This window comes from Schistocerca gregaria, chromosome 4, assembly GCF_023897955.1.
Source record: "Schistocerca gregaria isolate iqSchGreg1 chromosome 4, iqSchGreg1.2, whole genome shotgun sequence".
In the NCBI taxonomy this organism is placed as follows: Eukaryota; Metazoa; Arthropoda; class Insecta; order Orthoptera; family Acrididae; genus Schistocerca; species Schistocerca gregaria.
This window is the reverse complement of record NC_064923.1, coordinates 734527611-734652314: the sequence shown is the minus strand read 5'-3', so window position 1 is coordinate 734652314 and position 124704 is coordinate 734527611. Positions and strand designations below refer to the sequence as shown.

Genomic DNA, 124704 nt, shown 5'->3' with positions numbered 1-124704 from the left:
AAATCTTCAACTTTCGGGTTAGATAATTTCAGATTTTTAGAGGGGGGGCGGGGACGGACTTTCCTACTTCCATTCACTGTTTTACAGCAGTATTGTTCTTGGTTAACTCATCATTGTTCTTGGTTAACTCATCATCAAGGAAGAAAGTGTGTGTTGGACAGAAGTATGTAATAAGGATTATATGTGATGTCAACTGTAGAATCTCCTGTAGACATGTCTTTGATCATACTGACAACCACCTCACATTACATTACATTCTCCAAATGAAGTTTGTCACAATCAGTCAGTAACTAAGAGAAATTATTATATATGTATCACTCAACCTTAGTGTGGCACTGAAAGGAGTGAGGTATTAGGTCATTATTTTCTTACCACCTATAGAGAGGAGGAGAAAAAAAAAGAAAAAAAACTTCAAACCAAAAATTAAAATATCTGACAGAGTGCACACCACCTGGAGACATTGGTATGGCCCCTACAGTTGTCCTCAAATACCATGCATGTCCCTGTGAATTTTACTGTTTATGCTCTTTGGCCCACAAATACTGAATAATGTTCACTGCTTTTGGGCCGGCCAGGGTTGCCAAGCGGTTCTAGGCGCTACAGTCTGGAACTGCGGCCGCTACGGTCGCAGGTTCGAATCCTGCCTCGGGAATGGATGTGTGTGATGTCCTTAGGTTAGTTAGGTTTAAGTAGTTCTAAGTAACTGATGACCTCAGCATTTGAGTCCCATAGTGCTCAGAGCCATCACTGCTTTTGACAACAGTAATATGTGCGCCTTTTTTGTTTCATTATTCAGGCTTCTCTTGCTAGAGCTGCACATTAAAGCAAAATACCCTCTGTAGCACTAACTTGAAACTATACAATCGTGAAATTTTAACATTCCAGCTGCTGTGCCAGGGGAGAAAAAAAAATTATTTTATGTTACTCTCAGATCGTCCCTCTTATGTATGTGATTGAATAAGTTATTCCCATCATAGCAAGAGGTCACAATTATGATTCATGGAACATGTAATTAACCAACACTCACAAATGATCTTTCACTATTACAAAACTGTCATTAGAGATGGAGAGAAAAAAAATGCCCATTTAAGATTTGTATAGTTCAGCAATAAGGTCTATAACTTATCACACTGTTCGACTTAGGATAAATGGTTACAGTGGCCTCCACAAAGTGCCAAAGTGAAATAAAATATTAATACAAATCTAAAATATGTGAACTTTAGTAGCACTAAGAGCAACTACATTTTATGATCAAAATCTGCACCTACAAATCTCAAGGCTGACTCAAACTCATTAACTGCCACACCCAATATTTGCTACCAATTAAATACAGTGAAGGCCTTAATGGAAAGCTTTATTTATTTGTGACCGTCTCTATTGTGCCTATCTGTGACTCAGCGTCTGCACTATATGGCGAGTAGCAACATTCCTTTTCATAATATAGAAACGATTTACACTTAACATTACTAAAGAATAGCTTCTTCTTCTTCTTCTTCTTCTTCTTCTTCTTCTTCTTCTTCGTCGTCGTCGTTTCTATCATCAAGATAAGCCTCCTGAGCCTAATTATTATGTTTGCAATTCCTTTAACACAACATGGGGGTTAAAACAGTGTAGCAGCTCAGTGATTGGGCTTTCTGAAAGCAGGTGCTCTCATGAAAACAAAATATTGATAATTTTATTACACTGAATATACCTAAAGGCTGTATAAGCACAAATGCTCATTTTATAATCACAGCAAGAAATTAAGTTTTGTTAGTATACGCTATATTGTAATGAATGTATTTTTGTTACAAACTAGCGATTAAGTTCACAAGGAGTTCAGAAGGACATGTGCAAAACAAAAACTAATATCTCGGTATGTGACAAATTAAACACTGTTCCTTCACCACATTACCCGTGGTTCAAAACACCAATGTGTACATTTATTAAATACAATGCACTATCAATTCTGTACATATGAGCATATTTTGAATGTACCAGGTGTAACTTCTGTTCCTCTCCATATTGTTAGTGGCAAGGTAATCCAGTTTAAGTAAGAAGTATTAGCATGAAGATTTGTAAAGGTCAGTAGGACTACACTTTTTGAATGCTATTACAACAGGCGGACAGTGTGATCATTAAATAATACTGTCTTGACACTGATATTTTCTAACCTTTTTCCCCGTCTTTTTTTTTTTTTTTTTTTTTTTTTTTTTTTTTTTTTTTTTTTATTAAGATGTGGTCTAACATCACAACATTCATTCTCCAGAATGTTTCCTACAAATTATTATGCATACAAAACTATAAGCATATTTGCTTTTTTGTGATAGAATAAGAAAGGGAAAATAGGAAAAAATATGGCACAAATGTTCTATTTGGACCAGCTGTCAGTTCAAAACTAGAAAAATTATTCTCAATAAACATTTTAAATACTGAAAAATAATATTTTTAACTCAAAATTTTATGACCAATACACAAAATCAGTGCTACATATAATCCAAATATTTTCCTCTCCTTTTTTTATATATTACATAGAGTGTAACATGTTTATATTGGTATTACAAATTTTTGCAATTATCTTAAATGTACCACTAGAGATAAACAGAAATAAAAAAATTCAGTCTTCACATACTTTTAAAACTTTAGTATAAGTAAGACTGTTTTTGTTAGAAGTATTAAATGCAGTTTAACAAAATTATCATGGACATGGCTGCTGCAGCAAAAACAAAATGTATAAAAAAACATTATTACAAATGTGAGCTGTATCAGGAAGTTTCTGCAACACTATGGAATAAGATTGCTAAAAGGAAAGTAAATCACAATGATCACCTTTCATGGGCTTGATCTTTTCTTAAAATATTTGTGCCCATTTCATATTTTGTACAATATAAAAATGAAGATATAAATATATTATTTTGACATTAGCCTGAGATATTGAGAGGCAGAGCTGACTAGATACATTTTTTCTAATCACATTTTCTCTGAAAAATGACAATACTGGAAGCACAGGTATACAAACTTCACATAAAAATAGAGAAAACAGCAAATACTAACTGCTTATAAAAATACTGGTGAAACATTTACATTTTTACACAGGTAAATATCTTTCTTTTTACAGAGGCAAATCACTTTTATTGTGTGAAACACACACACACACACACACACACACACACACACACACTTACCCTTACACTTTTAGACTCTACTGTTTGTAACAGTGCTGACCACCATGTTGTTTTTCAAGGGTTAGAAGGTATGTGATAAGTGTTCCAAAAAATAACACCATAATTACCAACAGAATATTTAATTTTTTCAGGAACTTAACCTCGGCATACAGCTTTAACTGGCTCTCACTCAGATGAGATACCTGAACAGAAATACAAACATATGAAAATAATTGTTTTCATTTTTCTGAAAATATTATGTACACACAAATCAAATATCTGGCAGAAAAGAGCCCAACTGGAACCTTAAACTTTAATTTAAAATGAAAAGGAGGATGACAGAAGAAGACTGTCCCACAGGCAAGCAGCGTATAAAAGTCTAGTTATCAAACAAAAGCGCTGGCAGGTCGATAGACGCACAAACATACACACAAAATTCAAGCTTTCGCAACGTACGGTTGCTTCATCAGGAAAGAGGGAAGGAGAGGGAAAGATGAAAGGAGGTGGGTTTTAAGGGAGAGGGTAAGGAGTCATTCCAATCCCAGGAGCAGAAAGACTTACCTTAGGGGGGAAAAAAGGATAGGTATATACTCGCTCGCACGTACGCACACATATCCACCCATACATATACAGACACAAGCAGACATATTTAAAGCCAAAGAGTTTGGGCAGAGATGTCAGTCGAGGCGGAAGTGCAGAAGCAAAGATGATGTTGAATGACAGGTGAGGTATGAGTGGCGGCAACTTGAAATTAGCGGAGATTGAGGCCTGGTGGATAACGAGAAGAGAGGATATATTGAAGGGCAAGTTCCCATCTCCGGAGTTCGGATAGGTTGGTGTTAGTGGGAAGTATCCAGATAACCCGGACGGTGTAACACTGTGCCAAGATGTGCTGGCTGTGCACCAAGGCATGTTTAGCCACAGGGTGATCCTCATTACCAACAAATACTGTCTGCCTGTGTCCCTTCACGCGAATAGACAGTTTGTTGCTTGTCATTCCCACATAGAAAGCGTCACAGTGTAGGCAGGTCAGTTGGTAAATCACGTGAGTGCTTTCACACGTGGCTCTGCCTTTGATCGTGTACACCTTCCGGGTTACAGGACTGGAGTAGGTGGTGGTGGGAGGGTGCATGGGACAGGTTTTACACCGGGGGCGGTTACAAGGGTAGGAGCCAGAGGGTAGGGAAGGTGGTTTGGGGATTTCATAGGGATGGACCAAGAGGTTACGAAGGTTAGGTGGACGGCGGAAAGACACTCTTGGTGGAGTGGGGAGGATTTCATGAAGGATGGATCTCATTTCGGGGCAGGATTTTAGGAAGTCGTATCCCTGCTGGAGAGCCACATTCAGAGTCTGATCCAGTCCCGGGAAGTATCCTGTCACAAGTGGGGCACTTTTGGGGTTCTTCTGTGAGAGGGTTTGAGGGGATGAGGAAGTGGCTCTGGTTATTTGCTTCTGTACCAGGTCGGAAGGGTAGTTGCGGGATGTGAAAGCTGTTTTCAGGTTGTTGGTGTAATGGTTCAGGGATTCAGGACTGGAGCAGATTCGTTTGCCATGAAGGCCTAGGCTGTAGGGAAGGGACCGTTTGATATGGAATGGGTGGCAGCTGTCATAATGGAGGTACTGTTGCTTGTTGGTGGGTTTGATGTGGACGGATGTGTGAAGCTGGCCATTGGACAGATGGAGGTCAACGTCAAGGAAAGTGACATGGGATTTGGAGTAGGACCAGGTGAATCTGATGGAACCAAAGGAGTTGAGGTTGGAGAGAAAATTCTGGAGTTGTTCTTCACTGTGAGTCCAGATCATGAAGATGTCATCAATAAATCTGTACCAAACTTTGGGTTGGCAGGCTTGGGTAACCAAGAAGGCTTCCTCTAAGCGACCCATCAATAGGTTGGCATACGAGGGGGCCATCCTGGTACCTATGGCTGTTCCCTTTAATTGTTGGTATGTCTGGCCTTCAAAAGTGAAGAAGTTGTGGGTCAGGATGAAGCTGGCTAAGGTGATGAGGAAAGAGGTTTTAGGTAGGGTGGCAGGTGATCGGCGTGAAAGGAAGTGCTCCATTGCAGTGAGGCCCTGGACGTGCGGGATATTTGTGTATAGGGAAGTGGCATCAATGGTTACAAGGATGGTTTCCGGGGGTAACAGACTGGGTAAGGATTCCAGGCGTTCATCAAAGACACCAACCACTTTCTTGAAGGATGGGAGACTGCATGTAATGGGTTGAAGGTGTTGATCTACGTAGGCAGAGATACTTTCTGTGGGGGCTTGGTAACCAACTACAATGGGGCGGCCGGGATGTTTGGGTTTGTGAATTATAGGAAGTAGGTAGAAGGTAGGAGTGCAAGGTGTCTGTGGGGTCAGGAGTTTGTTGGAGTCAGGTGAAAGGTTTTGTAGGGGGCCTAAGGTTCTGAGGATTCCTTGAAGTTCCGCCTGGACATCAGGAATGGGATTACCTTGGCAAACTTTGTATGTAGAGTCGTCTGAAAGCTGACACAGTCCCTCAGCCACATACTCCCGACGATCAAGTACCACGATCGTGGAACCCTTGTCAGCCGGAAAAATGATGATGGATCGGTCAGCTTTCAGATCACGGATAGCCTGGGCTTCGGCTGTGGTGATGTTGGTAGTAGGATTAAGGTTTTTCAAGAAAAATTGAGAGGCAAGGCTGGAAGTGAGAAATTCCTGGAAGGTTTGGAGAGGGCGATTTTGAGGAAGAGGAGGTGGGTCTCGCTGTGACGGAGGACGGAAGTGTTCCAGGCAGGGTTCAATTTGGATAGTGTTTTGGGGAGTTGGATCATTAGGAGTGGGATCAGGATTATTTTTCTTTGTGGCAAAGTGGTATTTCCAGCAGACCCTACGAGTGTAGGACAGTAAATCTTTGACAAGGGCAGTTTGGTTGAATCTGACCAAGAGTGTCTTTCCGCTGTCCACCTAACCTTCATAACCTCTTGGTTCATCCCTACGAAATCCCCAAACCACCTTTCCTACCCTCTGGCTCTTACCCTTGTAACCGCCCCCGGTGTAAAACCTGTCCCATGCACCCTCCCACCACTACCTACTCCAGTCCTGTAACCCGGAAGGTGTATACGATCAAAGGCAGAGCCACGTGTGAAAGCACCCACGTGATTTACCAACTGACCAGCCTACACTGTGACGCTTTCTATGTGGGAACGACCAGCAACAAACTGTTCATTCGCATGAATGGACACAGGCAGACAGCGTTTGTTGGTAATGTGGATCTTCCTGTGGCTAAACATGCCTTGGTGCACGGCCAGCACATCTTGGCACAGTGTTACACCGTCCGGGTTATCTGGATACTTCCCACTAACACCAACCTATCCAAACTCCGGAGATGAGAACTCACCCTTCAGTATATCCTCTCTTCTCGATATCCGCCAGGCCTCAACCTCCGCTAATTTCAAGTTGCCGCCACTCATACCTCACCTGTCATTCAACAACTTCTTTGCCTCCGTACTTCCGCCTCGACTGACATCTCTGCCCAAACTCTTTGCCTTTAAATATGTCTGCTTGTGTGTGTGTGTGTGTGTGTGTGTGTGTGTGTGTGTGTACCTATCCTTTTTTCCCCCTAAGGCAAGTCTTTCCGCTCCCAGGATTGGAATGACTCCTTACCCTCTCCCTTAAAACCCACATCCTTTCATCTTTCCTTCTCCTTCCCTCTTTATATTTATATCATGATGCAATAAAGTATGACACTAAAAATCAATTAATAAAAATTCAAAACTGGTGGGGCAGGCTATCGATCCAGGACACATTGACCCTCCCATCTCCATCACTTTAGGGATGAGACTCAGCAATTTACAAAATTTCAAGACTGATGTTGCACTGGTGTCAGTGTAAGCGAGGATGGTGGGCTGAGCTCCAACAAAACTGAGGGTGCCATTACACCAATATATAGAACATATGTAGCCAAAATATGCAGAACCAAAAGTGGCACACCAGAGTGATGACTGTTCATGACTAAGATGAACCAAATGTTAGTGGTTAGTAACCCACGTGCAATCTGGCGAGCAACACTTCCTTCCATCAGTGTGGTTGGCATGAAGTCAACCATGCCTGCGGCGTCAATTTCAGTGACTGCAGTTTGGTGTTTGTTGCGACTATTTGGTTTCCCAATGATGCACAATTCTTCAGTCATACAATGAGATGACGGCTGGCAACAGAACGGCACACTGACACACACCACTTCTTAGACTTCTTTGTCGGCATGACATTTCCCTATACCCTGATGCATCCAGGCACCAAGCAAAAGGCTATCTCTCTGCCTCATACTTGTAACTGAAGAAAACAGATTTGTAAAAACACTGGAGTAGAAGTTTTCTTCAAATGTTTCAAGCTTAAAATCTCTTTGATGGAAACTTGTTCCATCCTTTTCCACGTATTTAGAGGTCTGATGTATCCAGATCCATGAATGAGCATGTATCCAAATGGCTTGGTTGCATAGGGCCAATTCCTGAACAGCCGCTCGAAATTGGGGTGGACCGTGCACTGAACACTGCTGACTGAGGCAATGCTAGTATTTTCAGGGCCTGCTGAGCCAGAAGGCAGCACTGCCAAATCTGGTGTGGTGGTTTACTAGAATCTGCACAAAAACTCTGAACTGGGCTGGTGTGACAGGCTCCAGTTGCAGGAGCGCCTACTTACAAAAAATATTGTAGGGGGCCCATATTGGGAGTCTTGCCCCAGGAAATTTTCTTAATTTTAGATGAAAAATAGTGCGTTTTAAAGCATTTTAGAGTCATATGATAAACATTAGAACCCAAAAAACTGGACCCTCGATAACTCTACACTCCAGGGAACTCGGCAAGGCTGACACTTTGGCTTTGAAAGAAGAAACAAAACGAACACCCACTGTACTTTCATAAAAAGCTAACTGAATTTACAGGAATAATCCTGCATATAGACTATTACAGAACACTAAATATATAGCTCTGAAAAGACTGAAATTGTATTTAAATAAATCCTAAACTATCATTAAAAGAATAAAGCATAAAATATTGCTGTCACACAGTAATAGCACTTTGATTAAGGAGTGAAGTAGTTCATTTAAGCTTACTTTGAATAAGGCTCAAGGTTCATTAAATAAAAACAGTATCCTAAAGTTAAGGCTTTAATGCAGTTAATAAAGTTAATACAGTATGCCTAATACTTTCAGTCGAAAAGTAAGTAAATAGCGGGTTTTAATTGGGTCTTACACCGTAAAAATATTTAGGTATTTGAAAAAAACTAATACAGCACTATAGTAATACAGTACTAAACTAGTACTTATATTTTGAAACTGAAAATTTAACATTATGTATGTATTGAATTCTATATTTTATAAAGATTTTTATTATTGCTCTAAATGCCATTATTTGAGCTCGAGTGTCTAGAAAGGTGCAAATGTCGAACGTCTGACTGTATTACTGAATATGAAGTCGTCAGTGACTGGTTGGATATCCAATTCATCCAAAACATCTTGGTGGGCATGAAAAATAGCCAAGTTGTTGAATCACTTCTGTTCCAGTGTTGATCGGAGATATGACTTCAGACGTCTAAGGGTGCTAAATGACCTTTCTGCTGTTCACATAACATTTCTCCAACTTCAGGCTCTTGTGTAATTTACTTTCTTATGTCACACTTTTTTTAGACCAGCTTTTTTTTATTAGTGATATCAGCTAACATATTCAAGTGTAAGTGTGCAGTCTTTTAATGTCTAGGTCATTTTTTAAAAACTCAGTTGATTTTTCCAAATTTGTTTAACCTCTGTTTACTAAAAGCAAGCCACTCAGTAATGCAAGATTGCACCATTTCACAAACTTCAATGTAAATAGCTTTGTAGTATTCCTTTGGGGTTTTGAAAGTGTGTGGCGAGCTGGCTTCGTTGTTTTCATACTTCTTTGGTATACTTCGATTCCGAAGTGAAGGATCATCAACTTGTGAAGGTTTTTCTTTTAAACACAATTCCCAAAAGTGTTCAAAACTATCACGTCTTCCATTCAATATATAAATCAAGCCTTCATATATTTTTCCAGATCATCAACACTTAGATGAGGGCACTGAATTTTTTCAGTGACATCCTCCACTAGGTTCATTGCAAGGCAATAAAGATGCAAAAAGAAATAAGTCTTTAAAGGCAACATTGACTCAAGGTACCCTGCACATTTGCAACCTGCCTCTGTTTTGTCCTCTGAAGAACAACTAGAGTTTTTTGAAACATTTTCTGCAAAGTTTTTCAATATTCTCAAGATACTAGAAGCTCACATAGTCCATCGAGTCAGGCAAAGGGGTCATAGACCAGCGTGGTCGCTGGCGCTCTCACAGTGCATGCTTCTGGAAAGTCCCATCCTTTTGTTGGATTCCCTTACAGTGTTTATTAAGGCCTTGGCTAAAGCCATAATATCCCTCAGATTTAAGATGGCACAGACTGCCTACAACTGCCAAGTCTAAACTGAGAGCAGTGCAGTGCACATGATGTACTTCTGGTTGTATATCTATACTAACTTTTTTAGTCCTTTGAACTTACCATCATAACACTGTCCTCTTAAGTTATCCATTGACAAATCAAGACGAGCCAAAAAAGTCTTAAAATACTAGACAAAGTTTGTGATTCAGTGTTGGGGGTCTTGTATAACCCAATACAGTCTTCATTGATGATTAAGGTATCATCTACAGCACGAATACAAAATAACACTTATTTGTGAATCGAAGAAGCTTTTGTTTCGTCAACCATAATAGGAAAATGTTCATTCTTCTTGACTGAAGCCAATACCTTTCTCAACACAGACTTTCCTAGTAGATCAATGATCTCGTTTTGAATATCGTGGGATGTCTACTTATACCCCGAATGTCCTCCTTTTGGAGTTCCTACAACTGAAAAATAATTTGAGTTTACATTTTTGTGCCCTGTAATTGCTAGTCCTTGTCGGCATAGAAATTTTATGGTAGTAAAAATTGTCTCTAGAGCTAAACGGCCTTTCTTCATATCACTATCTACAGGGTGTTTCAAAAATGACCGGTATATTTGAAATGGCAATAAAAACTAAACGAGCAGCGATAGAAATACACCGTTTGTACTGTTGTCCCAAGCATATTGCAACATTTTCAGGCGGACAAACTTTCGAAATTACAGTAGTTACAATTTTCAACAACAGATGGCGCTGCAAGTGATGTGAAAGATATAGAAGACAACGCAGTCTGTGGGTGCGCCATTCTGTACGTCGTCTTTCTGCTGTAAGCGTGTGCTGTTCACAACGTGCAAGTGTGCTGTGGACAACATGGTTTATTCCTCAGAACAGAGGATTTTTCTGGTGTTGGAATTCCACCGCCTAGAACACAGTGTTGTTGCAACAAGACGAAGTTTTCAATGGAGGTTTAATGTAACCAAAGGACCAAAAAGCGATACAATAAAGGATCTGTTTGAAAAATTTCAACGGACTTGGAACGTGATGGATGAACGTGCTGGAAAGGTAGGGCAACCGCGTACGGCAACCACAGAGGGCAACGCGCAGCTAGTGCAGCAGGTGATCCAACAGCGGCCTCGGGCTTCCATTCGCTGTGTTGCAGCTGCGGTCCAAATGACGCCAACATCCACGTATCTTCTCATGCGCCAGAGTTTACACCTCTATCCATACAAAATTCAAATGCGGCAACCCCTCAGCGCCACTACCATTGCTGCATGAGAGACATTCGCTAACGATATAGTGCACAGGATTGATGACGGCGATATGCATGTAGGCAGCATTTGGTTTACTGACGAAGCTTATTTTTACCTGGACGGCTTCATCAATAAACAGAACTGGCGCATATTGGGAACCGAAAAGCACCATGTTGCAGTCCTATTGTCCCTGCATCCTCAAAAAGTACTGGTCTGGGCCGCCATTTCTTCCAAAGGAATCATTGGCCCATTTTTCAGATCCGAAACGATTACTGCATCACGCTATCTGGACATTCTTCGTGAATTTGTGGCGGTACAAACTGCCTTAGACGACACTGCGAACACCTCGTGGTTTATGCAAGATGGTGCCCGGTCACATAGCACGGCCGACGTCTTTAATTTCCTGAATGAATATTTCGATGATCCTGTGATTGCTTTGGGCTATCCGAAACATACAGGAGGCGGCGTGGATTTGTCTCCCTATTCACCAGACATGAACCCTGTGAGTCTTTCTGTGGGGACACTTTAAGGACCAGGTGTACTGCCAGAATCCAGAAACAATTGAATAGTTGAAGCAGTACATCTCATCTGCATGTGAAGCCATTCCGCCAGACACGTTGTCAAAGGTTTCGGGTAATTTCATTCAGAGACTACGCCATATTATTGCTATGCATGGTGGATATGTGGAAAATATCGTACTATAGAGTTTCCCAGACCGCAGCACCATCTATTGTTGAAAATTGTAACTACCCTAATTTCGAAAGTTTGTCTGCCTGAAAATGTACTGTTGTCCCAAGCATATTGCAACAAACGGTGTATTTCTATCGTAGCTCGTTTAGTTTGTATTGCCGTTTCAAATATACAGGTCATTTTTAAAACACCCTGTAACTGTTCATTCAATTGGGAGGCCACACTTCGGTTAGTGATAGAATTTAGTTTCAGAACACCTTCATGCATAAACGTATTTTCATGAAGATTGAATATTCCCAAAGCCTTTCTCCAGTTAGAAAACCCTCTGGAGGTAAATAAACCTTTTTTGAAGGAAATTTTAATAGATTTTTAGCACCTTACTTTGAAGGTTTTGCAAAAAACCTTTCAGTAGATGCTTCATATTCTATCCATGTGTGTTTGGTCAACCAAGACTATCTGAAATGATCTTCTCTTGCTGGACTGTCCAGGTTTTGGTTGTGAACAGTCCTTGCCTGAAGACGATGAAGCAATTAACACAATAATTGGAGGTTGACTTGCAGCATCATCAGCTTCCAAGTACACCTTTTTGGTAACAGATTTATCCATTGCAAACTTAATTCACAATACACTAAGAGACTAAAGTAAACGAATAAAATATAATCATATAAAATAGTCCACTAGACACTGAAGTCAGAACACTAAACAAGCCTGCAGCATGCACTGAACAAAATTATCCACACTGAATGACTGACAGCAGGGTGGGCTTAATATAGCCGTGACATCATAATGCCTCGAAGCATAAAGGCGACGTGAGGCAGACGGTTCCAAGGTGCTTCTGCTCCAGTTCTTTTGATGTCGCCACTGCCGCAGCACTGATCCCCCCCCCCCCCTCCCCCCTCTCATACCAGCAGCAGCATCAGACTACTGTGAGCCATCATAGCTACTCATAAGAAGAGACTTATTTTAAATTTAATCATCTCTCTTTAGCTTCAACTCCTCTATTTTGTGCATGTTCATGTGGAAAGACTTTCCATGGGATCAACAGGAAGGCCACCTCAGTTCACCTGATGAACAGGTTTCAGGCACTATCTGTGGCTGACAAGGTCCATAAGCCAGACGCACTAGCTCACCCTGTTCCAGAGAAAGCCTCTCAGCTTGCAAGGTCTGGGCATTCACAGACAGTGGGATTACCAGCAATTCAGAGCTCTAACATTAGCTGCATAATGGGGCCTTTTAGAGATATGGCTGCAAAGGTTGGGAAGGAACCTACTGCGCACACTCTGAATACTGGGAGCAGTCATTCCAGATGTGGAATGGATGCTTCCAGTTGCCACTGAAGAGCACAAGGTACAGTCAACTGCAGTTGGTGGCTTTGTGTTGGTACTAATGATGATGTTGTTGTTGTTGTTGTTGTTGTTGTTGTTGTGGTCTTCAGTCCTGAGACTGGTTTGATGCAGCTCTCCATGCTACTCTAGCCTGTGCAAGCTTCATCATCTCCCAGTACCTACTGCAACCTACATCCTTCTGAATCTGCTTGATGTATTCATCTCTTTGTCTCCCTCTACGATTTTTACCCTCCACACTGGCCTCCAATACTAAATTGGTGATCCCTTGATGTCCTACCAACCAATCCCTTCTTCTAGTCAAGTTGTGCCACAAACTTCTCTTCTCCCCAATCCTATTCAATACCTCCTCACTAGTTATGTGATCTACCCATCTAATCTTCAGCATTCTTCTGTAGCACCACATTTCGAAAGCTTCTATTCTCTTCTTGTCAAAACTATTTATCGTCCATGTTTCACTTCTATACATGGCTACGCTCCATACAAATACTTTCAGAAAAGACTTCCTGACACTTCAGTCTATACTCGATGTTAACATATTTCTCTTCTTCAGAAACGCTTTCCTTGCCATTGCCAGTCTACATTTCATATCCTCTCTACTTCGACCATCATCAGTTATTTTTCTCCCCAAATAGCAAAACTATTACTACTGTAAGTGTCTCATTTCCTAATCTAATTCCCTCAGCATCACCTGACTTAATTTGACTACATTCCATTATCCTTGTTTTGCTTTTCTTGATGTTCATCTTATATCCTCCTTTCAAGACACTGTCCATTCCGTTCAACACCTCTTCCAAGTCCTTTGCTGTCGCTGACAGAATTACAATGTCATCGGCGAACCTCAAAGTTTTTATTTCTTCTCCATGTATTTTAATACCTACTCCAAATTTTTCTTTTGTTTCCTTTACTGCTTGTTCAATATACAGATTGAATAACATCGGGGAGAGGCTACTACCCTGTCTCACTCCCTTCCCAACCACTGCTTCCCTTTCATGCCCCTCGACTCTAATAACTGCCATCTGCTTTCTGTACAAATTGTAAATAGCCTTTCGCTTCCTGTATTTTACCCCTGCCACCTTTAGAATTTGAAAGAGAATATTCCAGTCAGAAGCTTTCTCTAACTCCACAAATGCTAGAAACGTAGGTTTGCCTTTTCTTAATCTTTCTTTTAAGGTAAGTCGTAATCTCAGTATTGCCTCACGTGTTCCAGTATTTCTACGGAATCCAAACTGATCTTCCCCGAGGTCGGCTTCTACTAGTTTTTCCATTCGTCCGTAAATAATTCGTGTTAGTATTTTGCAGCTTTGATTTATTAAACTGATAGTTTGGTAATTTTCACATCTGCCAACACCTGCTTTCTTTGGCATTGGAAATAATATATTCTTCTTGAAATCTTACAGTATTTCGTCTGTTTCATACATCTTGCTCACCAGATGGTAGAGTTTTGTCAGGACTGGCTCTCCCAAGGCTGTCAGTAGTTCCAATGGAATGTTGTCTACTCCGGGGCCTTGTTTCGACTCAGGTCTTTCAGTGCTCTGTCAAACTCTTCACGCAGAATCATATCTCCCATTTCATCTTCATCTACATCCTCTTCCATTTCCATAATATTGTCCTGAAGTACATCGCCCTTGTATAGACCCTCTATATACTCCTTCCACCTTTCTGCTTTCCCTTCTTTGCTTAGAACTGGGTTTCCATCTGAGCTCTTGATATTCGTACAAGTGGCTCTCTTTTCTCCAAATGTCTCTTTAATTTTCCTGTAGGCAGTATCTATCTTACCCCTAGTGAGATAAGCCTCTGCATCCTTACATTTGTCATCTAGCCATCCCTGCTTAGCCATTTTGCACTTCCTGTCGATCTCATTTTTGAGACGTTTGTACTCCTTTTTGCCTGCTTCATTTACTGCATTTTTATATTTTCTCCTTTCATCAATTAAATTCAGTATTTCTTCTGTTACCCAAGGATTTCTACTAGCCCTCGTCTCTTTACCTACTTGATCCTCTGCTGCCTTCACTACTTCATCCCTCAAAGCTACCCATTCTTCTTCTACTGTATTTCTTTCCCCCATTCCTGTCAATTGTTCCCTTATGCTCTCCCTGAAACTCTGTACAACCTCTGGTTCTTTCAGTTTATCCAGATCCCATGTCCTTAAATTCCCACCTTTTTGCAGTTTCTTCAGTTTTAATCTACAGGTCATAACCAATAGATTGTGGTCAGAGTCCACATCTGCCCCTGGAAATGTCTTACAATTTAAAACCTGGTCCCTAAATCTCTGTCTTACCATTATATAATCTATCTAATACCTTTTAGTATCTCCTGGGTTCTTCCATGTATACAACCTTTCACGATTCTTAAACCAAGTGTTAGTTATGATTAAGTTGTGCTCTGTGCAAAATTCTACCAATCGGCTTCCTCTTTCATTTCTTAGCCCCAATCCATATCCACCTACTACGTTTCCTTCTCTCCCTTTTCCTACACTAATTCCAGTCACCCATGACTATTAAATTTTCATCTCCCTTCACTATCTGAATAATTTCATCATACATTTCTTCAATTTCTTCATCATCTGTAGAGCTAGTTGGCATATAAACTTGTACTACTGTAGTAGGTGTGGGCTTTGTATCTATCTTGGCTACAATAATGAGTTCACTATGCTGTTTGTAGTAGCTTACCCGCATTCCTATTTTCCTATTCATTATTAAACCTACTCCTGCATTACCCCTATTTGATTTGGTGTTTATAACCCTGTGCTCACCTGACCAGAAGTCTTGTTCCTCCTGCCACCGAACTTCACTAATTCCCACTATATCTAACTTTAACCTATCCATTTCCTTTTTTAAATTTTCTAACCTATCTGCACAATTAAGGGATCTGACATTCCACGCTCCAATCCGTAGAATGCCAGTTTTCTTTCTCTTGATAACGACATTCTCTTGAGTAATCCCCGCCCGGAGATCCGAATGGGGGACTATTTTACCTCTGGAATATTTTACCAAAGAGGACGCCATCATCATTTAATCATACAGTAAAGCTGCATGCCCTCGGGAAAAATTACGGCCGTAGTTTCCCCTTGCTTTCAGCTGTTCGCAGTACCAGCACAGCAAGGCCGTTTTGGTTATTGTTACAAGTGGTTATTGTTACAAGGCCAGATCAGTCAATCATCCAGACTGTTGCCCTTGCAACTACTAAAAAGGCTGCTGCCCCTCTTCAGGAACCACACGTTTGTCTGGCCTCTCAACACATATCCCTCCATTGTGGTTGTACCTAGGGTACGGCTGTCTGTATCGCTGAGGCACGCAAGCCTCCCCACCAACGCCAAGGTCCATGGTTCATGATATTTGTTGCTTTAGATCGGAAGAGATTCTCTCTTGTGCTTGATGGCTAGCTGAAGTGAAAGCCTGCCACAATCTTGATTCTGAGATTAAGAGAGAGCTTAACACCTGTAGCATCATTAACAGAACCAACTGTAGTCCTACTGGTACAGAGCCGAGTAGAGAGTCTGAATCAGAGGCTCAGGTGATTCTGTGGCCATGTGGGTTGCAGATTCCTGGACTTTGGCCACAGGGTGGTGGGTTTCTGGGTTCCACTGAATAGGTCAGGGGTCCACTATACACTGGAAGTGGCTGCTCTAGTAGTGGAAGCTGTGTGGAGGGAACTGGACAGTTTTTTTTAGGTTAGAGGGTCTCAGGAAAGTACAGAAAGGGCTTCAGTTTCAAATGGTGCAGGAGAAAGACAGGAAGAGGGTAGACAGAGTAATAATCAATACTTTGCAACTAAAGTGTTGTAGCTGTGTTGGGAAAGAACCAGAGTCTCAAATTCTTATAGGCTAAAGCCAGAAATAAGTACAACCAAAATTTTTACAAGGATCTAATCATTTTCTGAAAGGAGAGATTAAATACTGGTGGTGGTGTATTCACTGCTGTCACAAGTAATTTAACTTGTAGTGACACTGAAGTAGATAGCTCCTATCAGTTAGTATGGGTAGCAGTCATATCTGACAACTGGAATAAATTAATAAATGGTTCCTTTTACAAACCCTCTCTTTCCCCCCCCCCCCAAACTCAGATGATACAGTTGCTGAACAGTTAAAAAAAACTTTAGTCTCACTTCAAATAGGAACCCCACTCATATAATTATAGTTTGTGGTGGCTTTAATCTACCCTCACTGTTGTTGTTGTTATTCTTGTTGTTGTTGTTGTTGTTGTGGTCTTCAGTCCAGAGACTGGTTTGATGCAGCTCTCCATGCTACTCTATCCTGCGCAAGCTTCTTCATCTCCCAGTACCTACCGCAACCTACATCCTTCTGAATCTGCTTAGTGTATTCATCTCTTGGTCTCCCTCTACGATTTTTACCCTCCACTACTAAATTAGTGATTCCTTGATGCCTCAGAACAAGTCCAGGCAACCAATCCCTTCTTCTAGTCACGGTGTGCCACAAATTTCTCTTCTCCCCAATTCTATTCAATTCTTCCTCATTATTTATGTGATCTACCCATCTAATCTTCAGCATTCTTCTGTAGCACCACATTTCGAAAGCTTCTATTCTCTTCTTGTCCAAATTATTTATCGTCCATGTTTCACTTCCATACATGGCCATACTCCATAAATATACTTTCAGAAACGACTTTCTGACACTTAAATCTATAGTTTAGGTTAACAAATTTATCTTCTTCAGAAACATTTTCCTTGCCATTGCCAGCCAGTCTACATGTTATATCCTCTGTACTTCCACCATCATCAGTTATTTTGCTCTCCAAATAGCAAAACTCATTTACTACTTTAAGCGTCTCATTTCCTAATCTAATTCCCTCAGCATCACCCAATTTAATTTGACTACTTTCCATTATCCTCATTTTGCTTTTACTGATGTTCAACGTAGATCTTCCTTCCAAGACACTGTACATTCAATTCAGCTGCTCTTTCAGGTCCTTTGCTGTCTCTGACAGAATTACAATGTCATCAGCGAACCTCAAAGTTTTTATTTCTTCTCCATGGATTTTAATTCCTACTCAAAATTTTTCTTTTGTTTCCTTTATTGCTTGCTCAATATACAGATTGAATAACATCGGGGAGAGGTTACAACCCTGTCTCATTCCCTTCCCAACCACTGCTTCCCTTTCATGCCCCTGGTTTCTGTACAAATTGGAAACAGCCTTTTGCTTCCTGTATTTTACCCCTGTCACCTTCAGAATTTGAAAGAGTATTCCAGTCAATGTTGTCAAAAGCTTTCTGTAAGTCTACAAATGCTACAAACATAGGTTTTCCTTTTCTTAATCTATTTTCTAAGGTAAGTCGTAAGGTCAGTATTGCCTCACATGTCCCAACATTTCTACAGAATCCAAACATATCTTCCCCAATGTCGGTGTCTACCAGTTTTTCCATTCATCTGTAAGTTGGTGAAAATACATGTTTAAAGTCATTGGTAAGCATGAAACGTCATCTGAAATTTTATTACTGAATGATTTTGCAGAAAATTATTGTGAGTAATTAGTTCAAGAGCCCACCTGAAGTTTAAATGGTTGCAAAAATATACTTGACCGCTTTGCAACACCGAATCCTGTCTATATAGGGAGCGTCAGGGATTAGTGACAAGGTGGTTTTAACTAGACTGAATACTAACATCTCAACCCACTAAAAATTCGACGTAAAATAAACCTAAAAAATAAATAAAAAAATAGAAAGAAACTTCCACATGGGAAAAATATATTAACCATCGGTTGCGAAAGCTAGAAATTCTGTGTGTGGTTGTGTGTGTGTGTGTGTGTGTGTGTGTGTGTGTGTGTGTTTTATTTATTGTGCCTGTCTACCGGCGCTTTCCCGCTTGATAAGTCTTGGAATCTTTGTTTTTAATAAATAAATAAAAATTTGCACAACACCTTCTGAAGCGAGTGTCTCCATTCCTTCCAAACTGACTGACTACGCATAGACCAAATGTGGTTTGAATTAAATAAATTATATTGATGTCAATTTATACCAAATAAATTAATAATAAATGGCACTGATCACCCATGGTACACAAAATAGATCAGAACTCTGTTGCACAAGGAGAGGGGGGGGGGGGGGGGGAGGCCAAATGAAAACTAATGGAAAATCCCAAGATTGGCAAAGTTTTAAAGACATTACAAATTATTTTGCAGGAACTTTAATGCGAGATGCTGTTAATAGTTTGCACAACAATACTCACTCTCAAAATCTGACAGAAAATCCAAAGAGATTCTGGCTCTATGTGAGGTACACCACTGGCAAGGTGCATTCAATACCTTCAATACGCGATAACAATGGTGATGTTACTGATAATTTCACTAAAGCAGATTTACTAATCCAGTTTTCTGAAATTCCTTCACAAAAGGAGACTAAGTAAATATTACAAAATTCAAATCAAGAACAACTGCCAACATGAATAACTTACAAGCAGATCTTATGTGTAGTTCACCAGCTTTAAACAATTAATAAAGGTAAGGCCTCTGGTCCAGATTGTATACTTGTCAGGTTCCTTTCAGAATATGTTGATATAAAAGCTCCATACCTGGCAATCATATACTACTACTCACTCAAAGAAAGGTCTGTACCTAAAGACTGAAAAGTTGCACAAGTCACACCAATACCCCAGAAAGAAAACAGGAGCAACTCACTGAATTACAGACTCATATTACTAACAAGGTTTTGCAATAAGACTTTCGAACATATACTGTGTTGGGACATTATGAATTACCTTGAAGAAAATGATTTGACAAACATGAAACATGAATTCAAAAAATATCATTTTTATGAAACACAACTAGCTCTATTCTCACAAAGTGATGAGTGCTATCGATGAGGGATGTCAAATTGATTCCATACCTTTAGATTTCCAGAAGCATTTTGACACTTTCCTCACAAGCATCTCCTGATCAAATCTGCATGCTTATGGAGTATCATCTCAGATGTGTGACTGAATTCATGATTTCCTGTCAGAAATGCCACAGTTCATAATAACTGATGAAAAGTCATTGAGTGAAATAGAAGTAATCTGTGCCATTTCCCACAGAAGTGTTTTAGGCCCTCTGCTGTTCCTGCTCTGCATAAAGTATCTGTGAGACAATCTGAGAAGCCCTCTTAAAATGTTTGCATATGATGCCGTCATTTACCATCTTATCGAGTCATTGGATTATCAAAACCAACTACAAAATGATTTAGACAAAATATCTATATGATTCAAAAAGTGGGAATTGACTGTAAATAATGAGACATATGAAGTCATCCAAATGATTACTGAAAGAAATCCATTAAATTTATGTTACACACTAAATCATACAAGTCTAAATGCTGTCAACTGAACTGAATACTTAAGGATTACAATCATGAATAACAAATTGGAATGATCACAAAGATAATGTGCAAATCAAAGACTGATTTTTTGGCAGAACACTTAGAAAATGTAACAATGTCTACTAAGATTGCTTGTCCCTCATCTACTGGAGTACTGCTGTGCAGTGTGGGATTTACATTAGATAGGATCGACAGAGGACATCCAAAAATATCAAAGAGAAGCAACTTGTTTCATATTATCATGAAATAGGAGAGAGAGTGCGCTGGATATGATAGACGAATTGGGGTGGCAGTCACTGAAAGTGTTTTTTTTTTCCTGTGGCAGGACATAGTCATGAAATTCCAATCACCTATTTTCTGCTCATAGTGTGAAAACATTTGTAGGTGCCCATCCGTGAGGGAGAAATGATGATCATCACAGAAAGAAAACAGAGTTCACACAGAAAAATTTAAGTGTTTGTTTTTTCCGTATGCTGTTTGAGAATGGGAAGGTAGAGAGGCAGCTTTAAGGTGTTCCATCAACTCTCTGGACTGTTAACAAAGAATCTACACAAATGAGCCAATTAGCTCTGGCCAACAACCAATGAAAAAATTACTTTTTATAATCTGGTTACAGATATCCTGTTTAATAATCATTGCACCATGACTAAAATGTGGAGACAACAGGGATAACTGGTACATAGAATATTGGTTGCTCTGCTTGCTTTATGTATTGGTTTTCCATTGTAGATTAGCTGCCTACACTACACTAGTTTCTCATGAGGTGTATGTGTGCGACAGTACTGACACACCGATACTTCCCATGAGAAAAGCGTGTACTGTAGGCAGCTAATCTGCCTCCTCAATATCTCTATGCAGCGGGGAGCCGAGGGTGATAGAGGCAAAGCATCCCAGTCAACACTGTTGAGAGCTCATCTGGGCAGGTGTCTATGGAAGTGATGCTGAGGGAGGGACAGGAAGATTGGGAAATGGTCACTACCATACATGTCATTGTGAACTCTGCAGTGGATGGACTCTTCAATGGATGGATGGGAAAAGACAAGTGCTGCAGATGGAAAGGTAAATGGACAAGAAAGTTCCATGCACCAACTGAATTGTGTGGGGACACCAGAATTCAAGAGGAAAAGGTAAGGTTGTGCCAGTAAGTTTTCGAGGTCCTTACCACAGCCAGTCATCTTCATTACACCCACAATGGATTATGAGCACTGAAATCACCCAAGATTAGGAAAGGAGGGGGGGAGCTGAGAAACCAATGGAAACAATGTCTTCTAAGGTACTTTACCACTGGGAAGGAGGTAAACATTGCACATAGTAATATCCTGAAACGCCCTTATCTGAACAGTCACAGCCTCCAATGGTGTATCAAGAGGTACAAGTTCACTGTATAGAGTGCCCAGAACGTATGTGCAAACTCTGCCAAACACCGTCATCGGTAGCACGATTCTTATTATATCCCCAGCAGCCACGAAGGGCATGGTCTGCATTGCTGGAAACCAAATCTCTTGAAGGTCAATGCAAATGACAGAGAAAGTGCTTAAAAGATGTCTTAGTTCAGCCATGTAGTGGAAAAAACCACTACAATTCCATTGGAGAATAATATTTTCAATGTACTGTGAGGCTATGAAGGGACCAAGGAGGCAGGTTATGCCTTAGGGTCACCTGCTGCCACTGGCAAGGGGTTCTGGCATCAATACACACAGGTTCTGGTGTCCAAAGTGTGATGCAATGGGGCCTCAGAGGGGCGAAATGGGGGGGGGGGGGGGGAGGTGAGAGGGAGGGTAAGGAGAGTGACTGAATGAGTGGGAGGGAGGGAGGCAATGTGTTTAAAGTATTTGAAGAGTCAAGATCTGTGTCACTCTTACCAACAGTTTACCTGCTTGAACTTAGATTTTTTTTTCCTTGTTAATGCTGAGAGAATTTTAACCCTGGCAGCACAGTGCGTATCTGGCACTTGTTTGGGCTTTTGTTTTTATGCATGTACAGCTCGTCTTTTACTTCGAATTATTTCGCATTTCATTTCATGTCAATGGTGGACTGCATCAGCTACGAACGATTTCGGATTGAGTCAAACTTTATTTTCTGAGCTTTAGGGTCTGTAAAATCATTCATTGATCAGCAAATTTTAAGAGCTGATACAAACACTATTTATTTAAATTTTAAATTACTTAGGTTGAAATTATAGCAGCAACTAGGTTGGTCTTCACCAGTCCAGTGTTGACAATTTATTAATAAATGGTGGAAATATTAATTACTAATCGTGTTGTTGGGTGGCTTTTATATGTCTACCTATATACTCAATCTAACATTTATTTTCTTGATTATGCATACCAGTAAGTTTTTAAAAAAATCATTAACAGGTACAGACAGTGTCAGTGTGACAATGACCCCTAGAATTCAGACAATCCAAATGTATTATTCAGTGGTTACATAACTTTATGGCAGGAGGAAGTGAGTCCAGAATACAAATGACATATTTGTGCAGCAGCTCACAACCAATTAATCTCAACATATTGTTAATTCTGTCAAATTAAGAATGTCCTCAATCAAAAGGTTAGTCCTGGCACTGGACTGATTTATTACGTATGTTTCAACTGACGGTGTTTCACAATCATTTTCCCCAAACTTGTAAACTGGCTTAGCAATTCACATACAAGCAGATTCGTATTTTAACAGACTCTGGACGCACATTAAATGAGCCATCTATCACATATGCTAAGGAAAGGTGAAAAGATCAATCAACAGCATATAATACCCTTTAACTGAGCAGGTGTTGAACCCCAAGCTTCTGTACTTAAGAAATTTGGCCAATGAGCTGTCAAGTCAATTTTTTTCCACATTAATAGTTTTGTTAAGTGGTACTGCTTCACTTAGTACTTCACTCTCTCTTGTGGAGAGAGGTCTCTGAGCTGTGGAAAGAAATCTAGGACATACATTTTATTTACTAGAAACAAAGATGACTGAAGACGTAGTTACTTACACTTGATGAGAATTGTTTTACTTGCTGATCAATATCCATTGTATTTGATGTAAGTGCAGAGCCATTCCGAGCAGAGGAGTCGCTTGAAGATGGAATGTGGCATTTTAATCTGTGCTGACACACTGGTTTTCCTGCAGCTTGCTGTTTAAAATAAAGAGAGAAATATCAGTAAATGGTATCAATGTTCAATCACCCCACAGAACAGCAACCTTTAATTATTTTCCAAGCACCCCTAACTGGAAAGTAATTTATTTAGACATTGCAATGTTATTGTTACATTAATGTATCTAAACTCAAGTCATATTTAACCTTTTTGCAGCTGCAGGCATACATGTATGCCCAGCAGATAGAAACACCTGACAACTAAGGGTATACATTTATGTCAGTGCTTGGAAGCAGGTCAACATACACTATGGAACAGCAACTCGCTGTCGTCCACGTTTCAACATTCCTGCTCCTCTTCTTGTGGGAAAGTTTTAAAGCTTTAGCCACACCTGGTTTCTTTATGCTTTCAAGTCTACCTATTAGATGCAATTTGATTTCTTAACCTACCCAAGACAAAAGACAAATCTGGCAGGAATTATCCTAATGAACTGAGGTATTAGATGTAGCAAAAGAAAAAAGTGCAGCAAAGTATGTGCAGTTTCTCAGCAACACACACTGCCACACAGAACAGCATATGTCCAAGTTTTGGGTATGTTCACTAGGAACAAGTCACTTTAACTCCATATATCTTTAAACATATTTGTCTGGTGCTAATGAAATTTTAGTTGGTTATAAGCACATACATTGGTGGTGTAAATTTCTAGTTACATAATTTCTACTCACAAATGAAATTCTTATTATTCTAAAATAACTTAACTCAAAATAAAACAGAAAGCTTTGATTAGTTTTGAAGCTCTCTTTTTGTGGTTATCATCAACTGCAACCACTGTGACTGTACAGTGTGATACTGACTTTAAAACGAGTAATAATGAAGAGTAGTTCTATGTGAGCTGGAGTGTGTGATCCTACAGTGGATATAGCCTACAACGGTCATTGGCTAAGTCAGCTGCTAGCCAGCCAGGTGCACAATATCTTTGCCCCTGTTGGCTGGCCAGACAAGTGCGAAAGGGTTAATGACATCAAAATGCAGAAATGATTACATTAATCTGTGAATACACGGTTTTCTGGCGATATATACTACAATATTCTCTGAAGCTTCCAGCTGCATCAAATGGTTTAAAATCCACAAGCCTCAGGCTCAGTACTCCTCCGCCTTTGTCAAGTGGTGACTGTCTTTTGGTTACTGCCACCACCCTTACTATAGCCACACTGCCTTCTGCAGTTCCACTGGTGCATGCTGCAGTGCCATTATAATGTAACGTTTACGTTGCGTGCCCACTGCAACCGGCTTCACACTTCCAGTTGCCAGATCCCAAGCTGTGCTTAGTTGCAAGCTGCCATTTTTATAGAAGGTGTAGGCACAAATTTTTATCTCTATCGCTTCTTTTATTACACTATCCTAGAAACTATTAGTCCATGTAATAACACATCTCTTTGAATGCAACACTATATCTGTTTTTCTAGAGCATGCTCTGCTTCAAATGTACTGAAGGTGAAAGCATCTCTTGTTCTACACAGTACAGTTCAATAGTGCACACATTCTGTCCAAAAAAAAGTGGGCATCACTGGAAGAAAAAGTTATTAAAAAATCTCCTCCCTCAGCCATCTTTACCACTTGCATTGTATCGCATTTCAAAGATTCACAAGAAGAACACACTTCTACACCCCATCATGAGCACCACTGGATCACCGACTTACAGACTTGTGAAACATCTGGCCAGCATCCTTATTCCACACGTTGGTTACTGTAAGCATCACATCAAGAATGTGATGGGCTTCATCAGTCGCGTTACATGAATGAGTCTTGAAGGATGAGAGATTATGGCCAACTTCGATGTGGTGTCGCTATTCACACATGTTGCCATCTAGGATTCTATACATCTGCTCTCCCAGTTATTTGGGGAACTGTTGTGAATTTATTGAAGCAAAGTGTGAAGTCATCGTATTTTTTGTATAATGGAGAATATTTTAATCAGATGGACAGCATCGCAATGGGGAGCCCATCAGCTCCAGTTATAGCCAACCTGTTTATCGAGTACTTTGAGAATGTCACCCTGGACACAGCTCCTGCAAAGCCTAGTTGCTTTTATCATTATGTCGACAACATGTTCATTGCCTGGTCTCCTGAACATGAAGAGCTGGGAAAATTATTGGACCACAACAGTATGCACGAGAACATCAAGTTAATGATAGAGGTAGAGACAAATGGTGTCTTGCTGTTCCTGGATGGTCACACCCACCGTAAAGCAAATGGGTATGTCAGTCGCAGTATTTACTAGAACCCCACCTCATGCAACGATTTCTGCAAGTTAACAGCTATTGCCATGTGCTGCAGAAATGTTCTGTTCTGAAGACCTTAGTGCATTGAGCAGAAGCCATCTCAGATGTTGAAAACCTACACAAGGAATTGAGCCATTTACACCAAGTCTACAAGGAAAATGGCTATAACAACTGCCAGATTTCACAAGTTATGTTTCCGAAAACAAAAAAGCAAAAGGACCCTGGAGGAGGACTAAGAAGCTTGTATTTTTGCCGTTCTGTATCTTAGTAACGGCAAAGATTAGCCAGCTTCCAAAGACAGAAAATATCTTCAGTCTTCAGGGCTCCAACAAAAAATTCGACAGCTCACGAGGGCCTTGCAAGATTATGTAGACCTCCAGATGCCAGGTGCGCGTGAGAGAGAGAGAGAGAGAGAGAGAGAGAGAGAGAGAGAGAGAGAGAGAGAGAGAGTGAGTGATCCTACCGAAATTGCTCTACAAACCGAGATTTGAAATTCCCTTGTACAGTAGTTACTTGCTGTAGTTTTCCCAAGGAAATGACAGGGTGTTCCCCTGTCAAAAAAATGGCATTTGATGACAGTGTCACCTGGCTGCATTCTTGTAAGTTATACGAGAATGTATAGACTGGGAGAATCTCAGGCCTGAAGAACACTATCATTGCTATATTAATATTTACATGCATGTTTATTTAATGATTTGTACAAAATTGCATGTGGATAACTTAAATGTAACTTTTTTCATAACCTTTTATAAATTAACTGGATAGCTCCATTGCTTGTACATAGCAAAACATACCCTCCACAGATCAGCCAATTCTGTTGGACTCATGTTACCAGACTCAACCGGCAGACTCATAATAAGAAATTTCTCTCTTGACAATCCTTGTGCTTGGTAACCAGGTTGTAATGTGATACTGATGGACACAGAAGCAGAAGGCATCAAAGTACCAGTACTTGGTCGTACTCTGAACTTTTCAGGTGATGTAGTTTTTACCTGAAATTTAAAAAAATTAGAAAATTATCTTCACAGCCAAAATCTCTATTAACATGAACTACTTATGAAAAGGATAGCTGCTACTCACCATATAGTCTAGATGCTGACTCGCAGATAGGCACAACAAAAAGACTGACTGTGATTCAGGATCTCTGCTATATGGTGAACAGCAATTATCCTTTTCATAATATTGTTACATTCCATCCTGGATTTTCCATTGTTTAATATACACTACCTCATTGTTCCAGAAAACGCACATGTGCAAAAATTGGTTTATAATCTTTAAATTATCGTCTCTTCTCACCACAAAAGCTTTCAACATCAGCCCTGTTATTATCAAACATAACTTAATATACAGCAAGGAAAGTTGAAATACCTGTTTGTGCTTCGACCAAACTGTTAATACAAAATAACACACTTTTAGTCACTGGCACATGCCATTCTCCATCAGAAGCTACTCTATCAAAGCAACAGTCCTTCATTAACTCTCAGAGAAGTAACCTATGTGGCGAGCGCATATCCCTATGGCCGATAGGGAAAGTACTTTAACATGACATGTAGGTAAGACATAGCAATAAACACACACATATCTGAAGACCAAATATTGGACAGAAACTAGGTCGTAAGTACAACAAAGCTGTCAAGAACTGTCTACATTGACTTGTCATCAGACACTCAAAGACACCAGTCATTTTATGACTGGTACTCATTTTCAAGAAACCTCAGTGAAGCTGAGTCAAGAGGGTGGTAAGGTATTTAATTTTCTGATAGAGCGCCATATGACGATCTCAATGCATCACATTGGAGATCATATAAAAACCAAAGAGCCATTTGTTGAACAAAAGAATTTGCCAGGTGCAAGTAGGACTCCCAAAAATCTTTGGATCCCTGGAACCGACATCTCGTCAGTACCAATGTTGATGGAAGGCAAAAGTGGTTAAGATTGTCGATTCCCAGAGTGGATGATCATCTGTCTATGTACATAATTACATTTGATACGAAACCTAACCCTCCCCCCATGAACCATGTACCTTGTCATTGGTGGGGAGGCTTGTGTGCCTCAATGATACAGATAGCCGTACCGTAGGTGCAACCACAACAGAGGGGTATCCGTTGAGAGGCCAGACAAACGTGTGGTTCCTGAAGAGGGGCAGCAGCCTTTTCAGTAGTTGTAGGGGCAACAGCCTGGATGATTGATCTGGCCTTGTAACAATAACCAAAACGGGCTTGCTGCTGTGGTACTGCAAACGGCTGAAAGCAAGGGGAAAATAGAGCCGTAATTTTTCCCGAGGGCATGCAGCTTTACTGTATGGTTAAATGATGATGGCGTCCTCTCGGGTAAAATATTCTGGAGGTAAAATAGTCCCCCATCCGGATCTCTGGGTGGGGACTACTCAAGAGGACATCGTTATCAGGAGAAAGAAAACTAACATTCTACAGATCGGAGTGTGGAATGTCAGATCCCTTAATCGGCCAGGTAGGTTAGAAAATTTAAAAAGGGAAATGGATAGGTTAAAGTTAGATATAGTGGAAATTAGTGAAGTTCGGTGGCAGAAGGAACAAGACTTCTGGTCAGGTGAATACAGGGTTATAAATACAAAATCAAATAGGGGTAAAGCAGGAGAAGGTTTAATAATGAATAAAAAAATAGGGGCTAAGAGATGAAAGAGGACGCCGTCTGTTAGAATTTTGCACAGAGCATAACTTAATCATAGCTAACACTTGGCTCAAGAATCATAAAAGAAGGTTGTATACATGGAAGAATCCTGGTTATACTAAAAGGTATCAGATAGATTATATAATAGTAAGTCAGGGATTTAGGAACCAGGTTTTAAATTGTAAGACATTTCCAGGGGCAGATGTGGACTCTGACCACAATCTATTGGTTATGACCTGTAAATTAAAACTGAAGAAACTGCAAAAATGTGGGAAATTATGGAGATGGGACCTGGATAAACTGAAAGAACCAGAGGTTGTACAGAGTTTCAGGGAGAGCATAAGGGAACAATTGACAGGAATGGGGGAAAGAAATACAGTAGAAGGAGAATGGGTAGCTTTGAGGAATGAAATAGTGAAGGCAGCAGAGGATCAAGTAGGTAAAAAAGACGAAGGCTAGTAGAAATCGTTGGGTAACAAAAGAGATACTGAATTTAATTGATGAAAGGAGAAAATACAAAAATGCAGTAAATAAAGCAGGCAAAAAGGAATACAAACGTCTCAAAAATGAGATCGACAGGAAGTGCAAAATGGCTAAGCAGGGATGGCTAGATGACAAATGTAAGGATGTAGAGGTGCACATCACGAGGGGTAAGATAGATACAGCCTACAGGAAAATTAAAGAGACATTTGGAGAAAAGAGAGCCACTTGTACGAATATCAAGAGCTCATATGGAAACCCAGTTCTAAGCAAAGGGGGGAAAGCAGGAAGGTCGAAGGAGTATAAAGGTGAGTTCTAAGCAAAGAGGGGAAAGCAGGAAGGTCGAAGGAGTATAAAGGTGTCTATACAAGAGTGATATACTTGAGGACAATATTTTGGAAATGGAAGAGGATGTAGATGAAGATGAAATGGGAGATACAATACTGCGCGAAGAGTTTGACAGAGCACTGAAAGACCTGAGTCGAAACAAGGCCCCCGGAGTAGACAACATTCCATTAGAACTACTGACGGCCTTCGGAGAGCCAGTCCTGACAAAACTCTACCATCTGGTGAGCAATATGTATGCGAAATACCCTCAGATTTCAAGAAAAATATAATAATTCCAATCCCAAAAAAAGCAGGTGTTGACAGATGCGAAAATTAATGAACTATCAGTATAATAAGCCACAGCTGCAAAATACTAACACGAATTATTTACAGACAAATGGATAAACTGGTAGAAGCCGAACTCAAGGAAGATCAGTTTGGATTCCGTAGAAATGTTGGAACACATGAGGCAATCAATACTGACCTTACGACTTACCTTAAAAGAAAGATTAAGGAAAGGCAAACCTACGTTTCTAGCATTTGTAGACTTAGAGAAAGTTTTTGAAAATGTTGACTGGAATGCTCTTTCAAATCCTAAAGGTGGCAGGGGTAAAATACAGGAAGCGAAAGGCTATTTACAATTTGTACAGAAACCAGATGGCAGTTATAAGAGTCGAGGGACATGAAAGGGAAGCAGTGGTTGGGAAGGGAGTGAGACAGGGTTGCAGCCTCTCCCCGATGTTATTCAATCTATATATTGAGCAAGCAGTAAAGGAAACAAAAGAAAAATTTGGAGTAGGTATTAAAATACATGGAGAAGAAATAAAAACTTTGAGGTTCGCCGATGACATTGTAATTCTGTCAGAGACAGCAAAGGACTTGGAAAAGCAGTTGAACGGAATGAGTAGTGTCTTGAAGGGAGGATATAAGATGAACATCAAGAAAAGCAAAACAAGGATAATGGAATGTAGTCTAAGTCAGGTGATGCTGAGGGAATTAGATTAGGAAATGAGACACTTAAAGTAGTAAAGGAGTTTTGCTATTTGGGGAGCAAAATAACTGATGATGGTCGAAGTAGGGAGGATATAAAATGTAGACTGGCAATGGCAAGGAAAGCGTTTCTGAAGAAGAGAAGTATGTTAACATCGAGTATAGACTGAAGTGTCAGGAAGTCGTTTCAGAAAGTATTTGTATGGAGTGTAGCCATGTATGGAAGTGAAACATGAACGATAGTTTGCACAAGAAGAGAATAGAAGCTTTTGAAATGTGGTGCTACAGAAGAATGTTGAAGATTAGGTGGGTAGATCACATAACTAATGAGGAGGTATTGAATAGGATTGGGGAGAAGAGAAGTTTGTGGCACAACTTGACTAGAAGACGGGATCGGTTGGTAGGACAAGTCCTGAGGCATCAAGGCATCACAAATATAGCATTGAAGGGCAGCGTGGACGGTAAAAATCGTAGAGGGAGACCAAGAGATGAATACATTAAGCAGATTCACAAGGATGAAGGTTGCAGTAAGTACTGGGAGATGAAGGAGCTTGCACAGGATAGATTAGCGTGGAGAGCTGCATCAAACCAGTCTCAGGACTGAAAACCACAACAACAACAAGAATCCTAAGGGCATGAGTCCTACTCACACCTGGCCAATTGTTTGACAAATTCATGCAGGAGGCAGGCAACTATTATTATTATTATTATTATTATTATTATTTCTTTCTTTACTCTGACGTTTTGTCTGGTCAAAAGTGGAAAGTGACGCGGACCTTGTGTGACTTCCTTTTAACTGTACGGTATATGTTATATTGCATTTAGGAACTTTCGGGTAATTTAACATGTATCAATAATTACGGATTTCTGTAGTTGTATATATAAGTTTGGATGTAGCTGTATTGCATTGATGTACTGGTGGATATTGTGTGGTATGACTCCTGTAGTTGATAGTATAATTGGTATAATGTCAACTTGATTCTGATGCCACATATCCTTTACTTCCTCAGCCAGTTGGATGTATTTTTCTATTTTTTCTCCTGTTTTCTTTTGTATATTTGTTGTATTGGGTAAGGATATTTCAATTAGTTGTGTTAATTTCTTCTTTTTATTCGTGAGTATGATGTCAGGTTTCTTATGTGGTGTTGTTTTATCTGTTATAATGGTTCAGTTCCAGTATAATTTGTATTCGTCATTCTCCAGTACATTTTGTGGCGCATACTTGCATGTGGGAACGGGTTTTTTTAATAAGTAATGCAAGCTGTTGATGTATTATTTTTGCTACATTGTCATGTCTTCTGGGGTATTCTGTATTTGCTACTATTGTACATCCGCTTGTGATGTGATCTACTGTTTCTATTCGTTGTTTGCAAAGTCTGCATTTATCTGTTGTGGTATTGGGATCTTTAATAATATGCCTGCTGTAATATCTGGTGTTTATTGTTTGATCCTGTATTGCAATCATTAATCCTTTCGTCTCACTGTATATATTGCCTTTTCTTAGCCATGTGTTGGATGCGTCTTGATCGATGTGTGGCTGTGTTAGATGATACGGGTGCTTGCCATGTAGTGTTTTCTTTTTCCAATTTACTTTCTTCGTATCTGTTGATGTTATGTGATCTAAAGGGTTGTAGAAGTGGTTATAAAATTGCAGTGGTGTAACCGATGTATTTATATGAGTGATTGCTTTGTGTATTTTGCTAGTTTCTGCTCATTCTAGAAAGACTTTTCTTAAATTGTCTACCTGTCCATAATGTAGGTTTTTTATGTTGATAAATCTCCTTCCTCCTTCCTTTTTGCTTAATGTGAATCTTTCTGTTGCTAAATGTATGTGAAGTATTCTATATTTGTGGCATTGTGATCGTGTAAGTGTATTGAGTGCTTCTAGGTCTGTGTTACTCCATTTCACTACTCCAAATGAGTAGGTAAATATTGGTATAGCTTAAGTATTTATAACTTTTGTCTTGTTTCTTGCTGTCAATTCTGTTTTCAGTATTTTTGTTAGTCTTTGTCTATGTTTTTCTTTTAGTTCTTCTTTAATATTTGTATTATCTATTCCTATTTTTTTGTCTGTATCCTAGATATTTATAGGAATCTGTTTTTTCCATCGGTTCTATGCAGTCACTGTGGTTATCCAATATGTAATCTTCTTGTTTAGTGTATTTTCCCTGGACTATGCTATTTTTCTTGCATTTGTCTGTTCCAGAAGCCATATAAATATCATTATGATTATTACAATCACTATTTCTCCAGTCAGGTTGACTGGGTCTCAGTGGTAGAAGTCAAACATCAAGCAAGGAACAAATTTATTGCTCATTTGACATGTTTATGGCATTTCACATACAACTTTAAACATCATATGTAGGTGCACTAATTGCTCCTAGATATCCATGGCAGATAAATTATGAAATGCGTCATATCAGCAATAAAGACATTCCTTGCCTGATGTTTGACTTTCACCACTGCAACCTAGTAAACTTAAATGCCGAAGTACTGATTGTTTGGATTTCGAGTTTGACATCTGACAACAAATGATAAAGGAATTTTTTTTCATGTGATGTAATTACGTATTAACTCCTTTCAGATTTTTCCCATTACTTGTACCATGAAACCTTGCTTCTTGGCAAATTTCATGATTTTAGTTCAATTGAAGTGCCCTTTAGGTTTTGATGAACGAGTTTGAGAATATCAAAATATACAACAAATGGCCATCATGGCTTAACAAGCTTCAATTTGTTAAACTACCAAAAAACCATAGACCTCAGTATGGGACACAAATTTCAACTTGACATAGCTACCCATTGCTAAGGAAAATGATTTTTAACAGTTGGACAGACAGACAACAAAGTGATCCTGTAAGGTGAAATTGAGGCTTTTTTGTCTCAAGGAAATTTTAATTCTCTCAGATCAATAGATCTGTTTCACTGATTGAGGCACAGAACCGTAATAACAAAAATTAGGAATCTTTAAGATCCCACTGACAATGAGATCATTACAAAGAGGTTGGAAAAGTTAAAGGAAATTAGCTGTGTCTTTTTCCACCCCAAACCCCAAGTATTCACCCTCAGAAATTTACAGAAACAACAAAAGCTAAATCTGTATGGTAAACAATAATTTGAAGCCCCCCCCCCCCCTCAAATTTAAGTCCAGGGCCTTAACTACTACATTTTGTATCATTTGTTGTGGGGTTCCAAACACTGCATGTGTATCAGCAGCTGTCACTTATTGGAAAGTGATGATGCCCTACAAGGTTGGTGCTTAAATACAGACAAATGAAACTCTTTTCTAAAAAAGCAAATTTATTCAGGGTGTATACGTGGACAAGGAAACAAAACTCCCGTATTATTCCCGGATTTTTCCTGGATATCCCGTTTAAAAAATATACTTTTTCCCGGGTGAAAATCCACTTTTTCCGTGCTACGTTAATTAGGTTTTCTGTAGATTTTTCCTTTGGAACTGTAAAACTTATCACTACTTTAAATGGTTAACGTTTTATGCAATTCCCAGAAAAAAAGAAACGGAGGAGAGAAGATTTGGAGAGACTTTTGATGGGGGGGGGGGGGGGGGGGGGGGAAGAGGGGACAGAAGTTTTGGAAAGACCTTTGATGTGCAGCTACATATACGCTGCATATTTTCGTATTAGGAAAGTATAAATTCGGAATGCATCAAACACAAGACGTTAGTTTCCCGAACGTAGAAATCGAGATTGCCATGTCCTATTGTAAGTCAATCACATCTCATGCAATGTGATCTCACCAGCCAAAGGCAGCAGATATTCAGAGCATAGGACATGTGATGCAATCAGCCAATAGCAAGATCACTGTTACGTAGCGTGAACACATACAGAGGAAAAGTTAATGGTTTACATTAATATACATAGTACAGCAACAAGAAAAGCTAAGCTTTCACATGTAATGTTGATCTATATTGTGTATGTTATACTTTAAGATGTGCCAGTAAATTTAAAATAATGACATAAATGTCTGGTCTTCTGGGCTTGAAATTCTTGTGACTGCTCCTCAAAGTGTTCAGTTTTAAACGCTCTGCAATTCAAGAAATTCATCCCACTTTCTCACACATAACTCATCTTGCCTAAAAAGAAATTTAGTTTGAAAATAACACTTTTCGAACCACCGTTCGCAATACCATCTCGAGACTGTTAGAAATAGATTCGATTTAGCAGTTTCCAGAGAGCTCCAGAAAACAGGCATTATTGCCCGTGCGCAGCTGCAGAGGTGTAGGAAGTCCGCATGTTCGTACGTGTAAAGCACTAAGAGAGCTTACATTACGCCATAAAAGAAACAGGACATCAGAGGATACTCCAAAAGCACTGGAATTTCGTAAACCACATTAAAATCCATAATTCGGCTTGAAGTGCACATTGGTTTTTTCCGGATTCACAATGAAGTAGGTCCCATCTGATATGAAGCTTTTCAGTGAGGTTTTTGGGAAGTAAATTTTCTTGGATTACCAGTACTGTACTATCTCATATTTGGTTCTTTAATGTGGCAAGAAGATGAAAACGTGCACTTGAAATTAAGCGAACAATTGGAACTAGCCAATACTGTGGAACAAAACACCATTGTTTCCAATAAATTAACTGCTTCAACAGAAAGATTAATAAAGCCAAATTTCTTTGTCAGACTGACATAACTTCATTGTTCTGCAAGGCGATTAATGCTTGACTGCTAATAATTTGGGAATAAAATAAAATCAGAAAACTGAAACTAATAATATATTTTTGCCCTCCGTAATTATGTGATTGTGTTATAATTCACTTGATACCACCAGGCCGCAGAAATTCGTTTTGTTTTCATTTGACATGGGAGACGTAAACAAAAAGGAAATAGCGAAATAATGAAACTCAAACAGGGGTCAGGTGGGGACTAACCGCCTCCCACTACAACACAGAAAACTCTGTGCATGAGCGAATCTGGCAGCTAGGGCACGCGAGAAAAAATTTTCTCGTTTTCATCTGGCTGCTTTCTGCTACTGCCGATACAGCTAACAGCCACACTTTAAGTAGCGGGAAGCTGGAGAACGCTCATAGAAAACAGTTTATATTTTTGCTGCTTGCAGACACTTGTGCGTGCACGGTGTTTTGTTGTAAATGGTGCATTTTCTTTGACAATAAAGTTTTATTTTTGTCCCTTTCATTTATATTTTATTGCTGCAGTATCATTTTCCGGTAGCAGGATACAGTAACATTCTTTGCTAGAGAATCAATTCTTACGAGTCAAAATTACAAAAATTTAACTGAAAGCTAAAACAATGAAAAATCCCGGAATTCCGAAAAATTCCCAGGTTTTTCCCGGTTTTCTCCCAGATGAAAAAATTCCCGGGTTTTTCCCGGATTTCCCAGTTGTCCCAGGTCGTATACACCCTGTTATTAAAACAAAATATAAATGAAAATTCTTTTACATATAAGTGGTGGTATCTTTCAAGATTAACATTAATCAATGTAACACCTTCTGCTGCAATGACTGCCTCCAATCTTTTCCTGAAGCGATCGCACACACTCTTTAAAACAGCACTGTCCGTATTCGCAAATGTTGCTTTGATAGTGGTGTGTGGAATATGACTTGAGGGTGCCTCGTTTTATCGGTAACTCTTTCGAGTAGGCCCCAAACATGGTAGTCGAGGGGGTTCAAGTACAAGATATTCGGGGCAAGAATTCCTTTGACTAGAACATTTCAATATTATCCGAGAGCCAGTTTCCGACTAAACAGCTCGTGTGAGGTCCTCCTCTGCCATCCGATGCATTGTTTGCTCGCTGACATTCAATAATGATGCCAATTTCCTCAGCAATTACCACAGGCCCTCCAAGATCAGCACCTGAGACTTTTCAACAACTGCCACAGTTCGTGACACGCATTTCCTCAAATGAGGTTTCCTCGCTAGATTATCAGAATCTTCCCCAGTAGATCTCAGGTACCCAAAGAATCTAACAATTTCATTGCACAAATGCTCAGTGCAAAGTCTTTTGATAATCGCTGCTCTTTGGTTGTACCCCGCACTTGTCCATAACATCAAAGTCATTTTGATTCTCTGTTTACTAGATGCCTATGGGTTTCAAGAACGCCAATTGCAACCTTTGGTGGAACTACGATATGACAGGAAATTCAAACTGAAATTTGTCCAGATTTAAGTGCCGCACCATGTAGAAGAAAACAAAGAAGAATTTAAAAAGGCAACTGGCATGTTTTTAGCTCAAATGTGCTACAACATAATAAAGATAACATTTTAAATTATGAAAATATTTTTAATTTTGCAGTGAACTTCAACAAAACCAGAAGAAGCAGAATTGCTTGTGAACAAGAATGTTGTCTGAAGTTTGGAATTAGGAGAAAATTACAGAATGGTTCCTAACTTTAAAGATGCCATTACTATTAAAATGAAAGTTATTTAAGTCTATACTTTCACTTCATGCCATATCAGATAAGGTCACTGGGTGTTCGTGAGAGTATTGCTGTTTACTACATCAAAACTTCTTTGTGAGTCATCTGTTGTTTATTCTATATACGTGTCCACAGAATGTAAATCAATATTTTCTGATCATGTCTGTGAGTCTGTCTGTGTATTCGTGTGTTTCTTTTATTGGAGTAAGGCCATGTGAGTTTGTACACTTTCTGAAGTTTTTTTGTTCTTTCTGCACTATCCAACCACATTAATGTAATCACCTGTTAAAAGCCTGAATGCCACATTTTTTGCAGCATGCATTGGTGCGAGATGTGCTAGAACAGACTAAGTGAGTCTATAATTTTCAACATGTTCCTAAAATAGTGCGAACACCTCAAACTAATTTATAAGCATAAAATGATGTCATAGGAGCAAAAACATATATGACGATCTGTTACCAAAAAACCATCCATAAAAATCTTCAAAATAGCCTAAAGCCGAATTGTACAACTGAACAGGAAATAAAGAAAATAGCAGCTGAAGGGCTTCAAGAAATCATTAAAAAAAGAAGTTGAGGATCCATGGCACATACAGTCCAGTCCAACCCAACCCAGCTTGGATTATGAATTTTTATGCAAAGCCAGTGTTTTATTCTCCCAGTTCTGTTTCATATGTCGCCCACTATATTATAAAAAACTGTGTGGCAGATGTCCAAGATTGTTCTCCACTTTTAAGGCAAATAATTAAGTTTTTTGTAAATGGGAAGAAAGAGCAGCATTTATCTTTGAACTGTGAGTGCTGGGTATGATAGAAAAGATTGATAATTTGACAAATCAATTTCTTGTGTATGTGAACACTGATAATAAATTTCATTAAATGACAGACTTACTTGTCATCCTGGTTCCTGAATCATTTTCATTATTCTTAGAGAGTTAGAACTTTTTATTTCAGTTTGGGTGAGCTGTGAAGTGGAGCAGTGGGAATGAAGACTGTTGACAGTTTGTTCTCTGTCACTTTCTGGCTGTCTGCAGCAACAGTTTTCAGGCCCTTGTAAAAGGCTGTGACATCTAAAAACTGCACAAGCCTACCAAACATTTCAACTTCTTTTTGCTGAACCGCCAAAGAAACTGATATAGGCATGTGTATTCAAATACAGAGATCTGTAAGCAGGCAGAATATGGCACTGTGGTTGGCAACACCTATATAAGACAACAAGTGACTGGCAAAGTTGTTAGATCAGTTACTGCTGCTACAATGGCAGGTTATCAAGATTTAAGTGAGTTTGAATGTGGTGTTATAGTCAGCCCACGAGCGATGGGACACAGCATCTCTGAGGTAGTGATGAAGTGGTGATTTTCCCATATGACCATTTCATGAGTGTACCATGAATATCAGGAATCCAGTAAAACATAAAATCTTCAACATCGCTGCAGCTGGAAAAAGGTCCTGTAAGAATGGGACCAATGACGAATGAAGAGAATCGTTCAATGTGATAGAAGTGCAACCCTTCCACAAATAGCTGCAGATTTCAATGCTGGGCTATCAACAAGTGTAAGCATGCGAACCATTCAACGAAATATCATCAATATGGGCTTTCAGAGTCCAAGGCCCCCTTGTGTAACCTTGATGACTCCACAACACAAAGCTTTAAGCCTCGCCTGGGGCTTGTCAACACTGAGATTGAACTGTTGATGACTGGAAACATGTTGCCTGATCAGATGAGTCTTGTCTCAAATTGTATTGAGTGGACGGATGTGTACGGGTATGGAGACAACCTCATGAATCCATGGATCCTGCATGTCAGAAGGGGACTGTTCAAGCTGGTGGAGGCTCTGTAATGGGGTAGGGCATGTGCAGTTGGGAGTGACATGGGACTCCTGATACGTCTAGATACGATTGACAGGTGACGCATACGTAAGCATCTTGTCTGATCACTTTCATGCCCATTGTGCATTCCAACGGACATGGGCAATTCTAGCAAGACAATGCAACACCCCACACTTGCAGAATTGCTACAGAGTGGCTCCAGAAACACTTTTCTGAGCTTAAACGCTTCCGCTGGCCACCAAACTTCCCAGACATTAATATAATTGAGTGTATCTGGGATGCCTTGCCATGTGCTGTTCACAAGAGACCTCCACCCCCTCGTACTCTAATGGATTTATGGACAGCCCTGCAAAACTCATGGGGTCAGTTCCCTCCAGCACTACTTCAGGCATTAGTCAAATCCATACCATGTCCTGTTACAGCCCTTCTACGTGATCACGGGGGCCTTACACGATATTGGGCAGGTGCACCAGTTTCTTTGGCTCTTCAGTGTATATATATTATTAACTGGCTAATGTGCTGGCTAAAGAGAGAGATAAGACCAACTCCATGATCCCCGAGATATATAGTTTCCCTGTTAACATTAAAAATCTGTTAATAGTTCTTGGTTCTCTTGTAAAGTGTTGGAAAAAGTTAAGTTATCTCCACAGAGCTATCTGTAACTTTTACAAAAAATATTCATGTTAATATATGGAAAGAAGACTGTTCTTCACATATTAGCGATAAAAATAGATCAAAACTGATGTTAAAATTATATACTAAACTACAAATTATCTCAAAACCGATTGAATCTGCTCACGAGAATTAGTCCACGAGGAAGAAACATTCTATTACATTTGGTCACCGAACAGAAGAGTAAAAGGGAAAGGAAGCTGATATAGAAGAAACAAGAAATCAAGAAAAGTAATGTTTCACTTATAACATCCTCCAGCTCATAATAGCCATAAGAAGAATACTATGATCCAACGTAATTTGGAGAAGACTGTAATCATAGCAGGTGCTGAGAAAAATCTCTGACCCACTCGCACATTATTTTGTTGGAAGTTTCAAGATCAAGAAATCCATGCCTATCACCAACTGGCACTGGTGCAGATATTACAGTAGCCGTATCTTCTCACTATGGATGCAAACAATGACGAAGCTAAGATTGGTTTCGCTAGAGTGAACACTGTTTTCCAATTGCAGTAGCCGATTGAGACAACCAACATCACTGCTACACAAGCAGATCAGTCACTGACACCGATGACCAGTACACACAAGGTGATTGTAAGGGTAAACATGAGGTGGAACTACTGGTGAGTGTGTCTGTGAAACTATTATTGAAAGAATATCAAGATATTTCTTCGCTAAAAAGTTTGACCACTTAAGAAAGATTAAATAAAGCCAGTAATGAATTTTATGAAAAACCTGATAGGAAACTAAAAGAAATTTCAACAAAGTATTACACCTGCTAATATCAAATCAAAATGAAGTGTTTAATCTTAGAATGGACAATTTAAATCAAGAACTAAATAGTCAAACTAAAAAAATTAGAGAAACTTTTAACCAAAACCATACAGACAGATTTGCTGAATTAAATGACAGTGTGACAAAACTTTAAAAACAACTGGAAGATTATTTTGCAGTCTATAGCAGAAAAAACACTGTTAAAATCAGATTAATTAATGATCAATTACGCAATTTAAAGCTTTGTTAGGAGAAGAATTGGTTAAAAATAGCGTGTTTGAAAGGTGAATTTAACAATATTTAAGAGTACTCCAAACTGAAGACATGGCAAATGTGCAGGAAGTATCAAGTGATGTGAATGCCCAAAGAAGATTACAGGAAGGGGGTTTTTTCAACATAGTAACTCAGTTAAGGAAAACAAATAGAAATTTGAGACTTTAAAGAAGCAGATGAACTGTGACAGTCATTTGATTACTGAATTAGAAAGAACGAATCCAACAAAATCAGACTACAGACAGTCACTACCAGTAGATTTTGCACACACAATAGAACATACTTAGAGTAGGTTACAGGAAATTATTAGGTGGATGGCAGAGATTGCTAACCACACCCACATTAAATGTGCTGAAAGGTTAATCACAACCATATTATAAGTACTGAAAGGACTGCTAGTAAAGACAATGGAGATAGTGATTGTAGAACCCACAAAACTGGTTTGAGAGAGAAACAAGGGAGAATTAGAAGGAAGTGTTGGGAATGGTAGGAAATGCAACTGAGTGGTGGGAGGAATATAGTCTAGAAAATGAAAGACAGCTATCTAGTAAGTTTCTATGTTTGAAGCCTGAAGAGGAAATATATCCTACAGTCTTTTTTTATGAATATTATAAGATGTTTTCCCAACAATGTATAATGATAAAAAGAAAATCAAATTTGCAACAGAGAATCTGAGGGCTGAAGTTGGAGAATGGGGAGTCCTCAAGGGCAGGAATTCCAGAATTGAGAAGACTGAGAGGCAAGTTAAAGAGAAATATTGGTCTGAGGAAAAAACAGCAAAAACTGTCTCTAGAATTACTGGACCCAAAACCGTACAATGCTAATTGGGTTGGATTTCAAAAGTATTTTGAATGTCACCTAAACAATGGTAAAATTCTTAAATGAACCAATAAGTGAGAGTCATGAAAGCATTAATCAATGAAAATAATTAATTATTGACAATATAATTTAACTGGATAGATAAAGAAAGTCTACCACCAAGTGGCGGCAAAAGAATTCGCACACAAAAAAGTTTAACTTATCGAAGTTTTCAGAGACAGAGGCTACTCCTTCCGGCAGAAATATTGAAACGGAATGACAAGGGCTGAAGGAAAGAGACTGGAAAGGTTTAGGAAAGAGACTGGAAAGGTTTAGGAAAGAGACTGGAAAGGTTTAGGAAAGAGACTGGAAAGGTTTAGGAAAGAGACTGGAAAGGTTTAGGAAAGAGACTGGAAAGGTTTAGGAAAGAGACTGGAAAGGTTTAGGAAAGAGACTGGAAAGGTTTAGGAAAGAGACTGGAAAGGTTTAGGAAAGAGACTGGAAAGGTTTAGGAAAGAGACTGGAAAGGTTTAGGAAAAAGACTGGAAAGGTTTAGGAAAAAGACTGGAAAGGTTTAGGAAAAAGACTGGAAAGGTTTAGGAAAAAGACTGGAAAGGTTTAGGAAAAAGACTGGAAAGGTTTAGGAAAAAGACTGGAAAGGTTTAGGAAAAAGACTGGAAAGGTTTAGGAAAAAGACTGGAAAGGTTTAGGAAAAAGACTGGAAAGGTTTAGGAAAAAGACTGGAAAGGTTTAGGAAAAAGACTGGAAAGGTTTAGGAAAAAGACTGGAAAGGTTTAGGAAAAAGACTGGAAAGGTTTAGGAAAAAGACTGGAAAGGTTTAGGAAAAAGACTGGAAAGGTTTAGGAAAAGGGGTACAGTTCAGAAGGAAAAGGGGTACAGTTCAGAAGGAAAAGGGGTACAGTTCAGAAGGAAAAGGGGTACAGTTCAGAAGGAAAAGGGGTACAGTTCAGAAGGAAAAGGGGTACAGTTCAGAAGGAAAAGGGGTACAGTTCAGAAGGAAAAGGGGTACAGTTCAGAAGGAAAAGGGGTACAGTTCAGAAGGAAAAGGGGTACAGTTCAGAAGGAAAAGGGGTACAGTTCAGAAAAGTCACTTAGAACCCCAGTCAGGGGAGATTTACTGGACAGGGTGAGGACAAAAGACTGACTGTTGAGGATGTAGCAGTTCTGCCTGCTTTATTTCCTTCGTTTGTTGTCCTCGGTGTCGACGTACTGCACTGCTTGACCACCTGAAAAATGGGTTGTGAATTCCAACACTGACTACTGTAAATAATGCAGCCGACAAGTGCACAGTTTCGTTTCACAGTACTGTAATTTCACCGTACACAACCCCTCAATAACAAACAGTTATTTGGCCAGTGCACTATTCAATAAGCCCCATTAATAGTTTGCAGGCAAATGTCCACATACTGCTACAATAGTTTACTATTGAACATCTAATATATGTTAATGACTTGCCTAATTATATTCATGAAGATGCAAACTTTGTTCTCTTTGCAGATGACACAAGTATTGTAATCAAGCCTAAAAAGCAAGAATCAGCTGAGGAAAATGCAAATAATGTTTTTCAAAGAGTTATTAGGTGGTTTTCCGCAAATGGACTTTCATTGAACTTTGAAAAAACACTGTACATACAGTTCAGTACAGGGAAAGGCATAACACCGAAAATAAATATAGAGTGTGGGGGAAAATTTTTAGCTAAAGCAGATTGTTCAAAATTTCTGGGTGTCTGTATTGATCAGAATTTAAACTGGAAGACACACATTGACAATCTACTGAAACGATTGAGCTCAGCTACCTATGCTATTAGTGTCATTGCAAATTTTGGAGACAAGCACATCAGTAAGTTAGCTTACCATGCATTTTTTCATTCGTTGCTTTCTTACGGAATCATCTTTTGGGGCAATTCATCACTAAGAAAGAAGGTATTTATTGCACAAAAACGTGTTATCAGAATAATGTCTGGGGCTCATCCAAGATCATCTTGTAGACAATTATTTAAAGAATTAGGGATATTGCCAGTAGCTTCACAATATATATACAGCCTAATGAAATTTGTTGTTAGTAACCCAGATCACTTCAGAATTAATAGCACAGTCCACAGCTACAATACTAGGAGACAGGGTGACCTTCACTACCGTTCATTGAATTTGACATTGGCACAATAGGGGGTGAATTATACTGCCACAAAGATTTTTGGTCAATTGCCAAACAATATCAAAAGTCTGACAGACAACCAATCGGCATTCAAAAGTAAGTTAAGGGAATTCCTAAATGACAACTCCTTCTACTCCATAGATGAATTTTTAGACATAGGCTAAAGAAATACAGTAAGTATTAACAATTGTACTGTATATAAGACTAACAAAGATTATTTGGGATAAATGAATCTTTTGTACTTTGACACGTTCCACATCATTACGAAAGAATCGTGTTCATGATCCATGGAACAAGTAATATAACTAACTAACTAACTAACTAACTAACTAAAAACCTAACCACAAAGTTCACAGTTCTTGAAGAATAGAAAGCTACATATGGAGCAGACACTATCATTGATTTTACATACTGCCTAATTGTTTAACACTTATTCCACAGTTAAGTTGAAGCATTGTTGTTGATCTAACCAACACAGGTTTCTCGTCAAACTCGGGTGCAGACAGACTGTCTTGTGACCAAAAATCGAGCACTTATATATCATAACAATAATATGTACTGAAACTACCCATTGTTTGAAGTTAAATTTACAGAAATTACAATTAAAACTTAACTCATTAAATTAACTGAATACATTGAAAAATTCCATTTTTAACAGTTTCTTCTACTACAAGAGTTAGGCTGAATTATTTGTTTAAATCATGAAATTAATGAAAGGCTGGTTTTGCTAACATGTTATCAAAGAGAGTCATCAAATAGATACTTTATGATTACTAGTATTTTGTCTTCCAAATGTTTACAATTAGTACAGAATTTATATTTGTTTATATGTGAACAATAGAATTTAAGTTATGAAACAATTATTGATTTCACCCTATAACAAAGGATACTAATAGGAATCATCAAAATAAATTAGAAAATCAATTATACATAAAACTATGCACAAAATTAGATTTGGTTTTAAATTCTTTAAAACTGTGGGCTGACCTTTCTCTTTTATGAAAATGCAAATTATATTCATGTGTGTTAATGGTAATCAGTTAAAATTTAAAAAAATTATTTTAAGGAGGCAGACGGCAAAACAAGAGGGAAAGTAAAAATATCCCAGCTTGCTTCATCATAGGGACTGCCACAATTCTGTGTGTGTGTGTGTGTGTGTGTGTGTGTGTGTGTGTGTGTGTGTGTGTGTGTGTGTGTCCTCCTTCCATCAATTGGTGAATAGAATTTTTTACCTATCCAACTACATTGTAAAGTGTTAGGCCTAATCAGTAAGAAGCCCACTTACATATGCAAGAAAATGACTGAGGAGTAGTGTTCAAGAGTCAATTCAATTTTAAGTTACTTGGGACAGCAGGATGTCCTCCATAAAACTTCAAGAAGAGAAGTAGAGAAATAATGGATAATTACACATTATCACAACAGAGATTAAACATTAGCAGAGACCAACAATAAGCAAAAGTAGGAATTATGGTACACTAAAGGAACAAAGAACTAACAAATCCCTTTGAGGGTGTAACAACCAGTAAGGAGGCTATTAAGTAAGTTAAAATACTGACTTCCTATTCAGGCTAGTTTATAGATATGTCCTAATAGATACTTTCTATGGGAAGGTGACAGGGCATAAAAATATTGAGTGACACTTGTGCTCAATATAAGATTTTTAATTGATGAGAAATTAGCTAGGGCTTTGTGTATTATAACTACTAACACAGATTAATTTGGCAAAACAGTTGCTGAAGAAATTTTCTTGCTGTTCTTGGTGCATCTGAGGGAACAAACCCATTTATGTATATAAAGCTAAATGATCAATCTTGTTTGTGGACAGTGTGTTCAAACTGAAATTATGACATTAGTCAAAGTTTCTTAATGTTTCGTTCAATACAAACAGTTATCCATGTAAACCCTGCATTGTCAAAATAGTGGACCCTGCCCTATGAGAGAGAGCACAAGGAAAAAAAAAGAGGAGGAGAGAGATCTGCTGCACAACACCACAATCTACTATTCAGTTATATTGGCTGGGGAACTTAGCTACTTGTGCACAGCGTCGCTTGTGAAATACCCGAGTCATAAAATATGAAATGAACTCTCATGTATGTGAAAACAACTGTATAAATACAGAAATTTGAATTTATTTTCCTTGTGTAAATTGATGAATAATAACATATAATCAATCAGATATTGTATTTGTACAATGGAAAATACAATGGATAAGAAATGTTCATAGGCAGAAATTTTGACTATAATGTAAATAAGCACAAATATGTCTTAAGAGACAGCCAAGTGATATTCATCCATGTATAAAAAGCTGTTGTCAGTATAGTAGTTGTAAGAAACAGGCTAACTGTGATTGCGTAGCTAGTAAGGGGGTTATGTAATGTCATAATTATTCATTTTTTCATTCATACTCTTACCATTAGCCCAGTCATTGATAATGCATGCCTTTGATATACTGTTATTTCGCATATTTAATTGTGATCCAAAATTATATGATATGACACTACAAGACAACCATCAGTACCTTTTCACATTTTTATTCTGTGTAGACATTTGAACACACATTCTCTTATTTCAGTGTAAAATTCTCTAATGTACATTTTGTGTGTTACAGCATGTGCAGTAATAAGACTGCCTTTGTTGGGTCCAAGGTTACTAAAAAGCACATTAATTTGTTGTTTTCGTCAGCATATTTCAATTCTAATAAGAAATGACAGAAGAAAGAAAGAAAATCACAAGCTGTAGCACCTAATCCATTTGAAGTAAATAAGCTTACATTGTTATCTGATGAGAGGAGAACATAGACCAAATAAGTTGCTGAAAAGAAGAATATGCAGAAGCAGGAATATCATTTGTATTTTAACATCACATTGCAGTTACCATTGCACCCACTCACACACTCCACCCATAAAATAGATAAATATTTTGTAAAGGTCTTGTACAGAACATAAAATTCAAAACTTAATCATGTAAGAGATAATTTGCTTAAACCACTGCTCCTAAACAATGAAACCATTGGGAAAGAAATCTTTAGCAATGCATACTGTCCATGCAATTACAGGTTACACTGAACTTAATTAAAGAAGCAATTAAAATAACTTCTAGATTGTTATTTTTAAACAGTAATTTCATTACCTTATATGATATAATTCCTTCGTCAGTATTCATTAAAGTTATACTTCCTGTCAATTCTGTTCCATCAAAAGCAAAATTTATGGTATCTGCTGGTGATATTACAAGGGCAGAACCTGAAAACAAAGAGTTGTATGAAAAATAGATGCCTATATCACCATACTTGACATTAAAAATTAAAAACTTACTTATTGCAGTGTCTGCCCTCTGCTGTGTATCCCCAACACTTAAAAACGTTTCATTTGTGGGGGAACCATCAGCAAAATGCACCTAAAAATAACAAATGCATGTTAAGTATGTCTACCAATTTGCGTGCAACACATTACTACACAAAATGTGTTGATGAGGGCTACATTGTATGAAAATGCATATTAATACCAAAGAACTATATTAACAATTTATGGGTTAAAGTACCTGAAGATACAACTACAAATGAAACAAATCTTTCAATGTTCCCTATTGGGAACATTTTACTTTATTTATGCTATGAATAATTGTTATTTTAAGAACTTGTTTAACAAAAATTTGACTAAGTCATACAGAAAATCAAATAAATGAAATGTCACAAATTATTTACCTTCTTTTTATTTTCATCTGTCTTCTCATGTGGTTGAGACCTTTGCTCAGGTACAAAGACAAATTCATAATCATCTATGCCACCCCAAGCTTTCAGGGTACATTCTTGTGGAACCACATCCTTCAATGATGCTTTGTTTACCGTTTTCATACTTTGAACTGCTTTTGCTGGCAGCCAAGATTTGATTATCTTAAAAGCAGCTGAAATAGATTTTTTTTTATCTTTTAGTTGTTTGATACTTACTAATACAAACAAACAATGTTACAGAGGGTATATAGAAGAATGCGCAATCCAACTTTTACACGTTTCCTTGCAAAGGCACAGGAAATTTCAACAATGACTACACCGATATTTGGAACTTTCTTATGACCGCAAAGTGAAGAAAATGGTTATATATAAGGTTTGTGTGAGTTGGCTTATAACAGACTTCTGAATATGTAACATAGTTGAACATTTGATTCAATAGGAATGTAAAAAACTAATGTTAATGCTGCCTTCGACCAAATAGCCATATTTACTTACTATCTCCATCTTCCCGATCTTTTTAAAATTTCATTCACTTGGGTATGAGAAAGAAAAAAAATTGTTCAAATGGCTCTGAGCACTATGGGACTTAACATTATGGTCATCAGTCCCCTATAACTTAGAACTACTTAAACCTAACTAACCTAAGGACATCACACAACACCCAGTCATCACGAGGCAGAGAAAATCCCTGACCCTGCCGGGAATCGAACCCGGGAACCCGGGCGCGGGAAGCGAGAACGAGAAAGAAAACAAAAGAAAATAGCTACTTGAAGGGAGGAAAAAAGCAATCTAAACAGAAAAAAAGTAGTCAAAAAACGTGTAAGAAGTTTCACATTGGCAGTGAGCTAACAGCTAAGAAGGAAATTACAAAGTGTTAAGAATGGGCCAAAATTAACCGATACATAAAACTTACAGAAAATTATGCATAAAATACACAGGTAGAATTGATGGTGGACAGAAGGTGAAAAACAAAGTAAGTTTACGAAACAGAGAAAAACTTGATTATAGAGAAATGGGATGCACATGACCAAATTGCTGAACCTAATAACCATGTAATCATCATCATGTTCCATAACACGCAAATAAAGAAGCTTATTGATGTTGTCAATGCACAAAGCTTACCAGTGGGCTTTCATGCTGAAAGTGTGGTAGTGGTCACACCAATATAAGAAGATGACCATAATTAAGATGAGTTGATATATCACATCTGAATCACTGATAACAGTCCTCCAAATGTCAGCCACTGTCTGTTGAAAAGCTGTGCACAGTTCAAGCCACAATGTTGCCAGAGTGGTCTGTGTTTTACGCATAATACATTGTGGTTTGCAGTGTGCATAACAGTGATGGAAAGCAATGCAGAAGGAAGTAATGTTTAGTGGTACAGTAGACAATTTTCCACATAAAAGCAAAAGAAGTCCAGGGACTTAAATATAATCAAGACCAGCGTATGTAACTCCACTTCAAACGAGACCAAAGTATATAAATAATTACAATCAAGACCACAGAACACAACTTCACTCTGAACACTACACAAGGTGGCACATGAAAATTATTTTTACGTCTTGTAACAATGTACATCACAGTTGAGCTGACAAGAAAGTGATAGTGGAAGGACGGCAGTGCATGCTGGCCACAGCCAGGAGGATACCCACTGCTACGTGGTGAGTAGGAGCCAGCACAGTGAAACAACTGGCCACAATGGAGTGTTCAACAAACAGTGAATTGGATGAATAGATTGCATTTAAATGATTGAACAACAGAAGAAGTTACAGAAATGCCAGGGAGCAACCTTCAATGTTGCAGAGCACGCCACACTACACAACCGCAGCAATCTGAGAAAACACAGTAAATGTCATCTTAAGCAATTCGTAGTTTTGCTTGGAATTGCTGCAGTTGAATTTTTTACAACAACAATCTTACTTTTTGGGGTGTGGAATAATGTGTGAAGACGTAGTGTGAATTACGGGCGATTATTAAACCAGTCCAATTGCAGATTATAACCAGTACAATTGCAAATTATCAATACTGCCAAAACAGAAGAAAAATTTGTTGAGGATAAACAAGACACAGCAAGAGAATAAAGTAGAACAAGGGGACAAATATAATGAGCCACTTTTGTGGATGATGATGAGATAATGGGACACAAAATTACATACAGCACCAGGCCAAGTTCAGGAGGGTGTGGAGGCCAACAAAAGGAAGACATGACTATTAGAGAATTGAAAATATACAGTCTACCCAATGCATTCATGGGTATCATGCTTAAAAAGAAGCACTGGGGGTGCAAAAAGTAAAGGATCTGGAAGAACTAATTAATGAAAGGACTTGCGCCAAATTTGAAAAATTGGGAACTATCAATCAAGTTGGAAGTTATGAAACGGTTGCAAACCTACAAAAACAATACCAAGTTGAAGCTGTAAGTGGAGAACTCCGAGTTAGTATAGATCTTGATAAGGAAGAAAATTAGAAAGAAAAGAGCAACATACAAGCAATGCACAACAATGTAACCAAATTCAAAGAAGATGAACAGGAATAAATAAAGGAAATGGAGACAGTGTCAAGTAGCGAACACAGTGGAACTGCAGTAGTAGAATGTCACTCACAATCAAAGTTCACAAATCTGATCTGCAAGATGCAACAAACCCTGGCACATTTTTTACAAATTTTAAAGAAGGCTGGCCTATCATCTGAATGGAAGAGGAAAATATTGATGTAGTATCAACAAAGATAATGCAAGACAGAAGGGAAACCGTGCTCAAAGAAATGACAGTAAACAGCCATACAAATTTTTGAGGTGGCCGTCTTGGAAGAAGACTGCTTAGAAGAAAAACAAGTGAAATAGAGTGGACACTAGTAAACAGACCAAAATAGCATAGAAAGAACATAAAAAGAAGAAATACGCAACAATGAAAGAGGAATGAAGCAAGGATAAAAGGGGAAAAAACAAAGCAGAAGTATGAAGAAAGAAACTGCTCTCAAAAGAACAGATACCATTGGTGTCCCAGCCATTGTTCTTCAACTGTGCAAATGTGCACAGGTTGCCTGAACTCTTACGGGAATTGACACCTTAGTGTGCACGAGTAATGAGTGGATGGACAAATACCTATTAGGTTCATTACATATGTAGATTGTGAACAGTTGTGAATGTGGGTCTCACGGGAAGTGTGCACGGCTCAAGTCCCTGCAGTCGTGCTATTCATCTGTGTCCTCGGTGGCTCAGGTGGATAGAGCATCTGCCATGTAAGCAGATCCCGGGTTCGAGTCCCGGTCGGGGCACACATTTTCAGCTGTCCCCATCAAGGTATATCAACAACACCTGTCTGCAGATGAGGGTTTCAATTAATTAACAAGGCAGAAGCTTCACAAGCATCTAAAAGAGGAAGACTGCATGCCTTATTACACTGTAGTAACAGTCAGGACAGTCTTGTTTTATAAAAACTTAATAGATGTAAATGACTTTATTAATTTTCAAAATGTTATTAGCAATGAAAGGGAATCACTCAAGCAGTGATGCTAGAGTAGCAGGGATTGTGTCTGACAGTAACAGAGTGAATAGGGAACCCCAAAGACTAACTTACAGTTAGTACACTACAGTAGGTTAATTTGTTGAACTTTTAGTGGAGCTCAACTGTGATTTTTATTTACTTCATGTTTTCAGCACGTCGAGAGCTAACTGCAACAGTGGGAGCAAGGACGAGTAACAGTCTGCACCCTCCCCCAAGCCTGGTGCTGAGCTGATTTCAGAGATAAATACTGCCCAGGCACAAAAAGTCTGGGAGGAGAGAGAGGGAGGGAGGGGGGGGGGGGGGGAGTTGTTCCTCTGCCAGCCACGCAGCCAGCACCAGATGGGAGCAATTACCTCCAGCTGTGGACATGACATATGCGACATGCCTCACCACGATGCACTGTGAGATACATATATCCACACCAAAAACTTAAGAGTACTTCTATAGAGAAGTGATAATATGATGTAAAGTGTATTTCAATTCATGTTTTGTTAATTCCCCCCCCCCCCCCCCTTTTTTCCGCCACACAAAAGTTAGAATTTCAATCTAGAGCATGTGAAAATAAAAATCTAACAAGGACTCAAACTCAATGTGATGCAGTTGTGAAGATATATTAGTCTGATGCATTCAATAAATTGAGTTGCATATTTGTACAACTGAATTATTATTGAAATAATTTTTCATATCAGGTTGTGATTAAAAGTTAAATCTCTAATCTCTTATTATTGGGGGCATGATAAACATGTACCCCTTAATTTTGTAATAATTGTATATGAATGCAGGATGAAAAAGTAACATTGTATTAGTTTGTGAGATCCAAATTTTAATGACACATGTTTTTCTTTTTTGTATACTTTTTTGTTTTCCATATCTGTTAAATCTGAAGACAGATTTAGTGAGGGAATTTAAGGTATCTTTGTCGTTTAGGGGGCTTTTGGTTTATGTGGAATCAAGTGGAGGGCAGTGTGGTGAGTGGAGTTGCTGCTGGAGCACAGAGTGAAAAATGATTTGTACGAAGCATGAAAGTAGCCCAAGTGCCAAGAAGATAGGACTATGAACAAATAAGTAGAAAACCACATGATGTAAGAATCATTTCATGTTCTGTTGGAGGTTTTTTTTTTTTTTTAAGGTAGCGTGTGGACTGAATTGGTTTATTGTTAGCAGTTAAGACAGTAACCAGAGTGGTAAGCACATGATATGAAAAAGTAGATGCTTGTATTCACATTTGTGATCAAGATTAAGTTTCTGTGCCATAAACAGTTTTCTTGAACTATGGTGTTCAAAACATTTATTACTCTGGATTTCCTAAGTAATGAGTGACTTGATATATTAATATTCAATATTTACTCCCTTGCTCCAGTACCTTACAATGGATGATAGAGCAGTGACAAAAATGCGTGACTCACGTTTTGGCAGTGGAAAGCTGAAAGCCATGGTTGGGGGGCCTGAGACAAAGGTTCAGCTAAGCCCACAGACAAAACTGTGCCATCTGCAAAATTTGTTGAAGAGCAGCAGTAACTGCCAGACACATGGTGTCCCAAGTCCATTGATAGTTGTCAACGAGACAGGCAAGTTCTAACACTGAGCCCTATGAGAAACTATTCTCCTAGCCTGTGAGGAGCTGGGAGATGTACCAACTACCCCAAAACAATGACAGCAAGAAGTGGCAGACAAAATCAACAAAGCACCTCAAACTCCAGCCTTGGAATGTGATCAAGATACAGTGACAATAGGCATTATCATATGCTTTATTCAAGTTTAATAAGACAACAATAAGATGTAGGTACTTGGAAAAGCCTTCCAGATTGCCTTTACAACTCTATTTTAGACCACTGCCCTTGGAAGCCATACTAATAAGTGGACGGAAGGCCTTGTGCCTCCTGTACATTTCATAATCAACCTTCCACCATCCTATTTAGCTATTTGCATAGCATGTTTGCCAGACTGGTCCATCTAATGCAGTTGCTGGAAGTTTCCCCTTACATAACAATTGGAATGATAGTACTGTTCCATCACTGCTAGTTCAACGATTTATGATCCGTATTCCGGTGTTGAACCATTTGATTATGAATCTGATGAAGATGATGATGATGATTGGTGTGTTTTAGGGCACTAAACAGTGAAGTCATGAGCATTGTATGGATTAAATAGAGAAGAAGACAGTACACCTGGAAAGACAAAGTCCATTTTGATCCAATGACAGCCTATGCCATGGGATATGCCTTGAGGGATAGTAGATGTACTACATGCTTCCAACGCTGTCAACCAACAGACAATAGTGGCATAACTACCACAGTGTAATCTATGTCCATAATGGGAGGGGTGGTCTTCTCAATTTCTCCACTATTCCTTCGCACCCTTTGTTCAACACTTCCTTACTCCAGAATACCACCCTAGTTTCAGTTCAAAGATATCTATGGCCATAATATCACTGTTTGTGACACACACCATTGCTCAAGTTGAGGGACTGTGCATCTCAACAACTGGATTACAGTCACCCTTTTTTTGACTTGCACCTACTCTGACCTGTTAGCTTCAACCAGTAAGGAACCATTACACAATTCCAGAATGAGATTTTCACTCTGCAGCGGAGTGTGCGCTGATATGAAACTTCCTGGCAGATTAAAACTGTGTGCCCGACCGAGACTCGAACTCGGGACCTTTGCCTTTCGCGGGCAAGTGCTCTGCCAACTGAGCTACCGAGGCTAAGCCATGTCTCCGCAATATCCTTTCTTTCAGGAGTGCTAGTTCTGCAAGGTTCGCAGAAGAGCTTCTGTAAAGTTTGGAAGGTAGGAGACGGATACTGGCAGAAGTAAAGCTGTGAGTACCGGACGTGAGTCGTGCTTCGGTAGCTCAGTTGGCAGAGCACTTGCCCGCGAAAGGCAAAGGTCCCGAGTTCGAGTCTCGGTCGGGCACACAGTTTTAATCTGCCAGGAAGTTTCATATCAGCGCACACTCCGCTGCAGAGTGAAAATCTCATTCTGGAAACATCCCCCAGGCTGTGGCTAAGCCATGTCTCCGCAATATCCTTTCTTTCAGGAGTGCTAGTTCTGCAAGGTTCGCAGAAGAGCTTCTGTAAAGTTTGGAAGGTAGGAGACGGATACTGGCAGAAGTAAAGCTGTGAGTACCGGACGTGAGTCGTGCTTCGGTAGCTCAGTTGGCAGAGCACTTGCCCGCGAAAGGCAAAGGTCCCGAGTTCGAGTCTCGGTCGGGCACACAGTTTTAATCTGCCAGGAAGTTTCATATCAGCGCACACTCCGCTGCAGAGTGAAAATCTCATTCTGGAAACATCCCCCAGGCTGTGGCTAAGCCATGTCTCCGCCATATCCTTTCTTTCAGGAGTGCTAGTTCTGCAAGGTTCGCAGAAGAGCTTCTGTAAAGTTTGGAAGGTAGGAGACGGATACTGGCAGAAGTAAAGCTGTGAGTACCGGACGTGAGTCGTGCTTCGGTAGCTCAGTTGGCAGAGCACTTGCCCGCGAAAGGCAAAGGTCCCGAGTTCGAGTCTCGGTCGGGCACACAGTTTTAATCTGCCAGGAAGTTTCATATCAGCGCACACTCCGCTGCAGAGTGAAAATCTCATTCTGGAAACATCCCCCAGGCTGTGGCTAAGCCATGTCTCCGCAATATCCTTTCTTTCAGGAGTGCTAGTTCTGCAAGGTTCGCAGAAGAGCTTCTGTAAAGTTTGGAAGGTAGGAGACGGATACTGGCAGAAGTAAAGCTGTGAGTACCGGACGTGAGTCGTGCTTCGGTAGCTCAGTTGGCAGAGCACTTGCCCGCGAAAGGCAAAGGTCCCGAGTTCGAGTCTCGGTCGGGCACACAGTTTTAATCTGACAGGAAGTTTCATATCAGCGCACACTCCGCTGCAGAGTGAAAATCTCATTCTGGAAACATCCCCCAGGCTGTGGCTAAGCCATGTCTCCGCAATATCCTTTCTTTCAGGAGTGCTAGTTCTGCAAGGTTCGCAGAAGAGCTTCTGTAAAGTTTGGAAGGTAGGAGACGGATACTGGCAGAAGTAAAGCTGTGAGTACCGGACGCGAGTCGTGCTTCGGTAGCTCAGTTGGCAGAGCACTTGCCCGCGAAAGGCAAAGGTCCCGAGTTCGAGTCTCGGTCGGGCACACAGTTTTAATCTGCCAGGAAGTTTCATATCAGCGCACACTCCGCTGCAGAGTGAAAATCTCATTCTGGAAACATCCCCCAGGCTGTGGCTAAGCCATGTCTCCGCAATATCCTTTCTTTCAGGAGTGCTAGTTCTGCAAGGTTCGCAGAAGAGCTTCTGTAAAGTTTGGAAGGTAGGAGACGGATACTGGCAGAAGTAAAGCTGTGAGTACCGGACGTGAGTCGTGCTTCGGTAGCTCAGTTGGCAGAGCACTTGCCCGCGAAAGGCAAAGGTCCCGAGTTCGAGTCTCGGTCGGGCACACAGTTTTAATCTGCCAGGAAGTTTCATATCAGCGCACACTCCGCTGCAGAGTGAAAATCTCATTCTGGAAACATCCCCCAGGCTGTGGCTAAGCCATGTCTCCGCAATATCCTTTCTTTCAGGAGTGCTAGTTCTGCAAGGTTCGCAGAAGAGCTTCTGTAAAGTTTGGAAGGTAGGAGACGGATACTGGCAGAAGTAAAGCTGTGAGTACCGGACGTGAGTCGTGCTTCGGTAGCTCAGTTGGCAGAGCACTTGCCCGCGAAAGGCAAAGGTCCCGAGTTCGAGTCTCGGTCGGGCACACAGTTTTAATCTGCCAGGAAGTTTCATTACACAATTGTTTAATAGATTTTAAGCTACTAGCAAGCCTCTCTACACCTTTTCCTCTTGATCACTAGGAACACAGTCTGGTTTATGACTTCATAAGCTGTATTACTAAAGACAATCAGATTATCAGGATGACTAGCTGCCCTCAGTCTTTTAGTAGACTGGCTGTGAATACTCCCAGATGGTATACTCATTGTTTTTGGAGTCGTGGTACCTAACTGATCAGCCACGATGTTCCCACAAACAGCTGGAGATACAAAGGTCCTCCCAGACAGTGCCCTGCTTGCCTGGATAAGCACTATAAAACTGAGGTGTGGAAAGGGGTTGCTGCTAATGCTTGTTCCAATTCAACATTCAAACATCTCACCACCATGCAGCACACTTTGATTCTGAGGGATTTCTGCTGAAGTTTTTGCCATCCTCAAGAGGATTCTCAGTCCCTGTGACACACAACATTCCACCACTGCACTGCACATTTGTCACAGAAGCATGCTCAGTGCTTATGATTACAGAAGACTGGTGGCACTCAGCGGTTTTCTGCTCAGGAAATCCATAATCATCAAACCTACACCCATTCAATGAAGACTTAGCTCCCAGAGATGCTCAACATTTGGCATAACCAGGAGGAGGGAGCACATGGGGCTTATCGAATGCCACACATGTGTGAATTACCCACAGACTGAATACAATCTGGACCTAGGGCTGTCCTGAGAGACGAGTCTAGGACATTAATTTTCATTCACTCACCTTTCACCTGCTCTATATTTTCTTAGAAGGTAGCACACCAAGAAGTAGGTACTGATACCGCCACAAAATAGGTTCTGAAGTATTTGGTTATGGGCAGATGGGTCAGCAGAGATACTACCATTTAGTAAGAGACGTGTCCAGCTTGGCAGCCAGTCTGATGAATAACATGGAAGTGACAGGACTACTGTAAAGTTGTCACTGACTATGTGTGCTATCACAACAATGTAACAAGATTGAAAGAGTAAATTTTAAGGATTACGGCTGAGACATGCCACCAGCTGGACCAAAACAGGTTGCTTTCTAGTAGTTGAGATAACACAGTTTGAAATCCAAATCCTTTCCCATCTGATGATACTATCCCACAGGGGAATATACTTGTTGAAGTCTCTAAGCAGAAGGATAGGTGGAGGAATTCTTGCATTAACTTTATTTTGGGATGTGTGTTTGCTCTGTCTGGAAGAAGGGAAATGTTACAGAAGATGATATCAATGGTTATCTGCTTTTAACACTGTGCGAAGAGGCAACCATATGGTACAAACATCCATGTGAACGAACATATACATCTCTCCTGGTGTGTTCTTAGGGTTGGTATGGTTTATACAGTAGGCACAATAATGTTTGAGGGTAAGGTAGTATTGCTAATACACCCTGAGGAAGGCACCTTGCAACAGTCACCAAAACCTGGGAATTTTACAGACCACAATGCAGCAACAACTGATTAAGTGTTTTCTATTATCACATTCTGCTGCATTTTATAGACAGGGAACACTTTTGAGGATAAGGGGTGCTGACCCTGGCTGTTGGCACAAGTTGTAGGTAGGTTGCAAGGTGTTTCATTGCTATGGGGTCATCCACACTGGTACATAATCACAACAGTTACAGTGCAAATAATACCCGGAGTCAAGACAAGAAGTACAGGGAAGTAAGGCTCATGACTGAGTGGAGACTTTTGCCTCAAACAAAAGAGGCCCATTCTGCATCTTTTCCTGAATGTGGTCAACGGAAAATTGGGGTTTAGTTGTTAACCTCAGAATGTCTTATTTGCCTCATTTTTAAGAAATTAGATTGAAGTAAACACTCGTCATTGCCACAACTTAATGAGGCTGGACTGAATCCTATGTTCCTTCTAGCACAAAAACTATTTTGTTTTACCCCAAAGATAACTTCCAATTAAATTTAATCTTTAAATAAATAACATGTACCATTATTTTAAAGTAGTCCAATCAAAAGAGGGAAATAAATGTATTTGTAAAGTGATAGGAGGGAGTGCCACAAACAACACAATAAGAAACACGACAGGTGAGGTATAAGCAATGGATCATTTAAAGGTCACTTATGTTGTTCTTTAATAAGTAAAAATCCATGCCTTCCAGCAAAAACGTTTCCCATTAAATTTCATAAAAAAGATCCTATTCAGTTCTTCTCTAGGACTAACTCTCTGAAGTGCAGGGCATGGAAAAATCACAGACTATTAAAATAGTGTTTTGGCTCAAATGGCTCTGAGCACTATGGGACTCAACTGCTGTGGTCATTAGTCCCCTAGAACTTAGAACTACTTAAATCTAACTAACCTAAGGACATCACACACATCCACGCCCGAGGCAGGATTCGAACCTGCGACCGTAGCAGTCGCACGGTTCCGGACTGCGCGCCTAGAACTGTGAGACCAACGCAGCCGGCTAAAATAGTGTTTTAATGCTATAGAAATGTTTATAATCAGCTTATTATGAAAACCTCTTATCTCCAAAGTTATGCTTGGCTTTCTCATATAATATGGTTGACTCATAAATATGTGGTTTCTTTTCTTCCTCACTGGAGTACAGCATCTAGGTCATTGCCCCTCATTGGCTTACTAATAGTAGAGGTACAAGGTTTTCTATTTATTAATGAAATAAAAGTTTTATTTCTGAGATACAAAGGTGTTATTTTTACATAAAGTAGCTTGAGAACAAATATTAAATGTGCACCACATCTAAGTGGAGTAGAGTGTTTGAAGAGGTAAGCTGTGTTCTGAGGACATGACAGGGGGCAGTGAGTAGGGAAATGGGAGGGGGGGGGGGGGGGGAGGCACAGAAGAGAGTGAGGGAAGGCAGGTCTCTCACTGTGGTCATTCACTACTGTCCTCCACAGATCTGAAAACTGAAAAACGAGCAAGTGAGTCCCCACCAGGTCGCAAGAATCAACTACAGGGTGTTATTTTAAAGTAGTCCAATCCCCCAATATATCTTGGAAGATACACTGTAGATGTGTGATAAATGGCTTCACTCAGTACAGCCCACTGTACAGACAGCAGCAATTCCTTAACAGAAGTAATTATGCTGTCTGCCACTAACACAGTCAACAGTTCAGTAACTACCTGGTCGTTCATTAATACCCCACTACGTGACTACAACTCTGTTACACAATTTTACAATACAATGACAAGACAACAGAAAGGTGCCACACTTACAAATCCAGTCCCTTTGTCACCAATAATCACTGACAACATCACATTTACAAACTGAACGCTTCTCAGCCACTGTTTATAGAAACACTTAAACGCTGATGTAACAGCTGAAAATAAGTACTCCCTTAGCAAACTGAAAATAATTACTACATAAACATAAGCTCAATGAAGTTATTTTGTCTATTCATGTAAGACACCTGGACAGGAAATGCTGCGAAGGTACAGTCAGTCTGTAAACTAAAAAACGAAAAGCAATCGTGTTGAGGGAAGTCTCCTTTCCTGGAAGAATGCTGTAACTGCCATACATCATTTTCCCCTCTAACAGTGTAGAACAGCATGCACCAATTTATGTAGAATCTGCCCATATGCATTTCTTGCTTTAGTAGAATTAGTAATTCATATCTGTATTCCATGAGTGCTAACATAATTTGTGGAAAACAAAAACACCCTCAGGGCAAGTCTATACACCTCTAAGTTAGAGATTAATAAAAGAACGGCAGTGTGTGTGTGTGTGTGTGTGTGTGTGTGAGGTTGGTTGGTTGGCTGGTTTGTGGGATTAAAGGGACCAGACTACTATGGTCATCGGTCCCTTGTTCCATAAAAACTAAAACCACCCGAAGAGAATAAAAAACGAACAACAGGAAACACAGCAGACGAAACAGGACATGAAATACTCTGACAGAGACCAGACAAAACAAATTAAAACACACAGTATGACGGTGGTTGGCCGACCATAGAGAAAAAGAGGAAAAGCCAACCACCAAGAACACTTTAAAAACTCAGTTTAAAATCAGAGTCTAAAAGCCAGAATCAACACTAAAAAACTCAGATTAAAGGATAAAAACCCCCAGCCCGAATAAAACACAAAAGCAAGTCCACCATGGCAGAGTCATCTGATAAAAGAGCAGACAGCGTGTCAGGCATTGCAAAAGTCTGCCTGAGCATGGTTAAAAGGGCGCACTGACAGAATATGGACCACCGTCAAGGACACCCCACAACGACAAAGAGGGGGATCATCACGACACAGTAAATAACTGTGCGTGAGTCGGGTGTGGCCAATGCGGAGCTGACAAAGGACGACTGAGTCCCTGCAGTTGGCTCGCACGGACGACCGCCACACTGTCGTCGTGTCCTTGACGGCACGGAGCTTGTTAGGTGTGGTCAGACCGTGCCATTCAGCATCCCAAAACGAGATAACTTTGCGGCATAAGACTGCCCGCAAATCAGCCGCCAGGAGGCCAATCTCCAGAGATGGCGCACTGGTGGCCTCTTTCGCCAGGCGGTCAACAGTTTCATTGCCGGGTATACCAACATGGCCTGGGGTCCAAACAAAGACCACAGACCTGCCGCTACGGGCGAGAGTATGCAGAGACTCCTGGATAGCCATCACCAGACGAGAACGAGGGAAACTCTGGTCGAGAGCTCATAAACTGCTCAGGGAATTGCTACAGATAACGAAGGACTCACCTGAGCAGGAGCGGATATACTCTAGGGCTCGAAAGATGGCGACCAGCTCAGCAGAGCAAACACTGCAGCCAGCCGGCAACAAACGTTGTTCAGAATGGTCCCCTAGAGTTAGTGCATAACCGACTAGACCAGCAACCATCGAACCGTCGGTGTAGACAACGCCAGAGCCCTAATACGTGGCCAGGATGGAATAAAAGCGGCGTCGGAAGGCCTCCGGAGGGACTGAGTCCTTCGGGCCATGTGCCAAGTCGAGCCGAAGGCAAGGGCGAGGGCGAGGCACACACCACGGGGGTGTACGCAAAGGGGCCCGGAAAGGAGGTGGAACAGGTAAACACCCAAGCCAGGAAAGAAGCTGTTTGACACGTACAGCAATCGGACAACCCAACCGGGGCTGACGTTCAGGCAGATGAACGACTGACTGCGGGAAGAGGACACGATAATTTGGATGGCCGGCCAAGCTAAAAACATTGGCACAATAAGCAGCCAGTAATTGTTGGCGGCGTAACCGCAGTGGAGGGACACCTGCCTCCACAAGTATGCTGTCCACAGGGCTGGTTCGGAAGGCACCAGTGACAAGGCGTATCCTGCTGTGGAGGATTGGGTCCAGCACCCGCAACGCAGATGGGGATGCTGAGCCATAAGCCAGACTACCGTAGTCCAGACGGGACTGGATTAACACCTGGTAAAGCCGTAGGAGAGTAGATCGGTCGGCGCCCCACCTGGTGTGGCTCAGGCATCGCATAGCACTTAAATGCCGCCAACACGCCTGTTTAAGCTGCCAAATATGAGGCAGCCATGTCAACCGGGCATCAAAAACCATCCCCAAAAACCTATGTGACTCCACCACTGAAAGAAGCTCGCCGTCAAGATAAAGCCGCGGCTCCGGGTGAACAGTGCGTCGCCGGCAGAAATGCATAACGCAGGTCTTGGCTGCGGAAAACTGAAAACCATGCGCTACAGCCCAAGACTGCGCCTTGCGGATTGCACCCTGTAGCTGACGTTCAGCAGCTGCAATGCCAATAGAGCTGTAGTAAAGGCAGAAGTCGTCAGCATACAGGGAAGCGGAGACAGTATTTCCCACGGCCGCAGCAAGCCCGTTAATAGCTATTAAAAACAGACACACACTGAGAACAGAACCCTGTGGCACACCGTTCTCCTGGACTTGGTAGGAACTATATGAGGCCGCGACGTGCACGCAGAAGGTACGATACGACAGAAAATTGCGGATATAGATCGGCAGAGGGCCCCGAAGACCCCATCCATGAAGCGTAGAAAGGATGTGATGACGCCATGCCTTATCATATGCCTTACGCATGTCGAAAAAGACAGCAACCAGATGCTGACGGCGGGCAAAGGCAGTACGGATGGCCGACTCCAGGCTCACCAGATTGTCGGTGGCGGAGCCGCCTTTATGGAACCCACCCTGAGACGGAGCCAGAAGGCCTCGAGACTCCAGTACCCAATTCAAGCGCCGGCTCACCATCCGTTCAAGCAACTTGCAAAGAACGTTGGTGAGGCTAATGGGACGGTAGCTGTCCACTTCCAAAGGGTTCTTCCCTGGTTTCAAAATGCGGACAACAAGACTTTCTTGCCATTGCGACGGAAACTCACCCTCGACCCAAATGCGGTTGTAAAGATCGAGGAGGCGTCGCTGGCAGTCCACTGAAAGGTGTTTCAGCATCTGAGAGTGGATGCTATCTGGCCCAGGAGCGGTATCAGGACAAGCGGCGAGGGCACTTCGAAATTCCCACTCACTGAATGGAACATTGTACAATTTAGGATGGTGAGTGCGAAAAGAAAGACTCCGACGTTCTATCCGCTCCTTAATGGAGCAGAAGCCCAAGGGGTAGTTGGCAGAAGCGGAATTCATAGCAAACTGCTCTGCCAAGCGGTTTGCAATGACGTCAGAGTCAGTACAAACTGCTCCATTCAGTGAGAGCGCAGGGACACTGACAGGGATCCGATAGCCATAGAGGCGGCAAATCTTGGCCCAGACCTGCGATGGAGTGACATGGAGGCCAATGGTGGACACATACCGCTCCCAGCACTCCTGCTTGCATTGGCGGATAATGCAGCGGGCTCGCGCACGCAACCGTTTGAAGGCGATAAGGTGGTCGATTGAGGGATGTCGCTTGTGACGCTGGAGCGCCCGCCGGCGAGATTTAATCGCTTCAGCGATCTCAGGCGACCACCAAGGCACAGTCCGCCGCCGAGGGGACCCAGAAGAACGGGGAATGGCAGATTCGGCGGCAGTAACAATGCCGGTGGTGACCGATTGAACCACTGCATCAATGGCATCGTTAGAGAGAGGCTCAATAGCGGCAGTGGAGGAGAACAAGTCCCAGTCAGCCTGAGTCATAGCCCATCTGCTGGGACTCCCAGAAGACTGACGCTGTGGCAGTGACAGAAAGATCGGAAAGTGGTCACTACCACACAGGTCGTCATGCACTCTCTATTGGACAGACGGTAAGAGGCTAGGGCTACAGATGGAAAGGTCAATGGCGGAGTATGTGCCATGCGCCACACTGAAGTGTGTGAAGACACCATCATTTAAGATCGAGAGATCGAGCTGCGCCAATAAATGCTCAACGATGGCACCTCGACCTGTTGCCACTGACCCACCCCACAGATGGCCATGGGCGTTAAAGTCGCCCAGTAACAGGAAAGGTGAAGGCAATTGAGCTATCAGAGCAGCCAGGACATGCTGCGCGACATCACCATCCGGTGGAAGGTAAAGACTGCAGACGGTAACAGCCTGTGGCGTCCACATCCGAACAGCGACAGCCTCTAAAGGTGTGTGGAGAGGTACAGACTCGCTGTGAAGAGAGTTCAGGACATAGATGCAGATGCTACCAGACACCCTTTCATAAGCTGCCCGGTTCTTATAATAACCCCGATAGCCACAGAGGGCGGGGGGTTCACATTGCCGGAAACCAAGTTTCCTGCAGAGAAATGCAGAGGAAAGGGTGAAGACTGAGAAGTTGGCAGAGCTCAGCTAGATGGTGGAAGAAACAGCTGCAGTTCCACTGGAGGATGGTGTTGTCCATGGTTGAGAAAGGCTTGACGGGACTGGAAAGGGAGATTACGCCGCTGGGTCACCTGCTGCCTCCGATTTAGCACCTGTGATAGTGCTTTCCATGGCGTCTGACGGACCGGCGAGATCGAGGTCCTCAGCGGACGCCACAGAATCTCCACCGCATCCTCAGACGCAGAGCTGGAAGGTTGCGGTGGGATGGCTGCCACCTCGAGTTCCTTGGGCTGAGAGCTCTTCTTGGGTTTCTCACGCCGTTCCTTGGGTCACACTGGCTGGGAGGGCTTCGCCGATTCAGTCTCCGGGACAGAGGAGGATCGTGAAGCCCTACGACCAGTTTATTGCGGGCACTTACGCCATTCTCGGTCGTCAGGCTTCTCGCTGGCGGAAACCTGGGAAGGGAGGGACCCAAGGGAACCCTTGCGAGCGTGAGAAGCCGAAGAAGTTGGACATTTCTCCGGCTTAGAAGTGGGGACAGATGTCCCCGATGGGTGGGATGGTGTTGCTCCTGAGGTAGGTGACGCAGGAGCAACCCGGTGGGTAGAGCCCCCCCCCCCCCACTGGCGAGGGGGCAGGAGGAGTTTTACTACTCGTCGATCCGGCCACAATTGGAGAAACAGATGGGGCTAGCACAGGTGTTGTAGCAGCAGTGTAGGAAGATGTCATTCTCACAGGATGGAGTCGGTCGTATTTCCTCTTGGCCTCAGTATAGGTTAGTCGGTCCAGGGTCTTGTATTCCATGATTTTACACTCTTTCTGGAAAATTCGGCAGTCTGGCGAGCAAGGTCAATGGTGCTCCCCGCAGTTGACACAGATGGGAGGCGGGGCACATGGAGTATTGGGATGTGATGGGCGTCCACAATCTCGACATGTGAGGCTGGAAGTGCAGCGAGAAGACATAGGGCCGAACTTCCAGCACTTAAAGCACCGCATCGGGGGAGGGATATAGGGCTTAACATCACATCGGTAAACCATCACCTTGACTTTTTCCGGTAACGCATCCCCTTCGACGGCCAAGATGAAGGCACCGGTAGCAAACTAATTTTCCTTCGGACCCCGAGGAACGCGCCGGACGAACTGTACACCTCGGCGATCAAAATTGGCGCGCAGCTCTTCATCAGACTGCAAAAGAAGATCCCTATGGTAAATAACTCCCTGGACCATATTTAAACTCTTATGGAGTGTGATCGTAACGGCAACATCTCCCAACTTGTCACAAGCGAGTAACCGTCTTGACTGGGCAGAGGATGCCGTTTGTATCAGGACTGACCCAGAGCGCATTTTTGACAAGTCCTCCACCTCCCCAAACTTGTCCTCTAAATGCTCGACGAAGAACTGAGGCTTTGTGGAGAGAAAAGACTCCCCATCAACCCTCGTACAAACTAAGAAGCGGGGCGAATAACTGCTACTGCCATCCTGAGACTTACGTTCCTCCCACGGTGTGGCCAGGGATGGGAACGTTTTCGGATCGTACTTCTGAGCATTAAACTGAGCCCGAGAACGCTTAGAGACTGCAGGCGGCTGACCACCAGCGAGAGACCATGTACCACACTTCATTGCGGGTCATCTGCCCTGATGCCACCTACTCCGACCAAGGGCCCTGCCCACGGGTGCCACCCAGCCACGGCAAGAGCCACCTGGCAGGATGGCTGTTGCCGGGCGTCCCGATACCCCAGGAGGATAGGCATCTACTCCTTGGCATACGTGGGGAGTTAACGGCGCAGGCATCAGTAGAGCGATCCCTGTGTTGTCAGGGGGCTACAACCAACAGGGTACATGGCGGCCCCACCACAACGGACTGGCTACCGTGCTGGATGTTAGGTAACATGTGGTCCATGGTCGCCGTCGGTGCAGAAAGAGGCACTGCACAGTGCAAGGTGTTATCTGCAAGCAGAAAAAGAGTCATGCCCAAGAGATGGAGAGCGGACAGGACTACAGTTCAACGGTGTATAAGCTGGCGAAAGGTCTGATCGCAAGATGGACACAATGCACCAAGTAAGGCGCCCTTCCCCAATCGGCTTGCACTTCGGTAAATTTTGAGAGATGGAGGTCAAACCCAACAGGGGACCATCATAGAAGGCCGAAAAGTTTGAGACTCCTTTTAGTCACCTCTTACGACAGGCAGAAATACCGCGGGCCTATTCTAACCCCCGAATCCGCAGGGGGCAGTGGGTGTGAGAGTGGGTGTGAGATGGAATCTACCTGATTGTTGTTCTGTTTGCAGACCTACGAAGGAGGGGAGGCACCGCCACAATCCTTCAACCAGCCTTCCCTAGTGCTTCTACGTCCCCCTTTACTGCCTGTTAAATAACCCAAAACTCAATGGATCCCTTAGTATTCCACTTACATGTGGTACACTTATTTAATATTTGTTCTTGGCCCACTTTAACAAAAAACATTAATTTTATACATGGAAACACTATTTTTAACAATCTACAATTTTTCCATCCTCTGCAACACAGAAACTTTGTCCTTGAGAAAAGCTGAACAGACTTTTTTTTTGTAGAAAATTTAACATGGGCTAGTTTTAATTTCATACAGGGAAACACTCTCACTAAAAGCCATGGTTTTCAAGTAAAACAAAACGTGTGATCTTGAAATGACCCAGCACTTCCACATTCACTCTCCAACAGTCAGAACTTTAAGTATGTCATTCATGGCAACCCCCTCCTACCACTATACAAACATTTATGACAACACAAATTTTTCCCCATTCAGGTGTTTATTGACTGCACTATAGCACAAAACTGGTTTTCTTACCATTTAAAATCCATGGCATTTCAAATACAATGATGTAATTGAGGAATTCTGGGTAGTAAGATTTAAAGAGCATGATAATGTACTTTACAAGATCCATATCCAAGTTCGATAAACCTGTCTCGGTCATATCGAAAAACACACTTATAGGTTTTCCTTTATCAAGCCTGCAACAAAATACATACGATATTATGGAAGCAATCTCACCCAATATAAAGTGTACTGACACACAACATATCAACATATGAAAAAGTTTTACAGAATCATCATCACATTTAATTTTGATTATCAACATATTTGGTGGGGGGGGGGGGGGGGGGACCATCACACTTCAGAAGAGATAACCTAAAGCACTCTGATAATCTTACATTCAACAATGGGCATAACAAATTATCAAAGCTCGTTACATCAATGTAAGTTCTTATCTTAAGCAGACTGTATGTCTATTTTGGTCATGTTAGGGTTCTAAGCACTGCAAGTAATAGCGTTTACCTGCTGAAAACGGCTTTGAGTCTTCTGATGATTGTTACGTATGCCACAACTTTAGTTGGAAATAGCCAATAAAATGTTTCAGCCAACAGGAGGAATTATAATAGGAAAATATGAGGTGAAGTCATTGTCAGTGGCTTTCATGTCCATGAACAGTCTTCCAGTTTCATTCACATTTTAAGTTGCGTGTATAATAGCCATATTGAAATGTCTAATTACTTCCCAGTCACCCTTGAATTCTATAGAACTTGTCAAATTTGTTTCCTTGTCTTTAGGTATTCACACCAAAATGACATTAACATTTTAGAAATTTCTAGTACAACTTCATTTACAGTAAAACAATTTCTCTTTACTCTTATCACTCTTCATTAAGTATAGGAAAGAAAACGTGAGGAACATTAATACAAATAACTGCCTACCGTATTAGAACTGCTTGCCCTACCAGCACTTGAATTTGGTGTCTCTCCTTTCACAGGCAATGTACAAACATTACCCAAAAAAGGCAAAAAAGAGTTAAGAGTAACAGTCTGGCACAAAGTTTAAATCTTCCATGAAGTTTAAAAAATAGCATATTTTCTGCTGTAGAGTAACTGATTCATTCTGGATTTATAGAAAGGTGTAATGTTAAGTGCATTCATGGCCTGTAAATCTATAAAAAGATACCAAAAATAGCTTTTTAAGGAAACTAGTCAGCCAGTTATCCAGCTTAATATCTGGGCCGAGTGATCAGTATAATTTAGCAAAGCAACTACATTTAGAAGAACGAACAAAGACATCTGGAAAATACCACAGAATATATTTTCTTTACAAGGTGTTCTCCCTCCTCCACTGTTCTCCCGTTACACACACACACACACACACACACACACACACACACACACACACATACGTTTTGGTAGATTATATATATTTACTAAATACATTTTTTCAAACACAAAACTGTATTTCACTACAGTATGTTTGCTGTCCCTACCTCTGGAGCCTTTCCATCCAATAGACAACACATTTTTTTAATTCTTCATTGTCTCCCTGGCCCTTAACATGTTTCTTGCAGTTGAAGATTAGAAGGGATCTTCCATCAACATCTGTTCCATGAGTGTATACAAACCCACATTCCAGGTAGTCTCTTTTAACAATGTCAGCAATATCTATAAAACACAATTGCTCCAATTCAAACACACATTTTCTTTAGTAGTGAGACTTAATTTAAAACTGTAGATACAAAACCTGTTTTAGTGCAGAGTGGATAACGATCACAGATACACCTGTGTGTGGAAATTTTAATAAATAATCGCAAAACATTAATATGTTGCACATGAATAATACTGCTAAATAAATGCTGTCCACACATAAGGGTACATCCAACTGTACCAGTTATTATGGTTTCTTCCCCTTCCATTTACATATGGAGCATGGGAAAAATGATTGATTAAATGCCTCTGTGCGTGCTATAATTAATCTAAACTGTCCTTACAATCGCTAAGTCAGCAATACGTAGCAGAGGGTGGGAGGAGAGGAGTTGCAGTATACTCCTAGAGCCATCATTTAAAGATGTTTCTTGAAGCTTTGTAAGTAGGTTTTCTCAGGATAGTTTGCATCTGTTTTCAAGAGTGTCAGCTGAATTTCTTCAGCATATCCATGGCACTCTCCTACGGACCAAACAAACCTGTAATCATTCACGCTGCCTTCTCTGTATATTTTCAATATACCCTGTTATTCATTTTGATATGGGTTCCACACACTTGAGCAATATTCTAGAACCAAACAAACAGGTGATTTTAAAGCGATCTACTTTGTAGACATACTTCCACAGTATTCTCCCAATAAATCAAAGCTTACCACCTGCTTTCTCCTGACAGTCTATGTGATCATTCCATATCACATCACTGTAAGTGTTACATCCAGGTATTTGTACGAATTGGTGGATTCCGGCAGTGACTTACTGATATTACAAGTATAGGATACTACTTTTTCATTTTGTGAAGTGCAAAATTTTACATTTCTGAATATTTAAAGCAAGCTGCCAATCTTTGCCCCACTCTGAAGTCTCATCAAGACTTGACTGAATATTTATGCAGCTTCCTTCAGACAGTACTTCACTACAGACAACTACATCATCTGCATAAAGTCTTCGGCTACTATTAATTTTGTCTGCAAGAGCATTACTATACAAATAAGCAGCAAGGGTCCCAACACACTCCCCTTGGGCATGCAAGAAGTTACATCTACATCGGTCAATGACTCTCCACCCTAGATACAATGCTGTGTCCTCCCTACTAAAAAAAATTCTCAATCCAGTCAAAAATTTAGCTTCACAACCTGTGTGATCGAACTTTTGCTAATAAGCATAGATGTAGTACTGAGTAGTCAAATGCTTTTTGGAAATCAAGAAATACTGCATCTGCCTGGTTGCCTTGACCAAAGCTTTCAGTATATCACGTGAGAATAGTGAGAGTTGGGTTTCACATTACTGATGTTTTCGGAATCCATGCTGGCTGGCATGGAGGAAGACACTGTTCAAGATACCTCATTATGTTTGATCTCTGAACATGTTATGAGATGCTACAGCAAATAAATGTCAAGGATATTAGATGATAGCTTTGTGGATCACTTCTACTACCCTTCCTGCAAATAGATGTGACCTGTACTTTCTTCCAATTACTGGCCATGGTTTTTTGTTCACACGATCTACAACAAATTATAGTTAAAATAGCATCTAATGAAACTCCGAATTCAGTATAGAATCCAATAAGGATTCAATTTGGGCCTGATGCTTTGTTCTTGTGAACTTTTATTCAAGTGTTAAAGTTCCTCAGGTAACTGGTGAAAATAAGTTCAGCACTAGCTCTCCAAATCACAATGTAACACTAGCTAGCAGGTAAAAAATATTACAAGTACGCTCTCTTCATTAAAAACTCCAGTTATTCGGCAACCTGACATAATGAATTCTGGACAAATATAGAAAAACATCTTTGTCTACTCTATTATACTGTTGCTACTTCCATCAATTTACTTGTTATTTGATGTGAAAACCAGGTTTCACATCTCGAATGCACATTCCAGCTTCTGATTCCTAATTCAAAATGTATTCCAAGTATAAATGTTCTGCTAGCATGTTTCAATACAGCTTAAGCACTATATGTAGACACTTTAGTCATGAAAACTGCTCAAGACATTTAGGTATTATTTTGAAAATTCACTGCTCTTTACGAAAGTTGCATCTTGAATAATTTAAAAATTATTGGTCGCATCCAGAGCATATTTCAATGTACATTCTCATCTAATTTTCGTCTCCAATTTGCACACTTCCTCAATTTTGAGCTATATTGGTTCAGTTTTTATTGACTGTATGTCCATGAAATGAATATTTCAGTTACTGAGTTCGCACATATCTTCCTACTGTCAAGTGCCCTTGGTTTTACAAGTCCCACTACCCCATTGTCAGTAATGCACCTTTGCTACCTGCTGTCCTCCTGTTAGCCGTGTTACTTTGTGGGCTCTCGTTTCCACTAATGGCACTGCCCAAGATCATCTACTACATGCTAAGAAGTGGAATACTCGCAACCACATTCTGGTTATCTATGTGCCCTGCGGCCCTCACTGTGGTATGCCCCCTGTCAAAACAGGACTCGCACAAAATCATACCTGTCTTTAGAGTATCTGCATTTAGCCACATCTGTAATGCCCTCTGAATGTTATTACTGAGGTCTGGTTTCTATGCAAGTTGTAAATTATCTTTTGCTCTCTGTATTTTATCCCTGCTATCTTCAAAATTTCAAAGCATATGTCAGTCAACACTGTTGAAACATTTCTCTAAATCTACAAATGCTATAAACCCTATCTTTTATGATGATTCTTATGTTTAGTATTGCCTCATATTCCTATACTTCTCCAGAATCCAAACTGATTCTCCAAGGTTGGCTTCTGCCAGCTTTTCCGTTGTTCTGTAAATAATGTTCGTCTGTATTTTGCAACTGTAACTTAATAAACTGATGGTTCCGCCAACACCCACCTTCTTTAATATTTGAAATATTACAGTCTTTTTAAAGTCTGAGGATATTTCGCCTGTCTTGTACAATTTGCACATCAGGTGGAACAATTTTGTCATGGCTGGCTTTCTGAAGGATCTCATTAATTCTGAGGGCATGTTTACCTCAGGTACATTGCTTCCACGTAAGTCTTTCAGAGGTTTGTCAAATTCCTATCTCCAAACTCATTTTATCTATGTCCTCTTCTCTTTTATCCTTTATGGACATTCAAAAAAACTGTTGCTGTGCAATGCTGGAAAAATTAAGCGGGGCAAGGTAAAGTGTGCATGTGAGTAACTTTATGCGTTATTCAATTGTCAATAGTATTAAAAATGTAGATTCCCTCATTTACTACCTGCTTCATAACTCTGAGTATGTCAATTATGAATTATCACCAACAAAATGAACAATCACACTGTACGTCTAGGCAATGTAAGAACAGAGTAAGTCATATAATTTGAATCCACCACCTCAAAGTGCATTCAGACTTGACAAGCAACTATGTCAGTCTAACAGTATCTAAACAACACACTGGAAGCAACAACAGGTATTTGAAGTACACAATGCCTAATTCACTTACCATTAGTCCCATACTTCTTTCTCCAGTCACAAGTGTCCCACAACATGTCAAAAGCAGCATTTTCATTATTATCATTGTGTACAATGAACCGCCTGAGCCAATCATCTGAATTCTTCACACGAGAAATATCTGCAGCATGGAATCCATCTGGAACAAATAATAGCAACTGTGGAAAGAGATCAACAATTATAAGTTCTATTTATAGTGTGGTGTATGAAATAATTTGTGTGCATGTTGAAGTAAGTACACAAGCATGCAAGCCAAAGGGATGAAGAAAGAAGGGGATGACAGCATGAGAGAGACAACAGTGGAGAGGGCTAGGATGCAGACAAAAATACAATTAAAAAATAAAGGAATGAAGGGAGGGGGAGACAGCACAACTAAGTCCCTATACTGAGAAAAATATTATACAAGGAATGATATTTGTTGTTACATCATGAGAGGAATAAGAAGCGATATCTAGAGTACTGTGAGCTGTGCACAACAACAATATCAAAATGCATATTATAGGGCCTGTCATTTCTGAGACATTGCACAGTCTCTTGGTCCACCCTCTCAGCCTCGATTATTTTATTTGTTTGACTTCTGTCAGGGTACTACATTGCCCTGCAATTGCAGCCATGTGGAATAGTCCTTACCCTACAGCACAGAATTAACCCTGCACCATATGGTGTATTAAATATGCTGATGAGCTACATCAACCAGAGCAACATAGTCCATTAAAATACAAGCAACAGCAAACATGGTTATCAGATAATTAGTCTTGCTCAACTGTCACTACTTATGACACTATAGCATAACCTACTGAAACTTTTTCAGTTCAGTTGACTTTTTTTCTTATTTACAGTCACTGTCATTTTTTCTGAAAGGAATGTATGCTCTCAATGCTGGTTATTTGTTTGCTCTATGCTCTATTGTGTACAGGAGTACACCAACATTGTTCAAGAAAAGGGACATGTCTCCCCACTTGTGCTTCAGTTTTCACACTTTACAACATCAGACTCTTACTGTTGATTTAATTTGACAGCTTTCTAATTCCTGTTAAATGACTAACTTTATACAAAGCAGCTGCAGCATCCAACAATGTGTCATAATAATGTATGTCTGATAATATATGCAATTGGCAAGTTGGTTTCCACACCTGGATTCTTCTTACCATCTTCAACTTATCTTCTCAATTACATACTGACATGATATGAAAAAAAACTAAGTGCTTGCAAATTCACTATCTTGATCAAATGATCACATTGTTTTATCATCAACACTAAAGTAACTGCAGCTCATAGTGTTCTTCAATGCTAAATCTTTCAACATTTCAACAGTACTGTGTGTGTGTGTGTGTGTGTGTGTGTGTGTGTGTGTGTGTGTGTGTGTGTGTGTTTCATATAAGGAGTTTCCTATCTTCCACTTACCTGAGGATATTTGTGGATGATGCTGTTGTATAAGATCCATTATCAGATAGAATTGATAGAAAGATCCAAAGAAAAATAGCACATTTTGTTACAGGTTCATTCAGCAAGCGCAAAAGTGTCACTGAGATGCTCACCCAACTCCAGTGGCAGACGCTACAAGAGAGGCTTTCTGCATCATGGTTTGTTTACTGTTCACGTTCTGATTTAAGGATTGCCAGGCGTATTTTGTAAGTAGGATAGATGGGTGGGAAAGTTTTTGGTAAGGTTTTTCTCAGTGCAAGGTGTCTTAGAATTTAACTCTTACCTTTTGGTGATATATATAATTTAACTGTGGTATTTCATTGAACACTGCGGTGAGAAAGGGTCTCCTTTGAAGTAGGTTAGTTAATCAGTCAGGGAGTAGTGGGTGCATTTACAAAGGGAGATTATTTGTAAATCAGATGTGATTGAGTGGTGTCTGTGAGTTTCTCATAGTTCCATTCACTTATGGAGCGTATGAAGACTCAGTGTTTAAAAGTCTATGCACAATGTCACTTAAATGCATCTATGCACTGTGCAATTAATCTTACATCATCTTGGCAATTCCTATGGGAGTAATACATTTTAAACTGCAATATATTCACTGATTCCTCTCTGACCACTGTTTTTTGAAACTTAGAAGTAGGCTTTCATGGGACAGATGACAATCTTCGTGTCTCTGCCAGCTCAGGTTTTTTAATATCTCAGTGACTCTCCCCCATCAACAAAACAAACCTACAACCATTCTCATTCCCCATCTTTTTATACAACAATATCCTTAGTTAGTCCTGTTTGGTATGGCTCCCTCACTCTTGGGCAATATTCACTATGAGGTAAGTTAGTGTTTTGAATTATGATCCTCCAAAACTACAAGCCTACAGCAGAATCTTCTCTAAGCCTAAAATACATACTTTTCAAGGGTACTGGCAGACCAAACGTGGAATAAATGTAGAGACAAAATGCTATAATTTTGTATACTGTCCAAACTGATCTTTTAAGAAGACATTTCCAAAAGTAGCCACTTCTGTAGCAGTAGCAGCAGCATATAAAGGAAATAAATGGGTAACTTTGACTAAGACTCAAATAGCTCATTTCTTCACAAACACGTTTTAATAATTCATAGTTTCTAAATTATTATCAAATTCACAGACTGGTGTCATTGGGGAAAGTGGCAACCAACAACTATTCAAGTTGGTGCGACAGTCTTGAGATGTATTATCGGACTTCCAGAGAAATATTCACACAATCCCAAAGACAGCAAGGCAGATAAGTGTGAAAATTATTGTGCAAACAGCTTAACAGCTCCTTCAATAAAACTGTTGATAGAATAGAAAAGAAAATGGAAAATCTGTTAGACAGCAAACACTTTGGTTTTGTGAAAGGAACTGGCAGAAGAGAGGCAGTTATAACATTGTGCTTGATAATGGAAACAAGAATTTTCAGAAAAATCAAGCAATATGCACAGGGTTTGTCAACCCAAAAGTGTTTGGCGATGTAAAATGGTGCACAATGTCCAAAATTCTCTGAATAACAGGTGTAAGCTACAGAGAAAGGATGGTAATCTGTACTACTACATTACGAAAAGTCTTACTTTAACCTTGTTACCGAAGATCTCGGAAAGTTCTTCACGAATATACTTGAAATTTTTACATGATACTCTAATAAACGTTTGGACAGATACAAGTTATATATTTTTTAAACAAAACTGCACAGGCTCTCTATTAAAAGTGGTTATGACAAAAAACACTGTGCTGTAAAAATGTAAGGTTTAATTTTCTTCCTCGCAGTCAATTTTAATACTATATCAGATCGTGTTAACCATTACACAAATTGTTTCTTCTATATATCTTCTCCTTATACAGAATTTCAAACAAAACTTGCATGCATGACAATGTACTGTTCCATTTTATTCCTCACACTTTGTTTTAACAGAAAACAAGAAAGTTGTATTTAGACTTTGCACCTTAACAGAAGAATACTACTATGGAATCTGAATAGTTCAGAACTTAGTAATCCTACCCATTCACAGATCAAAACCATGTGAAATACTCTTGCTGGACTACTACCCTCAAGATCCAGGAGCTGGAGTGGTCTCTTTCAGACCACATATATTAACAATCCCAACCAATATACCCATTCATTTTAACACTCCTAGTACAACTGGAGTCAATATGACCCCATAAGCACATTTGAGATATATATCTCCCTTGTTTTCAAAATGATTATTTTCAAAATTTATGACTTAGCTTGTATGCAATGACATTGTTCAGTGTTACATTTACAACACATTAAAATTTATTCATGGACTATGCACTGAGTACCTGCTGACCCCAATATAAATTTTTTGTTTCGTTTCTTGAATGTAACATTATGAAAACAGAATGATGAATGTTACATTGAACATATGTTATACAAAACACGTGCCACAATGAAACTAACATATCCCACTTATTATTTATGCCCACTATTGCCCTTTCTTGCCTCAGTTGTTGCTAGTGTTTTGCCTCAGTGTGTGCAAGAACTACATTATGACAAGAAAACATCTGAGTAGTGCTGAAATACATGCAATTTTGAATGAAGAAGAGGAATTAGGAGTCTGATGACGACGGTGTTTCTGGAGGCAGTGAATTATCTGATGAAGATGTTGGCGATTTGGAAAAACTACTTCCTGAAGTTGCCGACATCTAAAAATCAGAATGTTTTCAAATAAGTATATATAATCTACGATATGTTTATGTTTGCAAAAACATTATTATTATTATTATTATTATTATTATTATTATTATTATTATTTAGGCCTCCGGTATGTTCTGCCAGTCATAAAAGGCGACGAAAAGAATAAACCACTAATAGGGCTAACCCCCCTTTAAGTGTGATTAGTTGGTTCAGGACAACTAAAGAAGCCTCGGACAAGTGCCGTCATAGTCGGGGACGACGTTTGAACCCCATGTCCGCCCACAATGGTAACGACACTGCTAGCCAACTGGAAAATCATTTAAATCCAAATAGAGGTGTTTTGCAGGATATGCTTCCTGCAACCACCCTAGAAGGAAAACAAAGACAGAGGATGAGATGGTCAGATGAAGTTAATCGACACCTCGTGTTCTGTTATTACCAAGCAACAAACCTAGGAACCAACACAACTGGATACAGATCACAAGTATACACAACATTTATTACCAGATACCCAGAATTAAAATTTTTAACAGAACGACGACTAGCTGATCAGATCCGTGTAATCATCAAAAATAACAGGATACCCCAGTCAGAATTAGAAAACATCAAACAACAAATACTGGAACAAAATAATGTGCAATCAGAAGAACAAGAAAATACAGTGATGGACTCACACATCCCAGAGCAAACAAACAAAGAACAACACGCATCAATTAAACAATCAGAGGAAAACGAAATCTTAAAACTGCCACCAGAACAAGTACAAATAGAACACGAAGTGACACACTTGTTAGATATAGAAGAAAAATTTCAGCTGACACATAGAATACAAAGACACAAATACAGACATTAGACCATTCTTGCATAGACCGCCAAATAACCCACAAGTCGAAACAACAATAAAAACTATCAACACAATCATAAACAACAAAATAAATGAAAACATAACTATGGAAGAGTTACAACTACTGGTTTATATAGGAGCACTCACTACTCTAAATATACACACCAGGCAGAGATCAGAACCAACCAACACACAGAAGAAACCCACAAAACCAGCATGGCAACACAGACTACAGATCAGAATAGAAAAACTGAGAAAAAGACATTGGACAGCTAACACAATTTATAAGAGATCAAATGACAGAAAAAAAACGAAAAAGGTTAGGTAATCTCACAACAAGAAGTGATAGAGCAATTACATGAAAAGAAGCAGAAATTACAAGCATTGGCCAAACAACTTAGAAGATACAAAAAAAAGTGAAAATAGAAGGAACCAAAACCAAACATTCAACACAAACCAAAATAAATTTTACCAGACAACAGATAACACACATTAAACTAGACAATCCATCAAATATAACAGACATGGAACACTTCTGGAGCAACATATGGTCAAACCCGGTACAACATAACAGACATGCACGGTGGATACAAGCAGAAACAGACACATACAAGATGATACCACAAATGCCTGAAGTGATAATTTTGCAACATCAAGTCACCAAAGCAATTAATTCTACTCACAATTGGAAAGCCCCTGGAAAAGATAAAATAGCAAATTTCTGGCTAAAGTAGTTCACCTCAACACATTCACATCTAACTAAATTATTTAACAGTTACATTGCAGACCCATACACAGTCCTTGATACACTTACACAAGGAATAACTTATCTGAAACCTAAAGATCAAGCAGACACAGCAAAACCAGCAAAATACCGCCCCATAACATGCCTACCAACAATAAACAAAATATTAACTTCAGTCATTACACATAAATTAATGACACATGCAACACAGAACAAAATTACAAATGAAGAAGAAAAAGGCTGCAACAAAGAAGCACAAGGATGTAAAGAGCAACTCATAATAGATACAGAGGTGACATAGATAAAACTACACAAAGGTCGCTACACTATGCATACATTGATTACCAAAAAGCTTTTGATAATGTATCCCACTCATGGTTACTACATATATTGGAAATATACAAAGTTGATCCTAAATTGATGCAGTTCCTAAACATAGTAATGAAAAATTGGAAAACCACACTTAATATCCAAACAAATTTAAATAATATCACATCACAGCCAATACAGATTAAGCGTGGAATATACCAAGGAGACTCATTAAGTCCTTTCTATCCGATATACTAAATAACACAAATTATGGATACAATATTACTGGAACATACCCACACATAATCACATATTTGCTATACATGGATGATGTAAAACTACTGGCAGCAAAAAATCAACAACTCAACCAATTACTAAAGATAACAGAAGTATTCAGCAATGATATAAATATGGCTTTCGGAACAGACAAATTTAAGAAAAATAGCATAGACCAGGGAAAATACACTAAACAAGAAGATTACATATTGGATAACCACAGCGACTGCATAGAACCGATGGAAAAAACAGATGTATATAAATATTTAGGATATAGACAAAAAATAGGAATAGATAATACAAATATTAAAGAAGAACTAAAAGAAAAATATAGACAAAGACTAACAAAAATACTGAAAACAGAATTGACGGCAAGAAACAAAACAAAAGCTATAAATACTTATGCTATACCAATATTGACCTACTCATTTGGAGTAGTGAAATGGAGTAACACAGACCTAGAAGCACTCAATACACTTACACGAACACAATGCCACAAACATAGAATACATCACATACATTTAGCAACAGAAAGATTCACATTAAGCAGAAAGGAAGGAAGTAGGAGATTTATCGACATAAAAAACCTACATTATGGACAGGTAGCGAATTTAAGAAAATTCTTTTTAGAACGAGCAGAACTAGCAAAATACACAAAGCAATCACTCATATAAATACATCGGTTACACCATTGCAATTTCATAACCACTTCTACAACCCTTTGATCATATAACATCAACAGATACGAAGAAAGTAAATTGGAAAAAGAAAACACTACATGGCAAGCACCCGTATCATCTAACACAGCCACACATCGATCATGACACATCCAACACATGGCTAAGAAAAGGCAATATATACAGTGAGACGGAAGGATTAATGATTGCAATACAGGATCAAACAATAAACACCAGATATTACAGCAGGCATATTATTAAAGATCCCAATACCACAACAGATAAATGCAGACTTTGCAAACAACAAATAGAAACAATAGATCACATCACAAGTGGATGTACAATACTAGCAAATACAGAATACACCAGAAGACACAACAATGTAGCAAAAATAATACATCAACAACTTGCCATACAACATAAACTAATAAAACAACACGTTCCCACATGCAAGTATGCACCACAAAATGTACTGGAGAATGATTAATATAAATTGTACTGGAACAGAACCATTATAACAGATAAAACAACACCACATAACAAACCTGACATCATACTCACCAATAAAAAGAAGAAATTAACAACTAATCGAAATATCCACACCCAATACAACAAATATACAGAAGTAACAGGAGCAAAAATAGAAAAATACATCCAACTGGCTGAGGAAGTCAAGGGCATGTGGCATCAGGATAAAGTTGACATACCAATTATACAATCAACTACAGGGGTCATACCAAGCAATATCCACCAGTACATCAACACAATACAGCTACATCCAAACGTATATATACAACTACAGAAATCTGTAATTATTGATACATGTTGAATGACCCGAAAGTTCCTTAAATGCAGTGTAACATATACCGTACAGATAAAAGGAAGTCACACTTGATCAAGGTAAGCGTCACTTTACATTTTTAACCAGACATAACGTCTGAGAAAGGAAAGAAACAACAACAACAACAACAACATGTAAGTACATATGTAAAACATGTAATCCCATTTTTTAGGTTGAGATATGGAAATGAAACATGGGGAAAAAATCATGTTAGATTACACGGGAGACAGCCAGCATGAAACATACTGAAGATGGCTCCAGGTCCCACTAGGTATACTGTAAGGAGTGTGAATGCTGTGCAGGCAGAATTTGAATTATTTATGAAGCCTAGCATTTTCCAGATTATTTTGCAGTGGACCAACAAAGAAGGTAACATTAATTTCGCTAACAAATTGACAGATCTTGATAGAGACAAATTTGAATGGTTTCTTGGGCTGCTTATTCTTGTGGGAGTGTACAAAGGTCACAATAAGGGCATAGTGAATTTATGGAATGAAGAACATGGTCGACCTATTTTCAATTGTCCTATGGGTAGGAACCGCTTTAGATAAATATCACACTGTATCTAGTTTGATGATTCTCAGCACTGGCGAGAGAATCATAGCCCTGATAAGTTGGCTCCTATTAGAGATTTACCTGAACAGTGGGTAAGCACATTACATGATGCATATGAACCACACGAGACTATTACAGTTGATGAACAATTTGTAACTTTTAGGGGTAGTTGTCCATTCTGCCAGTAGATCGCCTCAAAATCTGGGAAGTATGGTACAAAAGATATGGGCTGCATGTGACAGCACTAATTACTATTTCAGAGACCTATACATGTACACAGGAAAGGGCAAAGGCTGGCTAGCCTACAGAAATAAATCAGGGAAAAAGTGTAGTGTTAGAATTGACAGAACATTAATCTGTGAGTGGTAGAAATATCACAACAGATTATTAGTTTACAAGTTTGGAGTTGGCAAAGGAACTAGAACGAAAACAAATGACTTCGCTAGGCACACTAAGAGAAAGTCATTGTGAACTACCAGCAGAATTTATCAAAACACGGGGAAGAACTGCAGCTTTATGTCTCTTTGCAGTGCAGGAATCAGCTACAATAGTCTCCTATTGCCCAAAAAGGGTAAGATAGTGACATTGCTGAGTACTATGGATTTCAGAGAGGTAATACGTAACGGCAAAGCAAAGCCTATTATAATCCTAGCCTATAATGCAACTAAATCAGGTGTAGACACAATGGACAAGTTAGACAGGACCTACACCACAAAATGTATGCCAAGAAGACAGAACTATTTTTAATAATGTTTTGGATATTAGTGGCCTAAATGCTTTCATAATTTGGCTGGACTTAAATCCTGACTAGAATAAAAAAAAAAAAACAACTACAAAAGAAGAGAATTTCTTCTGGAACTGAGAACAAATCTAGTACACAAAAAAAGGCAGTACAGCAAAGCTTCTCTTCCTGGTCCTCCTCCTCCACCAACAGAAGTGCATACAGGAGCAAAACGTCGACAGTGTTCCCTATGCGAACATTCAGTGGATATAAAACATTCAGAAAATTGCAAAAGATGCTTTTCTTTTGTCTGTAAACGACATTCAGAGATACTTTGTTTTAAATGTGAGGATCCATAGGATCAAGGATTAAGACAAAACCTGTACGTGCTTGTAAACATAGTTTACCTGGTTTCAATCCGTAATGTAAGCTTTTGTGTCAGTTCATTAAAATAAATATAATATTGCCAATATATCCTGTGCCAATATTTGAGATCATCTCCAGGGGATGGCGAGCGAAGAGTGCGCGTAGGTCAGAGAGAGCTGGGGCGGGGGGGGTGGGGGGGGGGGGTGGGAAGAGTGCGAGTAGGTCAGAGAGAGAGAGAGAGAGAGAGAGAGAGAGAGAGCGAGAGAGAGAGAGAGAGAGAGAGGTGTGTGGAGTGCGAGTAGGTCAGAGAGAGAGAGAGAGAGAGAGAGAGAGAGAGAGAGAGAGAGAGGGGGGGGGGTGGAGTGCGAGTAGGTCAGAGAGAGAGAGAGAGGTGTGTGTGGAGTGCGAGTAGGTCAGAGAGAGAGAGAGAGAGAGAGGTGTGTGTGGAGTGGGAGTACGACAGAGAAAGAGAGGGGGGGAAAGAGTGGGAGTACGACAGAGAAAGAGAGGGGGGGAAAGAGTGGGAGTACGACAGAGAAAGAGAGGGGGGGAAAGAGTGGGAGTACGACAGAGAAAGAGAGGGGGGGAAAGAGTGGGAGTACGACAGAGAAAGAGAGGGGGGAGAGTGGGAGTACGACAGAAAGAGAGGGGGGAGAGTGGGAGTACGACAGAGAAAGAGAGGGGGGAGAGTGGGAGTACGACAGAGAAAGAGAGGGGGAGAGTGGGAGTACGACAGAGAAAGAGAGGGGGGAAAGAGTGGGAGTACGACAGAAAGAGAGGGGGGAAAGAGTGGGAGTACGACAGAAAGAGAGGGGGGAAAGAGTGGGAGTACGACAGAAAGAGAGGGGGGAAAGAGTGGGAGTACGACAGAGAAAGAGAGGGGGGAGAGTGGGAGTACGACAGAGAAAGAGAGGGGGGAGAGTGGGAGTACGACAGAGAAAGAGAGGGGGGAGAGTGGGAGTACGACAGAGAAAGAGAGGGGGGAGAGTGGGAGTACGACAGAGAAAGAGAGGGGGGAGAGTGGGAGTACGACAGAGAAAGAGAGGGGGGAGAGTGGGAGTACGACAGAGAAAGAGAGGGGGGAGAGTGGGAGTACGACAGAAAGAGAGGGGGGAGAGTGGGAGTACGACAGAAAGAGAGGGGGGAGAGTGGGAGTACGACAGAAAGAGAGGGGGGAGAGTGGGAGTACGACAGAAAGAGAGGGGGGAGAGTGGGAGTACGACAGAAAGAGAGGGGGGAGAGTGGGAGTACGACAGAAAGAGAGGGGGGAGAGTGGGAGTACGACAGAAAGAGAGGGGGGAGAGTGGGAGTACGACAGAAAGAGAGGGGGGAGAGTGGGAGTACGACAGAAAGAGAGGGGGGAGAGTGGGAGTACGACAGAGAAAGATTGGGGGGGGACTGGGAGTACGACAGAGAAAGATTGGGGGGGGGGGACTGGGAGTACGACAGAGAAAGATTGGGGGGGGGGGGGGACTGGGAGTACGACAGAGAAAGATTGGGGGGGGGGGACTGGGAGTACGACAGAGAAAGATTGGGGGGGGGGGGACTGGGAGTACGACAGAGAAAGATTGGGGGGGGGGACTGGGAGTACGACAGAGAAAGATTGGGGGGGGGGGACTGGGAGTACGACAGAGAAAGATTGGGGGGGGACTGGGAGTACGACAGAGAAAGATTGGGGGGGGACTGGGAGTACGACAAAGATTGGGGGGGGACTGGGAGTACGACAGAGAAAGATTGGGGGGGGACTGGGAGTACGACAGAGAAAGATTGGGGGGAGGACTGGGAGTACGACAGAGAAAGATTGGGGGGGGGGGGACTGGGAGTACGACAGAGAAAGATTGGGGGGGGGGGGGGACTGGGAGTACGACAGAGAAAGATTGGGGGGGGGGGGGACTGGGAGTACGACAGAGAAAGATTGGGGGGGGGGGGGGGGACTGGGAGTACGACAGAGAAAGATTGGGGGGGACTGGGAGTACGACAGAAAGATTGGGGGGGACTGGGAGTACGACAGAAAGATTGGGGGGGACTGGGAGTACGACAGAAAGATTGGGGGGGACTGGGAGTACGACAGAAAGATTGGGGGGGACTGGGAGTACGACAGAGAAAGAGAGGGGGGGACTGGGAGTACGACAGAGAAAGATTGGGGGGGGGGGGGGGGACTGGGAGCACGACAGAGAAAGATTGGGGGGGGACTGGGAGTACAACAGAGAAAGATGGGGGGGGGGGGGGGGGACTGGGAGTACGACAGAGAAAAAGGGGCGAGTAGGAGTAAGAGATGAACAGAGGATGGGGGAGGAAGAGGAGAAGGGGGTGGACGCAGAAAAGAAGTGGCGGGGGGGGGGGGGGGGGCCTTGACTGAGAAGGACCTGGGATGTACATCCAATTCCCATACATGTTTAACAAGTGTGATGCATTGTTGGGATCGTTAGTATGCAACATGTACAAGAACCAAGGGATTACAAATGAATAGTACATTTATTTTTTACGTTATAAAAAATTTTACAAGCATGTGCAAACTTAAAAGTACTATATGAAAGGTACAATCAACAGAGGTAATGCATTTATTAGGACATGGGACTCAGCTCTCAGGCTCTGTACATTCCAATTCAAGTTTCCTTATATATTTTTGTGCTTCCAGTTGTTCTGCAGAGTTCTTGTTTCCATTTTATGCACTGTTCTTAAAATGGATCCAACATGACAGAACACCAAGAAGCACACTACTAATCATGCCAAGAAAACCTGAGAGATCCAACAGCAGGATGATTCCTTCAACAATGCAATGGCCAACTATCCATCCCACCCCCTTCTCTCACAACATGTGTGTATACTTTTAAGTCTTTATGTATGTATGTATGTATGTATGTATGACATACTGTAAAATGTTATGTGGAACAATAAATTATAGATACTAAAACCTTAATCTGTTATCTTGAAATAACAGTCTTTTCTTAAGGTAACTGCACAGAGTGTAGCCTTATATAGAAGTGAAAAATGAACAATAAGTAGTTCATAAAAGAAGAGAACATAAGCTTTTGAAATGTGCTACTACAGCAGAATGGTTAGGATTAGATGATTAGATCAAAAAACTAATGAACACATACTGACCCAAATTGGGAAAAAAGTTATCGTACAACTAGACCAAAAGAAGGAACTGGTGGAAAGAAGGCACCTAGCAATTATAAATTTGATACCAGAAGGAAGTGAACAAGGTAAAAATTGTAACCAAAGCTGAACTGTAGTTGGTTGGAGGTTAATATACTGAACTGGAAGGTCATCATTCCCTCAGCCTGGAGATAGTTCATATGAAGTTGGTGATGTTTGCCAGAAATGCAACCAGATTATTATTAAAGTATGTAGGAGTGGCAAAATTGAAGCTTTGCAAGTAATATCGATGCCAGAGCTGAGAAATAACTTACGGCAAAGTAAAAGTATACGGATCAGGCTGGTATGTAGGTCTAAGCAGGTAAGAGGGTGTCTCAGGGCTCACATGCGGCAAGAGAAATCCACCCACATTCGACTCCAAGCCAACCCAATTAAAGGTGTAGACAGTTTCACAGTAATCATTTGCTTCCAATCGGCAGCTTCACAACAGGAAAAGTGAGAAGGCCAAAAATTTAATGGGCATCAGCTGCACCAAAAATAATAAAAGGAGAAAGAAGACAGTAGGTCGGTGGGGACAGCTGAGAGTTCCTCCAGGCTCTGCATGTGACAGAAGTTGTGCCTCCCACAGCCACCCCACCAGAGACCCATTATAGTCAAAGTGTTAGAGAGGTGTTTCGCACCCACTATTCAATGAAGTGCTCCCCTAAAATGGAAACTGGCATCTTATTGCAATTAAAACAGAGCACAAGAGAGATGAGAAGGGCAGCTGGCAAAGGAGGTAGGTTGAGAGCACCCAGACCCAGCCTGCAACAGAAGACACCTCAATCAACCTTACCACACCACAAAGATAGAGTAAAATATACCTGAGAATAAAAATAATTTTCATGGGGAAAACAGTGTCAATTCAACAGAACATGACCTCTCCCAATGTTAGAAGCAAAGAACCCAGGATACTACACTTAGCATGAACAGGCAGAAAGAAGGGACATTCCATCAGGAATTAGGTTTGGCAGCCAAAATGCAGGGGTAGCTCTTGACATTTTGTTTTCAGTGGTTTCAGTTTATTAAAGCGGGCAGCAGCCCATCAGATGTTACATCTCCAAGTAAGAAAAGATCTTATTTGCACCTGCAAATCTGCAACTGAGATAGTCAAAGCAAATGTTTGAAAAGTAATCACTTCTCTAATGAAACAGTCTGTCAGTTTATTCCCTGGAATATGTATGATTTGGCACAGAGAAAGACTACCGAGCAGGCAGTACAACTAAGGTCCAAGAGGTGCTCTTTAATAGCAAATATCACAGGATGACAAGAGTAACATTGATCAATGGCCTGGAGACTGCTCACTGAATCACAACAATTAAAATGCAGTTGGGTGAGATCAGTTTAATAAGGAGAAGGGCTGTGTTAATGGCTATCAGCTCCACCATAAAAACACAGAATGTTCCTGGTAACAAACATTGTTACTGATCTGCGGGAGATGTAGAAGCACATCCCATCCTACCCATGCTTTTAGAGCCATCAGTGTAAATGACAGGAGCACACTGATACTTCTGAAGAACTGAGAGGAACAGTTGTCAAAAGTCTGGGGGAAGTATTAAACTTTACAGCCCTGAAGTAGATCAGACATAATCCATGGCCTGGGAGTGAGGAGAGTGGGGATATGGGGAAAACACAGGGATCTTATTCTGGCAGGCATGTTATGTTAGGCAGAGGGCCTTAAGGTGTATTCCAACTGGTACACGTGCCGGGGCCTGGAGTCAGATGAAAAGGAAATTGTAGTGCGAAGATTGCATAAGAAATCAAGAGTTGGTACAATCTGAACTGAAGAGGGAAGATTCCCATTTAAGCATGGAGACAGTATCTATAGGACTGGTCTGGACAGTGTTACTCCACAAAGATGGACTACGTCCAACAACTGCAAATCTGAAGGTGCCACTGACATGTGACCATGCAACCAAAGACCAATTGAGATAAGATCAGAGCTCTGTAAATATGGGGTGATCAGTGAAATCCACATCCCAAGAGGTGTGGGCAAGGAAGCAGAGGGTGTAAAGCTTCCGCATGCAGCTTGTCAGTTCACAAATATGGGGCATCCAAGTCAGTTTAATATATATAAAAAAAATAAAAAAAAAAAAAAAACCAGCATAATCAGTGAGCAACCATCATTTCAGACAGTTTACACAGCACACTAATGAGGCTAACCAGTCATTAGCTATTGACGGATGTTAGGTTTTTCTATTGCTTCAGGATTGGGTCAACGATAATATCTTGCCATTGCAATGGAAAGACACTTTTCACCCAAACACAGCTGAAGACCCTGTGTAGATGGAGCCTTTGAGTAACATCTGATTAGGAATTTAATCAGGTGAGGCCACCTCATGTGATGAGGCCAGAGCCCTAAATAGTTCCAAAGCAGTGAAAGGTCCATTACATAATTCAGCACGGCAGGGGGAGAAGGATTTGGAGATGCCTTGAACTTGTCATTTGTGTTCGGAAGTTAGTAATGCAAGAAGAGGACATCAACACTGACAAAGTGGGTCGCTAGCGGTACACCAAGAACCGACAAGTAAGTATGAAGACTTCCCTATAGGAAGAGACCTGTAACAGTTATTGATCCCTGGAAGCCCAGAAGACTATGGACTTTGGCCCACACCTGGGATGAAGGGATATATGTTCCCAGTAAGGAGACATAGTGCTCCCAGCATTCCTTCTAACTACCTTTAATCAGATAGCTTGGTTTGGAGGCGAATGCACTCACTGCAAACCAATGTACATATCCCTCTAGATACTATCTTGGAACCACTACAGCCCAGAAAGCACTGTAACCTTGAAGCATCAGGGAATGGTGACTGGTGAAGGGTCTCTCTTTGAGAGTGATACAGACTGCAGAACAAGATAGATTCAGTTGTTGTTGTTCTGGTAGGTGATAGTAATACCCACTGCAGTTACACTGAATCATCACATTGGAGGTGTCCTTGGTACACGTGAAGGGCCAGGAAGACAGATCTGCCACTGGAGGGGGTGAAATCCCATCAATGAGCAATAGTTCAGAATCTGAAGATGTGGGGGAGATTTGGCACATCTGGTGTCACCAGAGTAGTCTTCTCCCCTCCTGCTTCTGTTTTGCAATTTTGGCAGTCAGTATTCATGCTGTGGATGTAGCAGCAGACACAGAGCAGACAGCCCTGGGACGCACAGACCAGGCCTCTTTCTGCCACTGGCTGGTGTCTGACCTCCTATCTGTGGATTTCCGAGGTGAGGGGTCTTGATTACAGTATAATAATAATAAAATAATAATAATCATAGTCATTTGGTTACCTGCCTTACGGCAGGTATAGATTTCATAGCCCTCCATGCTTCTCTGTCCTCTACTTTCCTCATTATTTGTCATCCTCCTGTGATCTACTGATGTCATCCAGCATCGAGTATATTCTTCTGCCTTTTCCTTGCTTCCCAGGAATAAAACCTCCAACTGCCACTACCAGAAGGCAATCTCATCTCAAATTACGTCCTACCCATAGAGATGAGAGAGAGAGAGAGAGAGAGAGAGAAGTTACACGTAACACTTAGAAGTTGCCACAGGTCTACTAAAGAGATTGTTTAAACCACAGTTGTCCGCCCTATTCTGGAGTATTGCTGTGCAGTGTGGGATCTGCATCAGGTGGGACTGATGGATGACACTGAAAAAGTACAAAGAAGGGCGGCTCATTTTATATTCTAGTGAAATAGGGGAGATAGTGCCACAGACATGACATGCGAATTGGAGTGGCAATCATTAAAACAAAGGCTTTTTTGTTGCGACGGGATCTTATCATGCAATTTAAATCACAAGTTTTCTCCTCTGTTTGCAAAAACATTCTGTTGGTACCCACCTACATAGGGAGAAATGATCATCTCGATAAAATAAGAGTAATGAGGGCCCGCACGGAAAAATTTAAGTGCTTGTTTTTCCTGCGTGTCAGTCAAGAGTGGAACGGTAGAGAGAAAGCTTGAAGGTGGTTCATTGAACCCTCTGCCAGGCACTTTGTTGTGAATAGCAGAGTAATCATGTAGATGAACACCAAAATACACTGTCACAGTGCAATAAATTAATTTTATTAGATCTTGCTTTAGGAGCCGTAGAAGTTTTTACATATTCTTGCTTCAAGTCTGCTGCACTTCACATTCTGCAGCTCAATTGTAGTAGTGATCTACGAAGAATGACCTTGAGGATTTATAAAACAGTAAAAATGAGGAAATAACTTATTTTATGTTGCAAGCCATTGTACATTTGTGTAGCACTATTTGGATTGTAGGTTTTAAAGGCTAAAGCACTTACTGACTATACAGGAAGCTAGTCTTCCAGCCTGCTACTGTGTTAATGTATATTTAAGTTTTTATTTACCTATTAAGGTCTCCCTCACATGTTTACATGTTTCTAGAATAAGAATGCAGGGGATTGGGAGGATTTAAGACTCTAGAAAATAATGTTTGGGAGTGGGAGGATTAAGGACCTTAGGAACTTGGGTCTCCAGGAATCTGTCATGCTGGTGCATTACTCGTTATATCTTTATTAGGTCACCAAGATAACTGAGCTGACAATTGTGCTACCCCAGAATATAACAACTGTAGAGCACTGTGGTGCTGGGCATGGTATACAAATATAACAGTGTGGAAATTTGCTTTGTGTGCAAATAAATGTAGGCTGTAGCATATTTTCTTCAATGTCACATTTGTTTCTGTTATGTGTGTCTGCCATTTAAGACCTTGGTGAAGCCCTATGTCTAAAAATTTTGCTTCCATTTAGGCTGTACATCCATTGGAATTCATAATGACAGATGTTGGAGGCTTCTCCCTTTAAAGAGAAGTTCAGAAAAGTTGTTTTGGATATATTTATTATTAACTTACTGCCATCAAGCTAGTCATTTGGCTGATCTCTTGCTTTATTTATGGTTGCTTGGAATTTCCTTGATGTTTTCTCTGTAAGCTGGTGTTCATGATTCAGTGTTATATGTGGTTATGGAAGAATGTATTATACGAGATAAGCATCATGTTTTCCCTCACACATGATCTACATTTATGTAATAGATATATGACATGTCAATTTAGTGCAACTAAAAATTACATTTTCAGTGTTTTACTGATCTACCATTACCATAATTCATGGTCTTTAAACAAGATACCAGAGATTCTTAGCCTGGCTTTGCTTTGTTGCTTTTGGTCCTCTATGTCATATCCAGCTGCAATAAAAGTGGAACCATCAGCATACAGAACACATTTACACACAATGATTTTAGGTAGGTCATTAATATAAATTATAAACAAAGGTCCTAGCATGGAACCTTGAGGCTTCTACAAATCCAGAGCTTATATCACTACAGTGGAACAGATGCTGCCTATTTTCCAAGATCAATTTGAGAAGAGATTTCTGAATCTCTTATGCTACAGCACCTCGGTTTATCTATTAGAATCCAACGACTCACAGAGGTAACTGCCTTGTTCAGATCAACCAGTAAGGCATCAACTGATGATTTCATTTCAATGCACTGAGGATTGTAGAAATGATATTTTCAACAGCTTTCTGTTTAGATGAATTTTCTGTGAAGCCATGCTGAAAGTTTACAGTGTTCTGTTACAGGTGAAATGTTTATAAATTTATTGATACATGCAATGTTCTTTTTTCAAAAGTGTTGGACCAAAAGAAATCTTGATGTGACACACGACCTGTCTCCTTTCTTATGTAGACAGACAACTAATGTTATCCTTGAGCAGGCTGGAAAATAATACAACTCCTATCTATCTATCTATCTATCTATCTATCTATCTATCTAGATATCTATCTATAATTGATTCCTTTGTAATGGAATCTGAAATACCATCAATTCCCAAGAGCTATTATTGTATGTGAATGATTTAATCTGGGATTGTTTCGTAGAGATTGCGAGGAGGCAAGAATTCACTTTATAATAGTTGTTTGGACTATCTCTCTTATCATTTATTATTAGACTTTTCACATGTTTGCATGCTCCTGTCTGAAGAGATTTCCAATTTGTTGCAGGTCAGTGACACACTTGTTGTCATAGTACTTAAGGCAATGACTGCAAAAAGAGCAAAGAAAAATAAGACCACTAGTTCTGATTTTACACATGGGGAAATAGTTACACAAAAAAGTACTGCAACAAGTAAAAATAGCATGCAATAAAACAGGTCACAAGTGAACAGACCTAAGACTTCGTGCAAACAGTAACTATTCCAATCATACAGCATCTATGAAATGAGATAATAATGAAACAACAATTAGTTTTTTTCATGTGCAGCAAAGGTGATGCAATATAATTTAAACAAAAAAATTCTGACGAGAATAAGAACATCTACCTATAAATGGTGATACTTTTTGGGTGGGAAAGACATTATGTAGGCCTGGTAGGTTAGAAAATTTAAAAAGGGAAATGGATAGGTTAAAGTTAGATGTAGCGGGAATTAGTGAAGTTCGGTGGCAGGAGGAACAAGACTTCTGGTCAGGTGAACACAGGGTTATAAACACAAAATCAAATAGGGGTAATGCAGGAGTAGGTTTAATAATGAATAGGAAAATAAGAATGCGGGTAAGCTACTACAAACAGCATAGTGAACGCATTATTGTGGCCAAGATAGATATGAAGCCCACACCTACTACAGTAGTACAAGTTTATATGCCAACTAGCTTTGCAGATGACGAAGAAATTGAAGAAATGTATGATGAAATAAAAGAAATTATTCAGATAGTGAAGGGAGGCGAAAATTTAATAGTCATGGGTGACTGGAGTTCGAGTGTAGGAAAAGGAAGAGAAGGAAACATAGTAGGTGAATATGGATTGGGGCTAAGAAATGAAAGAGGATGCCACCTGGTAGAATTTTGCACAGAGCACAACTTAATCATAGCTAATACTTGGTTTAAGAATCATGACAGAAGATTGTAGACATGGAAGAACCCTGGAGATACTAAAAGGTATCATATAGATTATATAATGGTAAGACAGATTTAGGGACCAGGTTTTAAATTGTAAGACATTTCCAGGGGCAGATGTGGACTCTGACCACAATCTATTGGTTATGACCTGTAGATTAAAACTGAAGAAACTGCAAAAAGGTGGGAATTTAAGGAGATGGGACCTGGATAAGCTGATTAAACCAGAGGTTGTACAGAGTTTCAGGGAGAGCACAAGGGAACAATTGACAGGAATGGGGGAAAGAAATATAGTAGAAGAAGAATGGGTAGCTCTGAGGGATGAAGTAGTGAAGGCAGCAGAGGATCAAGTAGGTAAAAAGACAAGGGCTAGTAGAAATCCTTGGGTAACAGAAGAAATATTGAATTTAATTGATGAACGGAGAAAATATAAAAATGCAGTAAATGAAGCAGGCAAAAAGGAATACAAGCGTCTCAAAAATGAGATCGACAGGAAGTGCAAAATGCCTAAGCAGGGATGGCTAGATGACAAATGTAAGGATGCAGAGGCTTATCTCACTAGGGGTAAGATAGATACTGCCTACAGGAAAATTAAAGAGACCTTTGGAGAGAAGAGAACCACGTGTATGAATATCAAGAGCTCAGATGGCAGCCCAGTTCTAAGCAAAGAGGGGAAAGCAGAAAGGTGGAAGGAGTATATAGAGGGTCTATACAAGGGCGATGTACTTCAGGACAATATTATGGAAATGGAAGAGGATGTAGATGAAGATGAAATGGGAGATATGATTCTGCGTGAAGAGTTTGACAGAGCACTGAAAGACCTGAGTCGAAACAAGGCCCCGGAGTAGACAACATTCCATTAGAACGACTGACGGTCTTGGGAGAGCCAGTCCTGATAAAACTCTACCATCTGGTGAGCAAGATGTATGAATCAGGCGAAATACCCTCAGACTTCAAGAAGAATATAATAATTCCAATCCCAAAGAAAGCACGTGTTGACAGATGTGAAAATTACAGAACAATCAGTTTAATAAGCCACAGCTGCAAAATACTAACACGAGTTCTTTACAGACGAATGGAAAAACTAGTAGAAGCCGACCTCAGGGAAGATCAGTTTGGATTCCGTAGAAACACTGGAACACGTGAGGCAATACTGACCCTACGACTGATCTTAGAAGAAAGATTAAGGAAAGGCAAACCTACGTTTCTAGCATTTGTAGACTTAGAGAAAGCTTTTGACAATGTTGACTGGAATACTCTCTTTCAAACTCTAAAGGTGGCAGGGGTAAAATACAGGGAGCGAAAGGCTATTTACAATTTGTACAGAAACCAGATGTCAGTTATAAGAGTCCAGGGACATGAAAGGGAAGCAGTGGTTGGGAAGGGAGTGAGACAAGGTTGTAGCCTCTCCCCGATGTTATTCAATCTGTATATTGAGCAAGCAGTAAAGGAAACAAAAGAAAAATTTGGAGTAGGTATTAAAATCCATGGAGAAGAAATAAAAACTTTGAGGTTCGCCGATGACATTGTAATTCTGTCAGAGACAGCAAAGGATTTGGAAGAGCAGTTGAATGGAATGGAGAGTGTCTTGAAAGGAGGATATAAGATGAACATCAACAAAAGCAAAACGAGGATAATGGAATGTAGTCGAATTAAGTTGGGTGATGCTGAGGGAATTAGATTAGGAAATGGGACACTTACAGTAGTAAAGGAGTTTTGCTATTTGGGGAGCAAAATAACTGATGATGGTCGAAGTAGAGAGGATATAAAATGTAGACTGGCAATGGCAAGGAAAGAGTTTCTGAAGTAGAGAAATTTGTTAACATCGAGTATAGATTTAAGTGTCAGGAAGTCATTTCTGAAAACATTTGTATGGAGTGTAGCCATGTATGGAAGTGAAACATGGACGATAAATAGTTTGGACAAGAAGAGAATAGAAGCTTTCGAAATGTGGTGCTACAGAAGAATGCTGAAGATTAGATGGGTAGATCACATAACTAATGAGGAAGTACTGAATAGGATTGGGGAGAAGAGAAGATTGTGGCACAACTTGACCAGAAGAAGGGATCGGTTGGTAGGACATGTTCTGAAGCATCAAGGGATCACCAATTTGGTATTGGAGGGCAGAAATCGTAGAGGGAGACCAAGAGATGAATACACTAAGCAGATTCAGAAGGATGTAGGTTGCAGTAGGTACTGGGAAATGATGAAGCTTGAACAGGATAGAGTAGCATGGAGAGCTGCATCAAACCAGTCTCAGGACTGAAGACTGCAGCAACAACAACAACAACAAAAACAACAACAACAACATGTTTTATAGAACCGAAGTAGTCTTAATAATAGGAAATGAGAGAATGTTCTAATTTCTAATGGACGGGTTGGAAAGATGAGATCCCATAACAAGTCTGCTGCCTATATCCCACTCTTGTCAGTTTATAACTGATGCATATGATAATGTGCTGAGCTAAGGATGAAGGGTCAAAAACAATAGAGCAGAATGTGGTATCTGTGATGTGCTGATGTCACCTTATTTTCTCGGTATGCAACAAAATAACTCAAGAAGTTACAGAAACCATAGTCTATCTTAAATCCTTATGAAACACACAATGTTAGAAAAACAAAAATTATGCAAACAGGGGGACAAAAATAATGTTGAATGGAAAAAAACCTTGAAAGCAAATACGACATAGGATGTGAAGCACTGAATGAATGGGAATATCTACGAGAAATGCAAAGTTTCCATTATTTTGCAGGAAGTCTGACCCTGAGCATATATGGTAGGCAAAAGCCATCTTTAGATGAAGCTAGGCAAAAAATGGAAGAGAGGAAATGGGTTAGCAAGGTGAGAAATGAAATGCTACCACATAGTGAGAGAAGGCAAGCAGTTACTGGTGGTAATAAAAAAAAAAAGGGTGATGATGAGGCAAATTCTGCATGGACATGGCATCATTAAGAATTATGTAGCATAAGAATTCTTAGGAAGGATGAGGACAGAAAAAGTCTAAGGATTCACCTTGTAGTTAATTAGTTTCATGTCTCTTGGATCATTTTGTAAGTAAATGAAAGCATAATGACATGGACCAAGTCACTTTGCATTCACATCGCAAATGATCTGAAGGAATTTTACAAATACAGAGAACTGAAAAATAAAACAAAGTAACATAAGATACAGAGGCAGTAAAGGCTGTTCACAGAGTAGAAAATTAATTATTAATGCAATCTGCACCAAGAAAATAATCAACAGCTACTAATTACAACTGGAAGAGCAGAAGCCTCTTGTTAATCACACGAAATGCTGTAGGGCCAAATGAAAATAGTGTAGGAAGGAAGTATAATCTGTTATCTTCATTAGAAATTATTTGTTACGCTAACTTATTAAATTAGTTTCTTATAGGGTCTTCTTTCCGTTAATGTGAACTTTGACTTGTTACATGTCAATGGAATCTCCATAATTGATGAGATTGAAGACACATCGTAGCTGAACAATTGGTTCTCATTATATTCTGAATTCTGTAGTGATAGGTTGAAACAGCCATGATTCAGGAAGATCGTCTTTAGTCATATTTCGTAAGATTTTATATTTTCCCTCAGAGAATGCTAACTCGTGTAATGAGGTCCAGTCCACAATAAGATAAGGGCACAAGTGGGCCTGCTAGGCGTGAATGCAGTCTGATAGAGGCTAGTTTAAGACAATGTCTTAACTCTGCACTGAAACCTCATATTAATAAAGTAAATTATTCACTTTTCATATGACTAATCAAATAAACATGCAATAACAGTTCGTACAACCGTAGAGCCTAAAGCCTCGCTTGGAATCAGATAATTTATAAACAGGACTGGGGGGCACTATATAGTGTTTTCCCGTCTGTCACTCTTCCAGCAATTTATTTACGGGCTTAACTGTGATATGTAACTTCTGTGACAAACTTCAGCAATTACAGAACTATCAATACTTTTATTTTTTTCGAACTTTGCGGAAAATTAGTTTTCTGTGTTAAAGGCAGCGCAAGATGAATGATGACAGGAACAATACAATTAAAGACTTGAGTTGCCAGGGTCATACCAAAGTGTGAGGCTTGCGATAAAATTTCAATCTATTTAAAACTCTAAAACGAAGTGAGTATTAAAGACTAAAGATAAGTAAGCATTGGCGCTTACAAGAATCTTTCACTATTCACACTGGTTATTACCTGGATCAGGTGCTCCTTCGCTCTCTAGCTTCTGTAGGAACCTCGCTCGCAGACTAGCTATCTGCTGATCTATTTGAACCATGCTGTAATAATTTTAGCAACAACAATGTATACGACTGTCACACAGCTCACAAGCTCCGAGACACTTACGTTTCTTCATGCACTTGACCTTTGACTGATATCACTCACAGCAAGTACTGACGCGTCCACTTCAAATTCGTTCCAACAAACTACGATCACACGACAAGTCAGGCCAGGGAAGTTCTAACTACAACAAAAGCCATGCCGCCCCACATACACAGGAGACATTTGAAGTGACATTTGTTCCGGCATAACTACGGCGCCGAATCCAAAGATAAGTACAGTAGGCATACTTCCCGACAATCTCTTCCAGGTAAATTAAATGAATTTTTTGGGGTCGTAGCTCTTCGAATGTTTTGTAACTGTTAGTTATAATAGTGAACAACACCACACCATGCTTCATACAGGTCTTCGAAGAATACTGTAAGCCACTTATAAAACTGATACGTATGGAAAGAAGCACTTTTTTTTTATTTACAAGTCTAATAATTTTTATCCAGCTTTTATGTGTAAATGTGCAAGTCACTGTAAATTATTAGTTCTGCGTGCATTCCCGAAACGAGAAATAAGTCGAGTGTAGGACATCCGTGGATTATTCATTTAAAAACCGTTTCCTTCTATTACGTTAATAATTTTCAGATTGTTTACTTCTGTATACATTTCTATAAGAAATGAAGTGATAACATGACGTAGATCCATCATACAACAACATTATTGCAATATTGCAGTTAAAGTGATACGTGAGCAATCTTCTTCGTACACAATTTGTAATTCTCATGAACGTCCGTAAGTATTTGGTACGCATCGCTCCTTTCGGGCAATGTCACGAAAGACTGTCTCCAATTGTAACTCGTTCATTCTGAAGTCATCTGTTAGCACAAAAGGCTTTCGAAAAATGTCACTGAGTTCACAGTTAGCTACATCTACCAAAAATCTTTCTCATTTCTGCCTATTATCCGTAGCGTGTTCTCGGATAACGTTAATCATAGATTTATTTGTTTATATCTCTCTCTAAATCGTTGTACAAGACATGCACATGATAAGGCATACATAAAAAAATGCTTTCTGTAGTCTGGAAAAAGTATAAAGGTAGAAATGAAATAATCCAACAAGTTATTAATACATCTCAGAAGCAGTTCTGGTCCTATCATGCTTCCTTTAAAGCACAATCAAATTTACTTTTGTGTTGGCCCAACAGGATACTCTTTGTATGTGGAAACGCGGCTTAATCTTTGTATTTGTATATACGTCGTGGCCAAGATAAAACTACCCTTTCCAACTGCCAACAAAACAAAACCTCTGCATTCCAATCACATGTTCCGTATGGATTTTTTTATTTAGTAAGAGTATACATATCACAAATTCAAAAAAAAAAAATCAAAAATTTAAACTAATTAGAAATTCAAACAGAGCTTTATGTTTCGTGTTTAGAAATTGATACTAATTATCATAATGAAGACCATTTTGCTCCATATTTCGGTACGTCTAGTCGCACAGTGTGTTTTAAACCCAAAAACAAGTACAAGTCAACTTTATAGCGCAATGGATGTGCCAATCACACCTGCTGCCCATCTTGTGGTGGTTGGTATTCTACTCGGGTCCAAACGCCGAAAGATCTATGAAAAATTATCGTTAGATATGGCACTGGTATGGACTCTACAGAACCTGACAGCAATTACTTCACAAGACATTCTTCAAATGATTCTATCAAATTTTACTGATTACAGTTGTTTCTTTTTTTTTTGGCACTGGAACTTCTTACTAAGGACACTGGTCAAAAAATTTAGTCACCAATAGAAGACATCAAGCTGATCTGGGCATTTGGCCTTGATAATCGCTGAGGAAGAAAACCCATAAGTTTTTTCAGCTCTAAGCTGAAGTCAGTCACTGACGATTAGATGTGTCCGACTTCCCTGGATGTTGGTTGCTACATTTTACTAGCTATTCCAAATAGTGTAGAACATTTTCCAACGGATTAAGGTAGGGTGATTTAGCGGGTCAGTAGAAGTACGATAGGGCGTTTGAGTCTTTGTCAACTTGTGAACGAATGCGCGCAGCGCGCGAACACAGCTGTTGCCATGTGGGCAGGTGGCAGTGTCCCCAGCAAACTCATAATGAGAAGGTAGTAGAAAGGACAAGAATTGGTCGCCTAAAATTTAAAATAGCTATCCTGCTTCGTATTCACGATAGCTGAATGAATGGAACCAAGTCATGGTACGAAAAACAACTGACTGGCTGTGATTGTACTCAGTACCCTGTGTCATTTGAAAATAGGCAAAGTCGTGACTCGTTGAACCACACTACACTCCTCCAATCAGCTACTGTCCATTTCTTGTGTTATTTAGCCAATTCAAGATGTGCTGTTTAATGTGTCACTGAGAGGAATGGCCTTTTGCAAGAAACTTAACTTCAAATATCCATTGCTTGTTCCTTCACAATGATCGTTCGGAAACTGGTTCAGATAGTACCTGCATCCACAGACAGCAGCAGTTCCTGTTGGGAAATTGACAAGAGGTGACCTTCATCTCTTGCCTTTGTTGGTTAGTATCTTCTTATGCACAGATTAGAGACTTAGATTAGATTAATACTTGTTCCATAGATCATGAATACGACACTTCGTAATGATGTGGAACGTGTCAGGTAATGATGTGGAACGTGTCATTTGCTGTATTAAGTGTCTGCAAATGATACATCATTCCTTGAGAGACACCCTAGAGATTCTTCACTGATTCATCAACAAATTGAACAGCTTTATTCATAGTATGGTCATGGATACATCCAAAACTGAATTTTCAAATTTTATTGTCGTTTACACTATTTTGTAGGGTCTGTGTTTTACGGTGATCTCTGCCTGCCTGGAGTGGACATGCAAGCATGTTTGATGGACAGACATTGCTACAGTAAATAGTTGTATGAAATAGAGGAAAAGTATTCTCAATTGCAAATGCGGTTAGACTTCAGCGACATAAATTATTGGTGACATGTGAAAGGCACATGCTCGTGTAAACCAGAGAATTTGGGTTCGAGTTCCAGCCCAGCACAAATTTTCATACGTCAACAATAAACTGAATAAAGATATAAATGTGAGGTAATGTGATATGTGAATATTCACAGCTGTGAATACATTTTTCCTATCTTTTAACACTCGGTCATTCATGAACCAGTAAAGCTGCCATTGCCTAGTTATATTTTATTTCTCTCTTTGAGACCCTTTCACACTATATGGGATTGTACATTTTCATTCACTACGTTTACATGAGACACAACCTCTGGAAGACTAAAACCTATTTTCAGAGACTGTTTTCCGTTGTAATGTTTACATGACAAGGCCTGAAGCGGTTTTGCTAGATCGATCTAGTATGGCGTCTGGATCAGCTCTTCCAGATTCTATTATAATAATCAGAATGGTTATTTCTGTTCAGTTGAATATTAGACGTAGACAGCTTCGTGCTCAGTTTAATATTTCTGCTCCTCCTTCATTGCACAAAAAGTCACTCTGTCCAAATTAGATAAAAATTTTTAAAGCAAAACGTAAGCTGACAAGCCAAACGATTTTCCGTTTACATGGGAGCCAAAATAGATTGTGGAAGTGGAAATCTGGCAGCTGGAACTACACTTCCAGAACAGGTGTTGGAGTGTTTATACGACCAAACAAAAGATAGTTTATGAAATCCGTTTTGGGAACCCCATGCAAACATAGTGGTTGTGTGAACAGTACTTTTTGTTCTTGCAGGAGTTCTCCAGTCTGGGTCACATCACACAGTCAGCATGAAGATAATGGCAGTGGTGGTCGTTTCTGGTACCTGTTGCCACGTCTGTCCTTCTGTCTTCTGTCCTTCTATCTTGGTTGGCGTCTCTGTCTGCCCGTCAACTATGAACACATACGATTTGATCCCTGCCACCTGCGCCTTCTCATCTCAACCACCTCCTCATTTCTATTGTGCACAATGTCTGTCATGCAGATGATTGTGAGTGCCGCCACACTCCCCCACTCTGCCGGGTGGGCCCTATTCGTGTTCACAAGCATAACCCTGAAGGCTTGCACTCTGCACCATCTCATAGCTCCCACATTGTGTCAGAATTGTTTGACAAACATTCTGTGGACATGATGAACATTGTGTAAAATGTGCACTTTAACCCTAGCTGTGAATAGTTTCAATTTGCTAGTAATGTACTTTTCCTGATCTGGTAGTTTAATTCATATAGATAACTTGCTGCATTTTTCTCTTGCACCTTCTGGTTATAAAAAGAATATATATCCGGGTTAGACATATATTACATTTTTTCTATTCCATGGATTCTGTAGAAACTAATGTATGAGATGTGGAAAGTATTCAAAGACGCTAAGCAAGCAATAAAGGAAACAAAAGAAAAGTTCGGAGTAGGTATTAAAATCCATGGAGAAGAAATAAAAACTTTGAGGTTCGCTGATGACATTGTAATTCTGTCAGAGACAGCAAAGGACTTGGAAGAGCAGTTGAACGGGATGGACAGTGTCTTGAAAGGAGGGTATAAGATGAACACCAACAAAAGCAAAACGAGGATAATGGAATGTAGTCTAAGTAAGTTGGGTGATGCTGAGGGAATTAGATTAGGAAATGAGACACTTAAAGTAGTAAAGGAATTTTGCTATTTGGGGGGCAAAATAACTGATTGTTGTCGAAGTAGAGAGGATATAAAATGTAGACTGGCAATGGCAAGGAAAGCGTTTCTTAAGAAGAGAAATTTGTTAACATCTAGTATTGATTTAAGTGTCAGGAAGTCGTTTCTGAAAGTATTTGTATGGAGTGTAGCTATGTATGGAAGTGAAACGTATACGATAAATAGTTTGGACAAGAAGAGAATAGAAACTTTCGAAATGTGGTGCTACAGCAGAATGCTGAAGATTAGATTGGTTGATCACATAACTAATGAGGAGGTATTGAATAGAATTGGGGATAAGAGGAGCTTGTGGCACAACTTGACTAGAAGAAGGGATCGGTTGGTAGGACATGTTCTGAGACATCAAGGGATCACCAATATAGTATTGGAGGGCAGCGTGGAGGGTAAAAATCGTAAAGGGAGACCAAGAGATGAATACACTAAGCAGATTCAGAAGGATGTAGGTTGCAGCAGATACTGGGAGATGAAGAAGCTTGCACAGGATAGAGTAGCATGGAGAGCTGCATCAAGCCAGTCTCACGACTGAAGACCACAACAACAACACATTTTATTAAAATGTAGTACAATAAAATGAGTTAATTTATGAAAGATTGTTGTTGTACATTGATAAAGTTAATTATAAAATAACTGAAAATATGAATTTTAATAGTTTCTGTGAAGATACTGTTGAAGGGAGTACAATGAAGTTCTCAATAAAAGTTCATTTATTCAGTTGCAGGTCGCATCCTGTTTGGTGTAAGACATTTAATATCTTCTGGCAGGTTATTGAAAACATATGTACCCTTGCTGTAGAATTCTCTGATATTCACTCGGGTCATGTCATAAGTTTCTTATGGTATTTTCGTAAACAGATTTGCTGCCACCGTCAGGTGATTCCTGCTGACTGCTGCTCTGCTCTTGTTGGCATCCTATATACACTCCTGGAAATGGAAAAAAGAACACATTGACACCGGTGTGTCAGACCCACCATACTTGCTCCGGACACTGCGAGAGGGCTGTACAAGCAATGATCACACGCACGGCACAGCGGACACACCAGGAACCGCGGTGTTGGCCGTCGAATGGCGCTAGCTGCGCAGCATTTGTGCACCGCCACCGTCAGTGTCAGCCAGTTTGCCGTGGCATACGGAGCTCCATCGCAGTCTTTGACACTGGTAGCATGCCGCGACAAAGTGGACGTGAACCGTATGTGCAGTTGACGGACTTTCAGCGAGGACGTATAGTGGGCATGCGGGAGGCCGGGTGGACGTACCGCCGAATTGCTCAACACGTGGGGCGTGAGGTCTCCACAGTACATCGATGTTGTCGCCAGTGGTCGGCGGAAGGTGCACGTGCCCGTCGACCTGGGACCGGACCGCAGCGACGCACGGATGCACGCCAAGACCGTAGGATCCTACGCAGTGCCGTAGGGGACCGCACCGCCACTGCCCAGCAAATTAGGGACACTGTTCCTCCTGGGGTATCGGCGAGGACCATTCGCAACCGTCTCCATGAAGCTGGGCTACGGTCCCGCACACCGTTAGGCCGTCTTCCGCTCACGCCCCAGCATCGTGCAGCCCGCCTCCAGTGGTGTCGCGACAGGCGTGAATGGAGGGACGAATGGAGACGTGTCGTCTTCAGCGATGAGAGTCGCTTCTGCCTTGGTGCCAATGATGGTCGTATGCGTGTTTGGCGCCGGGCAGGTGAGCGCCACAATCAGGATTGCATACGACCGAGGCACACAGGGCCAACACCCGGCATCATGGTGTGGGGAGCGATCTCCTACTCTGGCCGTACACCTCTGGTGATCGTCGAGGGGACACTGAATAGTGCACGGTACATCCAAACCGTCATCGAACCCATCGTTCTACCATTCCTAGACCGGCAAGGGAACTTGCTGTTCCAACAGGACAATGCACGTCCGCATGTATCCTGTGCCACTCAACGTGCTCTAGAAGGTGTAAGTCAACTACCCTGGCCAGCAAGATCTCCGGATCTGTCCCCCATTGAGCATGTTTGGGACTGGATGAAGTGTCGTCTCACGCGGTCTGCACGTCCAGCACGAACGCTGGTCCAACTGAGGCGCCAGGTGGAAATGGCATGGCAAGCCGTTCCACAGGACTACATCCAGCATCTCTACGATCGTCTCCATGGGAGAATAGCAGCCTGCATTGCTGCGAAAGGTGGATATACACTGTACTAGTGCCGACATTGTGCATGCTCTGTTGCCTGTGTCTATGTGCCTGTGGTTCTGCCAGTGTGATCATGTAATGTATCTGACCCCAGGAATGTGTCAATAAAGTTTCCCCTTCCTGGGACAATGAATTCACGGTGTTCTTATTTCAATTTCCAGGAGTGTATGTTGGCCGTTATCTCTTCCATCACTACCCTCTTCTCACTGTCTGTGCAACCACTGTGATGGGTGGTGGCAGTGATGGGGATGGAGATGCCCGGCTGTGGATTATGGTCTCCATTGTCTGCACTATCGTCGTCGGTTGCGCACCTTACTGTAGTGCAATGCTTTTCTTTTTCTGTGTTCAGTGCAGGAAAGCCTACAAACACTGATGTGTATCTACATGCTTTCAATAGTCGTCACAACTCCCTGCGATCCATCTGCGACCATGACAGGCTTCCAACTGAACACAATCAGTTGTGTACAACATTCCGAACGAAAGGTTGCAGCAGCTAGTGGATAAGGCGTGCATGTAGACAGGATGTTGCTTAACAACAGCAGGAGGAAAAGGAGGAGCACAGATCACTAATATGCATCCTGTTTGTTGGTAATTATTCCAGTATGTCAGGAGAACACTGTAGCGACACAATGTTAAATGTATATTTTGTCCAATCGTACCCCCTCCCCAGACACACCTTGACAGTACTAGGTCCAGTAGCAGACAGCCCAGGACTTCAGACAGCAGGCATCCACCAAATCCCCTGCCAATGTGGCGATGCATTAACTGCAGAAATTGTATACACAGCAGAAGAGAGGAGTCGTAAGTATAGATGCCACACTGAATTGCGCCAGACCACCAATCAGCTGTGGATGACGATAGTATAAAATCTGGCCATACTACAGATTACTAGAAAACCAAGGTAGGTAGTCTACCCTCCTCCTCATGGGATTGCAAAAACAATGAGGCCACTGAAAACAGCGTCCAAGACAGTCCGATTACCAATGTTAGTGGTCCACAACTGAGTCATAAGTGGAATCATGCACTGAACCGAGAAAAAACAAAGCATTCCCATACAATGAGATCTGCACCTGATAACGATAATATGGACACTGCAGACCACAATTCACAGCCATGTGTCACCACCTCCACCACTGCCATATCCCACTGCGGTGGCTGAATAGACAGTGACAGGAGTGAAGTTACGTCAGAGGTAATGGCCAATGCACCTAAGACGTCAACAAGAGCAGAGCAGCAGTCATCAGGAATCACCTGAAAATGGCAACGACGCTATTTGTCAAAATATCGCGGAGAACTTACAGCTTAACCCAGGTGGTCACCTAAGAATTCTAAAAAGTTAGAAATACAATGAAAAACTGTCATGTCAAGTACATGTACCCAAGTTTCCAACTCCTCTCAGTGATAAAGGTAACTCCTTGAAGGCTCTGTAGAGGTTATTTCTGATCCTAGAGCTGTATTCATGCTGTTTACTGTTTATGAGAAAAGAAGAATGTTGATAATGACAATGGATTTTAATGAATACATTTATTGTGAAACAGTTGTCAAAATATCAAGCTTCCTTAAAGGCTCTGCACGATATTCTAAAATTAATAAAAGTGGTAATCTTACAACATATTCCTGTGCCATGAAAATTCTATTCCTGTAAGTCATGCTACCCCAAAAAGAGATTGGTGAATGGAAATATATGAAGTAACCTAGTTTCTTCGTTTATAAATCACTTATGGCAGTAATCATACCGCAAACATAGCTGAACTAAGGCACTTCATTGAGTCTGGAAGAAAGGGTTTGCAGTTAAGCTTTTTTCTACCTGTAGTCAAAAACGTGTAAAATTTTCAACCTCTTGTATTGTTTGAGAAGACTATTTTTATAGCTTATGAAGTTCCATGAGAAATGCTGAACTGGATGTACTTAGTTTAGTTATAGTACTACTGAATCATCTTCTAGTGCTTTTGAATATTTTGTTAACTATTGTATCTTTTCAGGAAGGGTACTCATACTACTTTTTACAGCTATACTTTTTATCAGCTGCATTCAGGAAGATAAAAACCATTAGCCTGCTGTATCTGATTTTCCATAATATTACCATAACTTTTGTATGAAAATCTGGCTCATATACTGAAAAACCTTCACCGAGTAATGAGATGTTGCCAGTGATTGTAATTTATGATTAATTGATTCTAATACATCGTATGTCAATGTAAATATAGCCTATTTAATTCACAGTTTCTTAAGTCCAAACTGCTTGCTACTGAAGATGTTTTCCTGGGATAAGCGTTTACTAAGTCTGCTTGCAGCAGTGCATTGTTGGGTTTCACCTACAGAAAAATGACCACTGATCTTTTGGTGATCTTCTTCTGCACCACAAGCCCTCCCTGCAGAAGATAATTAATGTTCTTCAGCTAGAACATCTTAGCAGAACTAGCTGCACTATATATATCAGTGAGAAGTATTAAATATTTCCAATTTCACGCTTTACTAGCTTTTAAATGAGATGAAGTCGTTGTATGAAAATCCCAATATATTGTCATTTCATGAATACAAAGTAACTGAAAAATCTGATGTAAACTGAAGTCATAAATTTGACATTCAAACTTAATTATAGTAATTTTCAATGGCCAGATTGTAGTATACACCTAAACTGCTACCAGAAAATTTACAAAACAGATTTTCTGTGGAACAGAATGGTCGCTCAATATTCCATAAAATCAGTTACTTTGAACAACCAGTTCTTGGTCACAGCTTGTAAAACTCACAACACGGGTTTTACTAATTCAAAAAGGTCACAGTCCACACAAAAAATTCGTAATTTCCACATTTGTTTTCGTCGTTCATCAGTTAACACTTTAAGGCACTCCACAATCTTATTAAGATCATAATTCCACAAAATTAAAACATCTTCTCAGAGTCCTTTTGCAAACGCATTCTGTCGTCATGATGGCTGAGCTGTCTCTAGCACCAAAAAATGTTGCAGAATTCTCTCACTTCTGATTGCCATAAATTCATCACAGCCAATAGCTTGCAGTTCTAAACGTCGCTATCCCACATTTTTTACTTTGTATCAATCACAACATTAATACCTTTTTGGAGCACTTATAAACAATTTCAGAACACGCACAGATACCAAAGTGACTCCTCTTTACATAACTTTATCTGAATATGCCTCTAGTTTCCCCATTACCATAAACTGCCGAATTACATATTACAGATTTCCCCAGAGCATATGACTCGCTCACACTATCCAGATACTTTACTATATACTCAGTTAATTGGTGTGAAAACATTCACATATCGCATTACCTCACATTTATACCTCTGTTGACATTAATAACCCTAGTTAACAAATTTAAACTCTTTTTGTGCATCTGGTTTCTAAATGGGTGGATGTACCTAATTTTCGGGTGCGGAATACGAGGGCTGCTATATATATTTCTGGCCTAGGCAACACTAAGTGTTGCCAGGTGCAATCTGACATTTCCATTGGAAAGTTTGACATTTTTTAGCATAAATGTACTCAGAACTTTTTGACTTACGACAATTTTTTTTCTTTTACAGGGACTTGAAGAAATCAATTTAGCACAAAAATGGAATTAACTCGTGAACATTTTCGTGCGATCATTTTTCACAACTTTCGACGTGGATTATCACGACAAGAGTGCATCGATGAACTTAAATCTTTGTATGGCGACGAAGCACCATCCTATAGCACTGTGAAAAACTGGTACAACGAATTCAATCGTGGCCGACGCTCGCTCAAAGACGAATTCCGTGAAGGTCGTCCAAAAACAGCCGTTGTGCCAGAAAACATCGATGCCCTACGTGAACTGATAATGCAAGACCGTCATGTGACATACCGTGAGATAGAGGCATGCCTAGACATTTCTCCCACCAGCATACATTCGATATTGCATGAACACCTGGCCGTAAAAAAGGTTTGTTCTCGTTGGATCCCGCACAATTTGACAATCGCTCAAAAGAAAGCTCGTGTGGATTGGTGTAAAGAAATGCTGAAAAAATACGATCGCGGTGCTTCAAAAGACGTTTATAAGATCGTCACAGGTAACGAATCATGGATCTATGCGTATGAGCCCGAAACAAAACAGCAATCGACCGTGTGGGTCTTCCAAGACGAGCCAAATCCAACGAAAGTTGTTCGTGGAAGAAGCACTTCGAAGCAAATGGTCGCCTGTTTCTTCGGCAAAACTGGTCATGTGGCGACTGTTCCGCTTGAGCAACGTAGGACGGTCAATTCTGAGTGGTACACCACCATTTGTTTGCCTGAAGTCTTCGGAGAAATTCGAAAAATGAACAAGAGAAGACGAATCATTGTGCACCATGACAATGTGAGCTGTCACACATCGGCTCAAACCAGCGCCTTTTTGACCGGCCAAAACGTCGAAGTGATGGGTCATCCGCCGTACAGCCCTGACTTGGCACCCAATGACTTCTTTTTATTCCCACACATCAAGAAAAAAATGCGTGGTCAACGATTTTCGTCGCCAGAAGATGCTGTTGCAGCATTCAAAAACCATGTTTTGGAGGTGTCTCAATCGGAGTGGAAAAAGTGCTTCGAAAATTGGTTTGAGCGCATGCAAAAGTGTATAAATCTTGATGGAGAATATTTTGAAAAACAATAAACCATTTTCGTTGATAAATTTTCGTATTTTCATTATTAGGCCAGAAATATATATAGCAGCCCTCGTACACAGGTAAAATCATTTTTCGCTATGATGTCATATTTCCTAGATACACAGCAGAATAAAAAATGGTAATAGCGAAAATTGACACAATTAAATCAAATAAAAATACACACTCAGAACGTTTGAAACCAATACTATTTTGTATGTATATATTGGGCATGATGCCAATAAAACGTCCAAATTATTTCAAAAGACATTTTCACCTTTAATCGTCTTTGGTTTTTGAAACATGTGACGATGGAGCTCTTCTTTTGTTTGTCATTTCATCACTCTCACTAACGAGACCCTAGCAGTAGTCACCCCACCGTCGAAGGGTTCCAATGCCCTTGGTGACGGTGTTACATGGTAAGAATGCCTTGGTGAAAGCGTTCACCATGCTCATCGCTTACAGTTCCCAAATTTTCCGCGAAGAAATCAAAGTGAGAACGTAAAAAGTGAATTTTAAGCGACATTCTACACCTCATCTTCTTATAGTTGTCCAACAGATCATTCACAATGATAATATAGTTTTTGTTTTTTTGTTACCCAAAAAGCCCCTCACAATTGCTTTAAAAGAAGACCAAGCAGCTAATTGGATATCTATGAGTTTGGTATCAAAGGCTGGATCTTTCAGCAATTTTCTTATTTGTGCTCCAACAAATATACCCTCTTTCATCTTTGCCTCACTTAATTTGGGAAACTTTTCTTTTAAGTGATTGAAGGACTCTCCTTTATCCAGAGCTTTCACAGAGGCCTTTATAAGGCCCAACTTGATATGAAGGGGAGGCAACATGATATTATCAGGCTCAACCAATGGGGTATAGTTCACATTTAGGTTTCCAGGAACATATGAGTTTCTTATAGGCCATTCCTTGACTGTATAGTGGTTCTTGGTGTCACAGATGTCCCAAAGGCACAAAAAGCAGTAGTATTTCGTGAATCCAGCCTGTAAACCTCTAAGGAGTGCAACAACTTTTAAATCACAGCAAAGCTGCCATTCATGGTCCTTATATTCCATTGCCTAAAGCAGCAAAGCCATAGTTTCATAAGTTTCTTTCATGTCTACTGTATACACCAAAGATTATAAATGAAAATGCATTGCCATTATGCAGTAGTACTGCTTTTGGTTTTACTGGAGTCAATAAATATGTGCCACACCTGTGGATTATGTTCTACACCTAGCTGCATCATCAGGCCATTGACATCTCTACATAAACATATTGAATTCTGCATATCGAAATACTGAGTGAAGACAGCACCTCTTGATCTGAGACAGGAATTTTTGTCCCTGCAGCTAGAAGGTTCTGTTGTTGCAGTCTCGACCCCAAGAGTTCAGCTTGCTGTTTCGAAAGTCTTAGTTCGCGAACCAAATTGTCCAATTCCTTTTTAAATCAATTATAATCAAACATACAAAATAACCAATAATTCACATCAGATATAATGTTCCAAACATTATACATTTATGAAGAAACAGTTTTTTGGCTGCATAGTATTTCATTTCCTGTACAATAGCGACAACTCTCAGTGAGAGCTGCAACTACTACCATTAGCTGGATTATAAGAATAAATTTAACAACTATCTGTCACAAAGGAGGCATGACTCCTCTTGTGTCTAAGGCCTCTTTCTATCGTCAGACTTGTATAGGAGCGATGTATGGCACTACTCCACATACTGCACATGATCTTCTGGGCAATTTTAGAAAATTTTAGCAGTAATTAGATGGATTGATAATTCTTTCCTAATATTTTGTCCCCATTTGTCTGAATTAGCTTGACAACAGCTGCTGGATTTCGGCTGTCTGGAAAACTTCCACTGTGAAGAGATTCATTAATTTGGTGGCTCAAAATATTATAAAGTTAAGGTGAATGACATTTAATTATTTTAATACTGATTTCATCATAAATACTTGAATATTTCTTTTTAAGAGCGTTAATGACAACGAAAAATCCTTTTGAAGATGTAGGATGAATTTTATCAATTTTGTTTTACAAAGTTATTCTTATCTATTAAAAAGTGTTGTTACCTAAATTATCTGCTACTGACAGAGAAAAGTTATTAAAAGTGTTTGTCATTATAGGGCTATCTTTAATTGGTTATTAGCTTTTTTTTACTTTCATGATTCGTTTCTCCTGTTCATTTTCCCATGCTGCAAATGGTCCATTTATTGCTACTATGGGATTTTTCCTTCTTAAAGAAATGTCTATTTGGATTTTCTGATAAATTGTCTTAGAACTGTATAGTACGATCCATAATATCATTTAAGTCTGTCATTGTTTGTGTCCCTTGATAATAAGTCGAGACTTTTTGCAGTTTTGCATGATATTCTGACTACACTTGTAACCAAGAATTCCGGTGAATTTAATATGCTTCCACCTATTTAATTCTTAGGAAAACAGTTTTCAAAGTATTGTAATATCTCTCTATATTCGATGAATTATTCTGATACAATTCTACCCTTGAATGACATTTACTAATTTTCTATCTTCATACTCGCAGAATCAATGCACAAAATAGCTATGCCATGAACGCATAATTATTCTTTGTAGTACTCTCTCTGGTGGTTGTTAGAAAAAAAGCTTCCCAGAATAGTCCTCGTGCCGATTAGCCTGAGCTTTGTTTTGAAGAACTGTAATCTGATTATTGAGATTTATGACAGAAGATAACTGATACGAACTGTACGATTAAAAGGGAAATATATATATTGCTCCTTCATACAAAGGTGTGTATTTAACATTTGAGAATTAATAATATTCATCGATATATTGCATAGTTGTTAATCAGAAGGGAACTTCCGAAAGACTGGATATGAACCTTCATTTAATAATCCAAGAGCTCCATTACTTCTTCGGAAGGTTAAACATCATCAAAGTCAAATGTCTGCTTGATCTGAGATTTCCCGACTGACTATACAACGCTCCCAAAATTACGAGGCATTTTATTTGAACAGATTAGCAGACTGCCACAAAGCACAAGCCTGCAGAGAAGAAGAATCATCGCCTGATTTCATTCTAACAAGTAAAATTTCTGAATCATTTTGAGTGACTGTGTTTCCTACCATGAATGACTGATTGCTCGAACGAATTGAGAACTACATAGATAGGACGAAAAATTACAGTGACGCCTGTGTGACAGGGCTCTCTTGGATTGTTATATAATATATGTATTTTTTGTTTCATGGAAACCAACGAGAACGAGAGGTAACGAACCTGAAGTGAGGTACGGTGCCCATAGTAAAAGATTGCTGATACCAAGAAACGATTTCAACTATTGGATAACACCAAGACTACAGAACAAGGCCAGAGAAATCTAATATTTTTATCCTGTAGTTCAAATAGTTTGAAATCAGTTCAGAAAGAACTTTTTTCCAGATAGTAGTTAGATTGTACAACTGTATATTGTGTGATTTTCGTATTTGGACATTGAACTTTATACCATCTGTGAAGTAATTTGAAAGTTAAGTGTGTCTACGACAGTAAATCTGAAACCGTATTTAGTGATTAGGACCTGATATTGACAGTTATTTAATGGTATTGACTAAAGCGGCATTTAAAATGTCATTGAATCAGCAACGAGAAGTGCAACAGCCTTCAGCTGTTTGTGCAGAAGCAGAGGCCAGGGATAGCAATTCCGAGGCTGTTGTGGCTAGCGGTAGCAATATAAATTATCCCGCTGGTTCAGAAAACATTCATACAGCAGCTGATCAGATGGTTGTTGACACATTAGTTGTTATTATGCAACAGTTGTCTCTATTAGCCGAAGGCCAAGTGGAGGTAAAACGAGACTTATCCGTTATAAAAAATGAACTCCAAAATCAATTAGTGAAAATCAAACAGAATTACAAAATCAATTAAGAGCAACCTTTACCGAATTAGATCACAGATTAAATACCCAGACACAGGAAATAAAAGAACAGGCAGTAAGGACCAAACAGAATCTTATTGCTCATATTGAGCAGGTCTGCCAACAATTCCAAGAAAACAATAGTAAATTAAAAGCGGAACTAACCGAATATGTATCCGTCAAAATTGACACGATACAAAAACAAGTAGAATTGGTTCCTCAAGTAATACAAGCTCGAGAGGACATACAGTGTTCCGTAGCTATGATACCAGAAATTATAGAGTCCCAAGATAATCTAAAGAAGCAATTTGATGAAGTGAAGGAAAAACAGACAACAGTGGAACATAGAATGACTGGACTTGTGGGAAAGTTTTCAGAAATGACATTAGAGCTGCAAAATTTTCCTTCGGAAATTATAGAAGAAACTGTGAAAGTAGCTGTACAGTCAATTTCAGAGAGTTCTGAGGAGAATTTTTTCAACAAAGGGTTAAAGGAAGTTCATGAACAACTTGGCGAAGAATTCTCGCATTGGAAAGGAAATATCGAAAGATCACTAAATCTCTCGCAGGAGGACTTAGAAACAGCGAGAAGTAGGAAACAAAACTCTCAATCTGCGCGTGAAATTCCGTCCACATCAAGATCCGATGTAGACAGAACTGGTTCGTCACAAGTTAGATTCGATATAACGGATAGCCACAGGGAAAAGTACGAACAGAATGGTTTTTGGAATCGCAGTACCGTTGAGGAAAAAGATGATTAAACAGCGACAATTTCAAATCTTTAATCCTGACAAAATGAATGTTCATCCTGTAGTTTTTATTCGAAGTTTCAGAGGTCTATTTCCACGATCTTGGACAGAATGGCAAAAGATTAGTTTTGTATCTGGATATATACAAGGATAAGGAGCATTGTGGGCATCCGAACAAAAATCTTTTTGTAAATGTTAAAAAGAATTTGAGCAGGCTTTTCTAGCAAAATATTGGTCTGCTGGAATACAAGAAAGACGTAGGCAGGAAGTATTATATCCTGATCCTTTCTCATTTTCTAGAGGATCTCTAAAGAGATAGTTTGAGAAATACATTAATAAATCTTTGTATTGGGATGTACCGATTGCTTTGCCGGATATACTTAGGATACTCAAGCCCAGATTACCCACCAGTATAAGGAATCAGCTGTTACATATAAATGATAAGGATATAGACTCATTTATGACTATGCTTGATCATATTGATATAATTGAGGAGGACAATAAAAGGGAAAGAGAAATGTCATATCAAAGAAGAGTAATAGAAGCGAATCCGAGCTGCAATTCGAATGGGAATGGCAGTAATGATAGCAGTAACAATAATCATAACCAACTACACTATCCGAGGAGACTTAGAAATGGACAAAATGCAAACAATAATTATTACCATAAGGGAAACTTTAGTAATGGTGCAGCGAGGGGCTATTTTAGGAACAATAGGAATTTTAATCGATATAATCCGATGTATGACAACTCAAGACAGTTCTACCAACACCAGCAGAACAACAACAATAATTACACGAACCAAGCAAGACAATACAGACCGAATTCACCACAACAACCGATAATCACTGAAGTAGCTGAAGAGACAAATACCAATCGGACCAACAACCAGTCAAACTAAACATGACCGCATTGTGCCCCGGAGGAGCGGTCAGAGGATCTGTTAGGGGTGAAACAGTAAAATTACAATTGTTAAGATATAATGATGGTGAGCTGTTGACTGAAGAGTTAACAAAGGATTTAATAACGTGTCATAATGACAGATCGAGTGTTCCGGTATCGGAAGTATTAGTTGAAATAGAGGAAGTTCCAACGAATGTGATATTAGACACCGCCACTTCCGCCAATGTCATCTCAGGCGTTCTTTTCAGGAAAATTATTAGGAAGAAGAAGGTACCAATTTTGCCAGTACAGAACTGAAAAATCATCGGAGCTGTTGGAGCATGCTCTCCCAATGTCAAAATACAAACACAATTAGAGATGAAAATGGGAAATGTAGCAATAAAATGCACATTACTTGTAGTGGAGAAGTTATTAGTGGACTGTATTCTTGGTATTGGGAGTATGCAGTAGTACGATTGTCAGATTGATTTTTTGGAAGGAATAGTTAAATTTAGATTAAATGGAGAAGAGATAGCATTGGATTTAAATAGAAAGGAAACGGTGCATGAGAAATATTGTCGTGGTGCCGTAATTCAATTAATTGACACTACAAATATGAAGAGATTTTTATTGAGAAACCAGGAATTATTAAAGGGTATATTTGTCACCTACAAGTAAAGCCACATCAGACTTACTGTTACACGCACTATCCAATCCTCTGGAGTTTAAAACAATCTGTTCAAAGGGAGAAAAATAGAATGTTAGAAAGGAACTTGATTGAGCCATCAACTAGTCCATATTGTTCTCCGCTCTTAGTTGTTCCAAAACTTGGAGGCAATGTAAGAAAAGTATGAAGACCAGAATTTAAAATGGGAGGAAAAGATTCGATTCGCTTTTGTCAATTTAACTAAAAAGGCAATACAAAGGAAATTGACATATGATAAATGGATTCACCGGATTCAGACGTTTCATCTTGGAGAAAAGGTTTTATTGAGGCGATATATCCATTCCTCAAAACTGATGAAGAACATAAGGAAATGGAATCTTATTTATACCGGACCATATGTTATTGTAAATAAATCAAATCCTGGATCATACTTGTTGGCATATCCCGAATCGAAAAGAATAAAGGGATTATTCCCGCATGATGATATTAAGAAATTTTTTGAATGATCGTAGGTCTGTGATACCAAATATGGCGAAGAATTTAGAGTGGAATTTGACTATGAGTCGAATATGTATATAAATATCAAGAAGTTTATGATGTCTAGAGGGTAAGAAACAGTGAGATTACTCCTGTGATAGATTAAGAGACAGTGAGATTACTCCTGTGATAGGTTAAGAGACAGTGAGATTACTCCTGTGATAGTTTAGCACAAAATTTTAAGATAGGTAAAAGAATTTGTTAATTACTAGGGATTGTAAGTGTGGACTATGAGCAGAAGCCATAGTGATATACAATGAAAGTGCATATACATTTCCTGAAGACACGGCAGTTATGTGAGAATTGCGTGTGAAACTTGAACAGTGCGGGATATGTAGGTAAATACGCTGTGTGTATGATGTGCACTGTTCACGCGAGAAAACAAATGATCTGTGAAATAAAGCAACAGTCGATAATGTCACTGCTGCAAACAATTGAAGAAACTCTCTGGTTGCGCGAGAGAAAATTATTATAATTTTTAAATTTTTCATTATGCCTTCCCAACCAGGAGAATTAATTTAAGAATATCAATTAACATTTTAAGAATAGCAGTTGTGTGTTTCATATTATGGACATAAATGTTGAAATATATTTCCATAAATGTTCATGAGAGAATGAAGAAGATTCTGCAAGTGGATGATTTGTTAAATAAACATATGTCATCATTAATGATATTTATTTGCAGGTGGATCTATAAATCAATTAATTACAAGAATAACGAAAATTTTTCAAAAAAAATTTTCTATAAATTATTCCTTTTGTGGTGTCGGTGTCATACGCCTATGTTTAAAAATTTTCATCAAGTGTAAACTTAAATGTTATCCATACTTTCGTAATTGAAAGCAAACCTCAGACAGATTCAATGCTCTACTTCCACCTGCACTATAACAAAACGAAGATTAGATTAAAAAAAAAATTTTGAGAGGAATACATTCGATATGAGCTACAACAAAATTTAAATGCCCACAGTCTATTTGGCAAGGTTATGGACAATCAGCAGTTGTAATGCAAAACAACTTTGTTATTGAGGACTACAAAAAAATTCGTGATTGTCAGGACTGATGGATGTTCCAGTCTAGTACAGATGGAAGAATATAAGTATCCACTCCGATTTTGAGTTCAACAATGAAATATGGACTTTGTTGCCTTAATCCACTCTCTTCCAGGGATTTATTCAGTCAGAACCTTTTCTTATTCCACTTTAAACCTGTTCCATGTTCACATCCCTGACCATCTGTTCCTGAGATCATCTTGCTGTTTCTACGGCACATTACCAGCTTCTATCCTGTACCATAAGCCATCGCCTGTGCTCCGTACTGCCTCCACCAAACGTTGTGCATCGCCTACCCGCTGTCCGTACCCAGTGTTCGTGTTCCATCGACTTCACAACGAGATCGCCGGCTACATCGTCGAAAGAAGAATTTAGAAAAATTTATGGAGCACTATTATAAAATTTTTTTTGGCTATGAGGCACTTTTCCTTCGATCTAATCTATGGATCTTCTATATATTTCAAAATTACTGGATTTAGGCTTTCCTATCTTCTTTAATACCTGAGCTGGGGTCTATTCTTCCGGTTTTTCCAGGGTTTCCCTGTGAAGGCCAGTTCCCTAATTCGTAGACCTTTTTCGTAACTACACCAATCTAGATCTTCCCTGGTTATGTACTCAGGATGTGGGTATACCCCGGTATATGTAAAAGCTACAGCTTAGGTATTCTCGTAACTCACTGTCTTAACATGTACCCATGCTCTCTACAGTAAAATTCTATTAATTCAAAATATTCCTCTTTTGAATAAACAACCCAACAAATTTTTCCTCTTAGCTCGCAAAGTGTATTATCATTAACTTTGCTTGCTGTGAGGGGCAATTGTAAAATCTCTTTATATTCGATGAATTATTCTCATACAATTCTACCCTTGAATGACGTTTACTAATTTTCTATCTTCATACTCGCAGAATCCATGCACAAAATAGTTTCATACAATAGCTATGCCATGAACGCATAATAATTCTTTGTAGTTCACTCTCTGGTGGTTGTTAGAAAAAAGCTTCCCAGAATAGTCTTCGTGCCGATTAGCCTGACCTTTGTTTTGAAGAACTGTAATCTGGTTATTGAGATTTATGACAGAAGATAACTGCTACGAACTGTATGATTAAAAGGGAAATATATATATTGCTCCTTCATACAAAGGTGTGTATTTGACATTTGAGAATTAATTATATTCATCGATATATTGCGTAGTTTTTAATCAGAAGGGAACTTCCGAAAGACTGGATACGAACCTGCATTTAATAATCCAAGAGCTTCATTACTTCTTCGGAAGGTTAAACTTCATGAAAGCCAAATATCCGCTTGATCTGAGGTTTCCCGACTGATTATACAACGCTCCCAAAATTATGAGGCATTTTATTTGTACAGATTAGCAGACTGCCGCAAAGCATGAGCCTGCAGAGAATAAGAATCATCGCCTGATTTCATTCTAACAAGTAAAATTTCTGAATCATTTTGAGTGACTGTGTTTCCTATCATGAATGACTGATTGCTCGAACGAATTGAGAACTACATAGATAGGAGGAAAAATTACAGTATGACTATGATTATGTTACAGAATACATTATAATTCTCAGAACACAAAGAGTTTGCGTCCATCTTTGCAGCATGTGCTTCACAATTATTTTTTAATTCTTCAGTTCTTCTTACATTTATCAACCTTTTGGTTTTTCAGGTAACTTTAATTTTGTCATACAACATGATATTAAATGTCTGCAGGTGATCATCACGATCTCAGAGACCATTGATAACATGGGTTATGGTGTGACTCTGCAGTCTTAATGGATATACAAAAAGCTCTGAGTGGCAGTGCTGCTGGTTCAGGCGACTTGTGACACTACAGCTCCTCAAAGATGGTAAATTCCTGTCTCGTTCCAAACCAGCAGTGACAACGTGTGAAAGGAGAAGATCTTAGTGAACCAAGGCAGGACCAAGAAATGGACGCTGCTATGTTGATGGAAACCAACTAAAATCATGTAGTAGTGGAAAGGATTAAAGACCAGATGAGATACCTATAAAACTCTACAAAGATTATGTGAAAGAACTTACTCCTCTTCTAGCAACAATTTATTGTTGATCGCTGGAGCAATGAATGGTACCTGGGAACTAGAAAAAAGAGCAGGTCATCCCTGTGTTCAAGAATGGCCATGGGACAGATGCATACAATTATAGACCTATATCGTTGACGTCAGTCTGTAGTCAATTTTTCGAACGTGTTTTCTGTTCAAAAATTATAACGTTTTGGAGAAAGAAAATCTCCTCTATAAAAATCAACATGGATTCTGCAAAGAGAGAGATCTTGTGAAACTCAGCTCGCTCTGTTCCTCGATGAGATCCATTGCGCTGCGGACACTGGTGTTCAGATTGATGCCGCATGCCTTGAATTCAGTAAGGCATTTGACACACTGCCGCTTAATGAAAAAAAAAATACGGGCTTGTCGAGTATTGGATTAAATTTGCGATTGTATTCAAGTCTTCCTTGCACACAGAGTTCAGTCCGTTTCTCTCAGTGAAACATGATCAAGAGAAGTAAAAGTAATTTCTGGAGTATCCCAAGGAAGTGTGAGATGACTTACTGTTTATCATGTATATAAATGATGTAGTAGAAAGCGTTGGAAGCTCTTTAAGACTGTGAATAGAAGATATTGTTGTCTATAAGAAAGCAGCAACTTCAGAAGAGAGTATGTTACTTATCCACGAAGGAAGTGGCTTACAAGGTTTTTGTTGGACCAGTTATTGAATATTGTACATCAAAAGCAAACCCTTACCAGCCTTAACTAATAGAACAGATAGAGGACATCAAAAGAAGAGTGGCGCATATAGTCACAGGATCATTTACTTGGCGCAAGAACATTACAGATGTACTCACCAAACTCTAGTGGCAGATGTTGCAAGAGAGGTGTTGTGCATCACAGAGATATTTACTGTTGAAATTTCCGGGAAGAGTCATACAACACATTACTTTCTCCTACATACATATTGAATAATAACCATGAAGTGAAGATCCTAGAAATTACTGCCAATATGGAGGCTTACCGACAATCATTCCTCCCATTCTCCACACGCATGTGGGACTGGGTAAGGAGGATAGGTTAGTGGTATCAGAAGTACCCTCCGCCACTATGTGTAATGTATGTGTGGATGTGGATTGACATGAACAAACTTCGTTATCCACCAGGCATCCAGAAGATGGATTGGTAGGGCATAAGGCAAATCTAATACTGTGGAGAGATGGGTAACAAAAAATAGTATTTTGAGCCATCAGTGCATCGACTAGGTGGTAAGGTTACCTGCTTACAATCACAAGAAGAGTAAAAAGGAAGCCTCATTAGCGTTGGCAGAGACCTAGAGGTGCTAGTAGTTAGTGCTAAATATCTGAAATAAATACCCACTGTGATGATTAAAAATTATACTTTTACTCAAGGACAACAATTACACTGAAGTCTCCACGATTTATGATGGTATCCTGGACGTAATAAAAGACGTAACACAGTTCTTAATGGTACATGTGAGTATAGGGACATGGTATGTTCTGGCTCAAAGTACCATTATCCAAGATAGCGGCGATGACGTCATCCAAGAGAACGGCGAAGATGTCATCCAAGATGGCAGATTTTGTCGGGAAGTTTGAATTTTGGTGGAAAGATAGGTCAATTGGGCTGTCTCCAATAACCTAACCCCCTCCCCTCCCCAAGAGAAATGGCGGGAAGTTCAAATTCATCAGACCTCTATTAAGCTATGAAAATCGCGGGAAGATAGGTCACTTGGGCTACCCCCACTAACCTAAGTCACCCAACCACCACCTCTTCCTAGGAACTGGTGCCAAGTTTGAATTTTGATGTTAAAGGAAGGTCACTTCGGCTATATGTACTAACCTAAGAAAATGGCGCCGAAGAAAGGACACTTGGACTAACCTCAGTCACCTGACCACCACCTCCTCCTAGGGATATGCGAGAAAAGGACTCGACCAGAGCTGGAACCACTCTTTATTTAAACAGTTTCATGCAGCACAGCCATCCAGTGTGTTCACAACGAAGTATGGACTCCAACTGACCCAGTACACAGTACCACCACCAGAAGATGCTCTCATCTGTGACATAATCCAAGATGGTGGGGGGAAATGGCGGGAAACAGTGTGTTCGCCAAGAGGTCCAGACTCAGACTGACCTAGTACACAGTAACACCACCAGAGGGCGCTGTCGTCCATTCCGTGACGCAATCCAAGATGGCAGCCATGACGTCAGCTGATGACGCAAGTGTCGTTATCCAAGATGGCGGCAAACAGTGTGTTCACCACGAGGTTTAGACCTTGTACAGAGTACCACCACCAGAGAGCGCTGTCGTTCATTCCATGACGTAATACAATATGGTGGGGGGAAATGGTGGGAAAAGCATTCTGCCTGTGATGGATATGAGTCTTTACTTTGCAGGTAGCCTATCCACCACGTGATCTAGAGTCCAACTGACATAGTACACAGTACTGCCACCAGACAGTACTATCATCCCTCCTGTGACATAATCTAAGATGGTGGTCTTTAGGGAGAAAATGATGTGAAAAGGACTCAGCCTGCGCTGGGCTGCTGGGGAGAGTAAGGAATGAGTGTACTCCATTTCTTTTGGGACATTTTATTTAGGGACAAAGTATATTTATCACAATGACACAAAACACTCGCCTTGATGTGCTTGGGGTCACAATTTACAGTCTGCAGACCTGTAAACTACTTCTAAATAATGCTCTCCAGTCACACAAACAACTCCTAATTTACCAGAATAATTTCAGCACAGACATGCAATCTCTTCCTAAATAATACAGTACACTGATGTGCAGACATGAAATTGTAAACTGTCCAAATAAACACATAGCACAGCCTACACACCTGCTCGCAAAATAATGCAAGAGACACGCAATCAACGCCCGCAAGCACCCTCAGCCACCCCCTGTTTAGTAGATTACACAGGAGACTACAGGCAGACCCAGCAAAATGACATGGCCATCAGCTGTCAAACCATGCACAGCTGTCCTCAAGCATGAGGCGGCAACATCACTTTCATACTTGATACCTGAGAAATTCCTCTCGAAATACATCTTCTCCTAGACACCATTGCTGACACGACCATGTGAGACACCTCCGGGCAGCACATGTCTTTACCATTGATGAAAGAGTAGCACAGGGCGCATTGTTCCTAGTGCGACATGAGAGGAGCATGGAACCGTACATAACTGCCCAGCGTGACTGACGCAACGCCACATGCAGCTATATAGCATGGCATATGCATTTAGCAACATTCCCAAAGTTATGCTGAAGCCACATGGCGATCTAAATTAATAACCGAGTCGACCTTGCGGAAATTGTATAGTGTCCCAGAAATAGTTAACGCTCGCTTTTTTTGATGTCTCAGCTGGTATGTACAGAAATTCTTGCCCTAACAGAACCTGTTTATAAAAATAGCGCAGAATAACGTCGAATGCAGTCTTCCTCGCTGACCTAACATGATACCCCAGTCCATCACTTGTTACCCTTCCTGCTTTCAACACACACAAACGTTCCCACCGCTATGTAGAGGCTCCTATATCCCAGCACAATGGATGTGAATTAATCGAGCATTATGAGTGGCTCTTATCGAATTTACCCGCCGAATTACTGATGCTGCCGGTATCAAAGCACCATCCATCTTTTCTTTCTTTCTGCAGATGGGACTTTCAGGGGTAAAATTATTTTGCACAGATGGCTAAATTGCATTGACAGTTAAACCTGCAAAGTTGTCTACAGATCATCAAATACATATGAGACTCACAAGAATATTGGAAGCCAGGAACATACTTACCAGTGTAACTACAATTAAATATTACGATTGCTGCTACAGTCTGACACCGATCAATGTACAGGTAATGCCTCCTCTTGACGACTGTGCTTCTGGAATGAATATCAGTATCTATAGTGCACATAATTTTCCACATAAAAAAACTCTCTTGTACCCTCGCTGATATTGATGTGCTGAATCTATATGTCCCTCACGATAGGACACACAGTCATCATCTCTAGTTATGCCACAACATAAACCACAGTAACTTTACAATGCAATATATACACATTTTACACCACTTAAGCCACAGTAACTTTACAATACAATATATACACATTTACACAAATAGTGCAGTTATCTTTTATATCTGTACAGCACCCGAAAAAATTATGGTATGCCTACACTTACATCAGCTATATGTCACGATACTCCTCAACTCTAGGGAAGCACCGTCAGCCTTTTGTTTCTTTCTACAGACGTAACATTTTGTGGCAATAAACTATTTTACACTGATCGCCATATTGCCCCGACAACTAAACATCGCAAAGTGCCATACATATCATCAAACATGGCAAGACTCTTACTCAATTACATTGCTCTCCCACTGAGGACAGGAGCTTGAATATTAGAGCGTGAAACTAATCTCCAACCCAGCAATACATTACTGTGTACTGTGCCAATGTAGTAAACATACAGTTCATGTCCTCTGCTATACAAAATCATCCCCTTTACATCAAAAATCAGTCAGTGGATCTAAGTCACTCTCAGAACTGTTGTCCAAAGACTGGCTCGTTTCCCCTCCCCCCCTACGCTCGGTACAAACACGTTACCTGTTTCTGGTCCGGAACTGCCGGCTTGATTGCATTTCTACACCCATCTCCAGACTCTGGGATTACAAGAACATATCTGATTTCGCATGGTTCGCATACAGCAGTATCCTACTGATCGCTAGTGCAACATAATTCCAAAGATACAGACTGGGAACTATTTCTATACAAACCTGAAACTTTAGCTAAGTGGAATGTGCTCTAGACAACTGAGTAACTATAAACAAACAGACGAAAAAAATGATACACTCCTGGAAATTGAAATAAGAACACCGTGAATTCATTGTCCCAGGAAGGGGAAACTTTATTGACACATTCGTGGGGTCAGATACATCACATGATCACACTGACAGAACCACAGGCACATAGACACAGGCAACAGAGCATGCACAATGTCGGCACTAGTACAGTGTATATCCACCTTTCGCAGCAATGCAGCTTGCTATTCTCCCATGGAGACGATCGTAGAGATGCTGGATGTAGTCCTGTGGAACGGCTTGCCATGTCATTTCCACCTGGCGCCTCAGTTGGACCACCGTTCGTGCTGGACGTGCAGACCGTGTGAGACGACGCTTCATCCAGTCCCAAACATGCTCAATGGGGGACAGATCCGGAGATCTTGCTGGCCAGGGTAGTTGACTTACACCTTCTAGAGCACGTTGGGTGGCACGGGATACATGCGGACGTGCATTGTCCTGTTGGAACAGCAAGTTCCCTTGCCGGTCTAGGAATGGTAGAACGATGGGTTCGATGACGGTTTGGATGTACCGTGCACTATTCAGAGTCCCCTCGACGATCACCAGAGGTGTACGGCCAGTGTAGGAGATCGCTCCCCACACCATCCATGATGCCGGGTGTTGGCCCTGTGTGCCTCGGTCGTATGCAGTCCTGATGTGGCGCTCACCTGCACGGCGCCAAACACGCATACGACCATCATTGGCACCAAGACAGAAGCGACTCTCATCGCTGAAGACGACACGTCTCCATTCGTCCCTCCATTCACGCCTGTCGCGACACCACTGGAGGCGGGCTGCACGATGTTGGGGCGTGAGCGGAAGACGGCCTAACGGTGTGCGGGACCGTAGCCCAGCTTCATGGAGACGGTTGCGAATGGTCCTCGCCGATACCCCAGGAGCAACAGTGTCCCTAATTTGCTGGGAAGTGGCGGTGCGGTCCCCTACGGCACTGCGTAGGATCCTACGGTCTTGGCGTGCATCCGTGCGTCTCTGCGGTCCGGTCCCAGGTCGACGGGCACGTGCACCTTCCGCCGACCACTGGCGACAACATCGATGTACTGTGGAGACCTCACGCCCTACGTGTTGAGCAATTCGGTGGTACGTCCACCCGGCCTCCCGCATGCCCACTATACGCCCTCGCTCAAAGTCCGTCAACTGCACATACGGTTCACGTCCACGCTGTCGCGGCCGAGAGCGGCCTGAGCTGGCGAGGCGAGCGCATCGCTGCCGTTGCGCGCTACGCTAACTCGGCCGTTGAGAGCTCGTGAAGAGGTTTCTGTGCTGTGGGAGCCGTGCAGAGCAAATTGTCGTGCGTTGTTTTCACAACGCGTGCAGATTGTCGTGTTTCGCACCTCACAGCATGCGAAATAAGGGTGCGCAGAGGAAACCTGCCGTTACGAAGGCTCCTTCGGTTGCGCAACTCACTGAGTCTGCCGACCATGCAAGGAACTCCCGAGAAGACGAGTCGCGGCCTGTCCCCCCTTTATACATCAAGTGTAAAGGTGGGTGGACAGCGCTGTTCGACACCATGACGAACTGCGCACGGAACGAAGTGGTCTACGAGTCTGTCGATACAGACTCGCTGATCTGCGTTCGAGCTGCAAACGTGGCCGACCACAGGGCGATCAAGGTCGCAGTGGCCGACCACATCGTCGACGCGCCGCCGGCGCGTGAGAAGGCACCTTCCGCAGGAAGGATGAAGACGACCAAGGCACTCCTCAGGGGGCTACCTTAGTGCTGTGACGAGGCAGCGGTCCGGGAAGGTCTGCTGCGAGCCGGGTTTGGTGGTGTAACCGCAAGGCTGCACAACCGGACCAACAAGAAGAGGGCGCCGCTCTATGCCGTGACCGTGCATACGGTCGACGGCGGGAGCGACATCTTCGACTTGCGCAAGCTGCTGGGCTTCCCGGTGACGTCAGAGGCTCTCCCGACCGCCATGGACCCCCAGCCCCAGTGCTTCAGGTGCCAGGGCGAGGGCCATGTTGCGAAGTATTGCCGCAACGCGGTGCGGTGCGTCAAGTGCTCAGGGGAGCACGACAGCCGCGCCTGCGACCGCGGCAGCAACGTTCTGCCGACCTGTGTCCGGTGTGGCGGCCCGCACGTCGCCAGCTGGCGCGGCTGTGCTGCTTTTGCAAGCCGCAGCCGTGTCGGGGGCGGCGAGGCGGCCGCGGCCGCACCGACGCAGCGGAAGATGCGAAGACGACGTCAGAAACGGCGTAGGGCGCAGAACAGCCCGGCGCAGCAGAGGGACGGCGCAGCAGCAGCAGCTCCACCTGCCAGGAGCAGGGAAGACCGCTTGGAAACGGGCGGCCAGGACGCAGCCCGCGCTCCCGAGAAGATACGTGACCTCGAACTCGGCACCGCCGTGAAGGAGGCCACTGCAGCCCTCAGAGCCGTCATTGCGACAGAGAGGGCTCCTTCGCAGCCGCCGTGGCTGCAGAGAAAGAAGAGGCCTTAAGGCAGCTGCGAGCAGGCTTCGCCCGAGGCCCCGGCGCAGTAGTACCTGCGAACACTCCTGCGACCTCGCAGAAGGACGTCCGCGCGCCTGAGCCAGCGGTTGCCCCAGCACCACCGCAGGTGAAAGGTGCTAAGAAGAAAACCGCCGCCCCAGCTGAACCGGTGGCAACGCCGACCGCTACGGGAGCGGGTCCCCCAAGGGATCGAGAAGCCAAAAGGGCAGCCTTTATCGCCCAGGCGCGAGCGAACGGCAAAACTTCCTCGGACGCTGAACTGTCGCAGCTCTTCGAACAAACGGAGCTCATGGAAGCTACATTGCGAAAGGGCTGCGGCGTGCAGTAGAGGAGGACGCCGAACTGTAGCCGATCGCTGCCGTTCTGCACCAGCCTGATGAAGCTGCACCAAGTCACCGACGACAAGGCGCAGCAGAGGGCGAACAGCAACGCATGCGTTGCCGCGCCGAACTCTTATGTTACAGGGAGGAAGCCACTGCAGCCGGCCCAGGGGACTACAAGCGAGCCCAGGCGCAGCACCCGGACTGTCCCAGCTAACGGACACGCAGCAAGATAGGTAACGATGCACGATACCTCACGCTAACCGACCTCACCTTGCATGCTCTATCGCAGCTAGCAAGCCGCTACTGCCCTTACTACCCGTCCTAGTGTCGCAGAGGTTTTTTTCCCTTGGCGCTGGCCTTGGCACTTTTTTCCCTCTGCCCTTACAACCGCTACCCTTCGATCGCTTTCGACCACTTCTATCTCCTGATGGACCATGTAAATGAGTAATCTTACCCAGACGCATGGACAACATCACAGCCTGCATCCTGTGACGCCTGATTCAAAACTAACATGCTTACGGAGGTGACAGTAGAACTTTTGGTTTGGTCACCACTTTAAATTAAAAAGCTGTCGCGGCATGCTTCCAGTGTTAAAGACTGCGATGGAGCTCCGTATGCCACGGCAAACTGGCTGACACTGACGGCGGCGGTGCACAAATGCTGCGCAGCTAGCGCCATTCGACGGCCAACACCGCGGTTCCTGGTGTGTCCGCTGTGCCGTGCGTGTGATCATTGCTTGTACAGCCCTCTCGCAGTGTCCGGAGCAAGTATGGTGGGTCTGACACACCGGTGTCAATGTGTTCTTTTTTCCATTTCCAGGAGTGTATTTCCACCCGTGGATACCGATTTCTGAGATGTAACAGATTCAAAATCATCCCTATAATTTAAAAGGTCCACTAAGGTGTTTACCATGTCTAGAGACTTGGCAAACGTGTCTTCCACATGCTAGATGCACACCCCACAATCGATCTTCTCTCAACTAAATAAAGGCGCGAAATGTGCAGAAGCAGCCCACCGAACAATTTACATTGGAGGGAATAACGGTCAGGCACAAACGCACCTCCATATTCATTCTCAAAGTTCCAGACGATCATGAAAGCTATCCAACACATACTAAGTACTAGTTCGCTATTCGGTAGCCTAGAGGACAACATGGTAATTCATATACCTACACTCCAACAGGCCTCTCCATTCTGACAGTTCCTACCGTTAAAGGGAAACGTGAATCACCCCCGCATAAGTCACCACTATTGCACGCCGAGCATGCACAGGTAGAATCAATCATCCTAAGAAATCAGTCACATATACATTTTATCCCTGTACTTACAACTATCTCAGTTGAATGACATTCGACCATGAGCTGGGTATCGGAAATACACCCTGCTGTCGGCAGTGGCTCTGGAAACAGAAATATCACTACCGTTGTTATAACTTGACATACTCTTTCCTTTGCTATCACAGTACTCCAAGTCAAATCCATACCCTCCTTAAAACTGGACATAGCCATTTCCATTCCACAAACACATACTTTATAAACCTGATGCTCAAACGTGAGCCTATCACATATCCCCTACTACTAAGTATAATACTTCGTCTGATTGCCCATGACGCAAAATAATACTGAGAGAAAATTAGCGATGGGTGGACATGTCTCATAAGTTGTTTCTTGCGAGTCCTACCA

At 40.7% G+C, this 124704-nt stretch overlaps 1 protein-coding gene across 2 annotated transcripts; it reads right to left on the bottom strand.

Moving 5' to 3' along the window:
* Positions 1-3122: 3122 nt before the first annotated feature.
* On the bottom strand, positions 3123-95339 carry LOC126266847 (motile sperm domain-containing protein 2-like). 2 transcript variants are annotated; one of them, XM_049971448.1, is made up of 10 exons: positions 94045-95339; positions 70388-70534; positions 66753-66927; positions 65294-65457; positions 46569-46768; positions 46180-46261; positions 45995-46107; positions 26296-26493; positions 23117-23257; positions 3123-3346 (listed from the first exon to the last, which is right to left on the bottom strand). In XM_049971448.1, exons 1-10 carry the CDS (start codon positions 94124-94126, stop codon positions 3182-3184), a joined length of 1467 nt encoding a protein of 488 aa, XP_049827405.1. In that variant the 5' UTR covers positions 94127-95339; the 3' UTR covers positions 3123-3181. The 2 variants fall into 2 exon arrangements, with proteins under 2 accessions (XP_049827405.1, XP_049827404.1); XM_049971447.1 differs by having other exon boundaries at positions 45995-46261; positions 94045-94639.
* Positions 95340-124704: the final 29365 nt, after the last annotated feature.

What these genes read in the sequence shown, in the direction of transcription:
- LOC126266847 (XM_049971447.1), bottom strand. Translation starts at nt 94,126, where the DNA reads ATGGTTCAAATAGATCAGCAGATAGCTAGTCTGCGAGCGAGGTTCCTA. An exon ending in AAAGAAGTATGGGACTAATG is followed by an intron (nt 66,928 to 70,387) that starts GTAAGTGAATTA and finishes TGTGTTTTATAG; the next exon opens with ATATTGCTGACATTGTTAAA. An exon ending in AAGGAATTATATCATATAAG is followed by an intron (nt 26,494 to 45,994) that starts GTAATGAAATTA and finishes TTTAAATTTCAG; the next exon opens with GTAAAAACTACATCACCTGA.